The sequence below is a fragment of the Equus przewalskii genome, chromosome 14 (assembly GCF_037783145.1).
Source record: "Equus przewalskii isolate Varuska chromosome 14, EquPr2, whole genome shotgun sequence".
NCBI classification, from domain to species: Eukaryota; Metazoa; Chordata; class Mammalia; order Perissodactyla; family Equidae; genus Equus; species Equus przewalskii.
Genome location: NC_091844.1, coordinates 51,074,457 through 51,180,662, shown reverse-complemented (window position 1 = coordinate 51,180,662; position 106,206 = coordinate 51,074,457). Strand labels below are relative to the sequence as shown.

General features: G+C 40.5%; 1 protein-coding gene and 1 non-coding gene across 5 annotated transcripts; one reads left to right on the top strand and one right to left on the bottom strand.

Annotated features, from left to right (window-relative positions):
• The first annotated feature begins 9,162 nt into the window (after nt 1–9,162).
• On the top strand, nt 9,163–83,048 carry MSH2 (mutS homolog 2). Of its 4 annotated transcripts, none has more exons than XM_008530908.2 (16): nt 9,163–9,596; nt 17,680–17,834; nt 21,434–21,712; nt 22,566–22,712; nt 25,251–25,400; nt 26,156–26,289; nt 35,689–35,888; nt 45,639–45,748; nt 66,249–66,372; nt 68,536–68,686; nt 71,083–71,180; nt 75,264–75,509; nt 76,588–76,792; nt 78,021–78,268; nt 80,592–80,767; nt 82,601–83,048. In XM_008530908.2, the coding sequence occupies exons 1-16, from the start codon at nt 9,386–9,388 to the stop codon at nt 82,769–82,771; spliced, it is 2,805 nt and encodes a 934-aa protein (XP_008529130.1). In that variant the 5' UTR covers nt 9,163–9,385; the 3' UTR covers nt 82,772–83,048. The 4 variants fall into 4 exon arrangements, 1 of the variants encoding a protein (XP_008529130.1); XR_011526097.1 differs by having other exon boundaries at nt 9,246–9,596; nt 73,877–75,509; XR_011526096.1 differs by having other exon boundaries at nt 9,246–9,596; nt 71,083–73,349.
• LOC139075867 (U6 spliceosomal RNA) lies at nt 25,668–25,772 on the bottom strand. The gene has a single exon (XR_011526779.1). It is a non-coding gene; the product is annotated as a U6 spliceosomal RNA (small nuclear RNA).
• Nucleotides 83,049–106,206: the final 23,158 nt, after the last annotated feature.

Below are 106,206 nucleotides of genomic sequence, written 5' to 3'. Positions count from 1 at the left end.
TTATGATACAAACACATTTTATATGAAGTTAAAGTATCCTGAAATATTTTGCTTTTGATAGGAAATGTTTAAAAACTCTATGAAAAGAACAACGTGAAAGAAAATATGAAAATGATTTAAACATTTCCTTATGGTTTTTGTCCCTTCTGTAGAAGGCAGAATTCTAGAATGGCCCCTGAGATTTCTTAGCCCTGATGTTTAGCCCTGTATACTCCCCTTCCCTTGATTGTGGGTAGGACCTGTGAATGAGATGGGCTGTCACTCCCAAGATTAGGTTACATTATATGGCAAAGATAAAGCGATTTTGCAGCTGTAATTAAGATCCCTAATTATTTGACTGAATTAAAAGACTACAAAAGAGGGCCTAAAGGTAAGAGACAAGAAGAAGAAACAGCAGAGTGCTTTCCTGTTATCCTTGAAGCAAACTGCCATGTTGTGGAGTTTCCTGTGAGGGAACAGCAGGCCCACTCTGGTTACTGAGAGCTTCAGTCCCACAACCACAGGAACTGAATTCTGCCAACAGTCAGCTTGGAAGAGGACCCCAGCTCCAGATGAGATCACAGCCTCGGTTGATATCTTCACTGCCTTCTTGAGATCCTGAGAAAAGGACCCAGTTAATGCTAACCTTGGACTTTTGACCCATAGACACTGAGACGGTAAATGTTGATTGTCCTAAGATGCTAAATTTGTGGTGATTTGTTATGCAGCAATAGAAATTTATACAGCTAGTGGAAAGTAAGGAGAACGTTAAAGACAATAGCAATAGCACATAAAAGGAGCAGCCACTATCCCCAGGGCTGAGACAGCACCCAGAGAAGAGACACTTTCTACTTCCCCCAAGCCCCTCAGGCTGGGCTGAGATCCAGACCTGGGCGGGGCATTTTCCCTCACTGAAGAGCAGAGAAGTTGCTGTGCTGCTGCACTGAAGAACTTGTTGAAAATCTGCCATGTGGAACTTGCTGGAAGTCTGCAGACTCCAGGGCAGAAGTCATCAAACCACAGCTGGAGCCTGGCCCAGCACCTGTTTTTATGCAGTCTGGGAGCTAACAGTGGTTTTTGCATTCTTAAATAGTAAAAAAAAATATTTCATGATATGTGAAAACAACATGAAATAAAAATTTCATTGTCCATAAATAAAGTTTTATTGGAGCACAGCTACTCTCACTTAAGTATTGTGTGTGGCTGTTTTGCACTACAAGGCAGAGTAGATTAAATGTGACAGACACAACAGCTGCAAAGCCTACAATATTTACCCTGGTCCTTTACAGAAAAAGGACCCCTGCTCTAGGGTGCTGAAGGAAAGCTATTTATAGGGATGTGTCCCTCCCAGACTCCCAAGACACTCCAAAGCTGCCTTTCACAGTTGCGGGGTGGGGGAAGGTGCTCAGAAAGCTGCTGGCTGCCGTCCACGGCAGGAGCAGCAGTGTGCTGGAGAAGCCGGCCATGCTGCAAGAGCCAGATGATGGAGAAGCCCTGGATGCTGCAGGAGCTGGGCCCTGGGGAAGCCCCCTGTGCTGCAAGGGAAACAATATGTCTTCCTCCTGCAGTGTCTCTCCAGCGCCCTCTACTGACAAAGCTTCAGATCCACGTTTACAGAGCAAGCAAAGAGGGTGAGTTTGGAGCTAAGAGGCAATAAACCAATAACTTGCACTTTCTTCAACTCAATGCCCTCTAGTTTCTGTCCCATCCCTGCTGAAGCTACTCTTGCTTGAGTCAACACTGACCTACTAATGGCCAATGGCTTTTTTTCCCCAGTGTTTAATCGTTTGATCTCTCCACAGCTTATCACCATGATGACTGCCCCCTGTTGCTTACAAATTTTCTTCTTTGGCTTCACTGGCATTAGTCTCACCTGGTTGTTTTCCTCTTCTACTGACTCTGAAATACTGATGTTCCCAGGATTTATCCTTACTTCTATTTTTCCTCTTTTCCTCCTGGAGGATTTCATCATTCTCTTGCCTTAGTTACCATCTAAGCCTAGATAACAGAAATACTGTCTCCGTTTCTTTTCATTTTTGAGGAAGATCAGCCCTGAGCTAACATCTGCTGCCAATCCTCCTCTTTTTGTTGAGGAAGACTGGCCCTGAGCTAACATCCATGCCCATCTTCCTCTACTTTATATGTGGGACACCTACCACAGCATGGCTTGCCAAGCAGTGCCATGTCCGCACCCGGGATCCTGGCCGGTGAACCCCAGGCAGCCGAAGCGGAACCTGTGAACTTAATTGCTGCACCACCGGGCTGGGCCCACCATCTCCATTTCTGTACTTCATCCTGAGCTTGACACTAAACTATGTTTCTCTTAACTAGACTTTAACAATCTCTTCATCTTGCTTCACAAACCTAGTTCATCTCTTATATTCTTAGAATCAGTTACTGGCATTGTCACCATGCCCAACTTCTGTTACCTTCTCCGTTCCGTTCCCTTAGTCATCAGGCCCTGTGATTCTCCCTTAGGAATAAACGCTCCTCTCATCTGCCTTCACTTACACATTTTCACTGATCTCTTTGCCACCAATCTATTCCCTCTCTATCTCAAATCCCACATTTCTCCCAGAATGACTTTCCTAAAGTAGATCATAGCACTTGTACATAACATAAAATTTACCTTTTCCTCCTGCTAGAGGGGCATACAGAGCCTTTCAGTCTGGCCCCGTAATGGGCACTCTTTCCCCTTACGGCCGTCCAGCATCCTAACCCTCTTCAATCCGTGGAGGATTCTCCTGTGTGTGGTATCGGCGGAAGCTGGTTCTCCACCTCCCTCTGCAGAAGTGGAAGGGCAGAGATCCTCCCTCTGCTGAGCATCCAGGGCACAGGCACCCCTACCTAGGACTTGGAATCTTGTGATAAAAAGAAGGATGAACAGCTGAGAAAACACTCACAAGCAGCAGTGGGGTGAGACCACTGGCAGCCTCCGGAGGGTTCCAGGAGTGGCATCCCAGCCCTTGGCTTCTGTGGTGTCATCGAGGTCCTGCCTGGCCTCCCTTGGTTCCTCGTTCCTCTGCACTGCCAACACCCTGCTCCAGAACTTCACCACTTGCCGGCATTAATGTAATCGTGGCTTCCCTAGTATCAAGCCCTCCTCACTCTCGATCCTTTCCGTATATTAGCCCCAGAACCACGAAAATAGTCTAGTCACAATCTCCCTAATTTCCTACTATACTCCAATACACCAAATTTTGCTGCATTCAAGATTTTCCTTCCCACTCCTCAAAGGTTCCTGTTCCCCTGTCCTTTGTACTTTGCTTGGGTTCAATCCTGCCTTTGCTTATGTTCTTTCTTATGCCTGGAATACCCACGACTTAGTTTAGGCCCAGCTTAAGATCTCCTTTTTCATGAAGCCTTTCTTAACACTTTAGCCTCGTTCTGCTTTCAATATGAAGGGGATCAGGATATGCCACCCCAAAATATGCCACTTTGGCATAAGGCTTATTTTGAGTTAAAGGTAATTGAGAATCAGTAGATTCAGGAAGAGTTCTCTGCTCTCCCCTTATCCACCTAAAAGCAGGGCACAAATTTCCATTTGTGAAGCTGTTCCCTCCCCCACCCCCCCACCGGCAGGGGAAGAGCGACTCATGGCCAGATGGAGAGCTGACACTGAGACGAGTTTGCATTAACAGACTTCACTAAAACAGCCCTTATCTTCCATTAGTTCTCCCATATATTTCCTAGCCGCTTCCCCACAGTTTATCATCTCTTGAAGCCAAAACCCTCTTTCCTTTGTTAGAGTATATAAGACTGCAAGCCTGACGGCTTCTTTGAGATTTATTTCTTTTTTTGTGAACCCCTATGCACATAAATATTCATAAAAATTGTGTGCCTTTTCTCCTGTTAATCTGTTTTTTCTCAGTTTAATTCACAAGTTCCCAATTCCTGAAACTAAGAAGGTCGAGGAAAAGTTTTTCCTCCTCAAAAAAACTCACAACACTTTCAGTAGACACTACATAATCTCACAATTCTTTCCCATCATCCTAAAACGTGTCCCCCTACCCCTCTGAAAATTCCCACTGACCTTATCTCCCTAACAAGCTACCATTCCCACCTCTTTTCCTTTCTTATCAAACTTTTCAAAGAGAACGAGCACATCTTATTTTCAGAATGAAATCTTCAATCCATAGAGCCTCTGTTCCCCACATCAACCAACCAAAGAGCTTTCTCAAAAACCAATGAGGGCCTGCCTGGTGGCTCAGCGGTTAAGTTCCCACATTCCGCTTCGGCAGCCCGGGGTTTGCCAGTTCAGATCCCGGGTGCGGACATGGCACCACTTGGCAAGCTATGCTGTGGTAGGCATCCCACATATAAAGTAGAGGAAGATGGGCACGGATGCTAGCTCAGGGCCAGTCTTCCTCAGCAAAAAGAGGAGGATTGGCAGCAGATGTTAGCTCAGGGCTAATCTTCCTTAAAAAAGACAAAAACAAAAACCAATGACTTTTCCAGATCCTTTGCCCACTTTTAAATTGGGTTATTTATCTTTCTATTATTGAGATGTAAGAGTCCTTTATATACTCTGGATACAGGTCTCTTGTCAGATATATGATTTACAAATATTTTCTCAGACAAACATACAGAGCACATGAAAACATACTCAATATCATTAGTCATTAGGGAAATGAAAATCAAAACCACAATAAGATAACATTCACAGCCACGAGGATGGCTAGAATCAAAAAGACAGACAGTAAGAAGTGTTGGCGAGGATGCAGAACCCTCATACATTGCTGGTGAGAATGTAAAATGTTCCAGCCATTTTGGAAAGCAGTTTGGCAGTTGCTCAAAATGTTAAACATAGTATGTTAAACATATGTGTTATAGTTTAACATAAGGATTACAGTTAAACATATATTAAAAGTATGACTCAACAATCCCATTTCTAGGTATATATCCTAGAGAAATAAAAACACATGTCCACATAAGAACTTGTAAATGAATGTTCACAGCAGCATTGTTGATGATGGCCAAAAAGTGGAAACAAACCAAATGTCCACCAACTGATGAACGGATAAATAAAATGTGCTAGAGCCATACAATGAAATATTATTTGATAGTAAAAAGGAGGGAGGGGTTGGCCCAGTGGCGCTGCAGTTAAGTGTGCTCGTTCTGCTTCAGCGGCGTGGGGTTCCCTGGTTTGGATCCCAGGTGCAGACATGGCACTGCTTGCCACACATGCTGTGGTAGGCGTCCCACATATAACGTAGAGGAAGGTGGGCACAGATGTGAGCTCAGGGCCAGCCTTCCTCAGCAAAAAGAGGAGCCGGGCCTATTGTCATCTTTAAATAATAGAATAATACCACCACATTACAAAAAATTTGGAAACTGAAGTGGTGGCAAAATTAGTGTTGCATATGAATTTCTCATGGATATATTATCATAGAAAACTGAATTAACAATCATAATTTACTTTTAAAATTAAATTAAAGCATTTTAAAATTTACTAAACACTTTTCTATACTTGGATATTTTAAAATTTTTTAAAATTTATTTTTAATTTTCCTTCTTCTCCCCAAAGCTCCCCAGTACATAGTTGTATATTCTAGTTGTAGGTCCCTCTCGTTGTGCTACGTGGGACGCCGCCTCAGCATGGCTTGATGAGCGGTGCCATGTCTGCGCCCAGGATCCCAACCAGGGAACCCCTGGGCCACTAAAGCAGAGTGCGAGAACTTAACCACTCAGCCATGGGGCTGGCCCCTACAAAATCTTAATTATTACTTCTTTGAAAAGCCTCTTTGTTAGGTACATGTGCTTTTTTGCCCAATATTTATTCTGATTATAAAAAAGTAATAGTCATAATAGTGAATTTGGAAAATATATGAGAAAATTAAAAACAACCATGTTGGGGTAATGATTTTATGGCATCTTATCAATCATACCATGTCTTCTAGGTATAATTTTGCAAACTTCCTCTTGCCAGTTAATTTTAGAAAATCACAGTTTCCTATGTAGGACTGGAAAGCATATGAAATTTCTTTTTTTTTTTTTTAAAGATTATTTTTCCTTTTTCTCTCAAAGCCCCCTGGTACATAGTTGTGTATTTTTAGTTTTGGGTCCTTCCAGTTGTGGCACGTGGGACGCCGCCTCAACATGGCTTGATGAGCGGTGCCATGTCCGCGCCCAGGAGTTGAACCGGTAAAACCCTGGGCTGCAGAAGCAGAGCACTCGAGCTTAACCACTCAGCCACGGGGCTGGCCCCCACATATGAAATTTCTATAAGACACAACTATTTGACGTAACTTTAGAAATTTAGCATAAACATTTAATCCATGCACACAGCTTCCAAAAAAGAAGATACTGTTAAAAAACCTTCTTAGACCAATTGATTACAAGCACGTCACAATTTTGTTTCAAGCTTGTCTCTAAGCAGGCTAATTTAAAGGTCCCTCTTCTCAAAGACATTTTGTAGGAAGAAAGCATGTTAGGATCATTGTTATTAGTCTGGATACAAAGTAAAGACTCTGGAATCACTAACTATCTTCTAAGTTTGGTTAAAGGTCACTGTCTGAGGCCAGCCTGGTGGCGCAGCGGTTAAGTTCGCATGGTCTGCTTCAGTGACCTGGGGTTTGCTGGTTCAGATCCCAGGTGCAGACATGGCACCGCTAGTCAAGCCATGTTTGGCAGGCGTCCCACATATAAAGTAGGGGAAGATGGGCACAGATGCTAGCTCAGGGCTAATCTTTCTCAAAAAAAAAAAAAAAAAAAGGTCGCTGTCCTCTGCCAAGGCTGATGGTGCTCCAGATGAATTTTCCAGACTTTATGCCCATTAAAGTCTATCAGAAATGGAAATAACTTCCCAGAGGAGCAGCTAATGACATCAGACTAAAAGATCAGGTTTGAAATACATTTTCTTTCTCAGAACAAAGGGATATACAAAAAAAGCTCCCATTCCGGCAGCCGGCCCCAAGTTCCCCTGCCCGGGAGCAATTACAGTCACTAGATTCTTTTAACAGCTCCCACCCTGGAGATCCACCTCTAGCAGCAGTGTGCTATGCGCCCAAACTGGACAAATATTCTGAAGGAGGAGCATCTAGCTCACAGTCCAGAGCAGACCTTTTTTCCAATCTTGTTTATCTTTAGAAGAGAGAAATATCCACCGCCCTCACCTAGATTAACCCAAACCCCCTCCCATCAGGCCCTCTGCCTCCCTCCCTGTAAACTCCGTCTTTTTCAAATTGCCTTGAGAAGCTTATATTTTGACATGCTCTATAGCCCTTCACAGTACCTCGAATTGTCTAGGCCCTAACTCTCCAGACAGATCAGGGCCAGTTTGGGAATTCTCTTTATTTTTAGAATTAATAGACTCAATTGATACACAAATAAATAACTCAATGAGTAAGAGATACACATAGTCTGAGTGGGAGAAACGTGATGATAACAGCATAGAGGCTGTTTACAAAAGAATACAAAACATTTTCAAAGCTATTACCCTATTTGCTCCTCACATCAACCTTGGGGGTAGATATCATTATCAACATGCTGCCTCCCTCTGAACTCACTATTTAGTATCTAACATGGGAAAGGGGAGAGATGGGATGACACTCAAGGCCAGGTTATCATCTAGAAGTGGTTATTGTGATGCACAGCTCATTCATTTACACACATTTCCTGCACACCTAACATGTGCCAAGCCCTATGGCACACAGATATGTAGTACCTGCAGCAAGACTCAATGCCAGCTCTATCACTTACTGCTAGCTCTGTGACCTTGGGCAATTTACTTCATATCTCCAAGTTTCAGTTTCCTCAGTGTAAAATAACAATAGTGTTTAATAACTAAAGTTGTAAAGATTAAAATAAACACATGTAAAAATAAACACTTGACAGTCAATAAATGCTGATGAACATTACTTATCATTATTAACTATAAAAAATATAAATGCGCATCCATGTCCTTTCCAGGTGTTTAGTAAGAGAGACAGGTGAACAGATATTTGTGAAACAGTGCAGCAAATATTGTAACAGAGATATGAATAAGGTGGTTCTTCAAAAGATAATGCAGCTAATTACACCTGGGGAGACTAGGCAGGCTTTGCTGAAGAGACATTTGTGCCCAAGGACTGAAGGATGACTGGGAGTTCGCTACACAAAGGACAGGGAAGGGCCATTCCAGACTAGAGGGACAAGTTCATGTTGGAGCCACCCTGTTGGAACGGAAGGGGAAGTTTGTTGCCCCGGATCACAGCCTCGGGGGGAGAGGGGGCAGTGCAGGCTGTGGGAGACCCAGCCAGCAGGCAGATGACCCAAACATTCTCTGCTCCAGAAAAGATTCGAATTCTAACATGTAGGCCAGTGGTTCCTAAACTGAGCTGATTGTCAGGAGTACCCAGGAAGCTTTCTAAAATGATCCCAAGACCCCACCTTCAGAAATTCTAACCCATCGTCGGTGGGCGGGGCCCGGGAATGCGTTCGGAAAGCCCCCGGGGTAATTCTGCTGCTGAATCAGGGTTTGGGGCCGTTTCCAGGGGGGAAGGGTGAGCCCGACAGGAGAGCGCAATACCTTTGCTAAGGCAAGTAACTGTGCAGAACGGATCCTGACCTCCTTCAGGCCTTTGCTCAACATTTAAAAAAAATTCAACCACCCTCGTCTTTATTTTTCACCTAAACACTTATCTTCTAACAGTTTACTTACTATAAACTTACTGTTTACTTACTATATTATCTGAATCCATTCATTAGAATGTAAGCTGAACAAAAGCAGTGGTTTTTCTTTCTTTATTAGGGATCCTGAGATCCTAGAAGAATCTGGCACACAGCAGATCACCTAAGAATGTTTTTGAAAGAACGAATCAAATAGTGGACAAAACGAGAGAGAATTTGGCTAGCAGGGAGCAGTAAAGAGGGTGTGGAGAAGAAACCTGTAAGCTTGATGTCGGCAGTTTGCTCACAAAGGAAAAGGGAGGAGTTGGGGAGAGAGGGGCGCAGGTTTTAAAAAATACTGGGATAGGGAAGATGGCTAGTTTCCTTTGTTTTCAAGTTTCTTGCTGACTTCACTCCCACGCTTCCGGGTACGTAATAAACTCAAAACTCGCCAGAATGTCCCACCTGCTCGCCTCCCCTCGCTGTTCTTCCACCTGGGTCCCACACCCGTGCAGCCGAGAAAACCCGGAGAACTTAACTCCGTTACGGATGGGCGCCCGGCAGAGTCGGCGCGCGACCCAGGCTCAAGCATGCGCAGTAGACAGAGTCACCAGCGTGCGCGGGAAGCTGGGCCGCGTCCGTGTATGATTGGCTGCCGCGGCAGACTCCCACCCACCGAAACGCAGCGCTGGATGCTGATTGGGCGTCTGCGCAGAGGCCGGACGCCGCACGGAGCGCGAGGGAGGGGAGGCGGGAAACGGCTTAGTGGGTGCGGGGTCGCGCAGTTTCCTCAGGCAGGCTGTGGAGAGGCTGCGAAATGGCGGTGCAGCCCAAGGAGACGCTGCAGCTGGAGAGCGCGGCCGAGGCCGGCTTCGTGCGCTTCTTCCAGGGCATGCCGGAGAAGCCGACCACCACGGTGCGCCTCTTCGACCGGGGGGACTTCTACACGGCGCACGGCGAGGACGCGCTGCTGGCCGCCCGGGAGGTGTTCAAGACCCAGGGGGTGGTCAAGTACATGGGGCCGGCAGGTGAGGGCGGGCACGGCGCGGGCTCCTCTCGGGAGGGGGCGGTCAGCGGGCTCTCGGGCGAGGAGGCACGGGGGCGGGGACGTTGCTGAAGTCTCGTGGGCGTCGCGCTCTCTCCGGCCCCGGGCTGGCCAGGGGGGGCGCCGCCGCCCCCCCTCCCGCCCCGAGTCTGTTCTTCTGCAGCTGCCCCAGATCGGAACTCATCACGAACACGTCGGGAGCGCTCACTGCGTGCCAGGCGTTTTAATACTCTGTTCTGTTTAATTTGCCAGCAGTCGCGTGAGGCTGTGCTCCTCGGCCCCGCCGTGGCCCCGTGCCTCGCATCGCAGACGCCGCCAAACCTCTTTATCACAAACGCCAGCCCAGGAGTGCGATTTATCATAGAAGGGGGTTGGGGAGACCATTTTATGTCACCATTCTGATTTTGCCCCGCCCCATTGATAGCACTGTTTCAGCGCAGAGACCTGTAATGGACCACTATTTATAGGCAGTGTTGCCAAGTGGTCAGGACCTCGGACTCTGGAGCCAGATTGCCTGGCTTCACGTTGCGGTTCCTCCACTTAATAGCTGTGTGACCTTGGGCTAGTCGGGTCTGTCTGTGTCTCAGCTCGGTATTAAGTGCCCTCCATAACCCGGCTCCATCATCTCTCCAGCATCATCTCCTGGGAAGCTATAAACTGCTCACTTATGTGAGCTAGATATTCGAGATGTTTTATGTTGCTCTCTTTCGTCTCTGGCTCTGTTGTGATAACGGAAGGAGCGTTCTACGAGGAGTGAGGAGTTGTGGGTTCTAGTTCTGCCTCTGCCACACGCAGATGGGATGGTACTGACAAGAGATGTTTCCTTCTTTAGGTGGACATTTGAGTACAGCCGTGTCAGGCAGGGTTATAGACACTGGGAGAACATAGATGAAAAGGCAGTACTCCTGCCTTTTCAGAGCTCACTCTGGAGAGCAAGGCAGTAATAATTACAATTATAGGTGGAAATCTATGGCATGTGCCCCATAACAGGTTGTTGAAGAGGCAGAAGCAGAATTACCGAAGACCCAAGAGGCATTACATGAGAGGCTGAATTCCACTTGAGTTTTGAAGGATTAGGAGTTTACTGGGGAGAAGGCCTGAAAAGAGGTAGATTGGTATTGCTCGAGCAGAAAATGGTGAGTGAGGAGAGTGGCCCCGGTGGGTGGGGTCAGAGGATGAAAGGCTTTTTGTGTTGTGCTGAGATGTTGGAATTTTATGCTGTAGGCAGTGAGAGGTCCAAAGGCTTCAAGTAAAGGTGGAGTGGTATGTTGGATCATTTTGGCTGTAGTGTGGAGGATGGGTTAGCAGGGGCCAAGAGTGGAGGTATTGGGGACCAGTTAAGACCAGCCATGGATAGTTATGAGTGGCTTCATAGTTAATGATGATCCGAGTTGCTTTCCAGATTATATGACTGGTTATTTAAGGGTAGCACACTTAGCTCTCTTATTATGCACTTTACAATAGTTTAAGCATTTAAGATGAAGTAAAAAATTCTAAACGTAACTTGTATGTTTATGTAAATTGGATCACTGATTTTTCTAAGCACCTGTTAATAATTCTGATACTTTAATTTTTCTGTTTAATTTAGATTGTGAAAGGAATAATGGATGCTAAGCATTACATCCGTTCATTAGAAGGGAAATTTAGTGTGAACATCCAGGAGTCTTTTATATTGGAGAGTAGACTTTTAAAAAAACAAAATTTTTCGTTTTCTTGCCCGAGAAGGTTAAAATGTGGATATTTATGGGGACATTTTTGAGAATTAGAGTAACCTAGACAGTTAACCTCATCTTAATCATCTTGAGAATGTGGTTAAAAGTGAATTTAACTTTTCAGAGAGATTAGCAAGTAAATGTGAGTTATTCCTAAGGATCTATTTCTTACGTTAAAGATTTATGCCAAACGCGTATTTCAGATAAAAAATGGTCCGAATATGTATTTGGGTAGGATAATAAGAGTTATAAAAAAGGTGGGTAATTTGTTACTAAAAATTAGCTGAAATAACTGAAAAGGGGAGAGACTCAAAACCAGAAATGTACCTTGATCCCAAAAGCTGATGTCTTGCAGTTTTCACTTTCCAAGGTGAAATGTAACTGAGGATTTTTTTTTTTTTAATGTGTGTTGATGTAAGGCTGCCAATACTTGTTTCTTGGGATGAATTTTCCCTCATTTTAATATTATGCCCTGTGGGTAAAGGGTTATCACAACCTTTTCCTTTGCCGCTCAGTTCCCCCTGGAAACCTGCTAAGGTTAAGGAGGCCAGCCGTTTTTCTAGGCAGCATTGCTTATTGCAGAAATGACCGCAGATTGGTAAGTCACATCCAGACTGGAGGAACTATGAATACCTCATGAGGGTGCCTTGTACTCCCGCTTTTGACGAATCTTGGACCCTGTCACCTTCCCCCACATTCTTCAGCAGTCAGTCTTGCCTCTGACTATATAAAATAGAAATCACTGGAAGAGAACTCGCTCAATTTCCTGCCCTCAAACCTATAATTCTTTTTTTAATATAACAGGTTTATTGAGATATTATTCACATATGACACAATTAAGGTATACAATTCAGTGGTTTTTAAAATAGTCACAGAATTAAGCAACCGTCACCAAAGTAAATTTTAAAACATTTTCATCATCCCCAAAAGAAACCCTGTACCCATTAGCAGTCATTTTCTCTTTCCTCCCAATCCTCCGAACCCTTGGCAACCACTAATCTGCTTTCTATCTCTAGCTTTGCCTATTTTGGACATTTCATATAAATGGAATCGTACAATATGTGGTCTTTTGTGACTGGCTTGTTTCACTTAACAGTATTTTCAAGGTTCACCTGTGTTGTCAGTACCTCATTTCTTTTTATTGCCAAATAATATTCCATTGTAGGGATATAACATTTTGTTCATCCATTTGTCAGTTGATGGACATTGGGTTCTTTCTTTGTTCTTTTTTTGAGGAAGATTAGCCCTGAGCTAACTGCTGCCAATCCTCCTTTTTTTGCTGAGGAAGACTGGCCCTGAGCTAACATCCATGCCCATCTTCCTCTACTTTTTATGTGGGACACCTGCCACAGCATGGCTTGCCAAGCAGTGCCATGTCCGCACCTGGGATCCGTACTGGCGAACCCTGGGACCCCGAAGCGAAACATGTGCACTTAACCGCTGCGCCACTGGGATTTCTTGAACCTATACTTTTAATTTTGTCTACTTGTTCTTTTCCTTTCCTGTTGTGCCAGTGAAGAGATGAACCTTTCACTGTGGCCTGGATCCCATGCCATCTTCTCAGAGACTGCTTTCTGTTGTTGATCGTTTCCTCTCCTCTGTCTGCTTCATTCTGTTGGCTTTTAGACTTATTTACATCCTTTTGGCTTACTTTTTTCTATCTCCAACATCTGGTGATACATTATTGTAATAAAGCCCTATGAGGTGGGTTAGTACCTAGCTCCAGTTAATAAATAAGCAATCTGCGTCACCGAAAAACAAAGTTACCTTTTGCTGTCAGAACTCAGCTTAGAGGGCCTTTCCTCCTAGAAGCCTGTCTTAACTCGCATGTTAAGGCTACCTAGTTAGCTGCCCCTCTTAGGTCTTCCCTGCCCTGGGACCTTCTGCCTAACCTGGCTATGACATTTATTCTACTCTAGCCTGTAAACCCCAGCACCTGGCACAATGCCCATATGTAGCATACACGTGATAATTGTCAGCTTAATGAGGATGGGGGCTCCAGATTCTTCTTGAAGAGAAGAGTCTTGTACCAGCCTGAGGTTATTCCTTCTGCTATACCCCAGGTGGAGGCTGGGTGGCTTTTGTAGGGGAGGAAGACATTTCCTCTTCCCAAATGGGGGTTCGTCTGGCCAGAGAACGAATTAAATTCACATGAGACAGAATAGCAAGAGAAAATTAAACAAAGATTTATCAGGAACCATGGCCCGGGGCCTTTCTTCCCGAAGGAAGAAAGGGTACCGAAGAAGTGGGGTGCACAGAGTGGTTATATACCCCCAAACAGGGTGTTTCACATGTGGTTGAAATGTCCCTCCCACAATAGTCACAAGATTGCCCTGTCAGCACAGGGCTTGATGGACACAGCAAGGTAGTGGTCTGCTATCTCAGTGGGCGTAGCAGGAGGCAAGTCTATCATCTGAGCAATCAGTTCCTAGCCTAAGGAAAGATGCTTAATCCTTAAAGAAATACCAACGTCGTCGGGAGGGGGAGGGAAGTCAGTTACAGGAGGTTACCAGAGAAGCACAATAAAATGCAGATTTAAGTCCTTGCCTTTGGTATTGATTAAGAGTTTCTAGAGTGAAGGTCATCTCCTTTCTTCTTCCTGGTACAGAGAGGGAGGCACCTTTTACAGATAGAGATTTACCTTACAAATGTAAACGTGTCCTAACAAAGGGCAAGTTCCATTCCTCAGAGCCTCCTTCCCTGTCCCAGTTTATCAAAAGCAATGAGCCTCAAATAATCCTGATGCCAAAGAGACATATCTTGGGGTGGCCAATTCCAGGTCCCCACACTTTGTATTCAGATCCCTGTATTTTGCACCAGCAGGTCAATCTTCCTTCCCAGCTAATCAGACTTAAAGCATATTACCAAGCTCTTCACCAGGAACATAGTAGCTGCACTCCAGATGCTTGTCAGTAAATAAGACTTAAAATACACTGCCACCCAGTGTGTCACAAAAACGCCTTTGAGAGAAATAGTATCTTTAGAGTATAACCTTGGTGGTTGGGCAACTTAGCTTTAGATTAGTAATGGAGGTAGGGGAGACCATGGTGGGGAGGGGAATCACCTTATTTGCTTCTTCACCCCACCCACTGTTGAGAAGTCACCACTTGTGAACCTGTGTTCCTGTTGAATGTGTCAATAAAAAGATTTACCAGTTGCTCTGGATTGCTCTCCCCAAGGCTAGGCAGATAACATTGATGTGCAAAGTAGTAAGGCCTAAGTAATAGGGAGTGGTGGGGCTTGTGGATCTGTCAGTGCTTGTTCATCCTCTGATAAGCATTCAAATTCAAGTGCTTTAAAAACCCTGTACTGGCCAAGCAATTCTGCAAGCACATCCTACTGGATTGATGTTTTAAGAGCTGTTTCAGAATTAATGCCAGACCAGTGTTTTTCCTCTCCCTAGAATTGTTTTTGCTGAGTTGGACTTACCCTTTTGCCTTCTAAATTAAAGGATAATATGAAACAGTGTTTTTGAAACTCATCGCTGTATTTATTGGAAGTTGCTGATGATAGTCACTATGGCATTTATAAGTGTCTCTGGGAGAAATTCCTCTCTGATTTTGTATAAACTCTGGTTCATTGCTTTGTTTGAGCAAGTCTTTTGATGATGATGTTTCAGCATATGAATAATTTTGCTTATGTTAAATCAGCTAGATGGGCTGATAGGGTGACTACTTCTGGTTTGCTTGGAACTGAGAGGGATCCTGGGATGCTGGACTTTCATTACTAAAACTGGGAGAGTCTTGGGCAAAATGGGATGAGTTGGTCACCCTATGTATTAGACAAAAACAGGAAATAATTTAAATGGGGCCTGCCATTCCACTCGAAGGTTCTGATCCCGAGTTGAGTGTTTCTTGGGAGATGAGTCTGCTGCAGCCTGGATAGTCCTTGGTTCCCTCATATGCCTCTGGGAATGTGAGTACAGGCCTTGCTGAATGGGATTCTGCAGTAAACATAATTCTCATGCAATTTGCTTTCTAACTGCAAGCTAAAGAAACAGCAATCTATTCAAGTCTGTAAGAAAATGTGGCAGTGTTGAACTTACTGAGTTGAAAACTGATGGCCTAAATAGTGTTATGCTAAAAGTTTGAATTAATTGCCTGTGTTTTAAAGATTGGGAGCTCTCATTGAAGTAATTCAGATTTTGAGTTTTGAAAAATCTACATGGTTGGAAACTGGGCAGAAATATCCCTGCAATACAGTCGTGAGTTGGAGCTGAGTAGCTGCTCCCTGTGAGGTAGTGAGTGCAGATTCCTTCTTTACCCTGATGTACTTCCCTCGTTTTGTCGCACTTCCCACCATTCTGTATGGTCTCTTTTGAAGCCATTTGTTGTCTGTCAGCTCCCTTGGCTTCCTTTGCTCATTTGATACCTGCCTGGTCCCTGTAGGTATTGTTTATCAGTCCTGGATTAGATAGTAAGGAATGTTCTAGGAAATAACCTTAGAGAGGCAAGATCTGAGCCAGTTTTTAGGGTGTCTGGCAGCGGGGATTCTTGTCTAGTACTTATAACTGATGTACTGATAATGAAAGTATCAGCTGTGTTTTGCTGTACAAAACAACAGTATTATGTCATTTAATTAATCTTTATGCTTATTTGTATTTGATATTTGTACTTTGCATGACCTGTTAAATTTAGGTTGAATCTTTCATAAGATCCACAGTTGTCAGAATCATTTACAAGTATATTCTGAATTACCTTTAAGTGAATAAGTGGTGTTACCTATATTACATGCAAATTGAGTTTTGGTTCCATTTGATGGTGTGGGTGATTTTATTTATTTTGTGAAGAAATTGGTATTTGCAAATCACAATTAAGCTGCGATACCATTTTCCACCTAAGACAGATTGTCAACCTTGGCGCTATTGACATCTTAGACTGAATAACTAATTCGTTGTTTTGAGAGGCTATCCTGTGCATGTTTAACAGCATCCCTGCCTCTACCCACTGATTCCATTAGTACTCCTCCTGCCCTGCCCCCGCAGTTCTGACAACCCAGATGTCCCCAGACGTTGACAGATGTCCTCTAGGGGAGCAAGATTGCCGCCAGTTGAGAACCAGTAATCTAAGATGAAGACCGAGAGCTTGAAAGCTGTGTTGACTGGCTGGGGAAATAGAGGCGCTCATACTCTATGATGGTAGTGTTAATTGGCACTGTGAACTAAAGGGAATAGTCTGGCACTGTTTATCAAAATCACATATATCCTTTGATAAAATCCAGTTTTAGCACTTTATCTTACAGATACACTCACATGTTTAGAAATGAAGCACTAAGGTTGTTCATGCGACGTTGTAATAGCGGAGACTGGAGACGACCTGTGTGTCCATCAGTAAGAACCTAAATTATAGAATGTCTATGGTCATGAGATTCTTTGCTGCTGTAAACAGAAAGAAGCTGATTATGTACTGATGGAACAATCTCCAAAATATAATGAAGTTAAAAAAATAAGATACAGAACAGTGTATGTAGTGTGCAACTATTTATGTAAAAGAGGAGAAAAATGCTTTATATTTGCTTGCTTGTGCATAGACTCTTTGGGAATATATTCTATAAACTGCTAACACTTGGGTGTGTGAACTGGATGTGTAGGGGTCACTGGTGAAAGTGAAGGCTCCTTTTTGCTGTAACTTTTTGAACCTTTGAATTTTCGGCTATGTTATTTACAACATTTTGCACTGAATAATGACTAATCCATTTTTATGGACCTTTTGAAAAAAACTTAATGCTATAAAATACTATGTAGTTATATGATGTTCATTCAAACTTGTGAAAAACAAATTATAGGAAAGGACAAGTAAGGCTAGCTATGTCTGTATCTACTCATTATCTTTGTATCCTACTCAGTTTTTTTTTTTTTTTTTTTTGAGGAAGATTAGCCCTGAGCTAACATCAGCCAGTCCTCCTCTTTTTGCTGAGGAAGGCTGGCCGTAAGCTCACATCCGAGCCCATCTTCCTCTACTTTATATGTGGGACGCCTGCCACAGCATGGCTTGACAAGCAGTGCAATGTCCCCACCCGGGATCTGAACCAGCGAACACTGGGCCACCGAGAAGCGGAACGTGCGAACTTAGCCACTGCGTCACTGGGGGGCCCCTCTTCTGTTTTTATTTTCATGCGTGAGCTCCACGGGAGCCCCAGGCCGTCTCTTCATTGTTTCATACCCTTCACCTACCAGAGTCCCTAGGACATGTAATAGGTGCCTGATGAACAGTGTGTTGAATGAATGCATTACTGAAAGAACAACTAGCTTGCAGGACAGTGTTGTGTTAGGTACTTGAACACTTAACTACTTCAAATCCTCAAATCTTTCAAATCCTCAAATCTGTAACATGTACTTTTAATATTTTTCTTTAGGAGCAAAGACTCTGGAGAGTGTTGTGCTTAGTAAAATGAATTTTGAGTCTTTTGTAAAAGATCTTCTTCTAGTTCGTCAATACAGAGTTGAAGTTTATAAGAATAGAGCTGGAAATAAGGCCTCCAAGGAGAATGATTGGTATTTGGCATTTAAGGTAATTATCTTCCTTTTTAATTTAGTTATTTTTTTTAAGAGTAGAAAAAATAAAAATGGGAGCAAATTCTGCTGTATGCTTTAATGTTTTAACCAGGTTGTGATAGTAAAATGCTTTGAGAAACTTTAATATTCTTTTAGCATGTAGTTTTTATTTTTATTTACTTATTTATTTTTGAGGAAGATTAGCTCTGAGCTAACATCTGCTGCCAGTCCTCTTTGCTAAGGAAGATAGGCCATGAGCTAACATCTATGCCCATCTTCTTCTATTGTGGGATGCCTGCCACAGCATGCATAGGTCTGTGCCTGGGATTCAAACCAGCAAATCCCGGGCCACTGAGGCGGAGTGCACAAACTTAACCGCTGCACCACTGTGCTGGCCCCCTGGCATGTAGTTTTTAAAATCACAGTTTAATAGCAATTCAGAAATGCAGTAAATCTGTATTATGAGTATGAATACTCTGAGGTTTGTCACTATCCCTGAACCAAAATGATAAATAACCTTTACATGAAGTTGAATACAAGCATTAAACAAGGATTTGATTTTACTGTTTTTGAAGTAATATCACACAAATTTACAGTATCCCAAATATCTCGTTTATACACATTTGTAATGTGTTTGTATCTTTGTACGTGCTTTTCTTTTCCATTAGACTAATTTTTTGTAAGTCTGGAACTTGAGTTAGTGGTGATCATATTCCTTGGTGTGACTAGAAAGACTTATTGACGTGCATGCTTCTAATGCCTTCCTGGAGATAGTAGTGCCATTTTGTTTTATTCAGTGACTGCCTTCATTGTTCATCTGTAAGGTCATGTTTTTGTTTGTTCTTACACAATACACGCACAGAGTGTGTTCTCAGTAGATACTGGAATAAACTAATGGCTAAAACATTGTTGGGGAGGTGAGATTTATTCTTGAAAGGGAATAAATGTGTGGTAAGGGGGACAGTGCTCTGGGCTTGTAGTCAGCAAATTGCATTTCTTTTCTCCTCTGTCCCTCTGGGTGACCTTGGCAAATTTCCTAACCTCCTGTATCTGTTTGTCCTTGAACAATAAAATTAGAAGGTTTTTAAGATGCTTTCTGCCTTGAAAGTCCTTTGACTTTTTTCTGTGAGGTTTAATACAATATTTAAACATTTGACGTTGGTGCTACCCTAAATATATTCTTCAGTTTTCATTCTATATTGCCCCCACCCCCTTTGTAAATATGGACATTTACTGAAGATTGTATCTGTGAGGATTTAACATTCTCCATTATGGAGTTTCCTGGGAATTTTCATTGCTAACTTTACTGAGAAAAGTGAGACTTACGCTTAGAATTTCTAGCCTATGTCTTGAAAGATTTTAATAGAAAATTGAGGGTACCACAAAGTGATGTTTTTTTATCTCATCCTTCACAGAACTCAATTAGTAACAACACCAAAATGTGGAGTCATAAGTTCAAGCAATTACCATGATTATCAACCCATCACACCTCACTCCTTTATGTCACATCGGAATCCTTCAAGATGAATTCTTTTTAACTCCTACCCTTTACGTCAGGGGGCAGAAATCTTCAAATGTGTATTTTTGTCTGGTTATTAAAAAGGTGGTATCTTGGGCCAGTCCCAGTGGCCTAGTGGTTAAGTTCAGTGTGCTCCACTCCAGTAGCCCAGGTTCGGTTCCCAGGCACGGACCTAGACCACTTGTCTGTCAGTGGCTCACGTACAAAAAGAGGAAGATTGGCAGCAGACGTTAGCACAGGGTGGATCCTCTTCAGCAAAGAGATAAAATAAATTTTTAAAAAGGTGGTATCTTCATCCTGACCTTTTAAAAAGTTCAGATCTAAAACTGCTAAAATGGATTTAACGTTTCATTTTTTAGCTTATGGCTTCTGTTGTAAAGTATTAGTGATATTTGAAGCAGTTGATCTCTATGATTGATTTCTTTCCCATGTTCTCAGTGGTAGTATGTTCAGAGCAGGAAAGGACCTTAGGTACCATCTAATTTAGAGATTACCAGTCTTATCATTTTCAAGGACCCTCAAGATCCCAATTTTATTAGCTACTGTTTCAATTTTGAGAGTTTTTTAAAGATATGCTTCATAAACCTGTACATGTAAATCCAAAGTGTGTGTGTGAAAATATGGTTTACGTTTGTGATTGAATCAGTGGTTTTTTAATTTGAAAATGAGATAACACTGTTTTTCCATTTCTTGTGTGTGTGTGGGGGGGGGAAGATTAGCCCTGAGCTAACATCTGTGCCAATCTTTCTCTTTTTGCTTGAGGAAGGTTGTTGCTGAGCTAACGTCTGTGCCAATCTTCCTCTGTTTTATGTGGGTTGCCACCACAGCGTAGCTTGACGAGTGGTGCTAGGTCCACATCCAGGATCCGAACCTGTGAACCCTGGGCCGCAGAAGTGGAGCACACAAACTCAACCACTATGCCACCGGGCTGGCCCCTCCATTTCATTTTTGATCCAGATTTGACTCAGAAATCCATGATTGTAGGATTTTCAGAACGATATTATGAAAAGATAAATGCTTATCATGTATGATGCTAAAAACATTCAAGAACTATTGATGACTACTGGTTGCTTAAATTTGGCTGTTACTGTGTTTATTTGGACTGTTTGTGACTATCTCATATTTCATGCCATGCTCCATCACTTGCCCCAGAAATGCCTCATGTTAACAGCATCCTATCACCTACTGAGGAGATTGAAGTATCTAGTGTCAGCCACGACTTAACACATGTTCAGACAAAAGCAAAGAAACTTGACCCTTTAGTTAGCTTGTGCAGTCTTAAAGAGAGATTTCTAATCTTTTTGAAGTAGTGAAAATAGGTCAAGGACCCTTTATTTGGAAATCACTCATCTAGAACAATCTCTGCATTTTACAGTTAAATATATTGATAGAGAGAGGTGACTTTCCAAGGTCCATTTTTTGGGGGGGCAGGGGGAGGAAGATTAGCCCTGAGCTAACAACTGCTGCAAATCCTCTTTTTTTTTTTGCTGAGGAAGACTGGCTCTGAGCTAACATCCGTGCTCATCTTCCTCTACTTTATATGTGGGACGCTTGTCACAGCATGGCTTGACAAGCGGTACATAGGTCTTCACCCAGGATCTGAACCAGCGAACTCAAAATGGAACGTGGGAACTTAACCGCTGCACCACCAGGCTGGCCCCCAAGGTCAATTTTTAAGCTAATAATACTGCTCTCTTATGTGGTATACCTACTCAGTGATAATACTGATAGGTGCAACCAATAGGTAGTTTGTCAGAAGGTAGAAATTAAAACATGCCATTGACAGGATTATCACTTTGGGTACCTTAATGTTTGTGTGTGTATAAACCCAGCAACCAAATTTCAAACTGAAAATCACTTTTGATACAATTATTTTTAGACATGTCCAAGTGTTTTGAAAATAATTGGAAAAGTAGGGAGGATACTTTATAGAAAATGTGGTAATAATAATTGGAGTATATGGTTATAAGCAATTTTGTTTTGTAAGAAAAATATTTTGTTAATAAGAATCAACAAGTTTGGGTAATTTTTGTTTGCTAGTAAAATGTTAAAGTATGTTTAACAGTTTCTTAAAATTTTTTTTTATTTTTGCGTAGGCTTCTCCAGGTAATCTTTCTCAGTTTGAAGACATTCTTTTTGGTAACAATGATATGTCAGCTTCCATTGGTGTTGTGGGTATTAAAATGTCTACAGTTGATGGCCAAAGACAGGTTGGAGTTGGGTATGTTGACTCCATACAGAGGAAGCTGGGACTGTGTGAGTTCCCGGATAATGATCAGTTCTCCAATCTGGAGGCTCTCCTGATTCAGATTGGACCAAAGGAATGTGTTTTACCCGGAGGAGAGACTGCTGGAGACATGGGAAAACTGAGGCAGGTAAGGGAAGCAAGTCTAGTGATAGAGGAGAGTCCAAGCCTAGCAGAGGCTCCAATTAACAGGATACTGTTTTATTTAAGGAAAAAAATAGAAGTCAGAATTTTTTGTATCTAATTATAATGTTTTGTTTTGAGGAATCTCTTGATGTTTATCTTTGACAGAAACTTTGTATCTTTAATAGGACTTCAGAACAAGCTGTTTCTCATTTAAGACTTGTTCTCCCTCAGATCCTCTCCCACCCCCCCCACCCGCAAAAGAGTGACAGCGTGTGCCATCTTAAAGGGATCACAGTGGATAAAAGGAAGGCTTTCACAGTTGGGGGGAGGGGTGCTTTAGAGCCATCAAAAACCTGCTTAGCATGGATTTATCAAATAAATAAGATATAGTTCTTCAGGATTACTTGGTGATAGTTTGAGTGGAACTTTAACCTCTTATTTTACTGATTGATTTAACAAAATTCTGATTATGCCGTTTGTGTAAGTATATGGTTTATGATTTAGATGTTTAAGGGATGGTGTATCCCCAAGGATTCTTTTCTTTCTGTGGGCCTCAAATACCATAAGAACTGCTTGAGAGATAGGAAATCTATGATGGGCATTCCGCAAGAATTATTCTGTTCAGAGTTTTTACTATTGGGACTATTTTTTGAAAGCTTTATGTGAACATAATTTTAAATTTCCATGAGAATTTAGTTTATAGATTTTAAAAATACCTGTTAATACATATATGTTACCAATGTCTTGCACATTGTGAAAAAATTTAATGTGGGTTAATAATTTAAGTTGTCATTTTATATTTATCAATGATAGTTTTCCTTTTCTCATAGTAATTTAAAGTATTTCTTGTAAAATAGGTTATTCAGAGAGGAGGAATTCTGATCACAGAAAGAAAAAGAACTGACTTTAACACAAAAGATATTTATCAGGACCTCAACCGGTTGTTGAAAGGCAAAAAGGGAGAACAGATGAATAGCGCTGTTTTGCCAGAAATGGAGAATCAGGTATGTGGATTACAAATGTGAATTTATTCTTAGATTATAGTAGTGACTTTCTAGAAGGCTACTTCTGTTATATGTATATCAAAGCCTAAATTGTGGGCCACTGAAATTAAGCTTGTTTTATCTATGCTGAAGCTTGTGGAAAAACTCAAGGAATGACTAGAAAAATTTAAACATAACCTTAGATAATTTCACAGCATATATTCCTGGGGTGGAGGAGAGTTTTATTGGTTTCACATGAAAGAGCCTGATTACTGTCACTTAAATAGGTGAGACAGCTTAGTGGTTGTAGCGGGAAAAAAAGGCCTACCAAAGCTTTATAATGTACAGGCTGTGTAGGATGTGGGGTCTTTAATAAATTATTCACCTTTCTGAGGCACTTTCGTTGTATGTTAAATAAGGTTAAAAATACCGGTCTTAAGGGATTGTTGAGCTTGGGAAGTAAAGGGATGAAAGTGTATATAGCACATAATAATTGCATAATAAATGTTACGTTTAAACAGTTTGGCTCAAAAATTGACACTGGTTTGGTATGGCCAGTGGTAGAAATGAATAAGCGAACAGTATAACTTTTTATGGGATTTTCAGTGGTTGAAGTTTATCTTCGAGGTGGATATACTTGAGAGATGTATTTTTATGGTAAAAGATTGGAAACTCTTTATAGGATATTTGTGGATCACTGCTAAGTGAATTGAAAAATTCTCTTGCATATTTAAGACAGAGCAAACTTTTTTTTAATTTCTTTTTTCTTTTTTTTTTCTGCTTTTTCTCCCCAAATCCCCCTAGTACATAGTTGTATATTTTAGTTGTGGGTCCTTCCAGTTGTGGCATGTGGGACTTCCTCTCAGCGTGGCCTGATAGGCGGTGCCATGTCCATGCCCAGAATTCAAATCTACAAAACCCCAGGCCGTGAAGCGGAGTATGTGAACTCAACCATGGGGCCGGCCCAGAACAAACTTTTTAACTTATAATTTTCAAAGTAGATTTCAAGCTAGAATGAACTGAAACTATTGTGACTGTCATGATTTTGCATTGATTGCTTATCATGTAATAATTTGGTCCTTATAAACTAAGTTTATGTTTTACTTTTTTGTGTGTGACATAATCAAAAGCCAATATGTATGAGCGATAATCCCTGTATTAGAGAGATTTCTCTCTGTTGAAAATAGAAGCTGCCTTTAGGACTACTGAAAAAGTGTGGATTTTTTTTTTTTTTAAAGATTTTGTTTTTTGTTTTTCCTTCTTCTCCCCAAAGCCCGCGAGTACATAGTTGTGTATTTTAGTTGTGGGTCCTTCTAGTTGTGGCATGTGAGACGCCGCCTCAGCGTGGCCCGACGAGTGGTGCTAGGTCCACACCCAGGATCCGAACCAGTGAAACCCTGGGCCGCCAAAGCAGAGTGTGTGAACTTAACCACTTGGCCATGGGGCCAGCTCCAAAAGTGTGTTTTTTTGTGCCTCATGGTGACATAGCAGGAAATTCTTGTGACAGCCTTACTCATTTGTTAGAGTTTGCAAGGGCAGATAGATGGCTGTGTTATCAATTAGGAAAAATATGTACATTCACAATGAATCTAGTATCAAGTATATTTTAATAAGTGGAATTTGTCATTGGCTTATCAGTTTAATGTCCTGAACTTCTTGTTTTATGTTACAGTGAAAACATAGGCAGTTGTTTAAACTTATTATTATTTAAATATACATATAGAAAAGTGCATATAAGTGTATAACTGAATTTTCATAAATTGTAAATACCAGCATCCCTGACACAGAATAGTACTAGGACCTTAAAGATACTATTTATGCTTCCTTCTAGTCATTACTCCACCAAGGTTAACCCTGGTTCTTACCTCTGATGGTGTTGATTAGTTTGGCTTATTTTTGTAGTTTAGGTAAATAGAATTATATAGTTTATGCTCTTTTCTGTCTGTTTTCTTTTGTTCAGTGTTACGTTTGTGAGATTTATCCATATTGTTGCATGTCATTGTGGATTATCTATGCTTATATATATTGTTGTGTAGTATTCCATAGCATGAGCATGCCAGATTTTCTCCATTTTTCTTTTGGTGGGCATTTTAGTAATTTCCACTTTTGGCTATTGTAAATAGTGCTGCTTGTAGAGTAAATTTTCACTTTCTGAAAGTCATTTTCTAATCTGAAGAGATTGGTTTATTTATTTTAAGATTTTATTTTTCTTTCTTCTCCCCAAAGCCCCCAGTACATAGTTGTATATTTTTAGTTGTGAGTCCTTTTAGTTGTGGCTTGTGGGATGCCACCTCGGCATGGCTTGATGAGCAGTGCTAGGTCTGCGCCCAGGATCTGAATCCGCAAAACCCTGGGCCACCAAAGCGGAGTGTGCAAATTTAACCACTCAGCTGCGGGGCCGGCCCTGAAGAGATTTCTTTAAACTTTGTCTGATTTCTTTGTTTGGATTGGGAAGGAACACCAAGAAAAAGGATACTGTTCAGACTTTATTTTCATTTTGCCATTTGTTTGTTAGAATTGTAGTGATAACAATCTTCTGTTGTAACTTCTTAATCTTAGGTTGCTGTTTCGTCGTTGTCTGCAGTAATCAAGTTTTTAGAACTCTTATCAGATGACTCAAACTTCGGTCAGTTTGAACTGACTACTTTTGACTTCAGCCAGTACATGAAATTGGATATTGCAGCAGTCAGAGCCCTTAACCTTTTCCAGGTAAAAAAAAAAAAAAATACATGGATTAATAATAGTGAATGGTTAAAAAATGTTTCCTTTGATATGTACTGAAGAATCTCATTAAAGAGCTTAAGTATTTTGAAATATTGTTATACTTAGAATAGATAAATAGTTTTGAATTACTAAGTTTTTCTAGTTGCAAGCTGTATAAATAGTATTTGCCTTGGCCTATGAATAATTTTGTATCTTAACAGCAGCGTTTCTTTTCTAACTGGTAATTTTTAATACTAAGTTATTTTCAAAAACAAAAATATGAAACACTTCACGAATTTGCGTGTTATCCTTGCACAGAGGCCATGCTAATCTCTGTATCATTTCAGTTATATGTGCTGCCAAAGTGAGTGTTACAGCAGTTTTTTAAAATTACATTTTAAGTTTTATCTCTAAAACTGTAGTAATTATGAAGTGATTTTGGTTTGGGGAAAAAATACAGCAGAAAACACAGATTAACAGGTTGAAAGTTTGATTTTAGGAAGAGGAACTTTTTTGTGTGTGAGGAAGATTGGCCCTGAGCTAACATCTGTTGTCAGTCTTCTTCTGTTTGTTTGAAGAAGATGGTTGCTGAGCTAACATCTGTGCCAATAGGAAGAGAAACTTTTGTGCAAATTTCTCATTTAATATTTGAAGAGTATTAAGTGTTCTTGTTCCCAAAATTATTTAATTATCTTTCATGGCATAGTAAGGTTTTCACTAATGAGCGTGCCATTCTTTCTATTTTATGTTTTGTTTACTAGGGTTCTGTTGAAGATACCACTGGCTCCCAGTCTCTGGCTGCATTGCTGAATAAGTGCAAAACCCCTCAAGGACAAAGACTGGTTAACCAGTGGATTAAGCAGCCGCTCATGGACAAGAACAGAATAGAAGAGAGGTATATTACTAGCCTACACTTCTATAAGCTGTGGGTGACTTGCAGTTATTCCATATGATTATACCACTTAATGTTTGTTTGTTTGTTTTTCCTGAGGAAGATTCACCCTAAGCTAACATCTGTGCCAGTCTTCCTCTGTTTTGTAGGTGGGTTGCCGCCACGGCATGGCCACTGACAGACGAGTGGTGTAGGTCTGCACCTGGGAACCAAACATGGGCCCCTGAAGCGGAGCATGCCAAACTTAACCACTAGGCCACAGGGCTGGCTGCTATACCACTTACTTTAATATGCAGTTTTGCACCTGTATTTTAAGCATCTAAGTGCACAGAGAGGTACATAGTAAGAGAGTAGTAATGATTTAGATTAAGTGATTTATTTTCTTAATAATGTTTTTTTCACTATAGAAAGTTATTTATTTATTTATTTTTTTGCTGAGGAAGACTAGCCCTGAGCTAACATCAGTGCCAGTCTTCCTCTATTTTTTAGTATGTGGGCCACCAGCACAGCATGGCTGCTGACAGAACAGTGTAGGTCTGCGCCCAGGAGCCAAACCCAGGCTGCCAAAGCAGAATGTGCCAAACTTAACCACTAGGCCACTGGGGCTGGCCCATAAAGTAAAATTTTATTAGATGGTATGGATATTGTTTCGGAGCATCAACTTGGGAGCCAGCATACCTTGGTTCAAATTATGACTCTAGCACTCATTAGCTGTGTTATCTTGGGGCCAGTTACTCAACCTCTGTGTTGCAGTTTCTTCACTTTTAAGATGACAGTAATGACACACCTACTTCATAGTGTTATGAGGATTAGGTGATTTAATATGTGTAAAGTACTGTGAACAAGGTCTGGCACATAGGAAGCACTTATTCTTCCTTGTTCTGTAAAGGGTTTAAGGCAGCCTAAACATATATTTCAGAAAACTTTTAAAGTTGAGGAAATAAAAGAAAAAGTTATTTAATCTTGCTACCTTAATATGGTTAGCATTTGGGTGTATTTTATTTTTGTCTTTTGTTTTAGATACATTTTAAAACTTCCAAATGAAGTATAATATGCATAAGAGCACAAATCCTAAGTGTGCAGCTTGATGGATTTTCACAAAGTGAACACATTGGCGTAAAAACACACAAGTTGAGAAACAACATAACCAGCATCCCAGAAACTCCCTTCGATTTCCTGCTAGTTATTACCCCTCCTCACTCTACGAGTATCACTGTCCTAACGTCACAGATTAGTTTTGCCTGTTTTTGAACTTTATATAAATGGAATCATTTTGTGTAGTGCAGTATGTTACTTTGTCTTAAACGTAGTTGTAATCCTAATATAGTTGTGTGCCTTAGTTTTTTCCCCACTTAGGCTCATATTATCATAAGCATTTTTTAGTGTTGCTGTTTTGTCTTTGTATTCAGCATTTTTCATAAGTATATCACGTTTAATTGAATGGATATACTTTAATTTACTTTACCTTTCTCAATAATTAGGTCATTTCTAAAGACCTTGTTGTGTACCTGATGTTTTCCATTTGGCACATTACACATTGCCAGAATGGGTAAAAGAGATTCATTATTTTTATGGCGTTGATGTTGTCAAATCATTCCAGAATTTGTGAATAACTGCTGAATACTGATGGTATACAAAAGCATAATGATCTTTTGACTCTGTGTGTGGGAAGATGCCAAGCAAACATAAAATAATGATCAGTATTGTTAAGATACCCTGCAAATAATTACCAAGCTAAGTGTTGATCCCGTAGATTCTTAAAGAGCCTTACACTAAAAATAACTCATGAGGTTAGTGAATTGTGGGTATGCCAGTATTTTATTGAAAATGCAGAAGTTGAAATGCTAAAATTGGGCCTAGCCATGTAGCCGAGTGGTTAAGTTCACGTGCTCCACTTAGGCGGCCCAGGGTTTCGCTGGTTCGGATCCTGGGTGTGGACATGGCAGCGCTCATCAAGCCATGCTGAGGCGGCACCCCACATGCAACTAGAAGGACCCACAACTAAAAATATACAACTGTGTACTGGGGGGCTTTGGAGAGAAAAAGGAAAAAGAAAATCTTAAAAAAAAAAATAGGATTGGATATTTGCAAGTAATTAAGGCAGTTTATAATTTTAATTATTTGTGAATAAGTAACTACATTTATATGTGTCAAGATTCAGACAGAACAGAAGGATATATGGTGATAAGTCTCCTACCCTTGTCCCGCCAGTGCCCAGGATCCCTTCCTCAGGCCCCTCTGTTGTATAGCTCAGGGACACATTTCTTATTGTACTCTCTGAATTGCCATCACTGCCTGGGGAGCAGCCAATCTTAGCAGTTTCTTGAGTATCCTTCCATGGGATGTCTGTGTGTAAACAAGCAAAAATTTGTGTTCTCTTGTCTTTTAATTTTTTTTTTTTAAGAAATACTAGGTAATTTAAATAACTCAAGCTGTAGGTCATTGGTTATTTTTTTTAACTTTGGGCTTGTGGGAACAGAGCAAGTGTCAGTGGTCCCCTTCTGGCTTAACAACTAGAGCATGGGTGTATTTACACCTTCAGAAACCTGACATGTCATTTATATATTATTACCAGAGTAACAAATTATTTAGAAGGCAGGATATCAAAATTAGACTTTGTTTTAGAGGGTAAGTAAAGGTTACTTTCACAGAATAGTGCAATAATTTCCAAAGTCTGGTGGTCTTATGAGGCTTATTTATTAGAAATAACATTTGCGAGGTTGGCCTTACGAGTTAGGATATCTGCTTTTCTGCACCTGTGGGATAAGAGGAAAATATTTTCTCCTTTTTATGTTGGTGAGAATTTTTTTTTTTATAGCAGCAAGTGGGAAGGCCTGTGATTTTCAAGGCCAAATGCTGAAATTCCAGAGTGGGAAGAAAAAGTTACACTTCCTTATGGAGGCTTTTGTTTAGACTGTCTCCTTGTTTTGATCACCCTTTCTCAACTCCACCTGCTGTGCTAGCTCGAGCTTCCTTCCTAGTTACACCTTCCTGGGGTTCTCGGGGCAAATCTGTGATCTCTCTCTAAGTATTTAGGATTGATCTTTCTTCAGGGTTACACATTAAATCAAGTTTTTTTGTTTTTTAATGTCGTCATTGTTTTGTGGTAATTTTCCAGAAGAGAAAATAGTGGAAATCTCTTTACTCCACCCTCTTGAAACTGTAGGGAGTTAGTTTTAAAATATCTAGCTATTAGGGTGAATTATGTTAAGGAAAGCAAAGATTTTTCTTTTTCTTTTTTATTAGAGCAGACATAAGAACAGGTGTGACTAGATCTTTGAGTTTGGTGCATATATCTTGTCAAGGACTATAGCCCAGTGATAAATTTAGGAATAATGATGAAAATGGGAGTATTTTAAAATTATTGTCGAGTGATTAGGAGGAGGAGGGTAGTAAGACTGGTGCCTGGCACTTTGCTGAGCATCTCACATTGATCAGCTGTAATGTGATGGGTACCTGATTTAAAGCCAGGCTAGCCTGACTCCAGAACCTGTGCCCTTAATCACTGTACTGTATTTATTCCTTCTGTCGCTTGTATTGAATTTGATCCAAATTAGATTTTATCATCAGAAATGAAACATTATTTTGGCTTTTATTAAAGTTATATCCTGGAATCGCTTTATTACACTGCTCATCTTTCCCTTCACTAAAACTAAAACCTATTTGCGTTGAGACTACAAATACTTTTCTTTTTTGATGAGGAATATTCGCCCTGAGCTAACATACATGCCAATCCTCCTCCACTTTGTATGTGGAATGCGGCCACAGCATGGCTTGATGTGTGGCGTGTAGGTTTGTGCTCAGGATCTGAACCCGAAACCCCGGGCTGCTGAAGTAGAGTGTGCGAACTTAACTACTACGCCACTGGGCTGGCCCCAGTACTTTTTAGCTAATGGCTTAAATACTTTATCTCCAATGAGAATGATATGTTATTACCATTTAGGGGTGATTTTCTAGGTATTTCTTCCTTTTTCTGCTTTATCTAACAATCAAATTAGAAATTCTGAGAACTCTGTCCATATTACTATTTTTTCACTTATTTTCTGGTAGATCCCAAGAGTCCTCATGTTTGTACTTATGTTAGTACTGTTGCTTTTAATCTTTTAGGGTTTTTAGGGTTTTTTGGGTTTTTTGTCTTTCCATAGATTCATCTGAAGCCTTGGTAATTTTCCCACATTTCTTTAAAGTTAGAATTCTCTAAAGATCATTGAATATATATTAGCATATGAAACAGTTCACTCTTAAATGAAATGTCTGGTAAAATAATTTATATATGTTGAGTTTGGTATTCTTACTGCTTTCTAGTGTAAAATTGAATATTTTTATGTAAAATGTAACATGATTAATGTAGCAGTCTTATTAGAAACAAATCTCCAATATAAGCATGGCTCCTATAAATTTAGAGACGGTAGTGCTTATGTGACAGTATATCATGGTTTTTGAGGCAATGTACTCCTAGACCAATTTCCAGGTTATCTTATTCTTTTGTACAAGGATATCTTTAGTTAGTAGTCCATATTCTGTGGGAACAGGTCTGGAGATCATATAGTGAGTGCACTTTCTTTAAAACAGTGAAGCATTGCTGTAGCCTCTGAGGAAGAACAGGAGGGCTTCCATTCCACTGCTTTCCCACCACTGTTTTCTCTACTTCTAAAATGTTTAGTAGAGATCCTTTTTTTTTTTTTAAGATTTTATTTTTTTCCTTTTTCTCCCCAAAGCCCCCCGGTTCATAGCTGTATATTCTTAGTTGTGGGTCCTTCTAGTTGTGGCATATGGGATACCGCCTCAGCATGGCCTGATGAGCAGTGCCATGTCCGTGCCCAGGACTCGAACTGGTGAAACCCTGGGCCGCCACAGCGGAGTGCATGAACTTAACCACTCAGCCACAGGGCTGGTCCCTGGAGATCCCTTTATTGTGGTCTCTGGGCTGATCTGCTAGCCCCTTTGAATTTCATTTGCCTTCCCATCCAGCCTGCTCTGGAAAGGCAGCTACGTTTTTGTCTGTTTTTTGCTGAGGAAGATTCACCCTTAGCTAACATCTGTTGCCAATCTCCATTTTTTTTTTTTTTCCTTTTTCTCCCCAAAGCCCCCCAGTACATAGCTGTATATTCTTAGTTGTGAGTCCTTCTGGTTGTGGCATGTGGGACGCTGCCTCAGCGTGGCTCGATGAGCAGTGCCATGTCCGCGCCCAGGATTCGAACCAACAAAACACTGGGCCGCCTGCAGCGGAGCGCGTGAACTTAACCACTTGGCCACGGGGCCGGCTCCTGCCAATCTCCTTTTTGTATGTGAGCTGCTGCTACAGAATGGCCACTGACAAAAGAGTGGTGTAGGTCGGTGCCTGGGAACCAAACCTGGGCTGCTGAAGCAGAGTGTGCCAAACTTAACCACTAGGCCAACCCGGCTGGCCCCCAGATTTTTTACTTTCCCTGAAAGCCTTCAGCTCCCTCTGCTTCTGTGCAGATGATCTCCTCTTTAATCCTTACAATCTCAAAATGTATCTGTATTTTCAGTGTTTTACTTCCTGGCTCTTTCTGAGAAGAAGAAATGCTTTTTCCTTTCCAAAACCAACCTTCCGTCTTACTGGTTAAAGTTTTTCCTGTTCTTCTCTGCTTGAGTTTTCTTCCAGTGCACCCTCTACTGTTCTCCCTTCAAGTCTCTGCTGTTGCCTCCTCTCCCCTCCCCAGTATGTTTCTCTCTTTTATATCTTGCCATACTCTTTTTTTATCTTCTCAGGCCTAGCAGAATATCTGCTACTTATTATATCAAATGAATGCTTCTGACTGCGTTAAACCATGTGAAGAACATACAAAGAAGAGACTCAAAAACTTGTAATTGCTATTCTTTAGGTAACAGATTTATTCTCAGCTGTATAAATATGCTGTCATAAAATTTCAATCAACAGTTCCTACATTGAGAGATCAGAAATGCTAGGTTTTTTTCCCCCTGAGGAAGATTAGCCCTGAACTAACATCTGTTGCCAATCTTCCTCTTTTTTTGCTTGAGGAAGATTAGCCCTGAGCTAGCATCTCTGCCAGTCTTCCTGTATTTTATATGTGGGTTGCTGCCACAGCATGGCTGACGAGTAGTGTAGGTCTGCACCTGGGATCCGAACCTGCGAACCTGGGCCACTGAAGCAGAGTGCGCCAAACTTAACCACTAGGCCACGGGGCCAGCCCCAAAATGCTAGTTTTAAAGAAAGGACAGAATGTTGATTTTTAAGAATACCAAAAATTTTGTGAGTAATTCCATGATTGATTCTGTTGGAATTTTAGACACTAACTTCCCCAAATTATCTTGTATTCTAGTCATTTCGCAAATTAATACATCAATTGCATATAGCCGAGTAATTTTATTGAGTAGGATTGGCAGGTATAGTATGTTATGCCAACAGGAACTTCGGTACTTCTAAAATTGTGATGTAAAAGTGGCATTGTCATGGAAACAGCAGAGCAGCCTTTTTAAAAATTTTTCTGTTAGCCAGAACATAAATTGACACTGTAATTATTTCTGAAATGGCATACTGAATAGGCTTGTGAAACTAGCAGTTTATTAAGCTTTTAATGTTAACTGGACCAAAGACTGAGGGGGCTGTGTGTATATTACCTCGTGCTGTGTGTTGTAAAAGCTTTTTCCTTCCCTTGCTGTTTCACTTCTTAATTCTCTTATTGGAACTTTATACCCTTGAACAGTGTTGATACCTGTGATTCATTCTCTGGTCAGTTTGAGAGGAAACTGATAAGATGCTTGGAACAGGGAAGAAGCATAGGAAGATTCTTGATCAGAAATAACTTCTCTATGGATTCCTGCTATTTACCTGAGAGTGACGTAAGAATTTAGGTTTTTAGGGAAAGAAGAGAAAAAGAAAGATGAGGGGGTAACCATCGGCATCAGCCAGCATCAGGTTTCTTTCATCCTTTCTTCAACCCTTATGCCTCTCTCCCCTCATTATCATGAGAATTCAGGGATTTCTTATGATTGTTTGGATTCAGACTTTTTCTCACATTGTTGTGTGCATAAGAATCTCTGGAGAAGCTCCTTGAAATTTCACAGCTGGACCCCACCCCCCGGGAATTCTGTATCATTATCCACCTCCAAGTAATTTGATGCTGGTCATCTTGGACCAAACTTGGAGAAGCCCAAGTAGAGCCGGAGGCTTAGCTAGGAAGGCCCCAGTTTTCTTTAATGGACTGTGTGACTTGGCTGCATCCATTGCTCATTTTTGTTTTGCTTTTTAAATCTGGTACATGCCATAGAAGTCTTTTCTGGGTCAGTAAGTGCCTAAATTATGCTCGATGTTTGTTTATAGCCCCGGTGGCTGGTTCATAATACAAGTTTGGTAGCAGATTATTTTTCCCACTGATTTGGCATTTGCCATAACAAATACATCTACTGCCAGCTGCCTAGATATTCTCTTGACATTCTATAAAGTTTTAATTATTTTTCTCTTTATTTTCATCTTTTAAAAGTGAATTTTTATTCAAGTGCCTTTAAACCAGTGGTTCTCAACCTGGGGCACTGTTTCCCTCCAAAGGACATTTGGCAGTGTCTAGAAACATTTTTGGTCATCACACTGGAGAGAGAGTAGTGGATAGAAGGCAGGGATGCTGTTAACCACCAGAGAACAGCCCCTTACAACAAAGAATTATGTAGCCTAAATGTGAGTGTTGCCAAGGTTGGGAAATCCTACCTTAAATAATAAATGGTGGTTATGTGATTACTCTGGGGGCAGCATGTTTTTTCCGTCATGTAACATGACGGATGAACATTTTGATGATGTAGGAATCATAAATGTTGATGGAGAGACTGGTGAATAGTTAAGAGATTTAGGAAGCAAATTTATTTCTGTTCTCTTTTCCTGTGTAATTTGATGGTTAATTACTGCTCATATAGTTTACAAATATAAGGAGAAGGATTGCTCATCTGATAGCCTTCTGAATCTTGGACCATTTGCAGTGCCCGTGGTAATTTTCCCTACCTTTGATTCTTAAAATTTACCTTCCAGCTATTATTTCAATAACATCTACAACATTGGTTTTCAGACTGCAAGTTGTGACCCCCATAGTGGGTTGTGAAATTAGTGTAATGAGTAATAAACCAGCATTTTTGAAAAGTTAAATGCAATAGAAAAATAAGAGCGCATCACATATAGTAAGAGTAAGTGTTGTTTTCTGACATCTATTTTAATTATATTTTATAGGGGAGGAAAATTTCTTTTGCCTATTACCCTTTTAAATTATCTGGCTGGGGCCCTGTAAACTGAACTGACAAAAGACATTAACAAGAGATAACAAAAGAAGCTCATGCTTACACCTGGGTACACTCAGAGATGAGTAATTCCAGGGTTGGTTAGAATTTGGGCTTACTTAGCATCTTAGCAAAGGAGCAATAATTTTAGAGAATGACAAGACAAAGGAAAAAGACTTTGAGTTCCTAGGGCTGCAAATTGTGGGAAGGCAAATATTTGGGAAACTAATGGTAGAAAAAGGCTAGCTAGTAAAGTTTGTTATGTAGATTCCTCTGGTACCATCTCCAAGCTGATAAAGGTCTAAAGTTGTCTGGAGTGGTTAACTTTTGTTCTTCCTAGTAAAGAAGGATGCCGGACACCTTTGTAAGTTAAGGTCCTGCTTTAATGCAAATAGGGAGAAGGCAGAGAGCTTTAGTTTTTTCTGCTGCTCCTCAGTTGTCTTCTCAAAATATTCCTTCTGCCAAAGTGGCGTGTTTTGAGGTGGCATAATGTGCTTACTACAATGTCTATGCGTGCATGTGCTGGCTCATGATGTAAAAAGTTATTTCTTGCTGTGGGTTACAGTGAAAAAAATGGAAAGCCACTCATTCCAATAAATGGTAAAAGCAATATGAACTGCATATTTTATAGTTCTTAACACAAGCTAAGATTGTACTTAGTAACTTTGGGAAGCAATAAGCTTATTTCAGTTACAAATTTTTGGCTTTGTGCTGTCATGAGCTAGTTTTAGGATGCATTTTGAAAATTTATAAGACCTTCTGATAGAATAAGTATTGGATTTGGCAACATTCTTGAATTGTAATTCTGTTTCATTAAAGATCATTATTTACGTGTGCAATAATGTCTTTGTTAACAACAATGTCCCAGTAATGAAATTCTTCTATTCAATTTGGTGAAAGTCAAACAAAATTGGATATATATCAGTATCTTATAATACCACTTAACATTAATTTGGTTATTAACTAATCAGAAACTGCTTACATCACAATGCTATAGAGCTTTTCATCCTCTATTAAAAGCTAACATTTCAGGATAGATTCAAGCTTCTTACATGGAACTTTTTAGTTCATTTAGTTGAGACTCATGTACCTGTTTGACAAGTTTTAATTTTATGCAGAAATATTTAAGATTAATTATAGTATAATTTGTTTCAGATTAAATTTAGTGGAAGCTTTTGTAGAAGATGCAGAATTGAGACAAAGTTTACAAGAAGATTTACTTCGTCGATTCCCAGATCTTAACCGACTTGCCAAGAAATTTCAAAGACAAGCAGCAAACTTACAAGATTGCTATCGACTCTATCAGGGTATAAATCAGCTCCCTAATGTTATACAGGCTCTGGAAAAATATGAAGGTAACAGAATGATTTTGTTTTCCTTCACTCTGAACATAGTTAGCAAATGTGCTAACAGTTGGTTTTGGTGACATACTCTGTAAGTTTTCCTAATAACAGGTTTGTTACTAAAAAACAGAAGCCAGGAGTCATGAGACAACTTAGAAGTTTTGCTTTTTAGAAATGAATGTTAGGGTTTCTGGGTTTATTAATAGGCCTGTTGCACTAACAGCAGCAGTTGAACAGGGTTCAGTTGCTAAAGAAGACTCACAGGACCCAGAATGACAGTGCCTACAAATGTACAGTTTATTACAGAAAAAGGACACAGTCTAGCAGCAGCACTAAAGTCAGGATATGCATCACAGGGAAAGGCTGTCACGGCACAGGGGCAGAGAGGTCAGGTGCAGGTTCCTATTGTCCTTCCTTTTGAAAGGTCTGTAGTGAGGTGTTCTTTCTCTCTTGGATCAGGGACCACCAATGTGTGCAGAGCACCTTGGAACCAAGGAGCCTAAAATGGAGTCTTGGCTGGGCTTTTTTATGTTTTGCTGGCCTCCTGGGCACATTCCTGTTCTGTTACTAGCTTCTGTAGCAGTGCCCTCTGGGAAGCCTCCCTGAGACCAGGTGCAAATCCTCAATCCCAGTAAACAATGCTGACAGGCTGAACAGACCTCCCTGAATATCCTCAGACCCTTGATTACAAACAGCACAATTAGTATGTTTCCTGCCTTGACCAGGGGTCATTACCTTGCAGGAACTTAAAGGACACAGCATAGGCAAATTCCCGGCCTAGTGGTTAACCTCTATGGCACACCTGTGAAAGAAAGTTAAGACAAAACATCTTGGTCCTCTCTAACAGTTGAAGTTACCAGAATAAAGTGAGTGAGGTCACATATAAGCTAATTAGCAATGAAGTTAATTAATATAGTATTGGTGGATAAAATCAACTTGCCCTGACAAGTATAGGTGTTTGTTTTGTTTTGTATTTTTGAGGAAGCTTGGCTCTGAGCTATCATCTGTTGCCAATCTTCCTCTTTTCACTTGAGGAAGATTGTCACTGAGTTAGACGTGCCAATCTTCCTCTATTTCGTGTGGGATGCCGCTATAGCATGGCTTGACAAGTGGTGCTAGGTCTGCGCCCAGGATCCAAACCTGTGAACCCTGGGCCACTGAAGCGGAGCATGTGAACTTAACCACTATGCCACTGGGCCAGCCGCCAGCCCCTGATAAGCATAGTTGTTTTTTGCTGGGGAAGATTTGCCCTGAGCTAACATCTGTGCCAGTCTTCCTCTATTTTGTACGTGAGTTGCCACCACATCTTGGCTGCTGATGTGTGGTGTAGGTCTGTGCCTGGGAACGGAACCCAGGGTGCCAAAGTGGAGTGCACTGCACTTAACCACTAAGCCACGCGGGCTGGCCCCACCTCTTTACTTCTTATCTCTCACTTCCCTTTAATCTCTCTAATGGCTCTTTACCACAAAGTATTTTAAAAATAATTCATATCTATCCTGTTTTTTTAAAAAAGATATCCTTGTCCCTATGTCGTCTTCTTGTGTCACCCATATCTCTCTGCCTCTTTCCATTCCCAGGCAAGTTTCTGAAAGCCTCCATTTCTATCTTTCATTCACTTGGATGGCTTCCAGCCTGACCACAGTACTCACAGGGCATTTACTAAGTGACTGACTTGTTGCTAAATCCAGGGAACATGGTCCAGTCCTTATCTTCCCAGGTTTCACTGCTGAGTTTGACAGGTTTTTTTTTCCTTCCCATCTTATTGAGATGTCATTGATGTAAACATTGTATTCATTTAAGGAGTATAACGTAGTGACTTAATATTTGTATATATCTTGAAATGATCACCACGGTAAGTCTAGTTAACATCTATCACCATACATAGGCACAAATTTTTTTTCTCGTGAGAACTTTTAGATCTCCTCTCTTAGCAGCTTTCAAATATACATACAGTATTTTTAACTATAGTCGTTATACTGCACATTATATTCCCAGAGCTTATTTATCTTGTAACTGAAGCTTTGTACCTTTTGACCACCTTCGTGCATTTCTCTCACCCCCAAACCCTCATCCTTGGCAGTCACCAGTCTGTTCTGTTTCTATAAGTTTGGTCTTATTAGATTCCATATCTAAGTGAGATCATACTCACTTCTTTGTGTATCTGTCTTCTCTGACTTACTTCACTTAGCATAAAGGCCTCAAGGTTCATCCATGTTGTCACAAATGTTAGAATTTCCTTCTTTTTTATGGCTGAGTAATGCTCTATTATATATATGTACATATATATATCTCTCTCACATCTTTATCCATACATCCATTGGTGGACACTTGGGTTGTTTCCATTTCTTGGCTGTTATAAATAATGCTGCAGTGAACGTGGGAGTGCAGATAATCTCTTCAAGATAGTGATTTCATTTCCTTGGAATATATACCCAGAAGTAGAATTGCTGGATTGTATCCTTCTATTTTTTACCTTTCTCTTAAGTGCCCCGTGACCCCACCCCCCAGAGTTCTATTTTTGTCCATCTTTTCACTAAATACCAGGAACTTTAAAACTGGGATTCTTGAATAAAGTCTTGGAAGTGTCCTGAAATTTTATGCAAAATTTTATATATATGTATATTTTTTTCTGGGGAAAGAATCTGTAATTTTCATTGGATATCAAAAGCATATGTAAACCCACTCCACTCCCCACCCTACCCCTGAAAAAAAAGATAAGAAATACTGCTCTGTACATTTTTTGGGTAGTCTTTCTCATTCCTGGGGATGAGCATGGAAGGTAGGAACTGGGGTTGAGAGTAGCTTGACTCTCTTCCTCAACCCCCCTGCAAATGTGTAGCCTAATAATGTATTTGATGAGACTTTTGCAACAAGTCAGTAATTCTTTATTTTTTTGGTGTAACACTTAAGTTATATAGACCTGTGAGAGAGAGTCTAAATCAAATGCTTCACATTGTCTACTTGGTAACTGATGTCTAGTTAGGTATTTGATGTCACTCGGCCTAGAAAATGTTAGAGGAGGAAGACTGTTTCAGGTCTTGTGCTAAGAGCTGTGTTCTCTTCTTTCTGTAACATGGAACATTGGAGACTAGGTATGCCCTGGTTATTGTGAACCTAACTAACGTCTCAAGTTTTTAAAGAAACAGCAGAATGGCATTTTGTGGAGTTCAGCACAGCTCCTTAACCTACAGATTTCATGGAGAAAGCCAAGAGTGGGGCTAATTTATGAGGGAAATAAACCAAAATGCCCTATCTTTAAAAGCAAAATCATGACTTAAAAGTTTTTTTTAGTATATTAGTGTACTGCTAGAAATTGAGTGTGTTCTCCTGACATCTTGGGATATTTTTGGTTTTTGGTAACTTTAGATTAAATGATATCTTAGTGTTATTCCTGAAACAAAAAAGAAGATAAAGTAAATTCAGAGACAGCAGAGGGCAGCAACACTATAGAAAGTAGATTTGCATCAAGTGATAAATGCTCTGCTCTAAATTATCTTTCTCCTGTCAGATATAACTATTTGAAAAATACACCTGGCCTCCCTTATTCCTCATTTCTCTTAAAATGAAAAAGTTGAGACACAACCTAAAATAATAGTATTCTGCATTTAGGACAAATTTCTGATAGTGCTTAAAACAACTCCACTAAGTATCGAGGTTGTTTTATTGATTAATTTTGTTGTAACAGCTATCATACTGAGAAAGTTAACCCTTCCCTCTCCCCATATCCAATTAATCATTTGTTTCTGTTCAATATACTTCTTAAATATCTCACATTTGCTAATTTCCCTCCCCTGGTCTGTGCATACTCCTCGGTACACCCAAAGTCATCTTTCATAGCACATCTGATCATGTCATTTGTTCCCCTTCAGTTCAGAACACGGTAATTGCTTCCCATAACCTACAGGAAAAAGCCCTCTTCCTTTGAATGATCTGGCCGCTGCTCCCCTGTTCAGCTTCCTCTACACTCCCTCACCTGTGCAGGAGTTCATCTCCAGACATGCTGTGCCCTTTTAAGCTTTTGTGCTTGTTTTTCCCCTCTTAAATGTCCTTTCCTACCTTGTTCATGTGATGAACCCCTACTGATATTTCCAGGATTGAGCTCAGATGTTACTCTTTCTGCAAAGCCTTCTCTGACCTTCTCACACAGACTAGTGGTTTCTTTCTCTGATTTCTATAGTACCTGCACTTATCTCCATTGCTTTTTTAACCCTAAATAACATAGTAAGTTAGTCTAATAAATAATCACATTTTTTACTTGATTGCTTAGTTTCCTTCTAAATGGAAGATAAGAATATAAAAGCAATTAATTTGGACTGGCCTGGTGGCACAGCGGTTAAGTTCACTTGTTCCGTTGGTGGCCTGGGGTTCTCCGGTTCGGATTCCGGGTGCAGACATGGCACCGCTTGGCAAGCCATGCTGTGGCAGGCATCCCACATATAAAGCAGAGGAAGATGGGCGCGGATGTTAGCTCAGGGCTAATCTTCCTCAAAAAAAAAAAAAAAAAAAGCAATTGATTTGGTATTTCCGGAAAGGAATCTGCTTTACTAATTTAGCGCTTTTTAAACTTAGCCTTTGAAGCTACTAAATAAGATTTGGTTGAATTTTGTATTTTGGAAACATTTTCTTTCTTTTTTCTTTTTTTCTTTTTATTTTTTTGAGGAAGATTAGCCCTGAGCTAACTACTGCCAGTCCTCCTCTTTTTTGCTGAGGAAGCCTGGCCCTGAGGTAACATCCATGCCCATCTTCCTCTACTTTATATGTGGGACGCCTACCACAGCATAGCGTGCCAAGCAGTGCCATGTCCACACCCAGGATCTGAACCGATGAACCCTGGGCTGCTGAGAAGCGGAATGTGTACCACCAGGCCGGCCCTGGAAATATTTTCTTTAAATTTCATGTAACAGTTTATAAAAGCAACATAAATTATAGGTAATTATCATAGTGTCCAGGGAGAGTCATTATTAATATATTGATACATGTTGTTTCAGTCTTTAAGCAAAATTATATGGTCAATTCTGCTATAACACTTGTTTTAAAAGTATAGATTTGGGCTGGCCCCATGGCTGAGTGCTTAAGTTTGTACACTCCACTGTGATGACCCAGGGTTTCACCAGTTCAAATCTTGGGTGTGGACATGGCACTGCTCATCAAGCCATGCTGAGGCGGCATCCCACATGCTACAACTAGAAGGACCCACAACTAAGAATATACACCTATGTACTGGGGGGCTTTGGGGAGAAAAGGGAAAAAATAAAATCTTTAATAAAAAACCAAAGAAACAAAAAAACGTAGATTTGTTCCACTGTGGTTGATATATTATGGAACAGTTTGAACAGAATGTGAATTTTGCATTGCTTATGTACCATTTTGTCTGAAGGAAACAGTAGGTGAAAGCAGAAAACTCCACCCAGCTGAACTGAGCACTGTAGAAGTACACAAAATGTCTATAGACACAGGCACACACGTGCACCTCAGATGTCTGCCAGTGACCTCAGTTCACGGTGTATGTTATGCACCACCGTCATTCACATCTCGTGTTAGAATTTTGCATCCCATTTTAGACACTTCTCATCATTTCATAATAATTCACAAGTCCTAGCCCTTCAGAAGTCCACCTCTGCAAGCAAACCTTAGGTCTTTTGCAAAGTAAAGTACATTGTTTATTGTAGTATTTACATATTTCTTGACTGTTTAGTTTCACATATGTAAAACTGTGCAACTGCTTTTATTAGGTTCCTATCTTTTTTTTTTAATGTGATGAAGTTTCTGAGTATTGTGCCCTAACCCCATTTTTCTCATAAACTATGGTTTTTCTTGCACAATTTTACATAGTGCTATCATTTTTAGGGATGCTTATCTTGTATTTTAACAGAACTGGCTGTATGCAAAAGTGTAATAGAATATATTGGTGAGGTAAACATGTATGTAGTACTAATTGTCAGTTGCCATAACCTCCATTGTTTGACATTTTAAATGTTAAATACTATTAATCATTCTTTACTATTTATTTATTTATTTTGAGGAAGATCAGCCCTGAGCTAACTGCTGCAAATCCTCCTCTTTTCGCTGAGGAAGACTGGCCCTGAGCTAACATCCATGCTCATCTTCCTCTACTTTATGTGTGGGACGCCTGCCACAGCATGGTGTGCCAAGCGGTGCCATGTCCGCACCTGGGATCTGAACTGGTGAACCCCGGGCCACCAAAGCGGAATGTGTGCACTTAACCGCTGCGCCACTGGTCCGTCCCCTACAATTTATATTTAGCTAACATCTATTATTATTTTAAGGTTCCAGGAAATTGAAACTTTCAAAGTCTATCTACCTCTCTGGTGTTTTGATTTTGTTTTTTTCCTGTTATTAGATTCCTAAAACTAGAATTTCTGGGCCACGCTATGCATTTTTTCCATATAATAACAAAAGTAATAAAGTAAATGTCAACACCCAGTTTAACTCTAACAGAGTAACCACTTAGTTTTTTTTGTATCCTTCTAGACTTTACCCTTCTGGTCTGCATTTATTTAATTTAATTAATTAATTGATTTGAGGAAGATCAGCCCTGAGCTAACATCTGCCACCAATCCTCCTCTTTTTGTTGAGGAAGACTGGCCCTGAACTAACATCTGTGCTCATCTTCCTCTGCTTTATATGTGGGACGCCTGCCACAGCAAGCGTAGGTCTGCACCCGGCATCTGAACCAGCGAACCCAGGGCCACCAAAGCGGAATGTGCAAACTCAACCACTGTGCTACTGGGCAGGCCCCAGAATATAACTTTTAAAACTTGAGGTATAGTTGACATATAACATATTAGTTTCAAGTGTACAACATAATGATTCAATAATTGCATATTTTGTGAAATGATCACTACAGTAAGTCTAGTTAACATCCATCACCTATACAGATGGGAATTTTTTTTCTTGTAATGAGAACTTTTAAGATTTACTCTCTTAGCAACTTTCAAATATACAATACAGTATTATTAACTTGTCACCATTTGGTACACTGCATCCTCCAAAAATAGAATTTTATAAAAAAAATTCTGAAGTGACATATCAAGAAAGTGCAACATTTTTATTTTTTGCTAATGCACACACCAAAGCAGTTTTTGCCATTTGCAAATTAACCTGTCTAAATTCACTAAAGACCTTAGTATTTCTCTCAGTCTGTGAGTAAGTGGCATGAACATAGGTAAGATGGAGAAAATAAGTCTCAGAATTAGTGTTGATACACCGGTTAAGGTTTGCATTTAGAAGCTGGCCTGGACAGCATTCCAGGAGTATATTTTAATGAACCACGTAACGCTTGATGGGCTTAATGGGCTTTCAGTTTATCCTGAAATTGGTTGTAATTTTTATCGTAGTAAATGATGATGAAACATTTAATGGTGATTAAATTATGCTTTAAGTTGTTATACAAATGTAGGTACTTAAGCTTATTGACCTAAACCTTGCAGCAGTTTATGAAGCACACACAGCACTTTTGAAAATAAAATCTTTAAGGAGTTATAAATGAATCTTTAGGGGCTGACAATGAATCTGGAGTATTTACAAAAATTATTTAATGACTTTAAATAATTATTTTTAATTAAAAGCCATAATCAATTGGGGAAAAAAAAAAGCCCAGTTGGAAAGTGGCAACTGGGACTCAGTACAAATTACAAATAGGGGAAGGAAGTTAAGATGCTAGTGAAAGCTTACAGGATAGGGAGCAGGTGAGTGCAGAAGGGGCTTTATTGAATTTGAGAAGAGCTGCAGAAAGCTGGGCCTGTGTGTTTGAGAGGCTAGAGGACATGTTAAGGATGATAGCTTCTCAAATTTATTTAGCTATTTCTGTAATAATACCATGTGAGTATTCTTGGAAAACCTTACCTTCTTCAGAGTCATGTGCTAGAAACATAACAGAGCATATAGAGAAAATAAGGTTAAAGTAGACCTCAAAGTATATGAAACTTTTTAAACAATTACTAACAAAAGCATTAACAAACTTTAATAATAATAGTAGCCTAGGGGGCTGGCCCCGTGGCTGAGTGGTTAAGTTCACGCACTCCGCTGTGGCGGCCCAGGGTTTTGCCGGTTCGGATCCTGGGCACGGACATGGCACCGCTCATCAAGCCATGCTGAGGTGGCCTCCCACATGCCACAACTAGAAAGACCCATAACTAAAAATACACAACTTTGTACCAGGGGACTTTGGGGAGAAAAACGAAAAAAAAAATAAAATCTTTGGAAAAAAAATAGTAGCCTACATAAATCTCCATTGCATTTGCGTGTAGCACCAAACATCAGGTGATTCTTTGCAGCCTTAAAGTCTGGGGCTCTTGTTTTCTCCTTTGAGATGCTCTTTGAGGGCATTTCCTTCTAATAAATGGTCAGTTTCATCAAAGTTAAAATTCTGAACCAGGGTATAGAGTTCAGTCAAAAAAAACTTGTTTTAATATGGGCAAATATTTTTGCACCCTTGTCTATACTCAGCTTTTCCACACATCTTAACGTAGTGGAAAGTACAATGGTCATTAAGCCAACTACTCTGAGGTCTTCATATATTGCTAAGCTTACTCTTTAATTATGTGAGAGCTTGCCCGTGATCACTTCAAAACATTAGTGGGCTGGGGGGAAAAATAATGGTGAACCAACGCCACCTCTGCGTTTTCCTGCCATCTCTGGATTTACCAATAGCATGTGAGCTGATGTGGAATAAAGAACCAGGCGTTGTAGCACAACAGACATCATGTGAGCAAAGTGTTGTTTATAGACTGTCTAAATAATGTTTCACACGTGTACTATTTTCTAAATATGTGTAGATGCTGTTGTGATTAATAAAACATGAATTCTTATAACAGTTTTGCTGACTTCATAGTTGGAATCTTTCATCATTTTTTCAACCGAGAGCTACTGACATTTCTGGAAAAGGTTGGGAACTGTTGCTTTGGAGTGAAATGCAGAGTGCTAGAGATCACTTGCAGAATTTTTCCAAGGGAATTTATTGGAGATCAGAAAAAAAATCCTTATGTTAGAACCAATAGTAATACATGGTTAACTGTTGCTAGCTTCTGTTAAGTGTCATGCTCTATACTAAGTGTTGTGTATCGTTATCTCATTTATTCATCTTCTGGGTAGCTGTTGTTATCACTCCCATTGTAATAGACAAGGAAAGGGGGGCTGAGAGTAGCGTGCTCCAGATCACAAAGCCAGTAGGTAGCAGAGCTGGGATTGGCACCCAGGTCTCCATTCGTGCTTTTCACACTAGGCGCTCTATAGCCTCACTTACTCCTCCTCGTGTAATTCCCCAGCATGTACTCTTAAATAGCATCAAGCAAAATTCCACTGTAAATTCTCGGCTTGATTCGGTACCTCTGGAACACTATGATTCATGGAAAGTAGGGCTATGAGGTAAGTTAGAGGTACATATTTTATTTTAATGACTTTGACTTTGGGTTATTAAATCTACAGAGAAAGGCAGTTCGTTTAGTCATAATTAATATCACATTTCTGTATCTCTAGTACTCCTTATGACAGGCAGGAGCGGCGTGGTTTGTGAGGAAGCTTTGGATGCCAGATCATCTCCCTTTCTATAAAATAAATTAAGTGCTAACCACATTTTGAATTAAAATACCTGAGTAAATAGTAACTTAGGAAACCTGCCACACCATTTGTGCTTATTGGATCAAATGATGCTTGTTATCACAGCAGAATTTTTATGATCTCTAGTCTTGTATTTTTAAAAATAGGACTTTTTCATTTATTTTTCTTTTTGCTTTCTTTTAGGGAAACACCAGACATTGTTGTTGGCAGTTTTTGTGACTCCTCTTATTGATCTTCGTTCTGATTTCTCCAAGTTTCAGGAAATGATAGAAACAACTTTAGATATGGATCAGGTATGCAATATACTCTTTAATTTAAGCAGGAGAATATTTTTGAAAAGCAAAGGCACATCAGAAAACTCAGATTTCTCTTTTTAGTATTTAATTTTGGCACTTTTGTGAGGCACCTTTGAGACAGCAGATTTAAGATTAAGTGATAGATGGGGAAGCCTTTTTTTTTTTAATAGCAATTTCAGTGGATGAAAATTAACAAAGATTAACAGGAAATGAACAGGGGCATACTGACCTGGTTAAAGGAAATCTCATAAATAAAAGATTGCACATATGCAAGCTGAGTTTTGTGTAATTTTAAGAGAGAAGGAAAATTATAGTCACTAGAAATGAAAAAAGAAGTAGACATTTAGCACAAGAGAAGACTCCTCTTTTCTTTATTTTCCACGTAGGGAAGGTCTTTGAGAGGGAGGTTAGAGTATGTGGGTATCTCCTAAATAGTTGTTGATACAACAAAAAGTTAACCATGACTGTAAATACTGTTTTGTTCCAACTCTCTTGTTAGTTGAGAACACTTAGGGTTTAAGTGATCTATATCCTCAGGTCTTTTAACAATTTTAAGTAGTAATTTACATATAAATATGAAGTGGGAATAGTTTCTGGAATAGTTGAAAATAGCCTTATAATGAACATGGATTTGAAAACAAAACTTTAAAAACGGTAAAATTTTTCTTTTGTGATTGTTAAAAGTTTGTTTATAGAACAAATTTAATATGGGGCCATTGAATGTAGTGTTTTTAAGTTGTGTTACTTTAAAAATGATTTGGAATTTTTCTACACTAAATTTTTTTTTTTATTGAGTTAATGATAGGTTACAATCTTGTGAAATTTCAGTTGTACATTAATGTTTGTCAGTCATGTTGTAGGTGCACCACTTCACCCTTTGTGCCCACCCCCCACCCCACCTTTCCCCTGGTATCCACTAAACTGTTCTTAGTCCATAATTTTAAATTCCTCATATGAGTGGAGTCATACACAGATTATCATTCTCTCACTGGCTTATTTCACTTAACATAATTCCCTCAAGGTCCATCCATGTTATTGCAAATTGAATGATTTTGTTCTGTTTTACAGCTGAGTAGTATTCCATTGTATATATGTACCACATCTTCTTTATCCATTCGTCTGCTGCTGGGCACTTAGGTTGCTTCCACGTCTTGGCTATTGTAAATAATGCTGCAGTGAACATTGGGGTGCATAGGACTTTTGGGATTGCTGACTTCAAGCTCTTTGGATAAATACCCAGTAGTGGGATGGCTGGATCGTATGGTAGTTCTATTTTTAGTTTTTTGAGGAATCTCCATACTCTTTTCCATAGTGGCTGCACCAGTTTGCATCCCCACCAGCAGTGTATGAGGGTTCCTTTTTCTCCGCAACCTCTCCAACATTTGTTACTATTAGTTTTAGATATTTTTGTCATTCTAACGGGTGTAAGGTGATATCTTAGTGTAGTTTTGATTTGCATTTCCCTGATGATCAGCGATGATGAGCATCTTTTCATGTGCCTATTGGCCATCCGTATATCTTTGGAGAAATGTCCATGTCTCCAGCCCATTTTTTGATTGGGTTGTTTGATGTTTTGTTGTTGAGTTGCGAGAGTTCTTTATATATTATGGATATTAAGCCTTTGTCAGATATATGACTTGCAAATATTTTTTCCCAGTTAGTGGGGTTTTTTTTGTTTCAATCCTGTTTTCATTTGCCTTGAAGAAGCTCTTTAGTCTGAGGAAGTCCCATTTGTTTATTCTTTCTATTGTTTCCCTTCTCTGAGAAGGCATGGTGTCCGAAAAGATCCTTTTAATACTGATGTCAAAGAGTGTACTGCCTACGTTTTCTTCCAGAAGCCTTATGGTTTCAGGTCTCACCTTTAGGTCTTTGATCCATTTTGAGTTTATTTTGGTGAATGGTGAAAAAGAATGGTCAATTTTCATTCTTTTACATATGGCTTTCCAGTTTTCCCAGCACCATTTGTTGAAAAGACTTTGTTTTCTCCATTGTATGCCCTCAGCTCCTTTGTCAAAGATAAGCTGTCCGTAGATGTGTGGTTTTATTTCTGGGCTTTCAATTCTGTTCCATTGATCTGTGCACCTGTTTTGTACCAGTACCATGCTGTAGCTTTGTAGTATGTTTTGAAGTCAGGGATTGTGATGCCTCCGTTTTGTTCTTTTTTCTCAGGATTGCTTTAGCAATTCGGGGTCTTTTCTTGCCCCATATGCATTTTAGGATTCTTTGTTCTAATTCTGTAAAGAATGTCCTTGGGATTCTGATTGGGATGGCGCTGAATCTGTAGATTGCTTTAGGTAGAACGGACATTTTAACTATGTTTATTCTTCCAATCCATGTACATGGAATGTCTTTCCATCTCCTTATGTCATCATCCAATTCTCTCAGAAAGGCCTTGTAATTTTCATTATATAGGTCCTTCACTTCCTTAGTTAAATTTACCCCAAGGTATTTTATTCTTTTTGTTGCGATTGTGAATGGTATTGTGTTCTTGAGTTCTTTTTCTGTTGGTTCATTACTGGAGTATAGAAATGCTACTGATTTATGCAAATTGATTTTATACCCTGCAACTTTGCTGTAGTTGTTGATTACTTCTAACAGTTTTCCAATGGATTCTTTGGGGTTTTCTACATATAAGATCATGTCGTCTGCAAACAGCAAGAGTTTCACTTCTTCCCTCCCTATTTGGATTTCTTTTATTCCTTTTTCTTGCCTGATTGCTCTGGCCAGGACCTCCAGTACTATGTTAAATAAGAGTGGTGATAGAGGGCATCCTTGTCTCGTTCCTGTTTTCAGGGGGATGGCGTTCAGTTTTTGCCCATTGAGTATGATGTTGGCTATGGGTTTGCTGTATATGGCCTTCATTATGTTGAGGTAGTTTCCTTCTATGCCCATTTTGTTCAGAGTTTTTATCATAAATGGCTGTTGGATCTTGTCAAATGCCTTCTCTGCATCTATTGAGATGATCATGTGGTTTTTATTCCTCAGTTTGTTGATGTGGTGTATCACGTTGATTGATTTGCGGATGTTGAACCATCCCTGTGTCCCTGGTATGAATCCCACCTGATCATGATGTATGATCCTTTTGATGAATTGCTGAATTCTGGTTGCCAAAATTTTGTTTAGAATTTTTGCATCTATGTTCATCAGTGATATTGGCCTGTAGTTCTCTTTTTTCGTGGTGTCCTTGTCAGGTTTTGGTATCAGCGTGGTGTTGGCCTCATAGAATGTGTTAGGAAGTGTTCCATCTTCCCTAATTTTTTGGAATAGCTTGAAAAGGATAGGTATTAAATCCTCTCTGAAAGTTTGGTAGAATTCCCCAGGAAAGCCATCTGGTCCTGGGGTTTTATTCTTTGGGATGTTTTTGATTGCTGTTTCAATCTCTTTCCTTGTGATTGGTCTGTTCAAATTGTCTGCCTCTTCTTGAGTGAGCTTTGGGAGATTGTAGGAGTCCCAGAATTTATCCATTTCCTCTAGGTTATCCATTCTGTTGGCATATAGTTTTTTGTAGTATTCTCTTATAATCTGTTGTATTTCTGCAGAGTCTTCTTATTTCTCCTCGCTCATTTCTGATTTTGTTTATTTGAGCTTTCTCCCTTTTTTTCTTTGTAAGTCTGGCTAGTGGTTTGTCAATTTTATTTATCTTCTCAAAGATCCTTTCTACTGCCTTTTTTGTTTCAATAGTATTTATTTCTGCTCTGATTTTTATTATTTCTCTCCTGCTGACTTTGGGCTTCATTTGTTCTTTTTTCTCTAGTTCAGTTAGGTGTACTTTAAGGTTGCTTATTTGGGATTTTTCTTGTTTGTTAAGATGTGCCTGTATTGCGATGAATTTTCCTCTTAATACAGCTTTTGCTGTATCCAATATGAGTTGGTATGGCATGCTATCATTTTCATTTGTTTCCAGGTATTTTTTTATTTCTTCTTTAATTTCTTCAATGATCCATTGCTTGTTCAGTAGTGTGTTGTTTAGTCTCCACATCTTTGTGCCTTTCTCAGCTTTTTTCTTGCACTTAATTTCTAGGCTTATAGCACTATGATTGGAGAAGATGCTTGTTATTATTTCAATTTTTTTAAATTTGTAGAGGCTTGCCTTGTTTCCCAACATATGGTCTATCCTAGAGAATGTTCCATGTGCACTTGAGAAGAATGTGTATTCAGCTCTTTCAGGGTGAAGTGATCTATATATGTCTATTAAGTCCAATTGTTTTAGTTTCTCATTTAGCTCCACTATTTCCTTGTTGATTTTCTGTCTGGATGATCTGTCCATTGATGTGAGTGGGGTGTTGAGGTCCCCTACTATTATTGTGTTGTTTTTAACATCTTCCCTTAGGTCTGTTAATAGTTGCTTTATGAATCTTGGTGCTCCTGTGTTGGGTGCATAGATATTTATAAGCGTTATTTCTTCTTGATGAAGTGTCCCTTTGATCATTATATATTGTCCCTCTGTGTCTCTCTTTACCTGTCTTATTTTGAAATCCACTTTGTCTAATATAAGAATTGCAACACCTGCCCTTTTTTCCTTGCTATTAGCTTGAAGTATTGTCCTCCACCCCTTCACCCTGAGTCTGTGTTTGTCCTTGGGGCTGAGGTGTGTTTCCTGGAGGCAGCAAATTGTTGGATCTTGTTCTTTAATCCATTTTGCCACTCTGTGTCTTTTTATTGGAGAGTTCAATCCGTTCACATTGAGAGTGATTATTGATGCATGTGGACTTAATGCTGTCAATCTGTCGCTCATTATCTTGTTTTCCTGTGTTTCTTTTCCTGTGTGCTTTAGACTACCCATTTAATACTGCAATTTGTTATGCTGGGTTTCTTAGATTTTTCCTTATCTATGATTTGTGACTCTGTTCTGTCCTTTATTTTAGTGTCTACCTTGAAGTTTGTATTTAGAATCTCGTGTATAATATAGTCTATTCTCTGGTGGTCTCTTACTTACTCGACCAATACTGATTTAGACCCTTTGCTCTTCCCCTCCTAAATAATTATTTTCATTTTTTATTCCAACTCGTCTTATGAATTTGTAGTTAGAGTGATAAGATCGTCCTTGCTTTGGTAGTTTCCTTATTTTTACCCTAATGCTATAGTTGAATATTTGCTATCCTGTTCTGGTTCTATCCATTGGTCTCCCTAGTCTGTGGATTGTGTCCTCTTTCTCCCTTCTTTCTTTTTTCAGGTATGAGAGCCTTCTTGAGGATTTCTTGTAATGGAGGGCTTTTAGTTACAAATTCCCTTAACTTTTGTTTGTCTGGAAAAGATTTAATTTCTCCCTCATATCTGAAGGAAATTCTTGCTGGATAGAGTATTCTTGGCTGAAGATTTTTATCCTTTAAAGCTTTGAATATGTCACTCCATTCTCTCCTAGCTTGTTTCTGTAGAGAAATCCTCTCACAGTCTGATAGGGGCTCCTTTATAGGTTATTCTCTTTTCTTTTCTTACTTCCCTGAGTATTCTTTCCTTGTCTTTCCTTTTTGCCAATTTTACTACTATGTGCCTTGCAGTAGGTCTTTTTACATTGACAAATCTAGGAGCTAAAACCCTCCTCTACACACATTTCTCCATCAATCCCTAGATTTGGGAAGTTCTCTTCAATAATTTCGTTAAGCACACTTTCTGCTCCATTTTCCTTTTCCACATTCTCGGGAATTCCTATGATCCTTATGTTCTTACTCCTCATTGAATCCATTATCTCTCGGAGATTTTCCTCATTTTTTTAAATTCTTAGTTCCCTTTCTTCCTCTGTCTGGAGCCATTCAGCCTGTCTATCTTCAGTTATGTTAATTTGCTCTTCTATGGTGTCTACACGGGCATTCAGGGAATCCGTATTCTGTTTTATCTGGTCCATTGTGGTTTTCATCTCTAGTAATTCCGTTTGATTCTTCTTTATGATTTCAATCTCTTTTGTGAAGTAACTCCAGAACTCATTGGCTTGTTTCTCTATTTTTCTCTCTACCTCATTCAGTTTTTTGATTATAGCTGCTCTGAACTCATTATCACTTAGTTTACCTAATTCCAAGTCCTCAGGACTTAATTCTGTGTTTTTATTGTTTTCCTTCTGGTCTGGGGCTTTTATAAATTACTGGATGGTAGAGGATAGGTTTTTTTCTCATGGTGGTAGAATTCAGTTGCAGTTACAGCCTGTCGCCACTAGATGGGGGTCGAGAGCGGCATGTTAGCTCTCTGCCTTGGGGCAAGATGGCTTCGCGCACTGGCTTCGCTGTGGGGGAGGGGCTGTTACTCACACGCGCTGGTCTGGGTTCAGATCAGTTCTGTTCTCTGGTCTCCCAAGGCCCTTGATTCATAGGGTCCCTGCGGACGGAAGCTTTCCCCCCATCAGTGGGTCTCCACTGAATCAGCGGCAGGAGTCTTGGATGATCCCTGGTCGCGCTACCCTTCCCCCGCTCCTTCCCGACCCGCGCCGCAGCGATCGCAGACTCTAGGGGAGGGAGCGATGTTCTCTCCTACTGTTCCAGCGCCTCCGAGGCCGTCTGCAAGGTTTGTGATCTCCGCCTTCTTGGTATTGTAGGTCTCTAACATGTTGGCATTATTTTTATTCTCTGAAATTAAGTTTTTCCAATCCTTCGTTGTATTTTGGAGGGGAGAGAATCCCGGGTCAGCTCACCCCGCCATTTTGCTCTCCACCCCCTTCTTCCTTTTCTACACTAGATTTACTGTTAAAAATGATCTTGCAGGGAATATGTGCTCACATTATTCATGTTAAGGTAATAGTTTTGTTTGCTAATTATTGGATCCTTTGTATTCTTCATGACTGGATTTGTTTGAGTTAACATTTGCCCTATGTGATGTTGATTTATTTTGTTTTTACCGGATCATAAACTGAGGCTTAAGGAAGTTAAATCCCATGTATTCTGCTCTTTGGATTTTAGAAGAACATGAGTGTGTGTGTGTGTGTAGGTTTAAATGCTTCACTTTTCTGGTAATATTTTGTCAGTGATGGGGCGATCTTTTCCATTTACTTCTAAGTTAAGTAACCAAAAACCTTGCATTGTTCACCCCTTGCTTAGGAAAATTTGCATTTTAGCTCTTGTTCCCTCTGTAATGTTGCTATTAATGGAATGATTTTAGGTGCATAACTTCTAGGTCAGTGGAAGGCAGAAATGCTATTGAGACATCTGGACACTGAAACCATCGCCACCCCGTGCAGCTGACGATGTGGTCTTACCTGTGATTGGGCAGAGTTGGATATTTGTAAACATTGCTTTAAATGAAAGCATAAAGGTGTACTTCTTGATGGTTAACAAAAGCTCTGACTAACGTAATAGGGAGGTGCGATGGCAAGAATTGTCACCACGGCAGTACACACCTGAAGGAACCCACAGGCCAGGCAAAGCTCGGCTGAAATGTTGTAATTGTGGCCATCTTTATTCTTCTGACTTACTATCTCTGCTTTAATATTGTGGGTCTCAAACTAAGCATGTGTCAGAATCACTTGGTAGGCTCCATCCCTGAAATCATATTCTTCAGGTCTGGGGTGGGGATGGCGAATTTTAATTTATAACATGTACCCAAATGATGCTGCTTGTCTGGGGACTGCACTTTGAGAACTACTTGTTTAGTAAATTAGGAGTGCAGTACTCTCTCAAAGGGAGAGTGACTGTGTGATTTCTTTCCAGCAATTTGTAGCCTACCTGAAATGCTGTACCTTTGGGCAATCATTGGACATTATTTGGACAAAAATTCGTTTGTATAGTTGAGAATGTTTAAGAGGTTCTTAAAATTGGTATCTCCTGTACCAGTGTACAGATGCTGTATCAAAGATCCCCCTGCAGCGCTCTGGGCTATCACAATCATACATTCACACCTGCCCAAACGGTGCCCAAGTCCTGCCTTTTAGAACCACCCTCTTCTCCTCTCCTACTTTTGGACTGTCTTCCTATAATAAACAGTTTATTTTGATTATGTATAGGATATTAGCCACGTCTATGATAATTACGAAATACAGCAGGATGAAATCTTGTATACTTCTATTTTATATTATGCGTTTTTATTTCCTTACTTCCTTCCCCTTCCTTTCCCTCCGTCCCTCCCTCCATCTCTCCCTGTCGTGCTGTATTTTGACTGTGTAGAATCAACCCTTGGGATGTTTTATCTGTTTGACAGCAAACAAGCCAAAAACATATCCTCACAAATGATGTACCATTAGTGATTTAATGGGCTCTTGTTTGTAGTTTTCAACGAATGTGCTTATGAGTAGTTTTTCAAAATATTTAAAATACCAGAATATAAGTTTTTAAGTTTTTCTTTATTTGATGCTTTTCTGCTTATGTAACACATAGTATTAGAACAAGTGAAACAAAGTGTTTCAAAAAAGCATAGAGGCAACGGTGATCGTCCTTGGTAGTTCATCCCTCTTTTCGGATGAGTGGTGTTAACAGCCTAGTGTGCTTCCTCCAATTCCATTATGCTAATTTACCCTCTTGTGGGTTAAGGAATGTTTACTGTGACTGTAAAATAGTAGTAAGTGTTAAGTGTTGAATGATGCTTTGGGATTAGTGTGTTGTAAGAGATTTTATAAGTGTCTATGAAAGGTGTGGATTTGAGGGAGATAAACAGTGCAATTATATGGATATAGACTAGAAAAGAAGAGGTCATTTGTCTTAATTTCATTGCTATCACTTTAGATAAGACAAGCCCCAATTTCTTAATCTGAAAGTAGAACTTCTCTCTCTCTCTCTCTCTCTCTTTTTTTTTTTTTTTTTGCTAAGGAAGAGATTCACCCTGAGCTAACATCTGTTGCCAATCTTTGGGTTTTTTTTTTGAGGAAGGTGAGCCCTGAGCTTACATCTGCCGCCAATCCTCCTCTTTTTGCTGAGGCAGACTGGCCCTGAGCTAACATCTGTGCCCATCTTCCTCTACTTTATATGTGGGATGCCTACCACAGCATGGCTTGCCAAGCAGTGCCATGTCTGCACCCGAGATCCAAACCGGCGAACCCTGGGCTGCCAAAGCAGAGCGTGCACACTTAACCACTGTGCCACTGGGCCAGGCCCCTGTTGCCAATCTTTTTTTTTTTTTTCTTTTTTTCTCTCCCCAAAGACGTGTAGTACATAGTTGTATGTTCTTCTTGTAGGTCCTTCTGCTTATGCTATGTGGGATGCCACCTCAGCATGGCTTGATGAGTGGCACTAGGTCCATGCCCTGGATCTGAACTGCTGAAACCCTGGGCTACAGAAGTGGAGTGCATGAACTTAACCATTCAGCCATGGGGCTGGCCCCCACTTCTCTTTTTTGGTGAGGAAGATTGGCCCTGAACTAGCATATTTGCCAGTCTCCCCTCCCTCCCCCCCCCCTTTTTGTTTTTGCTTGAGGATGATTGTCCCTGAGCTAACATCCGTGCCAATCCTCCTCCACTTTGTATGTGGGATGCTGGCTGGTGAGTGGAGTAGGTTCATGCCAGGCATCCAAACCTGCAAACCCGGGCCACTGAATCAGAGTGCATGCATGAAAGTAGAATTTTTTTCCTACTCTATTAGGCTAGTGTTTGGAGGCCTGCGATTTAGACTGACAGAAAACAGGTTAGAGCCAGCCCTGAAGGCCTAGTGGTTGAAGTTAAGTGCAGTCTGCTTAGGCGACCCAGGTTCAGTTCCTAGGTGCAGAACCACACCGCTCGTCTATCAGTAGCCATGCTGTGGTGGCAGCTCACATAGGAGAGACTGAAGAACTTACAACTATACACAGCTATGTACTGGGGCTTTGTGGGGGAAAAAGGAGGAAGATTGGCAGCAGATGTTAGCTTAGGGCGAATCTTCCCCTGCAAAAAAAAGAAAAAAAAATATTACTTTGTTTCTAAAAAGATTGGTAAGAGAACAAACGGGTCTGGTCCCGTGGCTGAATGGTTAGAGGTGCACAGGCCCCGCTTCAGTGGCCTGGGTTCTTGGGTTCAGGTGCTGTGCGTGGACTTCCTCCACTCATCAGGCCATGCTGAGGCAGCAACGCACATAGCACAACCAGAAGGATCTACAACTAGAATATAAAACTCTGTACTCGGGGGCTGTGGGGAGGAGAAGAAGAAATAAAAAAGATTGGCAACCGGATCATTAACTGATCATTAACAAAACCCTGGCCTGTGGGTTTTTTAAAAAAAAAAAAAAAAACGGATTTTTGAGGTCACAGAAAAATGTGACTCAAAGAGGCTGTTGGAGTTTAAGGCTTCTATACCATTTTAATAGAGGAAGGGGAGGGAGAGAAAGGGCACTTAGGGAAAGTAGGTAAATGAGCCCTTTGGAGAATAGATGGGAGAGATGGGGTAGTTTTGTCTTTCCTGGTTTCCAAACTCCCTGGGAGGGGTGTATGATAATTGAGTTCTTTTGAGAGGCTCTGCTTTTAGGCAGATAAGAGTTCAGAAACAAAGTCTATTCTCAAATGCTTTCATCTCGAAATAATTTTTATTCCACAGTGGCGTATTCTGGACCCCTTCAGTGTTAAGTACTATGCCAGTGAGTTGTGGGTTTCCTTTTTTTTTCCCTTCTGAATAGACTATTTGAGGTTAAACTTAGTATCAGTTAGGACTCTGTTTTGCAGTTAACCTAAAACAGTACGCTTATGGCTCATGAAATAAAAGTTGAGCGATACACCAGGCTTTATTTAGAGTTCCTTGATCCAGCTGCTCATTGATGCCATCCAAAGGACCTAATTTCTTTCTTTCTTTTTTCTTCTTTCCTTTTCTTTCTTTGTTTCTTTCCTTTTTTTTTTTTTTTTTTGGTGAGGAAGATTGGCCCTGAGCTAACATCTTTTGCCCATCTTCCTCTTCCCCCCCCCCAAAGCCCCCCACTACGTAGTTGTATATCCTAGTTGTAGGTTCTAAAATATCTAATTGCTTGATTTCTTCTATCTTTTGTGATTTTAATTTCAGCCTAAGGCTGGTTCCTCTTTTGGCCCTAGGTACCAGTAGCAATTCCTGTAACATTCTAAGTAAGAGTCCTGCAGTTTCCCTTGATGGGACCATTTAAGCAGTGATCATGGCCAGGGAAGTAGAATGCGATAATTGGCCTAAGGCACCCAAGGGTGGGTTATTCCTCTAGTTGGAAATACATGAAGAGCACTCCTGGGAAGGGAGAAGGAGGAGGGAGGGGAGTAACTGTTGTTTAGATCAGCAGATGCTGTCCTGTAACTATAGGCGTTTGTGCTTTATAGCATGATGCTGTCTTCCAGATAAATCCAGTTCCTAGTTAAAACCTGTTCTAGGTTCCCTAGGGAGTTGACCTAGTATAATATCTTCTTTATTCTCGGTTATAAACCTTTAATCTGGTCTCAGGTTATAAGGAGAATTCAACCCTTCATTTTCATTGTCGATGTTTGTAATGCCTTTAGGCATTTAAATTAGATGACTCAGAACCACTTTAAGAAAATCTCAAGAGGACATCAGTCGTTTCATGTATGATTTCTGAAAGCTTCGCTCGTGTTTTCCAGCTGTGCACTGTGTGATGAAAGGGAGCAGTCATTGGCATGAGTGGTTGTGTTAATTTTCTTTTTTTCCCTAAGCGTAGCTTGTACTTAATGCTTCAGATGTTTTTGTGGCTGCTTTCCACAAGTATTACAGAAAGATTTTGTATTTTTCAAGAAAGTGTAGATCAAAACCATCCCAAAACAAGGTTCAAAAAAGGCAATGGTTTTTCACAAAAAAGTAAGCAATTTCAGTTAGATTGGGTGATTCCATTTGATGTATTAAATTTTTAAACCTTTCTATACAGTATTTGAACCACTTTATCCTTGAATATTAGTTTTCACAGATAATTATTATTGATATTTCATCTGTTATTGGAAAAGTAACTCTAGATAGATTTTACTGGAAATACTGAGAAAAAATCAAAAAAATTTTTATAAAGCCATAGTTGCACAATCCTGATGATGAGGATCAAGGCTGCCCCTGCCCCAGGGAGAAGCCCAGGGCGTCCTGCCCTACAGACTGATCTATATCATCCTCGGGAAGCATGGGATGTCCTGATTTAATCTGATCTGATTTCTTTCTAAAGTTATAGGACCACCCAATAACCAGACTCCACCTGCACTGATACTATTTTAACGACTTTTTTCATGATCTTTCCTTTGTCTTGTAAGGAAATAACTCACATATCTATGCCTTATAAATTTAGCTCTAACCCTCAACACATTGCAGCTCTTACTGCCCGTGGGTCCCATCCCCATGCTACTCCGCGCTATTCTCTGAATAAAAGAGCAGTATTGCCAGACCTTGAGAGTCCAAGAAATCTTTCTTTTGACTCCTCAACTCACCGAGTCCGCATCACTGACACAAGTATGTCATTATTGTATGAGTATATGTAAGTTGTAAAGATAGTGTATATAAATGCTTTAAAGTTTTTCTTCTTGGAAATGAAAAAGAAACACAAAAAAAGGAAGCATTCATATTCTCCCAGCTGGAATTATTGTCTCAAAACACATCAACACTTTTGCTTATAGTTATCCTTTAAAAAACAAAACACTGTCGTAAAACTGATAACCTATATAAAGCATTCAAACAACGCGGAGAGGTAGAGAGATGAAAATTTAAAACACCCCCCACATCTACTGCCCAGAAATAACTGTTTTAACATTTAGTCTTGCTACCGAACCAGGTTCATTTTGTGTTGCATGGAAAGCCAGTCATCAAGATGACGAGTTTGCAGCAGAGAAAGGGTTTGTTCACAAGGCAGGCAAACAAGGAGATGGGAGAACAAATCTCAAATCCGCCTCCCCAACAAATGGGGACTAGGGATATTTATGGGATCAAGGGGCGAGGTGGTCTGAAGTGTGGGAATAGATGATTGGAGGAGAGAAGCGAGGTAAGTGATCATCTGCACAAGTGTAATCAAGATTCATGGCTCTTCACAGGACTCCTGTTGACAAAATGGTGGTGTTACCATGATCTAAAGGTGGAGTTTTTGGCTCCCTGATGTCAGGAGTTCATCTGTCAGACACCTCCGCGGGCCCAGTTGGTGGGTTGGTGCTCTCAACCTGCCTGAACTGGACAGGGGTAGACTCTTAGTTCCTGACAAACAACTCAAGCATTGTAACCATGGTGACCCAAATGTCAGGGAAGCTACCTATGAGGAACCTAGTGGGAATCAGATAATATATTGCCTAAGCAGCACAGCTAACGATGGGTGGGTGAGCAACTAAAAGCTACAATTGATAACTGCCTAAAAACTTTAGTTACCAGCTACCTGATCATTAATGGCCGACTGTCCACTGGTTTCAGTCTGCTCTCTACTATGGGCAGTATTGAGGGTTTTGAAGAGAGGTGTTGAACTTTGTGTTTTAGTCCCTTACAACAAAGTATTGTCCCACTCAGAATGCCAGCAGTGCCCCCATTGGGAGACAGCTAATGATCTTTTTCTGGTAATATGCAGACAAATGCATAGAGAAAGGAGCTCATACTATAGACCTTACTTTTAAAAGGATTCAACTTAATGTTTTTCATTCTAACAGAAAAAAAATCATGGAAGGAGCTGTTGAACTGCAAATGAATGATTTTTCACCACAGGAGAGGAAAATAATCTAAAAGATAGGTTGAAGAAACAAAATTAGAAAAATATGGAGCTATTGGAGATATCTTTGAGTGGCATGTTTCAATTTTGGACAATATTAATTCCTTGCTGTGAAAGTTGAGCACTTACCAGTCTTTCGTGTGCTTCTACCTGTCATACCTCTTCATTTTTAATGGTTGTATTTTTATACTGTCCAGGTGTAAAATATGCACAGTACGTCTGTAGCCTTGATTACAGTGTCCAGGATTGTGTAATGTTCATGCTCAAATGTAAATGAATTCAGTGCCTACCATCAGTCTTTTTACCATGGCTTCTTCATTCCTGGGTTTAAAATTTTTGATTCCACCTTTATTTGGCTGGATTTGTTCATCAGGTGTTTTGGGTATTTTTTTAAACAAAGGTTGATAGATATTATAGTCCTTGAATTATTTCATGCTTGAGAAGAGTTTCTGTCTTCTAGCTTTATTCTCAAACAAATCTTGATTATTATATTTACACCCTTCCTGAACTTTGAGGCTGATGCACCTGTCTTCTGACATTGAATGTTCATGAAATGTCTGTTACCACTTGGATTTACCACTACCCTCCCTTCCTCCCCTCCCTACATTCCAGGTGATTTCCTCTTTCTGCCTGGATGCCTGAAGAATTCTTCATTCTCGTTCCTTTCCTTCACTCCTTTGCCCTCCCCCCTTATGTTTCCTACTTTCATCTTCCCCCTTTCCTCTGTCTGGCCCCCAAGCCATTAGCCCTTCTTCTTTCCTTCCCTCTTTCCACGCTTTATCCTTCTTTCTCCCTTCTTTCTTTCTACATACTTTTTCCCCATGAGTTTTTCCACTTCCTTTTCTTCTTTGTGATGTATTTAATAGTTTGATTATAAAATGATTGTCATACAATTACCAATATAATCAATACTTGTATACTCACTGTAAAGTCCTCTTTGCACACATCACTCCACAGAAATACATGCTGTCCTGAAATTGGTGCTTATTATCATTTTAATGTTTCATTACTATAATATGTACTATTTTTATTTCTAAGCTTTATAAATAATATTGTCTTATCAGTATTTGATTGAAATTGCATTTAATTTAAGGATTAACTTAGGGGAGAATCAACATTACAACATTGAGTCTTTCTATTTATGAACATTATATGTATCTTTCCCTTTTTTTTCCTTTCCAATGGTTATCAGTTTTTATTGAAGTGAATTTACATAAAATTCACCATTTTAAAGTGTACTGTTCACTGGCGTTTAGAACATTCACTGTGTTGTGCAACCACCACTGCTATCTAATTCCAAAATATTTTCCTTACCAGCAAAAGAAAACCCATATCCATTAGCAGTCACTCCCTTTGCCCTGTTTTCCCAGATGCTGGCAACCACTAATCTACTTTTTGTCTCTATGGAATTGCCAATTCTGGACATTTCTCATAAATGGAATCACATAATATGTAGCCTTTTGTGACTAGCTTCTTTCACTTAGCATAGTGTGTTCAAAATTCATCCACATTGCAATATGTATCAGTGCTTCATTCCCTTTTATGGCTCAGTGATATTCCATTGTAAGGATATACCACATTTTGTTTATCCTTTCACTTGATGTGCTTAATAGGTTGTTTCTGTCTTTTGGCTATCAGAATAGTGCTCCCGTGCACAGTCATGTACAAGTGTTTGTTTAAGTACCTGTTTTCAATTCTCTTTTTTTAAAGATTGATACCTGAACTAACATCTGTTGCCAATCTTTTTTTTCTTGTTCTTTTTTCTTCTTCTTCTTCTACCCAAAGCTTCCCCAGGACGCAGTTGTATATTCTAGTAGCAGGTCCGTCTAGTTGCATGTGGGGTGCCGCCTCAGCATGGCTTGATGAGCGGTGCTAGGTTTGCACCTAGGATCAGAACTGGTGGAACCCTGGGCCACCGAAGCAGAGCATGGAAACTTAACCACTCGGCCATGGGGCCAGCCCCTGTTTTCAGTTCTTTTAGGTATATGCATAGGAGTGGAATTACTGGGTCCTATGGTAGTTTTACGTTTAACTTTTTGAGGAATCGCTAAACTTTTTCAAAGTGTCTACACCATTTAATATTCCCACCAGCAGTATATGAGGATTCTGATTTCTCTGCATTGTTGCTAATACTTGTTTTTTTTGTGGGCTTTTTTGTTTTTTAATAGCCATCCTAGTGGATGTCGAGTAGTATTTCATTGTGTTTTTGATTTGTATTTCCCTGGTGGCTAATGACATTGAGCATCCTTTCATATGTTTCTTGACCATTTATGTGTCTTCTTTGGAGAAATGTCTATTTCAGATCCTTTGATCATTTTTTTATTTTTTAAGATTTTATTTTTCCTTTTTCTCCTCAAGCCCCCCAGTACACAGCTGTATATTTTTAGTTGTGGGTCCTTCTAGTTATGGCATGTGGGATGCCACCTCAGCATGGCTTGATGAGTGGTGACATGTCTGTGCCCAGGATCTGAACTAGTGAAACCCTGGGCCACAGAATTGGAGCATGCGAACTTAACCACTTGGCCACGGGGCTGGCCCCAGATCCTTTGCTCATTTTTAAATTGGGTTGCTTTTTGTTGTCGAGTTTATATATTCTGGATGCTATACCATTTCTAGGAAATATATATTTCTTTCTAAGTTTTCCAGTTGCCAAAAGTTGTTCCTACTGGTTATTTATTCTTTTTAAAAGCACTGTGGCATTTTCAGATATAGCACCTGTTTATTTTTAATGCAATTTGTTTGTGTATCCCCTGACACTTCTTCCTGTCCATAGTTTGTCTGTTTCTCAGAGATCAACTCGTTACTTTTTAAATCTTCTTTTGTATCTTTACTTTCTATTTCAATAATTTCAGTTCTTCTATATATATATACACACACATACATATATGTGTGTGTGTGTGTCTGTGTTTAATCTGTTTTTGGTCTTTTTCAACCTCTTGAATGTTCACTATTTTTCCGGCCTTTTCTTTTTCAGTAAGCATTTAAGATTGCACTTTTCCTTCTATATGTTGCCTTAGCTGAATGCATCCCATAAGTTTTGAGAGGTACAATTTCTTACTTAAGTATTTTATTCCCATTATCATTTGTTTTTCGGTTTGTCATTTGTTTAGAAATAATTTTTTAAATTTCCAAGCATGGTTTGTGTCAGTCTAATAAAAGTTCTCCATATACTGAGGGTCATGTGTGCTCTCTTATGTCCATTAGATAAAGCTTTAGTTGTTTTGTTCTCACTGTCTGTATGCTTGCTGATTTTTGATCTCCTGAGTGAGAGAAATGTGGATTTCTCCATGTGGTTCGATCCATTTTTGCTTCATATGTTTTTAAGGCACAGTGCTGTTGTTTCTTTGTGGCGGAATTGAAGCTTTGTCATTCTTTAGGGATACTGTCTTAGTAATGCTTTTTTCCTTAGATTTATTTATCTGATAGTAAGAGAGTTGTGCCAGAGTCTTTTTTAGTTTTTTACATGGTATATCTTTTTCTATCCTTTGTGAGTCTTTATGGTTTAGGTCAAAAATCTTATAGCTGGATTTTATTTATTTTTAAATTTAATTTGATCTCTTGTTTTAAGTGGCAGTTTGGCTTTATTTCTTCCAGATTGTTTTGTGATTCCTGTTCTTTCTGGTTGCTCTTACCCATTCTGTCTGTCTTTTGTATTGATTTTTGCCTGTCTCTTTGCCTCTGCCCCATCCTATCAAACGTGTGCTAGTTTGGAAATTTTTCACAAATTAAAAAAAAAAATGTGTATACTTATCTCATCAAAGTCAAAAGCCTATCAGCATCTTCTCACTTATCCCAAAATATTAGGATCTTAGGATAACTAAGATCAGATTACATTTCCTCCTTATTGGCTGGTGTTTTAGGTTTTTACCTCTCAGGTTTCCATTCTGTACAGTCAGTGCTTACCAGTTCCTTTGCTATTCGTTCCTTCTTTCTGTCTATTCTTTATTTTGGGGGTCTGTTAGGTGTTTTGTTTGTTTTGTTGTGGTAACATTGATTTATAACATAGAAATTTTGAGTGTACATCACTATATTTCAATTTATCTATAGATTACATCATGTTCACCAATTAAAGTGTTATTCAGGTTTTGTTTGTTTGAAATGTCTATATTTCACCCTTGATCTTCAAGGATATTTTTATCTGGGTGTACAATCCCAGGTTGACTGTTAGTTTTCGTTCATTTCTATGAGATTGTATTGGGCTGTCCTTTGACTTACTTGCATTGTTATTGATACTTAGAAGTCTTGGTTCCAGATACTGATTCCTTCTCTTACTGTGTCCAAAAGCGGATTTCTTTTTATTTTTCCTATTTAGATTTGCTGTGTTTTCTTAGTTGCGTAATTTATATCATTTCTCGGTTCTGGAAAATTATCAATGATTATCTTTTTGAATATTGTGTTTGTTCCTTCATTCTTTTTCTCCAACTATGATTGGACATATGTTAGACTTTCACATTCTTTTTCTGCCATGTGTCTCTGCTGCTCTGTTTGTGATTGCTTCACATGTTCTAATTCACTGAGTATCTCTTCAGCTCTAATATGTTACTTAGCCAGCCCATCAGGGTTTTGTGTTTTTTTTTTTTTAAAGATTTTGATTTTTTTTTTAAAGATTTTTTTTTTCCTTTTTCTCCCCAAAGCCCCCCAGTACACAGTTGTATATTCTTAGTTGTGGGTCCTTCTAGTTGTGGCACGTGGGATGCCGCCTCAGCATGGTCTAATGAGCAGTGCCATGTCCACGCCCAAGATTCGAACTGACGAAACACTGGGCCGCCTGCAGCAGAGCGCGCAAACTTAACCACTCGGCCACGGGGCCGGCCTTTGCCCAGCAGCACTTTCAAAACTGTATTCCCCCATCCATGGAAGGAAAATGTAATGATACCCATTCATCTTTCTTCTCTCCAGATTTTGGGATTATTAGTGAGAATTCTCAGGGTTTCTTGGCTCACCAGTGGGTTTCTGCAAGGTGGGTGAGGATAGGAACTTGGCCTGGCTCTGCCTCGCTTCTCTTAAGTTCGTTGGGAGAGGCAAGTTCTATAGCAGTGTCAACCCAGCATTGTAGCATTCTCTTTTCCCTGTAAGTATCGTAAGTCTTGGTCCTTGTTTCTAGATCATCTTCATTGTCTGTTTAAATAACTGTATAATATTCTGTTGATGTACCATTGTGGTTTTGCTGTAACAGATAAATCTGCAGAGATTTTATTCATCCTTGTGGTGTTCTGCTTCTCTTGCATTCTTTCCTTAGATTGAATTCCTTGGAGTAGAATTGTTGTGTCAAAGAGTATAACAGATATCTGAGTCTTATGGCAGATTGCTTTTTACTTTTTTAAAGGTTGTAATAACTTAGATTCTCACCAGAAATGAATGAGTGTACTAATTTCACTGTAGTCTCATTAATATTTGTTGGTGGGGTTTTTTTCCTTAAGGAAAAAAAATACCTGTAGAATAATATCTTAAGGTTGCTTAAATATTCATATCTTTTATTATTATGGAGCTTTAGCATTTTCCTATGGGTTCATTTACTACTTATTTTCTCATTTGTGAGTTTTATGTTTTTATATTTATCCATTTAATGACTTTGATGTTTTTCTCATACATGCAAACAAGTGCCTTTATAAAAGAAAATATTAACCTTTATATTTTTACAGTTTGCAAAGCTAGTTTTACAAATTTTTGTCTTCTTAAAAATTAGGTTTATTCAAAATTTTAAATTTTAATATATAATTAAATCTTTTATTTTGTTGTTTTAAGTTGAGAAAGTTATTTGATAAATTTTTTTTTTTTTGCTATCTTTCTGTAATTTGACTTTAATTCCTTATTCTTGTGGTGTTCACTTATGTGAAGAAGGTTCGCTCTGATTAAGTGGATAGTAATTGGGAGGAATTTATATCAATCCCACTTACTGAATTCTTAAAATTCTGCTTGTTTTAGAAAACTGATTCTCATATTACACTTCTGTATATAATTTTTTAAATAGTTCTTAATGTCTATGAGGATAGGCTTCATTCTTTTTTAAAAATATTCTTTCATAATTTGTTTAAATTTTACTTGTTTCAAAAAGAGTCCTCTTGGATAGTCACTGGGAATGAGTGGATCTTAATATTTGATTTAGTTTTCTCTTTTCATTGTTTGCCTCTTCACTTATCAATTCTTTTAAATCTTCCAATAAGCAATTATCTTTATAAAAGCCCTATATAATTGAGACTTGTTTCTAAATATTTTGTGTATATTTTTACCTTTATAAGTGAGATCTATTTTTTATTATGATTTCTTGCTGGTTATAACAGGTAAGAATTTAGGGGAACAAAGTACTTAATAGTATGTTTTTAAATGATGAAATTTTGATGAACTTTCACTTTGAAGAAATAAAATACCATAGTTTTTTTTTTAGAGCTAACTTTATGAGATTCCTAAGATGGGTTCTTGGTTTGGGTGAAAACTACACATTCCATTACAGGCTTTGAAGACTGAATATTCTTTAATAATGTTTAAAAAAAAATGTTTTGAACATTATTTAGGAAAAAAGGTAAATAAAAATAATGAATACTGTTAGTGACATATGCAGAGCACTATGTCTATTTCATATGAACAATTATTATTATTATTTTTAGCTGAGAAAGATTCACCCTGAGCAAACATCTGTGTCAGTCTTCCTCTATTTTGTATGTGGGTTGCCACCACAGCATGGCTGCTGCCAAGTGGTGTAGGTCTGCATGCTGAACTTAACCACTAGGCCACAGGGCCAGCCCCTCATGAACAGTTTTTGTATGTCTAGAGCTCTAAGCTCCTATTAAACAGAACTTTACGTCTTTTAATAAATACTAAATAAATAATAAAATAAACTCCTTGTAGTTGTGACTGAGTAACTTATGGGTAGTGAATCATTTAACTCAAAACATTAGTGAAATTTGAATTAAATAAGTAAAAGAAAATACTTGGTTCATGATTTCCATCTTTACCCATTGTTTATAAACCTGAGCTACTCTTTCCTCTGTCTATAGGTGGAAAACCATGAATTCCTTGTAAAACCTTCATTTGATCCTAATCTGAGTGAATTAAGAGAAATAATGGATGATTTAGAAAAGAAGATGCAGTCAACATTAATAAGTGCAGCTAGAGATCTCGGTAAGAATGGGCTTCTGGAAGTTTGACTAATTATGTCTACATAGTACTCACACTGGTGCCAGACGTGCTTTTCCTAGAAGACACAGTTGATCATGCCAGCTCCTTGTTTCAAGTGTCAGCCCCCTTTCTACAGCATAAAATTACGGACACTTAAAGTTGACATACAGGATACTTTACATTTGGAACTTTGCCTCCCTTTCTAGACGCATCATCTCTTACTAACTCCCCCAACCCTAGGATGACCCCACGTTCCTGCCAGACAAATCACCCAGTAGACCCTTGCATCATGTCTTTTATAAGACTTGGTGGGTTTTTTTGGGTGTGTTGCCAGTCTTCCTCTTTTTTTTTCTTTCTCCCCAAAGCTTCAGTGCATAGTTGTGTATCCTAGTTGTAAGTCCTTCTAGTTCTTCTATGTGGAATGCTGCTACAGCATGGCTTGGTGAGTGGTGTATAGGTCTGTGCCCAGGATCCGAACTGGTGAACCCCAGGCTGCAGACGTGGAGCACACAAACTTAACCACTATGCCTCCGGGCTGGCCCCTATAAGACCTATTTTAAATGTCACTTCCTCTGTAATTCTAATTCTACTAGGAATAATGAATTGATCTGGCTTTGGGGTTCCCATGCACTTCATTAATGTCAACTTTTTTTTTTTTTTGATTGGTCCTGAGCTAACCTCTGTTGCCAGTCTTCCTCTATTTTGTATATGGGACACTGCCACAACATGGCTTGATGAGCAGTGTGTAGGTCTGTGCCTGGGATCTGAACCTGTGCACCCTGGGCCCCCGAAGCGGAGTGCACAAACTTAACCACTACACCACCAGGGCAGCCCCATCTTTTTTTTTTTTTTAATGTCTACATTCCATACTAGATTATTAATTCTCTCATTAGTCTCACAGTGTTCATACTGTTTTGTTCTGAATTAGTAAACCTTTTCGTTCTGTGTGTTGAATGAATAAATCTTAGCATATCAGAAGATGCCTCAGAGCAGTATTACTTAAACTTTTGGAGAATCTGATGAAATTTATGGATCCTCTTCCCAGAAATATGCCCATACCTACATATACAAAAAAATTTGCAAATCCTGTACATGGAGAGTCCATATGTGGACTGGATCGTAGATTTAAGAATCTTTACCTTAAAGGAGATTAAAATTTACCCTCCTCATTTCATACTCTCTACCTTCTCTCTACACAGTCCCTTTCCTCACCAGACAAGTGAGGTCTGTCTTTAGTTGTTTGCTGTTACTGACATTCAGTAGCCATGCTTTAGCAAATAAATTTGTAGGTACTATCACTGTCTTCTAGTTTGCTGTCTAAAGATCATACTGATGGATGAGATCATGAGGAGCGGACAGACTTTTAAAGATTTTATTTTTTCCTTTTTCACCCCAAAGCCCCCCAGTACATAGTTGTATATTCTCCATTGTGGATCCATCTAGTTGTGGCATGTGGGACGCTGCCTCAGTGTGGTTTGATGAGCAGTGCCATGTCCGCACCCAGGATTCAAACCAACGAAACACTGGGCCGCCTGCAGCGAAGCGCGCGAACTTAACCACTCGGCCATGGGGCCAGCCCCGACAGACTTTTAAAAATTCAAAAATCTTAGGTGCATAAAATCTAGCTGATCAATCATTGCCTGTTTTGTGAAGTTTCCTACACTTAACAGAAAATATATGTCCTAGTTTTTTCTAGTTTCACTGTCAGTCTCAAGTTTTTGTTTGGAAAGTATATTTGTCTACTTTAATTATACTCTGTATTAGTTCCACGGAAATCCTTTCATTAACTAAAGAACTCTCATGCAGAACTCCTTGAAGGCAGGGGCCATATCTTATTCATCCAGCATCAGAACAGAGTGTGTTGCCCGCTGCTGGTGCTCTGCAGCCTTGGGTGGATGGGTTTACCCAGATCACGCTTCCATACCAGAAACTGTTAATAAGGAAGTTTAAGGATTTTATAGATAATCCTTAATTCATGCAGTTTTTGAGTGAAGTGAAGTAGGATTTGAATCTTTTCTAGTTAGACGGTGATGATAATTTCCAGCATGCTGTCATGTAATAAAAGTATGTTTTTCACTTTTTAGATTTAATTATTTTGAACATTTACCTTGAAAAATGGCTGCAGATATCCATGACATACATTTTCTTTTTTTCTTAATCATGAAGGCTTAGATCCTGGGAAACAGATTAAACTGGATTCCAGCACACAATTTGGATATTACTTTCGTGTAACATGTAAGGAAGAAAAAGTCCTTCGTAACAATAAAAACTTCAGTACAGTAGATATCCAGAAGAATGGTGTTAAATTTACCAACAGGTTTGTAAACCTGCAGTAGTTCCATGGAAGTAAATTATTCTGTGATGAAATGTGAATGTTCTATGATAAAGAAGTTTTACCTTATTTATTGTTAATTGATAAGACATAAGGTAAGGTTGAAGCTTTATTTTTTTTTTACAAGAGGCTATTCAGGTATCCCAACACCGCTTGTTAAATAATCCGTCTCTTCCTCTTTGGCTGAAGTCGCACTTTGGGTCTGTTTTTGAGATGATTCTTTCATGTATCACTCTCACCAGTTTGTTTTTCTTTTTTCTCCCAAAGCCCCCTGGTACATAGTTGTGTAATTTAGCTGTATATTTTTATATTTTAGTTGTGGGTCCTTCTAGTTGTGGCATGTGGGATGCTACCTCAGTGTGGCCTGATGAGCGGTGCCATGTCCACGCCCAGGATCTGAACCAGCAAAACCCTGGGCCACCGAAGTGGAATGTGCAAACTTAACCACTCGGCCATGGGGCCGGCCCCCTACAACTTTTTTAAGATTTTATTTTTTCCTTTTTCTCCCCAAAGCCCCCCGGTACATAGTTGTGTATTCTTCGTTGTGGGTTCTTCTAGTTGTGGCATGTGGGACGCTGCCTCAGCGTGGTGTGATGAGCAGTGCCATGTCCGCGCCCAGGATTCGATCTAACGAAACACTGGGCCGCCTGCAGCGGAGCGCGCGAACTTAACCACTCGGCCACGGGGCCAGCCCCTCTACAACTTTTTTTTTAATCATATTTCATGCTGAAAAAGATCTTAACCAATTTTTTCTGCCTTTTCCCTTGCTGATGTTAGGAAGTTCCTCAGACAAATTATTCATAGGTGAAAATAGAATTATTTTAAAATAAATTTTCTGTGATATGGTGGTGCAGGGGAGGGGAATTTGTCCTTGCTGCTGTACTGTACTAGGATTGTGGCTGGCCTTACTCCCACCCCTCCAAATATTCCCAGTACCTTACAGGTAGCTTTTTATCATCCCCTTTTATCCATTTACTTAACAAGTATTTTGAGTATCTATTATGTGCGGACATTATTCTAGGTGTTCAGACACCCAAGTGATGAAAACATTCAGTCTGTTTAGTTTATTCTTCATAACAACTCTCTGAAATAAATAGGACAAGTATATTTCTCTCATCTTTTAGATGAAGAAGCTGAAACTCCAATTGCCCAGGATCAAACAACTAGTAACACTAGGTACTCAAACCTACACTAGGTAGTCAAACCTAGATCTTCTGTTGCCAAATTTAGTAGTAGTTGTTTTTCCACCACACTATATCCCTGATTCTAGAAATAAATATATTTGTTGGCCTAGATAAGACAGAATTTGGGGGGTATTGTAATCATCTTCAAATCACCGATTGATTAGTTGTAACATATATAAAAGAGATTGAACTGAATGACCACAGTGATTCCATAAGTTGTGAAAAATTCATTCATTCATTCTTGTCAGTAAACTGAATGCTTGCTATGTTTCTGACCCTGTAATCGTATAATTCTGCTTCGTAAAAACCTCTGATGTCTATCTGTTATCTAGAAAGATGTAAAGTCTTTATCATGACCTGCACAATTTGGTCTCTGCCCATCTGCTTTTGTCTCCTGCGTCTCTTCCCTTCGCGTAGCAGTCTCACTTTCATACTGGCTTTGCCTCTTGCTTTTATTCCTTTCATTCTTTCCATTTGCCTGTTTCATACTAGTCTTTTTGTGCTGCTTGCCCATATACCATTCTTGAGCTGTGCATGTGTATTATGCCATTGGCTAATCCGTCAAGTGCACAGTTATTGCCTTGGTTGACTGATGCCCTTTTCCTTCTGGTAAGTACTTCCCCCTTTCCTCTATGATCCCTCATCTTGTCCTTTTTTAAAATTCCCTTCTTTTCCTTTGATACCATTGAATATTTTTTTCTTTATTCTCATCTTTCTTGTTTCAACCTATAATTTTCATTTTCTCTTTAAATTACTCAGTAAGATTTAGTTTTCAGACGTTTTCCTTACTTTGATAACTTTCACTATCAAAACAGTTATACTATAGTAAGAAACCATGTGTGATGTGTTTTGTATGTGTGTTTGTGTTAAAAGGGGTAATGGCCTCTATCTTAAGTAAGGATGAAAACTTATTCCACTTAAATATTTTAGAAAAGGTCACAGATCAGAATTTTACTCAAGGGAATAATTGTTATAGCAAGAATTGTGCCAGCAGGCTCTTCCAAACAGCATAAATGTTAGTATGCTGAATTCCAGCCACATCTGCCCCTAACGAGTTGCCAGTTTTCTGATGTTTCCACTTTATTTATTATTTTGATGTTTTATAGCCTAGATACTCTGGATGTATAGTTATGTAGTGCGTATTACCTCCAGTAGATGTTTTAATATTTTTAATAATACCATTATCTTGATTTGCAGTAAATTGACTTCTCTCAATGAAGAGTATACCAAAAATAAAACTGAATATGAGGAAGCCCAGGATGCCATTGTTAAAGAAATTGTCAATATTTCTTCAGGTAAATTTAATAGAACCAATACATTAAGTATTCTGAATATGACCTGGTTTTTGGTAACAGAAAAAACATTAGGATGTTTGAAGAGTGGTTTTTCAAAAAACTGTTAGATACAGTGACTATTTATTATGTTAGGCTACTTATGAAAGAATGCATGCTGTATTGTGGTAGGAAAAGTAACTGGAAATTGCTCTTGTACATAGAAAGATATGCTAGTGCAGGCTGAGGAATGGGAATACCCTGAAAAATAAAGATGTACAGAAAAGCGCTAAACTTACTGTAGTTATAACAAGGAAAAGAGACACCAAAGGCTACAAGGCAATTGTAGGATAATTTTATAGGATTATCCAATTGTAGGATAATATGGTAGGATTGTCCAAGGATAATACCTTAGATGATCTATGGACTCATACTCTTTTTTTTTTTTTAAAGATTGACACCTGAGCTAACAACTGTTGCCAATCTTCTTTTTTTCCCTGCTTTTTTCTCCCCAAATCCCCCTAGTACGTAGTTGTATATTTTTTTAGTTGTGGATCCTTCTAGTTGTGGCATGTGGGATGCCACTTCAACATGGCCTAATGAATGGTGCCATGTCCGCGCCCAGGATGTGAACCCTGGGCAGCCGAAGTGGAGTGTGCGAACTTAACCACTCGGCCACCGGGCTGGCCCCATCATACTCTTGGTTATGGAAATAAACAGCACTGAAAAGAAAATAGAAATTACACATGAGGCAGGCCTTTTTGAGTTCTCTGTGCCATTTTATACATTTTCAGAGTCCGTTCTAGAGGCACTGTTGGGATGATTATCCTGTTATTGAAGGGACAGGTGACTTGGCACTGTAGTATCGCCCTTAGCATGAGTGAATGTATGTTTAGTGTAGGTGATGTGTGAAGCTGGAAGGCTTTGCCTGTTGTCTTGTGTATATTAAAGATTTTATTTTATTTTCCTTCTTCTCTCCAAAGCCCCCTGGTACATAGTTGTATATTTTTAGTTGTGGGTCCTTCTAGTTGTGGCATGTGGGACGCCACCTCAGCATGGCTTGATGAGTGGTGCCGTGTCCACTCCCAGGATCCAAACCAGTGAAACCCTGGGCCACTGAACCAGAGCGCGCGAACTTAACCACTGGGCCATGGGGCGGGCCCCAGTGTCTTGTGTATATAGATAAATTTAGATTGTGGGACATTCTTTTTATGGCTAAACTCTTTGAAAATGTCAGCGTCATAGAAGCAAAAAAGGAATCTGTTCTAGATTAAAGGATACTTAAAGAAACAGGACAGTCAAATACAGTAGACAGTCCTTGACTATATCCAGGACTAGGGGTTGGAGTTAGGGAATAGCTATAAAGGACGCTATTGGAATTGGCAGAGTTTAATATGAGATAATATGATATCTGTGTCACATTTCTTGGGTGTGTATTGTGATTAAGTAGGAGGATGTCCTTGTTCTCAGGATATACATGCTGAATTATTTAGGGGTAAAACAATCATTTAAAACTTATGCATGTATAATTCTGTAAATTGTTTTACTATTATGAATTTTCATAGTAAATCAGAAAGAAACAAAACTTAAAGGGTTTTAATACGCATTATGTATTGGTGTTGATGAATGAAATTTGTGAAGATTACATTTTTGCTTGGTGGTATCATAACTGTAGCATGATAATTTTCTACTTGAATTATGTTCCTGAACCTAGATTACATTTTTAAGAACCCCATAAACACTATATATTCAAACTGTGAGTTTTCCTCAAAAAATACTGTTAACTAATATTCATTAAGCACCTACTAGGTTAAAGCTGCTGGATTTTAATGTTTAAAAATGTAATGGATCGTCTTTGTAGTTTTCTTTCTTGGTGTTAAATTAGAGAAGGTGACGCTGTTGAGAACCAGATGATGTGAGATACCAAGTATAGACTTTTAATTAAGAGGCTTTGGGTTTCTTTTTTATTATAAACCTATTCTTAGGTTAGAAATTTTATGAGTTTTAAAGAAATTTTAGTAAGTACTCCACTAATGTTTAAGATAGGACCACCAGACAATTCATGGCAGTAGCTTGTTTAGAAACTCCTTTTGTTAGAAGTATCTTTAAATACTTGACTACATGCATTACAGTGTGGGCTTTACTTAGATGAACTGAACTGAGACTGTCCTGAAGGCAGCTTTGAAGTAGCTGGTAAGAAATGTGTCAATCCATGTGTTCTTTTGTTTGTTTGTTTGTTGTTTTGGAGGAAGATTAGCCCTGAGGTAACTGCTGCCACTCCTCTTTTCGGTGAGGAAGACTGGCCCTGAGCTAACACCCGTGCCCATCTTCCTCTACTTTATATGTGGGATGCCTGCCACAGCATGGCGTGCCAAGTGGTGCCATGTTTGCACCCGGGATCCGAACCGGCAAACCCCGGGCCACCGAACGTGCGCACATAACCATTGTGCCACCGTGCCAGCCCCTAATTCCATGTGTTCTTAATACAGATTCCTTGATACAGCAACAGACTTCTGTTGCTACATGATAAGGTAGTGTGAGCTCATTTTTTCCCTTTTTTAAAAAAATATATATAAGGTAAAACAGGAATAAATTTAAAAGTGGTAAAACAGTAAGAGAATTATTTGTATTCAGCCGTTCATAAGTTAATTTTTATTTTCAAAACTATCACTTTTTTTTTTTTTTTAAAGATTTTATTTTTTCCTTTTTCCTCCCCAAAGCCCCCCGGTACATAGTTGTATATATTCTTCATTGTGGGTCCTTCTAGTTGTGGCATGTGGGATGCTGCCTCAGCGTGGTTTGATAAGCAGTGCCATCTCCGCGCCCAGGATTCGAACCAACAAAACACTGGGCCGCCTGCAGCGGAGCGCGCGAACTTAACCACTCGGCCACGGGGCCAACCCCTCAAAACTATCACTTTTATGGGGAACAAGGGAATCAAAGATAAGTCAAATTTGCTGCCATTTGATTAAACTCATAATTTTTTTCCCTAAAATTAAACACTATTCTCTTGAATGTCCCTTAAGTTGAAGCTTTTGACACATTGATGTCCGCGTGATAGTGCTACATGACATGTGGGTCTGTTACACCAACCCCTCCAACCTATTAACATTTTATAATCTATTCTGAAAATTTTCACCATTTTTATTGCTGAAACATGCTTTGCCCAGCATGTGTCAGGGACTTTTTAATGTACATAATAGCTTCTAGTTTTAATACTCTAGCAGAGTAGAATCTTGTTCAAAGTATTTTAAGTGACAATTATGGGTCTAAATTTATGCTAAAATTCAACTGCATGTGGTAGTGTTGGAAAAAAAAGAAGAGCTCAACTAACAGTCTCATGGTCAGGTGGTACAAGCACGGGCCTTGACAGTCACAGTATATCTTGCTACCTGGTGTTTGCATGTTTCTTATGATAATTGTGAAATGCCATCCTGGTTTCAGCCTCTTAAAATTTAGAAGAAGGTGTGTGTTAAAAGTGCAGGTGTGCCTCAAATATTACTGCACCCTTCTTTTCTTACTGTATCAATATATTATGAAAGCTTTTCCTTTTTAGGTTTTGGGTTCTTTTAAACCTCTACCTCATTTCTTTATAAGCAGCTGTGTGCTTTTATATTTTAATGGATTTTGGTAAGGGAAGGCATCACACTTTTTCTATTTTTGAAATCTGTTCATAGTAGGGGAAGATGTAGCAACACATTTTAGCCTCATGTTGAGTTTTAGGTGTTCCTTTCAAGTTTAGTTATGGCAAACTTCTGTTAGTTTTTTTTTTGAGGGAGATTATCCCTGAGCTAACATCTGCTGCCAATCCCCCTCTTTTTGCTGAGGAAGACTGGCCCTGAGCTAACTTCCTACCATAGCACAGCGTGCCAAGTGGTGCCATGTCCACACCCGGGATCCCAACTGGTGAACCCTGGGCTGCTGAAGCAGAACGTGCACACTTAACCACTGCACCACCAGGCTGGCCCCTAGTTTTTTTTTTTTAAGTATATAAGTTAGGAAATAGATTTTGAATTTCCACATGGGGGGGTTTACATTCATTCTTCTAGCTGTTGCTGTGTATTTTTTTGTGGTTCACTCCTGTGTTCATCTTCTGTTTTTATCTAGGCTATGTAGAACCAATGCAGACGCTCAACGATGTGCTGGCTCAGCTAGATGCTGTTGTCAGTTTTGCTCACGTGTCAAATGGAGCGCCTGTTCCGTATGTGCGACCAGTCATTTTGGAGAAAGGACAAGGAAGAATTACACTGAGAGCATCCAGACATGCTTGTGTTGAAGTTCAAGATGAAGTTGCATTCATTCCTAATGATGTTCACTTTGAAAAAGATAAACAGATGTTCCACATCATTACTGGTAAAAAAAAAAAACCCACAAAACCTAGCTTATAGGCTTTTTGGGGTAATGTTTCCCTTTTTTTAATGTTAGAGTGGAGATATATTTAAAATTGATGAAGAAAATCCTAGTCCTTGACCTTAGAAAAAGAACATGTTATTTGTACTGGTTAGTAATATATTCACATTTAGATTAGGGGGAAGATTTGGGAGGGGGGGAGGAAGCTTGTGAGAGAATATTGTATTTATATGAAACTCTTTCCAGGGTTTCAGTGCATTTAAAAATGAACATCCCTACATCCTCAAAGTTTACCTTTGAGCCAGACCTTTCAATAGTGAGGTCATTGAAGGTCAAACAGAATTGGCTTCGGAATGACCTCAGCTTAGGGTAGCACTTCTTTGAAAGACATGGCACTATATTTGAAACTCGACAAAAGTAGACTTGCTTCTAGACTGATTTACAGTATCTCAAACTAACGTGTTTTGAGAGATCTTAACCAGATTCTACAAAACAAAAATGGGGGTGGTGTAGGAATCTTTGGGCAAATGTTTTTGGGAAATGATGACTGTATTCTGTTTCCCCAAAGGCATTTTCAAGTTGTTTATATAAGCTAAAGTAAATTGTACATTTTCCAAAAGTAAGATCGTGTCTTAGGGCTTTAGTGTGGAGTTTAAGTGATTTAAAGGATTTGACCATACTGATCCTTTCACTAATAGTGCCATTTTTTAAATCAGTTTAGTTATCAATTAGGCCTCTACTACTTTTTTGGATATCATAAAATTAGCCTGCAGGCAGCTCTGTGAACTGTGGGAAAATGTATGGTCTTTCTAGAGCACAGTCAAATTATAGGTGAGGTATATCTTTCATTGGTCCTTTTGGTGAAGGGGACACTGTAGGTTTGTCTGGAGAGAAAACAGCATTATAGTAGAGGGGGCAGTAACTGTCCGCATCTTTGGGCAGCCTATGATTCTGCTTCTTGTATACCGTGTCGTATGACTGAGGTGATTAGTCGCCAATGTGCAATTTAGGACTAGCAGTCAATTTATTAGTAGCAGAAATAAAAGAATAATCTTGCTTTTTGATATACTTTATTTGATAGGCCCCAATATGGGAGGTAAATCAACATATATTCGCCAAACGGGGGTGATAGTTCTCATGGCCCAAATTGGGTGCTTTGTGCCATGTGAGTCGGCAGAAGTGACCATTGTGGACTGCATCTTGGCCCGGGTGGGTGCTGGTGACAGTCAGTTGAAAGGAGTCTCCACATTCATGGCTGAAATGTTAGAAACTGCTTCTATTCTCAGGTGAGTGCATTTCCTGTTAATGGCACTGAATGTCCCTGTCCTGTGAGAGGTACATTTGCAGATTCATCAATAGAACATAGGAGAACTTTTATCTAGTTTAATAGTTTTCCTGTGGACTTTATATATTTTATATTATCTTGAAAGGGTGACTGGTGATAGTTGTGGAAAGCTTCTTTGATTTTTAAAGTTACCTGACGGTTTCTGCTAGTTGTTCACCTTATAAATCTCCCCGGCTACCTGGCTTTTGCTTACACAGTTCACACTACCTGGAATGGTCCTTCCTTGCCCTTTACCCCAATCCTTTCTAATCTTTAGAGGCTCTAATGATGGAAATTCTACCTTTCTGATGATTTCCGTTTCATTTGAGCCTAAGGTCATGAGTGCTTCTCTCAACTCTTTGACGTGTCTTTAATTTATTAGGTTTTTATTTTAGAGGTTACTGAAATGTCTTGATTTTATTCCACTTTTTAGGAGCTTCTTTGAAGGCATGGAGGCTATGCCTTCTGTTTCTTGGTGTCTTCTAAAGTATTATGCATATAGTAGATCCTTAGTAAATTATGTGTTGATTATTGTCTGTTTGTGGGGAATTATAAAAGCAATACAAATGTTCCATGTAGTAATTAGTCAACAAGTTAATATTCATAACTTAAAAGATTAAAGAAATAAGCAAAGGTGCCAATGGCAAGTCACAGAAAAAGAAGTAAATGACCAATAAGCTCATGAAGAACTGTCAAATTCTCTAATTAAAAAAAAAAATTCCTCTTTGTATTTGGTTAAAGATGAGAAAAGAAAGAATCCTAATATCTTGTATTGGTAGGGGTGTGGCAGGCTCACAAGTTTATATGACCACCAGCCGTGTATACGAGTGTCTGTAGCATCACACCTTTGTCCCATCTTCATGTGGTACTATTTTTTAAAATTCCTAGCTGATTTGATTGGCGAGAAATGAATGATAGCCACTTTCTTTGGAAATTCTTTGGTTACTTTTAGTAAGATTGGTAATCTAAAATATATTTACCATTTGTTTCCTCTTCCATCAGTTGTTCATGTCCATGCCCATTTTTCTACTGAAGTTTCAGTGCTTTTTATTGACTTTGCTGAATTTTTTTGTACATTAAGACAATCTGTTATGTTGCGGCACATCTTGCCCGTTGTATTGTCTTAATTGTGTTTTTTGTGTTACCACATATTATGTTATGGGAAATTTTCATGTAATTATGTGTTTCAGGTCTGCGACCAAAGATTCTTTAATAATCATAGATGAACTGGGAAGAGGAACCTCCACCTACGATGGATTTGGGTTGGCATGGGCTATATCAGAGTACATTGCAACCAAGATCGGTGCTTTTTGCATGTTTGCAACCCATTTTCATGAACTTACTGCCTTGGCCAATCAAATACCAACTGTTAATAATCTACATGTCACAGCATTAACTACTGAAGAGACCTTAACCATGCTGTATCAGGTGAAGAAAGGTACGTGTGTACCACTGGTTCCCTATACGTTCAGAGTGTGACAGTGGGAAACTCACTACTATTGAAATCGGCAGTGATCGCCTTACTCTAAGTTAGTATGTATTATTGGTGTTTTTACAGAACACATTTACCTCTTAATTCAGTTTAAGGGCAGGGACATGAAATGTTATCTGTATTTCTGTGTCTTGTAGTAGGACCATTCATTCTGAAACTGTTGCAGAAAGAATAATCTGTACTTTTGACCATCATTACAGAGGGATTTTGTACTGCCTCCCATGGCAGTGTGTTTTCCCGTCAAATTAGCTACTCAATAGTATCAATAAGTTTTTGAAGTTTCAAGACTCTAGCTGTTAGTTTAAAAATTACTTATTGTTGGGGCCGGCCTGGTGGCGCAGCGATTAAGTTCGCACATTCCGCTTCTCGCCAGCCCGGGCTTCACTGGTTCAGATCCCAGGTGCGGACATGGCACTGCTTGGCAAAAGCCATGCGGTGATAGGCGTCCCACATATAAAATAGAGGAAGATGGGCATGGATGTTAGCTCAGGGCCAGTCTTCCTCAGCAAAAAGAGGAGGATTGGGAGTAGTTAGCTCAGGGCTAATCTTCCTCAAAAAAATAAATAAATAAATAAAAATTTTAAAAATAAAATAAATAAAAAATTACATATTGTAATTATCTTGACTATATTATTTTTAAGGGTGTGTTATATAAACAGGTTCATTTAAGTTGGTGTTTCCAGAAATCTTGAAATTGTTAGTAGTTAACACATGAGAAATGACTGACTTGTTAGCATTTTATTCTTTCAGGAAAGTTTGTCATTTGTGGTTCTTGCAGCTAATCAGATTACTGACTTGATGAAATTAATGTACTATAAAGTGTTTATTACTTAAACATTTCACTAATTATCAGAAGAAATTTTTTTAGATGGCTTTCTGATTTTCAATGAACACATTTTTCTTCATCAGTTGGTTGCACATAAATGAGATTTTTTTTTTCCTTCTTCTCCCCAAAGCCCCCCAGTACATAGTTGTATATTCTAGTTGTATGTGCTTCTGGTTGTGTTATGTGGGACGCCACCTCAGCATGGCTTGATGAGCTGTGCTAGGTCTGTACCCAGGATCCAAACCAGCGAAACCCTGGGCTGCCAAAGGGGAGCCTGTGAAGTCCACCACTCGGCCCTAGGGCCGGCCCCTTTTTTGTTTCTTTTATCCTTTGTTACTTGTGCTTCAGTGGGGATCCTTTTGCTTTGCTATGTTTACATTATTGTTGTTACTGATACAGAATATAGATACTTTTAGTTGGACCTGGCATTTAGCACAAAGTTAAGGTTTTTCCTTTAAATCGTTATTTGTATTTTGTGTGATATAGAAATGGGTTCAGAATATAAAAAAGACCAGATGAAGTATGGAGAAGATAGGAATAAATTCATCCTTCACTGTGGATGTTTATTGAATATTTTTTCTATTTTGTTTTTACTTGTTTCTCTTAGTTGTGCAAGTATCCAGCTCCAGAATGCATGAGATATATAACTAGGCCATATATAGTTGATAAATAAGTGAGGCAAAATGAAAGTTCCATAATAACTGCGAGCATCATTTGTATTAAACTTCAGGAAGAAATATCTTAAATCAGTTTATTTTCTGCAAATGGAGATGAAGATAAGCTACCTAGTCTCTAAATTTACTAGTGATTTGGGTCAAATTCCATTATCATTTGTTTTCAGTAATTTAGAATCAGAATGAGATTATGTAAGAATGGTAAGTAACTTTTCTAAGAAAAGTATTGTAAATATTTAAATATATTTGGCCAATTTTCCAGAGTAGCCATCTCTGGAAAATGATGTAGGCAGATCCGGAGGATAGGACGATAGACCATTCATTCACTAATAATGTCAGTATATTTTGAATTAAATGTTCCTCCTAGTTAGTGACACTTTCACGTTGATCTCTTTTTTTCTTAGTACTTTAGTTCTTCCCTTATGAAATGAGAAAACCTGAGGGAGATACTGAGTTGATTAATTTTTCTGCAGATTCAGATATTTGTCCAGGCCTTTGAGGATTATCTGTCAAGTTTTTCCTCTGCTATTTTTATGATTTCTACTACATTTGTCAAAGATAAAATGCAGCACTGTGTGCCAAGTCATAATCACTTCTCACTGGAGGCTTAATTAAAATTCCTTTAAGTTGCTCTGAAACATTCGGCTAATGTATTTGAAATAATACAAAATTAAGTTTCCTAATGACAAGGTGAGAAGTATAAAGTCCCATTTACATAAACTGCCGTCTCTTCCTACGCTGCCTCACACACCCTCCAAATTTCTTGTAGGTATCTGTGATCAAAGTTTTGGGATTCACGTTGCAGAGCTTGCTAATTTCCCTAGGCATGTAATAGAGTGTGCTAAACAAAAAGCCCTGGAACTAGAAGAGTTTCAGAATATTGGAGAGTCACAAGAATATGATGAAATGGAACCAGCAGCAAAGAGGTGCTATCTGGAAAGAGAGGTGTGTCAGATTGTTTTTGTAGTTTATTTAATCTCTGTGATGTTACATATAGCAGGTCACCAAGGTGAGTTTCTTCCCTATGTGATCTAATGTTTGTTGATTGATTATTCATTATGGCTTTCACTTACATTTCTTTGCATGGCAAGAACTCCATCTGTATCATTTTGATTTCTGCGCTACGTACATTTGCATGATGAAAGATAGCAGTTCAAGTACCAGTAAAAAGGAGGAGGATAAGAATATTAGTCTAGGTTTAAAATAAGTAATTCAAAAGAGTTAGAGATGTCCAAGCACATCTTTATTTCATAAACGAATAGATCAAGTTGTTAAATTGTGTATTTACTTGGTGCATCGTTAAGATGTTACCAAAGGAATACAGTTTCTCTTCTCCGGTTGTTTAGAATCTATTTGGGGAAACAAGAATAATGAATATGTCATAGAGAATAAAATGGCATATGACAAATGTTTACTCAGGAAAGCTCCTTGTGAGCAGGATGTTTCAATTCTCATGGGAGAAGTGGATCCTGAGTTGGGCCTTCTCTGGGTGAGGGTGAGGTTTAGATGTTCACACAGAAAGATATAAGCATATGCCCAATGTGTTTTTTAAAACTTAAAAGAATATTAGTTCTCTATAATAATGAAAATAAAAGAATCATAATTCACTGTGGGGTCCTGGCAGCATTTACTGTGGTATACATTGCAACAACTTCTTATCACATTTTTAGCTATTACCCAGTGAGTTTTTGTTGTTGTTCTTACTCAAAGGAGAGATGTTTGTTAAACCAATAATAGATGATGTGTTTGGTTTTTGAGCTTAAAAGGTATTCTTTTATCTGTGGTACCTGTACAAGCAGGAGAAATGTATTCTAACTTGTTAATAGCTTTTAAGTGTGGAAATTGCCCTCCTGAATATGAGTGGTCTTGGTATCAGCACCGCAGCAGTCAGTAGTCTGGGAGTGGATAGGCTCTTTTATGTAATCTCTGGTTTCCAGTTAGAACAGAAGCCATGTACTTCTGATAATGTTAATTACATTGTATTTTGCTAAAATTTTAAGCTAAGGGAGACAATCATAACAGTGTTACTCAGTCTAGATTTTATCTTTATTTGGAAAAAAGTACACTTGTTATTTAATAGAGAAGTATTTCTTCCGTATCTTATCATTTGGCTATCTACCTTTCACCTTTAAGGTGCTTACTACCAACTAGCTCCCTGTGTGAAAAGCAGACTCTCTAGTTCTGCTTCATTTGCAATAATAAATATTTACATAGTGCTTACCCTTTGCCAGGCACTGCTCCACGCACTTTACACATATTAATTCTTTGCAGTTTTTACAACAGCCCTGTGAGGTTGGTAATATTATCCCCATTTTATGGATGAGGAATGTGGGTTATGGAATTTAGCCACAGGTCACACTTGGCAAGTCAGAACCATATTCTCTAGAATGGCAATAACTGGGCAGTAAAATAAAAAGAAACATCCTGTGCATATGTATGAGTATTAAATTTTCAGAGACTGTTTATGCTTTACAGTGTTTATACACTTTGAGTTCTTTTTTTCCCAGAAGACTCAGTTTATGTATCAATTATAAAAGCTGAGGGATTTGGCAACTACTAAAGTATTCGGCCCCTCTGTCATTAGCAGCTGAAAATACACTAAATATCCTTGTAATGATTTCCTATGAAGAAATACGGTCAACCAAGTGCTTTGCTATATATTCTATATATATTGGGTGGTATGTTTGGATAGAAATTTAGTGAAACAATTCATTACTATGTAACGTGACTTTTAGAAAAGACATTTTAAAGATTAATGAATGTTCACTTGTCTTTCAGCAAGGTGAAAAAATTATTCAAGAGTTTCTATCCAAGGTGAAGCAAGTGCCCTTTACTGAAATGTCAGAAGAAAACATCACGATAAAGTTAAAACAGCTGAAAGCTGAGGTGATAGCAAAGAATAATAGTTTTGTAAATGAAATCATCTCACGAATAAAGGTTACTGCATGAGAAAATCACATCAATGGAGTGAAGATAATCTTGATAAGCTATTGTCTGTAATACTTTTGTATTGTTTTATATTAACCTTTTTTCATAGTGTTGGCAATTGATGCCCATGGATATCAACTTAATAAAATATTTAGTAATACTTTGTTCTACTTGAGTACATTTTCAAAGATCTTTATTTTGAAAAATGAGAGCTGAAAAATGAGGAATACTTAAATGGACATGGGCAATAGTAGGCAATACGTTGAATTTTATAAATAAAATTATGTAGTTTATGGAATTTGATATGCATTGTATTCTTTTTGTAATAGGTCTTCTGCACATGTTTATTCCCAAATGGTAGGGAAGAGACAAGTAGCCCAGAGGCTTTGTAAAAGTAGAGGATCTTAAAGCTGGAAGGAACCGTGGAAATTGTTACCAGTGATTGTCCAGAGTGTCCATCTGGTGGCAGGAGCCAGCTTGGCTGCATGCTCATTAGCCAAGGAACTTGTTATAAATCTAGGGCCCTCATGTGACTCTCCACCCCGTCTGCCATTCTCCCACCCCTAGGCCGTGGTAAGGCTTGAGATCTGGATTTTAACAAAATCTTTTCAGATTGGGAACCCTGACTGGTCTCCTTCTTTTATTAAAGGAAAGAGATGGAGATGTTAACAGTTAGTGGCTGGTCCTGCTGAAAATGGGGGCGGGGAAACACAGTGTTTTCAGTAAATGGTGACGGGATGATAGAGTATCCATACAGGAACAAAATGAAATTGGATCCCTACTCCATGTCATATATAAAAATTAACGTCAGTGGATTTTTGGCCTAAATGCACACGGCAAAACTACCAAGCTTTTATTGTTTAGTTGCGTATAGTTCCATAGAAAATAGTGTAAAAATATTTTTATGAATATTTGGGAAATACGAAATAGTGTTGGAAAAAATTTCTTAAGTCACAAACAACATAAAGTTTGACACACTTAGCTTTACTGAAATTAAGAACTTCTTTTCATCAAAAGACATCACAAAGTGGAAAGATTAGATTCATAATGGGAGAAGATATCGCTACCACATAAAACATGGAAGGATATTATATCCAGAATATATAAAGAACTATAAAATCACTAAAAAGACAATCCAGTTAAGAGACAAAGGATATGAATAGATAGTTTTCCAAGGAAGATATGGAAATGGCCAATAAGCACAAGAAAGGACGCAGGATGTCCTCAGGAAAATGCATATGAAAACCCTAGTGAGCTACCACTTCACACCTGTTAGGATAGCTAAAATTATGCTAAGCGAAATAACTCAGGTGGAGAAAGTCACATATTCTATGATTTCATTCATGTGGAAGGTAAACACAGATACAGAGAATAGATTGTTGGTTACCGGAGGGGAGAGTGAAACGGGTAGGGTGGGAGATTTACATGGTGATGGCAACTAGACTTCATGAACATGATGTAGTCTATACAGAAGGCGAAACAGAATGATGCACTCCTGAAGTTTATATGATGTCGTAAACCAATGTTACTTCAATTTTAAAAGAGAAGTATTGATGAGGATGTGAAGAAATTGGAACTCTCATACGCTTCTTGTGGAAGTGTAAAATGATGCAGTTGGTTTTGGAACACAGTCTGGCATTTCCTCAAACGGTTACCATATATCCCAGCATTTCCATTCCTAGGTATATATCCAAGAGAAACATGTTCGCACAAAAACTTGTACACAAGTGTTTATAGCAGGATTACTCATAATAGCCAAAAAGTGGAAACAACCCAAATGTCCATCAATGGATGAATGAATGGATATACAAAATGAGGGATATCCATACAGTAGAATATTATTCAGCCGTAAAAGGAATGAAAGACTGACAGATGCTACAACTTTGATGAACCTTGGAAACAGTAGTGAAGCCAGTCATGAGACCCTATGCATTTTGTGATTCCATTCATAAGACAGTCCAGTATAAGGAAAGCTGTAGAAACAGTAGGTTAGCAGTTGCATAGGGGTTGGTGGCTAGGGAGGTGAGAGCTAAAGGGTACGGGGTTTTTTTCTGAGATGTAAATGTCCTAAAATTGGCAATGGTTGCCCATATCTCTGAATATACTGAAAACGACTCATACACTTTGAATGGGTGCATCGTCTGGTATGTGAATTATATCTCGATAAAACTTGTTTTAAAAAAAGTTCAGGCACTTTACCCAGGAGGAAATCTAAATGGTCCATACACGTGTAAAGGTCTTTAATCACCAGTCAGAAAAATGAAAATGAAAACCATGCTGGGTTATTCGTCCCACCCACCCCACCCCCCGCTCCACCCTCACCAGATTAAAAATCGTTTAAAGTGTGACAATGCCAACTGTTGGTGAGGATGTGGGACAACACTGCTGGTGGGAATAATCTAGTAAAGTTGAAAACATGCACATGACCCAGCGATTCTTAGGTGTGTACTCTTGAGATGCTTGTACACAATGTGCATATAGGAATGTTTGTGATAGACCCAAATTGGAAAGTGGAAACAGCCCAGGTATGAAAATGGAACTACAGCTACACAAACTAACAGATGGACTCTTAAAAGCAATAAGCAAAAGGAATGACAGATAAAGAATGACAGTTTTTTCCTATTCGCCTGAAGTTGAAGACCAAGTGAAATACTGTTTCATGGTGCATTCATAGGAGGTGAGACCATAAAGGAAAATAACAAGGTGAACATGCAAGTCAGGAGAGTGGTTGACTAGGGGCATGGGCATGCTGATGGGGAGGGGGCTTCTAGAGGGCTTCTGGAGCATTCTGTGTTTTGACCTGAGTGGTGGTGATGCAGGTACTTGCTTTATAATTATGGTTGAACTATGCAATTATGTTTTAAGCACTTAAAGTTTGATACGAGAACAAATGAAAAGTTAAGTCCAATGAGCCCCTTAAAGTGCTCATCTTAATTTACCATGCTCTTTTTTCATCATCATTGATAATTTAGAGTGAGTTACATCAGTTTTCCTTTTCTGGATGCCAAAAGCTTGGGAAGAAGGCAAACTTAAAAAGGAAAAATTTATGAATGTGGAAATTTTATTGGTTAACAAAATAATTTAGTCACTTATAAGTGGAAGACTTTTTTATATCATTCGAAAAGCAATTTTAGGGACCGGCCCAGTGGCCAAGTGGTTAAGTTCGTGTGCTCCGCTTCAGCGTCCCCAGGCTTCACCAGTTCAGATCCTGGGCGTGCACATGGCACCGCACATCAAGCCATGCTGAGGTGGCATCCCACATAGCAGAATTAGAAGGACCTACAACTAGAATACACAACTATGTACTGGGGGGCTTTGGGAGAAAAAGAAGAAAAAAAGCAGTTTTAAAATTCCAATGAAATACTTCATCCCCTGGTAAGCTATGAAAGAGTGTTTTTAGAAGGCTGCACAAAAGCACATCCAAAATGGAAATCAGTCCATGGTTTTAGTTGTTAGGGCTACAAGACGTGGGAGGAGGGGATGTCAATTGCAAGAAAACGCAGTCTATCAAGCTGTGATAAATCAGGCTGCTTTCATTTCTCTAAAAGAGACAGTGTTTAGTTCTAAGATGTTTTCAACAATGAAAAAACACATAATAGACCTGTTTAAGATGTTTCAGACTTAAGCTTTGCTTATTACATGAATATGCTAATAAAGCAACCAGGCCTTCAATTAGAGTCTGCTTCCTTTTGGAATGGTGGATGTAAAGCAAACGATCAACTAATTTCTCATCTATCAAAAGACAGTTGCATTCTAAAATTTTAATCGTAATGTGGTTTGGCTTTCTTTCTGCACTCGAACTTGGGTAATACCAGAATAAAGCCAAATATATAAATATTATCCCAAATTTAGTACTCAACTATATTGTTATGATGAAATCTGTTGGCCACAAAACCACTTTTCTGAGAAAAGACAGGATTTTTTGCATTTTTTAAAAGCAGTAAGAATCCATCCAAGATGCAATTGTTTTTGTAATTAATTTGATTTTCTTCCTTAAAATAGTGTTTTCAGGGTAAAAACTGTAGCTGAACAGAAGAAAGATGTTTTAGGATAGATATATTTAAAGAAAAACTTTTTCCCCTTAAAATCTCAATGTTCCACATACTAAGCACATCCTGTTAGACTTCTTGAGTATTAAATGCATCTTCTATCCTTGGTCTTTCTGCATTTAGCTTTTTTGGGAAGTATGTTTTCACCCACAGCATATGGTATGAGCTGCTGATGCAGTATTGAGCGGCTCTTTAAGCTTGTTAGCTACATTTTGTTGATTAAAATGGTGTGCAGAACAGTCAGAAGAAAAACCAGTCCCTGGTCTGAAATATATTAAACAATGTTAATCAGCTTATGGGGAAGAACAAATGAGTAAAGAATTTTCATACACAAAGGAAATCTCTATTATTGCTTTCCTAGGTTCAGTGTATTTGAGGTAAGGAGATAGGGTGTGGCTGGGGAAGATGATGAAAATGCCCAGAGTAATACATACATTTTTAAACTAAATCTGGAAGTGGATCCAAATTAAAATAAGTTTTCTGCCTAATGTTCTCCCCCCTCCACTTTCCTTGATACATAGATAGAGCTGATGTTCTCTCTTACTGTTCTGCTTCAGAATTTACCTATTTGGCTAGTTTTCAGATGTCTGTGAACATTCTGGTGTAGTGCTAGGGTATTGCAGATTAAGTAGCCCCTTGTAGACAAGGTCTCGTTGCTGGCAGCAATGCCTCCTGTTCTCTGAGGAGGGAAATGGGGAGCCCTCACCTTACCTTCGACGCAGCCACTTCCCCACCTCTCTGGAAGCACAGTGTTTCACGGTGTCAGACAACATCCAGAACATGGTCCAAATTCAATGTATGTTAGCATATTTTCAGTTTGGCTTGTGGTTTGTCCAAACAGAAGTGCCCACACACATCTTTCATACAGCTATGTAGGAAATTCAGCAGTGGCATGAACGATATGTTGATGGCAGGATGTTGGGCAGCCTTCGCTGGACTGCCCTGATCTTATTTCTAGACTTGGCGACTAGAAGAGCACACTGCTGCTGCCTTTGGTTCACCTCGAAGAGGGAAAGAGAAATTATAAACTCCCTTAAGCGGTTAAATTTAGAGGGAAGGAAAGTTCTGTCAGTGGACAATTTCTTATTCTAACAAAAGAACAATGGCAATGAATTCCTTGGTGTTCAGAATCAATGAGTAAACACAGCCATAGCAATTAACTGTATTATCCCACTATTACTACTGGGTTTATTTCCTAGAATTTTGTTGACACTTATCAGTTATAATTAGCAGTCACTTTAATTTTATGAATAATCTTGAATGGAGATAGCTTAAAACCAAATTAAGTACAGTTAAATCTAATTAAGACAATGCAACTATTTTCAGTTCGGCCACTGATCTGAAGTTTTAATATGCGTTGTCTATCCAGCAAGATGTATTTTATCCATTTTTTTCTTCATGTAACGATCAGGACTTCATATATATTATCAATTCTAATGTGATGTTTATTGCTCAACGTTGTCTGGCTCAGCCAAATCAATCATGGAAATGACTTTCCGCCCTGAATCCTTAAGATTACAGTATGGATGAACAATTTGGCAACATCACATACTTTGTGAGTATCTGAAAAGGGCAAAGTACTGTGCTGGGCTCCTCAAAAGGCTTCCTCTTAGTCCTAAAAGTTAGGCACTTCCATTACCTGCGCTTCACAGATGAGAACACCTGGACCCAGAGGATCCGTACCTTGCCTATCACACAGCCAGTAAGTGGCAGAGCTGGGATTTGAAACTCAGCAATGCGTCTCCAAAATCTGTACTTTTTTTTCTTTCCAAATTTAGAGGCTTAAAATATAGTTAGGAATCTGAGATGTACACGTGTGACAAATTTAATCTTTCTAAATATTATTTAGTGTCAAAATTGGTGTAGGCAATGCAACAGGAGTTAAGGAAAACGGAGCGAGGTGTGGTACAGGTGTTCAGTATTTCTAATTCTGGTGTGGAAGCTGGCACGCCTGTGGACGGCTTCTCTCTTGGTTGCCATGGACACAGCAAGAGGCATCCACCTGAGGCCATGCTGGTTCATGGCTAGTGTGAAGCTGCTGTCGAGGCTTGTTAACCCAAAGGAACCTGAGTAGCTAGGAAGCTGCTTTCTTTCAGAAGTTCACCAGCCACCAAATGCTGATGTCTAAATAAGTGATTGCGTTGTACCCTGTGTGGACAAAGAATCATGTTTAGATGAGAAGAGAGTTGACCAGCCAGAAGCTTGCATGATGGGGAGACCAAATAAAAATGTCAGCAGTGTTTGGAGCAAGATACCGAAGCTGGTGCGCCCAAACGTTCTGACTGCTTGACTTGGAGGTTATGTTTGTTCGATCTTAAGCCAAGAATGTTTTATCCAGCCTATGGGGAATAACGCTGAGGTTCTCTCCATCACTCAGCTCTGAATATGTGCTTAGTGAGTAAACTGATCACTGAGGCCGTGCAGGGCAGGACACGAGGTGGAGTTGAAGTGAGTGGCGATGTGCTGTATCTGGAAGGCTGTGGAGTCAGGTCAGTCCTCGCTTTGCCACTCAGCTGTGTGACTTGAAACTGCCCCTCCTTGGGTTTTTCCCCTCTTCTGTAATTTAAGGGGGTTGGATTATCAGAGTTCTCAAGTGCCACTCCTTCAGGGCCAGGCAGGTTCGGATGCAGAGAATAGTGGGGTTAAGGTGAATACCCCAACCTAAAAGCATTCAAAAGTTTAAAAACACTGCTGGCCGAGAAAATATATCTGCAGGTCTGATTTTGTCCAAGGGCCATCAGTTTGTGTCCTCTGGGGTGCTCTCTAATATTTCATGAGTATATGAAATGATTTTCCCATACATACTGAAAACGAGCTCCAGCCTTGGTTGAGTTAGCCTATGCTAGCTTCCAAATGGGCCCCCATGAGGTGGTCCCAGCCCCCATCCCTCCCCCTTTAAGTTCATGTTAATAATCTAGCTCATAATTCTCTAATCAGCAGTAGAGCACTTTGCTGCTTTATTTTTTTATTTTTATTTTTTTGAGGAAGATTAGCCTTGAGCTAACATCTGCTGCCAATCCTTCTCTTTTTGCTGAGGAAGACTGGCCCTGAGCTAACATCTGTGCCCATCCTCCTCTATTTTATGTGGGACGCCTGCCACAGCGTGGCTTGAGAAGTGGTGCATAGGTCCACACCCGCAATCCGAACCAGTGAACCGTGGACCACTGAAGCTGAGAGTGAGAACTTAACCACTATGCCACCAGGCTGGCCCCTGCTGCTTTATTTTTTTATTGTTAGCTGTGATCTTAGCTTCCAAGTATAGGCTTAGAAATACTCATTGATGATACTTTCCCTCAAACCTTTTTGGTGGCCCCCTCACTAAAATCAGACACGGAGAAAAAAGACCCAATGTGTCCCAAGCAGATAGAATGGGGGAGGACCCATGCTTAGCTGAGAAAGGCAAGGCAAGGTGGTTAGACCAAAGCAGCACTTCCAGGCGTCTTTCAGTTCCATGAGCTGACGTCTAGGTTTGGGGGAGAGTGGAGTTGAGGAGACTTAAGTAAAAGCAACTTTCAAGATTGAAAAAAGTGGCTTGAAGCACATCTAGACAGCAGCCAGGTGGAGGACGGGGCTCCCAGGAAGGATGGACACAGGGTAAAACTAGAATGAATGGACCTGCTGTGTTTGAGTGTAGTGGGAGGAGCCTGAGGTTGAATTAATAACAGCTACAAAGAAAAAGTGATTGGGAAGAAAGGGGGTGTGGGATCATTAACTCCAGGAATGTCGAAGCTTTATTTTAAAAAAAGTAAATATCATGATATTTAAAAAGGTAAAAAAAGTATATTGCCCTCCACAATGGTGAATTTTACTTATTTAGTCATAATAATTCAAACATCAACAAGTGATTTAAGAAAAATAGTTAAAAAACCAACTGTATTTGGGATGGGGGAAGGGTATAAGAGTAAATCTGTTACTCTTTCTGTAAGATAATGTCTAAAATTGGAAAATAAAGAAATCACAGTATAATCATTTTATTTAAAAACATGGAGATAAATGCTAGAGGATTCTAAGAGACCTGACAGTGGTTACCTCTGGAACGGTGGACAGGGCAGCACTGAGAAGGGGGCTGCTATTTTTTATTATAAATTTTGTGATGCTACAATTTGATTTTTTTAAACTATACTTATTGCTTTGATAAAAATCAATTAAATTGAAAATGAATACAGAGTAAGAAAACTGTCTAAAAGTTTATTTAAATAGTCATATAATAAAAGGGACCCAAATTGGAAAGGAAGAAGTAAAACTGTCACTATTTGAGGATGACATGATTCTCTCTATAGAAACCCTAAAGAATCCACCAAAAAACTATTAGAAATAATCAATGAGGGCCGGCCCCGTGGCCAAGTGGTTAATTTCATGCACTTTGCTTTGGCGGCCCAGGGTTTCACCCGTTCGAATCCTGGGTGTGGACATGGCACTGCTCATCAAACCATGATGAGACGGTGTCCCACGTGCCACAACAAGAAGGACCCACAACTAAAATATATACAACTATGTACTGGGGGGACTTGGGTGGAAAAAGGAATAATGAAATCTTAAAAAAAAAAAAAAAAAAAGAAAGAATCAGTGAATACAGTAAAGGCGCAGGGTACAAAATTAACATACAAAAATCAGTTGCATTTCTATACACTAACAATGAACTAGCAGAAAGAGAAACCAAAAACAAAATCTCATTTACAATTGCAACACAAAGAATAAAATACCTAGGAATAGATTTAACCAAGGAGGTAAAACACTTACACACTGAAAACTATAAGACATTACTGAAAGAAATTGAAGAAAATGTAAAGAAATGGAAAGATATTCCATGCTCTTGGGTCAGAAGAATAAACATATTTAAAATGTCCATATTACCTAAAGCCATCTACAGGTTCAGTGCAACCCCAATCAGAATTCCAATGGCATTCCTCATGGAAATACAACAAAGAATCCTAAAATCTATGTAGAACAACAAAAGACCCTGAATAGCCAAAACAATTCCGAGAAAAAAGAACAAAGTTGGAGGTATCACACTCCCTGAATTCAAAATATACTACAAAGCTATAATAATCAAAACATCGTGGTACTGGCAGAAAAACAGACACACAGATCAATGGAACAGAATTGAGAGCCCAGAAATAAAAGCACATATCTATGGACAGCTAGTCCTTGACAAAGGAGCCAAGAACACACAATGGAGAAAGGAAAGTCTCTTCAATAAACGGTGTTGGGAAAAATGGACAGACACATGCAAAAGAATGAAAGTAGACCATTATCTTACACCATGCACAAAAATTAACTCAAAATGGATTAAAGACTTGAACGTAAGATCTGAAACCATAAAACTCTTAGAAGAAAATATAGGCAGGTACACTCTTTGACATTGGCCTTAGCAGTATCTTTTCGAATACCATGTATACTCAGGCAAGGGAAACAAAAGAAAAAAATAACAATTGGGGTTGGCCTGGTGGCACAGTGGTTAAGTCTGCATGCTCTGCTTCTGCATCCCAGAGTTCTTAGGTTCGGATACTGATCATGGACCTACCACTCATCAAGCCATGCTGAGACAGTGTGCCACATACAAAATAGAGGAAGATTGGAATAGATGTTAGCTCAGTGACAATCTTCCTCACAAAAAAAAAAGAAGAAAGAAAGAAAAAAAAATTGGACTACATCAGACTAAAAAGCTTCTGCATGGCAAAGGAAACCATCCACAAAACAAAAAGACAACACACCAACTGGGAGAACATATTTTCAAATTGTATATCCAATGAGGGGTTAATTTCCAAAATATATAAAGAACTCATACAACTCAACAACAACAAAAACGAACAACTTAATCAAAAAATGGGTAGAGGACATGAACAGCCATTTTTTCAATGTCTGATATTCATTTTTCCAATGAAGATGTACATATGGTCAACAGGCACATGAAAAGATGTTCAACATTACTAATTATTAGGGAAATGCAAATCAAAAGTACAATGAGATATCACCTCACACCTGTCCGAATGGCTGTAATTAACAAGACAAGAAATAACAAGTGTTGGAGAGGATGTGGAGAAAAGGAAACCCTCATCACTGCTGGTGGGAATGCAAACCGGTGCAGCCACTATGGAAAACGGCATGAAGATTTCTCAAAAAATTAAAAATAGAAATACCAAATGATCCAGCTATTCCACTACTGGGTATTTATCCAAAAAACATGAAATCAATAATTCAAAAAGATATATGCACCCCTATGCTCATTGCAGCATTATTGACAATAGCCAAGAAGTGGAAGCAACCCAGTACCCATCAACTGACGGTTGAATAAAGATGTGGTATATATGTACAATGGAATACTATTCAGCCATAAAAAAGACAGAATCATGCCATTTGTGACAACGTGGATGGACTTTGAGGATATTATGCTAAGTGAAATACGTCAGAGAAAGACAAACACCGTATGATTTTACTCACATGTGGAACACTTTAGTGGTTACCAGAGGGGAAGCTGAGGGGAGAGCAAAAGGGGTAAAGGGGCACATATGTATGGTGATGGATGAAAACTGGACTGCTGGTGAACACGACGCAGTCTATATAGAAACTGAAATATAGTAATGTACACCTGAAATTTACACAATGTTGTAAGCCATATTACCTCCATAAAATAATTTAAAAAAATTTTTTTTTAAAGATTGGCACCTGGGCTAACACTTGTTGCCGATCTTTTTTTTTTTTCCCCCTTCTTCTCCTCCCCAATGCCCCCCAGTACATAGTTGTATATTCTAGTTGTAGGGCCTTCTGGCTGTGCTATATAGGACGCTGCCTCAGCATAGCCTGATGAGCGGTGCCACGTCTGCGCCAGGGATCTGGACCAGCGAAACCCCAGGCCGCCGAAGCAGAGTGCATGAAATTAACCACTCTGCCACAGGGTCAGCCCTCAATAAAGTAATTTAGAAAAAAAGAAAGAAAAGAAAAATATTTGCAAGGTAACAGGAAAAAGAAAAATCGTGATATTATTTACTTTGCATGTTGACACCTTAAGAAAAATCCAACAAACACAATGTCATACTCTCACCCCAAATAAATTGCATTATAATATAAGGTCCTTCTCTTGGGGACAATCTAAATTCTCAGTATAAATCTAAAGGAAAAATCTGTCTATCTTAAATCAAGGAGTATCTAATATCACAAAATGTCTTCAAGCACCTCAAAGTTGTGATTAAAAAGAATTTACTATTAAAAATAAAACATACCGAGGCTTAGGGAGGAGGAGGGGAAATGAGGAGTGACTGCTAACGGATACAAGGTTTCTTTGAGGGGTGGTAAAAATGTTCTATAATTAGAGCAAGGTGATAATTGCAAAACTCTGAAAATATGCTAGAAACCACTGAAATGTACACTTTAAGTGGACAAGCTGTATGGTATGTAAATTACATTTCATATAAAGTTGTTAAGAAAATAGTAGCTTAAATAAGACATAATAATAACCAACACTTTTATAGTGCTATGTGTCTGGCACTGTTTATTCTCAAGAACCTATTAAGTAAATACTACTATATCCCATTTTATAAATGAGGAAACTGGGGTGTAGAGATGATGTGTCCTCAGTGTGTGGACACTCGATAAGATCGTCTTATATGAGTAGATTAGGATAGAAGTTATTTTTCTTCCATGTAAAAGAAATCTGGAGGTAGGAAGTCTAGGTAAGCCGGCTCCATGAGCATCAGGGACCCTGGATTCTTTGAGTTTGTTTCTCCACTGTCCATGGCTTCTCTTCCCAAGGTCCCCTTGTGACTGCCCAAGATGACTGCTGGGGCTCCAGGCAATGCACTGGCATTTCAGGGAGCAGGAAGGAGGGCCATGCAAGGATGCTCCTCTTGGCTTTGAGGATACATGGACGTTGTACACATTGCTTCCGCTTGCATCTTCTTGGCCAGAATTGAGTTGAGTGTCCACACTGAGGGAGCCCGGGAAATGGAGTGTTTAGCTGTCCTCTCTGCCTCATAGGGGCAGTTGAGCAAAATCCATTTTGAAAAGTGTGTTTTTGGAATGGCAAGAGATTTTTAACTTGGAGCTTAGTAAATGCTTTGAGATGACAATGTTTCCTCTCTTGCTCAGCATCTTTGAAGCCCCACCTGTCTTTACTATTTATTTCTTCTCAAAGCACCGTTTGGCTTCTGTTCTTTCCTTCTCTTTCCCACACAATAGCTTCTTTGGACAGCACTCTGTTCTGTAATCACTGCTTCCACCAAATCCAACTAAGCTAAAAACTCGGGACCGTGCCTGTCTTGCCCACAGTTCTGAGCACAATAGGCGTGGACCAGGTTCTCAGGAAACCCTTGTGCACAGAGTGAGCCCTGGGCACCTGGACTACCCACACCTTTGAGCAGGTACCTCAATGTGTCCCAACCTATATGCTTCTCCCTCTGGACTCTCGTGAAGGGAAGTGGAACCCTTGAACATTGGCATGGCTGGAACAAAATGGTTCTCCACAGAACAGGCTGGTAGAGAGTTGAAGCCAGAATTCAGAGGGGGTGACGTGCCCCAGGTCTCATGGCTGGTTGGTGGCAGACCTGGCCTGGAGGGTGGGCCTCCTGACCCTCGGGCACCTCCTCTGACCACAGAGCGTCTCAATCAAACCTGATTTCCAGGCAGAGCCTCATCACACAGGGTCATTAAGAGAAAGAGAAATGGATAATAAATTTTTATGTATTCGGAAATTGTTTCTCTCCTCCGCTCCTCTTGGGGTTGATAACTTAGCTGGAAATAATGAACCTGAACTGATTTTTTAAGCACCAGATCTAAGTGGTAATTACTGTGCTTGTACCTTGTTTGCAGACTTTTAGAAGACCCTAATGCTTATGAAGAGGATCCTTTCCTCTCCCCGTCTCCCACCAGTTTTTCCCTTGGAGTGAGAACTGACAAGCCAGAAAATATATGAGATGGAAGAAAAGATGATTTCTTTTTCCTAGGAGTCGTGGCATATTTCTAAAGGGCAATGCTGTAAGGACTGTACTCCCTTTGGGGCAGAAATCATGCTTCAAGGACACCTCACCAGAGAGCTGACTCTGGGGGAGGAGTAGCCGGTGCAGGCCTCACACGGCCATTGGTCAGATTCCTTCCTTCCCAGAATCTTGCTGACAGAGGCCCAGGGTCACCTCATAGGGTTTTTTGAGGCCAATTCTACTTTCTTGACTTTTCCCAGTAGATATTTGTGGCTCTCTGAATGACATTCTCTCTCAGACCGCTTGGAATCAATCCACGTCTGTCTCTTGGTTCCTCCCTATGTGAAGTAGGCTCCCGTTTGTCCACCTGGCCTCATGTGTTCCAAAGGCAGCCCTTCCTCTGAGCCTCTCAGGGGTTAGGGAGCAATTCCATCTGCATGGCCAGGGACACTGGCTGAGCTTGAGGTGGCATCACAATCTTCCCTGGAGCGAGGTCCATGGTGGCTCCTGCCCAGATGCTGTGGTCTCCAGAGGTCCCAGGTGACAGCTCAGAGAGGGCCCCATCTCCTGGGAGCCCTGGGGTGTCAGCCTCTTATTAGCTTTAAGACGTTCCGTCTCACACCCCACCTGGGCCCTGGCAGCCCAACAGCCAAGTAAGAAAAGGCCCAACCTCCTTGGCCTGAAGCTGAGCTGCTTTCACTCCACTTGTAGCTTTCACACTCTCTGGTTCCTCTCCTGGAGCTTCCAGATCTCTGCCATCCTGGCCTCATATTCTCCCCAATAGTCCAGGCAGCCTAAGGCCTGAGTTCCTGGAAGACTCTCACCACTTTGAATAGTCTGATGCCAGTCCTTTCTCACCCATGAGCATCTGACCTTCCAATTATGCCCAGGCCCAGCTGCTTCCTGATCTTTGCTCCGCTCAGACTGGCCTCTGCCTGTCCTGGCTTCAGCCCTTTTGCCTGCCTGCTTTTGGCCAGCCCCCACTTTAGCTACTTTAGCACCAGCTCCTGCACAGTTGGGGCTCAAGCTATGGCAGGGGTCCCTTTCCCAGGAGAGCTTCACTTCATGTACCTGTGACAGTCCTTGGATGATCAGAGGTGGGAGAGTCTTCAGACCACCCCATCAAGTTCAAACGCTTGATTTAAATGTGACCCAAAGACCCACGGCCACAGAGGTGGCATGAAGTAGAATTGCCAGGAGTGTCGCTGGTAAACACCTGTGTGCCCCCATCCCTAGTGTCTGGGGGAGGTTGGACTGGATGACCACCACTAAGCCTTCTGCCAACTCGAATCTGCTGTGACAGTGAAGTGATAGCTGATGTTGTGTCTGCTCACATCCCCTCCCTACCTTTCTTGGTGAAGCCCCTCTGTGCAGTTCTGAAGGGGCTGCCAGTCAAAGGGCTCACTGTCCTGGCCACCGAGGTGGGCCAAGGAGCCAAGCTGTACCACCAGAGTTTATACACAGATTTTGGGAAGCAGGCAAGCTCTCCTTCCTCCAAGATTGTTAAATTGGGATGTTGCTTGCCTGGAACTGTCTGTGGGCATGCCTTTCATCTCCCCTCATCTTCCCCCACCCCTCCCAGCCATCATAGGGAGCCGCAGCAGAAGGAAAAAATTGAGTCAACCTACAGAGAGAGGAGAGCTATTGCATGTTGGTGGGAGATGGTGCAAAAGTGAGCTTACCACGTTACTGGAGTGCCGGGGCCCTCTGAGGCCAGCTCCACTCATGGGATTCTGAGTCACCAAGCCAACCAATTCCCTTTTGGCTAAGCTAGTTTGAGTGCAGTTTCTGTTGCTTGTGACCAAAGGATCCCCGGATGATTCATGCACTGACTGAGCCAGAATGAAAACTCATGACAACCGACTCCTAATGGGCCTCAAAAGAGACATAGGAGACTCATGCTTCTGTGAGTTATTCAGGTTGCAAATGCACCAAGAACATCCACTATTTAAGGCAACTCTGATGAGAGTTGTTTTGCAGCATCGTCAGACCATAAATATGGCTTAGTATAGACGGATTTGATTAAAGTGGGTTGTATCAGTAACATGTGACTGCGCCTCTTTCCTAGAGTGTTGCTTGTAAGAGAAGCATCACCCCTTCTACAGAGTTCTCTTGTACAGCATGCGGCGTATGGCCACACTGAGCATTTTAGCAGAATAAACTCTTTTAGTGCAACAGTCCCTGCTCTGCCTCTAGACGTCAACCATTTAACTTTATTTTCCCCCTCTGTACAATGAGGATAATAATAGAATCTATCTAATTTACCTGTCTACTAATAATCAGAACACTTTTTCTTTCAGGTAAGAGAAAGCTAACCCACACTAACTTAGACAAAAAGAGCTTTCTGGGGTAGGGACTGCTGATCTCAGGCACAGCTGGGTCCAGAAACTGGAGCGGTAGCAACGTGGCATGGCCTTGCCCTCCCTGTCTCATCCTGGTCTGTTTGAGTGTTGGCCCCGTCCTTGAGTTCCTTCCTGTGACAGGGGACACGGCTACTGACAGACAGCAACAGGGTCAAATCCTTACAGCTATCCACCCAGAAGGAAGAGGGCCTCTCTCTTCTGGGTCCATGTATAACGTCCCAGGAGAGAATCCAGTTGCCTTGACCTGAGGCAAAGGCCACTAGAGCAGCCTTGCCAGAACCGTGTGGGATGGCAGAGGAGAGGCTCCCCGGAGGCGATGGGGAATACTGTAGTCCAAAGAAGTGAAGAAGGGATGCTGGACTGAGGAAAACAGCACATGTCCACACACTTCTTCATAGGAGACTCGTGAGGATTAGAAGAGATACGACATGTGAAAAGCTGAGCTTGTCTGGGTCCTAGCAAGCCCTCACTAAGTGTCAGCTGCTGCTATGATGGTGGTGGCAAAGAGGAAGCGGAGAAGTGGGAAGGGGAGGTGGAAGGAACAGGAGCAGGGCTAGGGGGCACGCTGTGCCTTGCATGCCGGCAGCCAGCCTTCACTCTACTGTGTGCCCTGGCCCAGGCCTTGTCTGCTCAGAAGGGCGCCTCACTCTAATTCCCACCAGGCCCTGTATGTGCCAGGATGCCTCTTTGTGCTGAGGCATAAGGAGCTAAAATCCCTGAGTCGCAAAGGCCAGAGCTGGGAAATGATTCTAGAGTCTTGTAAAGTCATGCTGAATTGGAGCGTGAATCTGTGGCTGGCCATGTGGTGAAATGAGAATCTGGAGGATCGTTTTTCAGGAGCCAGAAGCTGCTGAGCCTGGATTGGTTTCCAAGTGGAAAGCAGTCTAAGGCATCAGAGGTGTTAGTCTAGGAGGTGGGCCCTGCATGGTTGGCCTTAGCTTGGGGATCCAGGAGACCCTGGGCCTCCCGTCCTAGGCTGAGGGGAACTCTGCAGAGTGTTGACAGCAAAGGTCTAGGGGATGCAACTACAATCTACTGAGCACCTCGTCTGTGCCACGCACTGCACACGTAATCTCATTTAATCCACACGCACACCTGTCCTCTATACAGACGCAGAAGTGCAGGACCAGGAAAGGGAAGTTACCTGCCCAAGGTCACTGTGCTAATGAGTGATGGAAGGACTGGTTGGCCACCCTGCCGCCTACCATCACACAAGCCGGCTGAGGCAGGCGAGGCGGTGATTCCCTCGCTTACCATCTAGTGAATGCAGAGTCAGAGAGTTGAAGGGCCTTGCTCAAACTCACACGGCTGGTACAGGGCCCGGCCGGGTCTTCCGTCTCTAAAGCCACAACACTAAACAACTCAGCTGGCAGCCATCAGCAGCGTTTTCTAGGCAACATCTTTATAGGAGTCTTGCAGTCAAATTCCTCCTGCAGGGGTGAGTAGTGGCCTGTGGAGATTATGGGATGTTTCATTCATCATGTTGATGGGTCCTTTTTTCTCACTGTGGCAACAAAATTTGTGAGATTTTCCTTTTTCGTCGGCTGAGAAATGCAGCTCCACGCTGTTTACTGGGCGTTTTCCTAGGGAGTGGTGGGGAGAGGTCTTTGAGGGGGTGGAGGTTGGCTGCTGATGCTGCAAAGCCCTTGCTTACTGACTCACCTCCATGCTGCTGTGTAGGGAGTGTCCGGCCCGAGCAAGCTGTCTTTAACGTATCCATCATCTCCTCATTTGGCTCATTTTGTGGGTTTCAGAATTCCTCAGGGACGGTCCAATTAAAATCTTGGAAGGGATCTGGGCTCTATACATTGTCCTCAGTGGAGCAACTAAGAGCTGAAGACAGCAAAATGAGAGGCGAGACAAAGCCATCGCCCAGGTTAGGATAATTAGAATTTGAGGCTGCTTCTTTGTGTAAAAGGGAAAAATGTCCTGCTGATCTCCACTAGAGAAAGAGAAATGTTTTACTAAATAAAATGTAATCCAGGCAATTGCCTTCTGTTGCAGCTTGAAGAGAGGCCACTGGGAGTGTTTAATCTCCCATCACTTTCTCTGTATCTCCCTTATGACACTTTTCACCTTCTGCCAAGTTATTTATATCCAGATCTTAGTTTTTTTTTAGGAAGATTAGCCTTGAGCTAACTACTGCCAATCCTCCTCTTTTTGCTGAGGAAGACTGGCCCTGAGCTAGCATCCATGCCCATCTTCCTATACTTTATACGTGGGATGCCTACCACAGCATGGCTTTGGCCAAGCAGTGCCATGTCCGCAACTGAGATGTGAACCAGCGACCCCCGGACAGCTGAGAAGCAGAACATGCGAACTTAGTGGCTGCGCCACCAGGTCGGCCCAAGTGATCTTAGTATTTAATTTGTGCTTCTAGATTGTATGTTCCTATATCTACTTCTGTGGAAAACTTGCAGTGGCTTGTGCATAGAAGGTGCTCAATGAATGATGTAACATAAATACTTGGATGGATGGATGAGTGGGTGGATCGATCAATGAATGGATCAATGGTTGGATGGATAGAAGGATGGCCCCTGATAGGTTGGCACAGGAAAAGTAGAACTTGTGGATTGATGAGGGGAGAGAAGGAGGGGAACTGATATTCATTCACTGTCTCTGTTAGACCCTGTGTCTGGCACTTCATAGCCATCATTTCAGTTAATCCTCCAATGCAGTAAGGTAGATTGTTTTCCCATTCCAAGACGTTGAAACTGATGCTCAGTGACATTAAGGAATTTGCTTAATGGGACCCTCATTCAGGTCAGTCTGAATCAAAACCCCCCCACACTCTAAAAGTCAACCCAGCACCAAGTAGACACCAAAAAGTTGATTTTTGTGATATTGTTTACTAAGAAGCATTGACTCAGAAAGCTTGTGGATGCTGGATTCAAGTAGATTAAAGCGGAAAAGGCTCAGGCATGACTGAGGGTCAGCAGCTGGGGCTAGGGCAAGAGCTGGCCTCCCCAAGGCTTGAGCGACTCAAGTATCGGCCCCATAAGCCCATTCCCCTCCTTGCTTCGAAAGGAGCCAGAGGACAGGTGTGGCCAAGCCCTCATCAGAGCTGCCCTAGAACACTGTGTGTTGGGACAGGTGGGGCCCAGGCCAAGGCCAGCTGGCCCTACCCATCTCAGCCCTTCTCCTCTCCCATGTCCCCCAGCCTTACCTCCCCACAGACAGCAGACTACACCCTACTCAGTGCTTATTCCAGAGCGTAAGAGCTGAGAGCAGGTGTCACCTGAATGGGCAGACCTCAGAGGACAAGGAGATGAGATGAGGCCTCATTGTGGGAGCTGGGGGCTGCCCAAGAACGATGTTTGCCAGGCCTGACCTCAAGCTGATGTCACTATCAGAGGAGACAGGGCCCGGGAGCCAGTGGGCAGAGGGGTTTGGGAGCCCCGACTGTGGGTTCAGTTCTGGAGACTGAATTCTTGGTGTGGCTGCTCCAGCATGATTGTGGTCTGTCCTGCTGGAGCATCCTGGTTCCAAAGCCTCACCCCCTACCACCCAGGCCGTGGGCCTGTCCCTCACAGAAGCCTTGTCTAGGCACCTTGTGAGGTGAGGCTCCTGTTGGCAGGCCCAGCCCTGGTGGAACAAGCTGCCATGACTGCTCGCTCTGTCCTCTTTGAGGCTGGGCTTCTGAGCTCCTCAGAGACCTTTGTGCCCTCCCCACACCCTCACAAATAGCCCCCTCTCACCTCCTCAAGGTACCAGCAAGGCTACTATTTCTGCCTTTAGCCTTGCCGTAAACTGCAAGGGTTCTGTCATCAGTCATTTATTTGCATGGTACTTTACATGGAAATCACAATATCTCCTTTCTCCTTGGTTATGTACACTTCGAGTCATGTTGTGAAGGAAAAGTTTTTGTCGGAAAAAGAATAGTAATCCTCCTCATTTCTATTCATATGGCCTTCAATAGTAGGCATTGTTTCTTCAGATATGTCATCTTTTGAGCGTGGATTATTATAACCCCATTTTACTTGCATCCCTGTGGGAGGCTCATTTGCTTACCTGACAGCTCTGGCAGGGCCTGGCAGTACTGGCATCTATCTGAGCCTCGTTTCTGGAACACATCTCCAAGATGGAAGACAGAGAGCACCCCCTCCCATCTACCAGGGAGCGGATAAGGTGGAGAAGAAACTCGCCGTGAGGTTGTAAAGACTCAAGGCACTTCTGAGGGGAGAGGCACTTTTGGCGAGACACTGGGTAGTGCCACATGAGTGTCTTTTGATCCAGATTGTCCCTGGCTCCTTGAGCAAGAGGGATATAGGGAAAAGGGACAATCGGGTCCGCTCTTGGGGATACAATTAGGGGCTGTAACATCAGTAGGGAGAGAGCCCCTAACCCCCGAAAGAGCTGAAAATGAGATGTGTGAAAGTGGCAAAGTGGAGTGACATCAACAGTGGTGAGAGAGGACCACGTCTGGGCCCCTCCCCTCACCATGGAGAGTCAGGAAGTAGAAAAGACAAGGTAATGAGGCTTCCACAGATGTAAGGTGTAAAGGTCACCGTTGATGGCCACAGCAGGACAACTTTAATGGCTACCAAGGAGAACACATCAGCCCTTCAGGTCCCTGTTAGAGGAAAAGGGGGTCTTTGGGGCTGGGGGCTGGTGCTGATTCTGCTGTGAGGGGGCGTGGAGTCCAGACTAGCTGTGGCTTCCACTGCTCCTCTTGCCCACTTTGGCCACTGGGCTCTGTAGGCATGACCTGGGGAGGAAGAGGCCACCCACCAGTGAAGAACTGGGTCTGAATGCACTGTGGGCAGTAGAGAGTTAGCTTGGGGGGCTTGGGGTGCTCAAGCCTGCACATTGCAAAGAAAGGACTGGGCCTTCACCTGCTTCTGGGAAATAACCTCTGAGCCCTTGGAATATCCTGCTTCATAAAGATGCTGAGAACTTGAGCCACACTAGACAGTTTGTGCTAACACTGTCATTCATGGCGAGTACCTGTCTGTTCACCTGTGGCCCTGGGCGATGTTCTATCAGTTTGACCTCTGGAGGGGCTGAAGAATGAGTAGCTAAGGTCAGTCAGGTGGGTGCTCCAAGCATAGTGTCTGATCCCCAGTAAAAACCCTAGACACCAAGGCTCGAGGGAGCTTCCCTTGTTGGCAGTACTTCATCCGTGTCATCACACATCAACACTGGGAGAATGAAGTGCTGGCCGTGTGACTCCACTGGGAGAAGACAGCTGGGTGGCGCCTGGCCCTGACATGGGCTCTGGAGCAGATGGGGTTGGGGGGTTGAGGATGGAGAAGCGGGGAGTAAAGAGATTTTATACTCAACAATTGTGCTGTTTCCAAACTTTATCTCTTTTAATTCTCATAAAAACTGTATGAGGTAGGTGCTAACAGTTTTAACTCTACTTTGCAGGTGAGAAAAGGAATCCCATGAAGGATGTGACTTGTCGAAGTAAATGGTAAAAGGGAAGACCTGGCCCTTGTTCTTGGGGAGATTGTGAGCTCCTGGAAGGCGTGGGGGATCGACACACTCAGAAACCATGGCGAGAGCAACTATACAGCAGCAGATGAACAAGTGTGTACCAGTCAAGACAAGCAAGACTAAGCTGCAGTAACAAATAATCCCCTAATCTCAGTTGCTTAACGTCACACAAGTTTACTTCTTGTTCATACAAAGTCTACTGTGGACCTGGATGACCCTCCAGGCAACTGTCTGGGGGACTCTCCAGGGGGGCTGAGGTCACCTGGGGTTAGACCTTGAAGGTTCTGAAGTGATAATGGAGAAGAAATGTTAGAAGAGAGGGAACCCGCAAGCAGTGGGAGTGTAGCATCTCCTTGTGGGTAGGACTCAAGGCCATGTTCTCCTTGGCTATGGCTTGGTGTGGTGGAAAAAGCAGAGGGTCCCAGCCAGTGGTGCCAGCAGATCTGCTTTTAGTCTAGGCTTTTCCCACGTATAACCAGGAGGCCTGGCAACTCGCTTCTCTTCTCTGCCCGGTCTGCTCATCTGTAACAGGGCAGGGACAGACTAAACCGTGCCTAGGGGTTGCCTGTGCAGGCTTCTGTAGTTCTGGGAGATTTCTCACATCTCCCTTCCAGGAGAGAGGTGGCTGACCCAGGCTGGGATCTGGCCTTGTCCACAGGCTGCTTTCCCATGTGGCTCTAAGCAGCTTCCCTGGTACGCAGTGGGTGGGTTAGGGCAGGAAATGAAATGCCATTGATGTTTGGCTGGCTCCTTCTGTGGCCAGATGGCTTATTTTGCCACTGCCTGTAAGGGGCACTAGGATCCGGTGGCAGGTCTCTCTGGCTGTTCTGCAGCAGGAGGGAAGCTCCTAAAGCGTGGTGGAGCAGCCAGGCATGAGCCCAGCCTGGAGTCCACATGAAGCCCCACGGTCATGGTGCTGAGGACAGGGGCACTCACTGTGCACAAGGCTGTGGGAGGAGCGAGGAGGCCCTGATGCCTTCAGGGAAACAGGCTGAGGGAACCGCAGATTCCAGGAAAAGCTGCACCCTAAGACGTCTCTGGGTCAGAAAGCTTGATTCTGCCTCCACAGCTTTTGCATCATTCTCGTTAACTTGTTTACAATGAATAAAATAGCCAGAATAATAATTTTTTCCCGTGTTTATTATTTTGAGTTTTAACCAATGGAAAAGGAAATTCCTTATTAGGGAGGGTGGGGTGAGGATAAGTGGCCTGAGGAGGGGCAAACAGGCCAAGTTTCTAGAACCGAGATGCTCTCTGGCTCTCTAGCCAGTAGCAATCTCCCTCCCACCCTCTTGTCCTGGGCTCTGGATGCTCAGAAGAGAATCTAGGGAAGTTGGAACACTGAAGAGGGAGACAGATTGAGAGACTCCTGTGAATGTTGGAGTGTTTGGTTAATCGTATTATAAGCTAGGCTGGCAGAGACCCTGTCACATAAAAATTAAGTCAACACTGGAGCCTGAGCATTTACTAGACATGTAGCAGGGGATGGCTGGAAATTTATTTCTGAAGGAAAGGAATATTAGGGCTTCCATTCGGTCTCAGCTCTTGGAAGCCAGAAGTCAGCAAGGCTGATCCATGATGCCCTTGAATGGCCTTTTCTGTGGCCTTTATCCAACTGGTAAGATTCCCATCTCCATCTGCTAGGAGCTAAGGCTTTCCCTTCCCTCTGGTCCATCAGAAAGTCGTCTCAAGAGAGGCTCCACTGTCAGTCATTTACACTTGAGTGTGAATATGTTATTGTACCGTCTCTCCCAAGACTACATTCCAAGGTGTCTGCATTCCAAGCCTGAACTTTCCCTTGAAAGTTGTTATTGCTGTAAAAGGCATTTGAGCCCTCAAGGAGCAAGAAAGGAGTTGATTTTGGGTAAAGGGACAGTGTTAGCCCCAATCTTTTCAGTGGCAAGGTAACCTAGGTATCTCAGCCCATAGGCAAAGGGGAAAATTACCGGCTCCCACTGGTGGGAAGAAAGCTGAGGAGGCTCCCAGACTTGGAGGAAGAACTGCAGACACCAGGCCTCAGCGAGTAGAGCTGGGCTCAGGCGGGCAGCAAGGCCTGCTTCTGCTTCCCTTTGCACAGTGGCCTCCTTATCCCCTCCTGTAGGCAGACTCCCCACCTGGCAGAGGAGGGGGGATGGCTGCTGACTGACACCTCCTGCAGGGAGGATGTGGCAGACAGGCACTCAGCATCTGCTCCACTCTCCTTCCACAGGGCTGTCCTGTACTGCAGAGGCTAGAAGGCTGAAAACTACATTTCCCAGACTCCCTTGCAGCTACCAATCTGGATGCGATTTAGGTTCTGCATGTCAGACGCACTTGCACAAGACTTGACAGGCAGGTCAGAGGTGGAGCCCAAGCTTCTGCTGTTTTCTGCTGGCCAGTGGAGGTGTCTGGTTTTCCCAGAGTGACTTCTTTATCATGGTGGCCTGCTGAAAAGGGCCGCTTCCTGATCGCAGGAGAGATGGCAGCCCCCTTTGTCACCTGGTGCTGTGGCTGTGTCTCTCCTGAGAGTTAGTCCTGAGAGACGAAGGTAGAGTCTTTTCAGCTTTCCCAGGGATGTATAGGCCATTTAACAGCCCAGGTTAAATAAATAAAATAAAGCCTGGCAAAGACCAAAAATAGAGTGTTGAGTGGAAAAGTGTTACGGCCCAGCAGGAAACCTGATCCAGGACAGTGTCTAGGGAGGCTGTTTGGGA

What these genes read in the sequence shown, in the direction of transcription:
- MSH2 (XM_008530908.2), top strand. Translation starts at nt 9,386, where the DNA reads ATGGCGGTGCAGCCCAAGGAGACGCTGCAGCTGGAGAGCGCGGCCGAG. An exon ending in AAGAACAGAATAGAAGAGAG is followed by an intron (nt 26,290 to 35,688) that starts GTATATTACTAG and finishes AATTTGTTTCAG; the next exon opens with ATTAAATTTAGTGGAAGCTT. An exon ending in GAAACTGCTTCTATTCTCAG is followed by an intron (nt 76,793 to 78,020) that starts GTGAGTGCATTT and finishes TATGTGTTTCAG; the next exon opens with GTCTGCGACCAAAGATTCTT.